General features: G+C 33.8%; 4 protein-coding genes and 4 long non-coding RNA genes across 14 annotated transcripts in view; 4 read left to right on the top strand and 4 right to left on the bottom strand.

Moving 5' to 3' along the window:
* Window positions 1-510: 510 nt before the first annotated feature.
* LOC148603050 (uncharacterized) lies at window positions 511-2,808 on the top strand. The gene is made up of 2 exons (XM_088552695.1): window positions 511-857; window positions 2,356-2,808. The coding sequence occupies exons 1-2, from the start codon at window positions 545-547 to the stop codon at window positions 2,733-2,735; spliced, it is 693 nt and encodes a 230-aa protein (XP_088408821.1). The 5' UTR covers window positions 511-544; the 3' UTR covers window positions 2,736-2,808.
* Window positions 2,809-4,092: 1,284 nt separating this feature from the next.
* On the bottom strand, window positions 4,093-11,878 carry LOC148603049 (uncharacterized). Of its 2 annotated transcripts, XR_015916676.1 has the most exons (5): window positions 11,804-11,878; window positions 9,557-9,657; window positions 7,453-7,526; window positions 6,967-7,117; window positions 4,093-5,288 (listed from the first exon to the last, which is right to left on the bottom strand). It is a non-coding gene; the product is annotated as an uncharacterized LOC148603049 (long non-coding RNA). The 2 variants fall into 2 exon arrangements; XR_015916677.1 differs by lacking the exons at window positions 9,557-9,657; window positions 11,804-11,878 and adding an exon at window positions 8,205-8,274.
* A 9,190-nt stretch (window positions 11,879-21,068) lies between these two features.
* LOC148603048 (uncharacterized) lies at window positions 21,069-23,634 on the top strand. The gene is made up of 2 exons (XM_088552377.1): window positions 21,069-21,396; window positions 22,917-23,634. Exons 1-2 carry the CDS (start codon window positions 21,084-21,086, stop codon window positions 23,294-23,296), a joined length of 693 nt encoding a protein of 230 aa, XP_088408503.1. The 5' UTR covers window positions 21,069-21,083; the 3' UTR covers window positions 23,297-23,634.
* A 734-nt stretch (window positions 23,635-24,368) lies between these two features.
* LOC148603047 (secretin receptor-like) lies at window positions 24,369-55,699 on the bottom strand. Of its 4 annotated transcripts, none has more exons than XM_088552375.1 (14): window positions 53,848-55,699; window positions 45,599-45,654; window positions 41,717-41,816; window positions 40,477-40,587; window positions 37,870-37,997; window positions 36,185-36,279; window positions 35,349-35,514; window positions 34,360-34,516; window positions 33,634-33,694; window positions 32,998-33,061; window positions 31,691-31,782; window positions 28,958-29,096; window positions 27,774-27,815; window positions 24,369-26,000 (listed from the first exon to the last, which is right to left on the bottom strand). In XM_088552375.1, exons 2-14 carry the CDS (start codon window positions 45,650-45,652, stop codon window positions 25,695-25,697), a joined length of 1,515 nt encoding a protein of 504 aa, XP_088408501.1. In that variant the 5' UTR covers window positions 45,653-45,654; window positions 53,848-55,699; the 3' UTR covers window positions 24,369-25,694. The 4 variants fall into 4 exon arrangements, with proteins under 4 accessions (XP_088408501.1, XP_088408500.1, XP_088408499.1 ...); XM_088552374.1 differs by lacking the exon at window positions 53,848-55,699 and adding an exon at window positions 51,218-51,386; XM_088552373.1 differs by lacking the exon at window positions 53,848-55,699 and adding an exon at window positions 49,814-50,187.
* A 2,084-nt stretch (window positions 55,700-57,783) lies between these two features.
* On the top strand, window positions 57,784-72,184 carry LOC148603046 (uncharacterized). Of its 2 annotated transcripts, XM_088552744.1 has the most exons (8): window positions 57,784-57,901; window positions 58,471-58,538; window positions 59,192-59,252; window positions 61,331-61,421; window positions 64,936-65,223; window positions 65,916-65,967; window positions 68,029-68,132; window positions 69,754-72,184. In XM_088552744.1, exons 1-8 carry the CDS (start codon window positions 57,887-57,889, stop codon window positions 69,840-69,842), a joined length of 768 nt encoding a protein of 255 aa, XP_088408870.1. In that variant the 5' UTR covers window positions 57,784-57,886; the 3' UTR covers window positions 69,843-72,184. The 2 variants fall into 2 exon arrangements, with proteins under 2 accessions (XP_088408870.1, XP_088408869.1); XM_088552743.1 differs by having other exon boundaries at window positions 68,029-72,184.
* A 6,992-nt stretch (window positions 72,185-79,176) lies between these two features.
* Window positions 79,177-81,152, bottom strand: LOC148603045 (uncharacterized). 2 transcript variants are annotated; one of them, XR_015916527.1, is made up of 3 exons: window positions 81,080-81,152; window positions 80,448-80,622; window positions 79,177-79,406 (listed from the first exon to the last, which is right to left on the bottom strand). It is a non-coding gene; the product is annotated as an uncharacterized LOC148603045 (long non-coding RNA). The 2 variants fall into 2 exon arrangements; XR_015916528.1 differs by lacking the exon at window positions 81,080-81,152 and adding an exon at window positions 81,017-81,075.
* A 22,989-nt stretch (window positions 81,153-104,141) lies between these two features.
* On the bottom strand, window positions 104,142-109,667 carry LOC148603044 (uncharacterized). Its single transcript, XR_015916586.1, has 5 exons — window positions 109,589-109,667; window positions 108,575-108,596; window positions 107,946-108,050; window positions 105,729-105,835; window positions 104,142-104,241 (listed from the first exon to the last, which is right to left on the bottom strand). It is a non-coding gene; the product is annotated as an uncharacterized LOC148603044 (long non-coding RNA).
* A 10,021-nt stretch (window positions 109,668-119,688) lies between these two features.
* The window catches only part of LOC148603043 (uncharacterized), a 4,875-nt gene continuing 2,667 nt past the window's right edge, over window positions 119,689-121,896 (top strand). The window contains exons 1-3 of the long non-coding RNA XR_015916585.1: window positions 119,689-119,828; window positions 120,131-120,155; window positions 121,570-121,668. This is a non-coding gene — a long non-coding RNA (uncharacterized LOC148603043). The remainder of the gene's footprint in view (window positions 119,829-120,130; window positions 120,156-121,569; window positions 121,669-121,896) is intronic.

The following is a 121,896-nucleotide window of genomic DNA, read 5'->3' as shown; positions in this document are numbered from 1 at the left end:
ATTTATTTTACGCGAACAGCGTACAATACCGAGAAATTGATCAAGCAGACGATTGTCACCGGAGTTCGACGGGAACTTACGAACTTCGTTTGTAAACAAATCGTCCCGTAGAGACCAACATGATGGATATTAGTATGGGATTTTCCCGTAAGGATTTGTTACGCATGATTTAAGCTAATAAGCGACTTGTTTAGGGAGAAGCCGTTTGTCTAAACGAATGAGCAAGTCATTTAAGACAATTTAAACGACGGTAGGTGTCAATAAAGTCGTAGAAAATATTTTTATTCAAATTTTAACAGTATGTTATTTATGTGACGCCGAGTATAGTATACAACGATAATAATCGACACTTAACTTTTTATCAAGTAAGTATTCGTTGTTATTTGATGAGTTCTTTTGATCTTTTTGATCAAAACACTACTTGAAAGTTAAAAACAAAATTGCCAGTAATTTATAAGTGCTTGGAAAATCCACGTTGAAATGAAATATATACGCCCGTACTCTCTTAACCATCAGTAGCATTTGTTACCTTTTTTCAAGAAACATGTCGATGGTATTTTCGGGGTTTTGCTTGAGTATATTATTTACCATTGGCTTTGGCAGTGAAAACACATGTGCGGACGGAAAATGCGATAACTCATTAGATATACCATTGATGACAAAACTTAACGCACCACTTTTCGCGGAGCTGGACATCACAGGTTTGACTGAAGAGTTACACAAAATTATAAAAAATGATGTGAACGAAAGTGTATCGATTGCTATGCAAGATTCGATCGACACAACAGTCAGAACACAAATTGCAAATGCGGAGAAGTCTTTGCAAAATAGAATCGATTCACGGATCAGCCAGAATGGTGAGTCTTTTGTTTTATTTATGCATGAATAATCATCTTGAAAGATAGACCAAGAAATGTGAGGCTAATTATCCTGAATTTTGCTAATTTCGACCAAAATGTTCATAAAATTTACAAAGGATATGGGTCCAACACTCTAAAACCAATCGACCCGTTTATCGTTCCATTTCCCAATAAATTCGTCAAAAATTTTAAAAAATAATCTTCAAAAAAGAAACGAAAAAGACAATAGCCAAATATTGCCTATTAGGCTAAATAAACCCAAAAAAAGTATACGTGTGTTTACGGTATTTTTACCTACCCTAGGTTTTGGTGCATGGCCCAAGTTATACGTCTATGAACATTTTGGCACGATAAAAATTTCTTTTTAATAAAATCAAAGCAAACAATGTACAAAAAGGGAAATCTTTGAACTCTATCTACCTACCTTTTTTTCAGGTGTGAAACCCATAAACCGACTTATTTTTGTTCCTGTTGGTCTTAGACAGTTTAAACACAGTATTTGCCTTCACAGGGCATTATACCATGAATATGACCCAACAATGCCACAATAATAATAATAATAATAATAATAATAATTACATGAATAAAATATCAGCAAAATAAGTCTTTTGTGGCAGTTGTATTTCAAACAAATAAGAGCCCTTAAAGTCCCAGCCTCCTTCCCAAATAGACATACTAACAAATACTTCCAATTCAGTATAACTTTTAAAAAAGGCTTATTAAACTTTTTATTAATTACTTGTACCGCTGAATGCTGTTTCGAAATTGGTTCAGAGTTGATAATTGTTGGTACAATGTTGGCCAAATGGAGAAACTAAACAAAATCAAGATCCAACAAAAGAAAATTGAATAAAGTTTTCATTTTTTTTTTCACATAAAAACATAATAATTCAACAGCCATCTGGGAGTCTACGTATCGGTAACACAATTGAGGTTTTAAAGCAATCTATGCGTCATGTTTCAGTTTTTGTTTGTAACAAAATGCTGTTTTAATATAATAAATTTAAGAAAAACTATTTTTCTTCATCATGTGTTTCAAAGTTAGGCGAACATTAACCCAATATTGCACACGAACAAACCATATTACGAACGTCGACTAAATGGAGATATGCTGTCTGGAAATTACGATGTAGCTTAGGGATAATATAAAGGAGCAACTATTTGATTTTTTAGATGCGGACTAGGATCAAATTTAAAATAAAAAGGACGATTATGTATGGTTAAAACAATCAAGGATGAATAATTAAGTAAATCCAGGACAGGCTAAAGCAAAAAATAAAAAGTAATGTATGAATACCTCCATTAGAAGTCAAATGGTTGTTCCCTTTTTACCACAAGCTAACTGTTTCCACGAGGAAATTCGAATTAAAAAAATGACTCTTGTCAAAAAAAAAAAAAAAAAAAAAAAAGACCGCTTCGCAATTTAAACTGCCAAAATAATAATACCAGAATAGAACATAATGTATAATTAAACTTTATTCATTTTTATTTTCAGAGACACCGATGTTTTTTGCATTTGTGGCGGGACTCAGGTTAACGTTCAAGGGTGACGACATCCTTAATTTTTATGACGTCAGAATTAATACTGGTCATTACGACAAGTTAACAGGTATTTTCACAGCCCCATCTGACGGATATTATCAGGTGTCATTTTTATTAATGGCGAGTGGAAACTCCGATGTGACATATCAACTGAACAAGAATGAGGAACGATACTATGATGGATACGCCTCAAAATCGAACTACGCAACCCACGGAGCGACACTTTTAATGGACTTGAAGTTAGGTGATAAAATCTATATACGACATCGACAAAATAGCATCCAAAGGATCCAGGGTCACAAAGTCTCCTACTTTTCTGCTAGGCGTATTTAAATAGTCAAACTAGTTTCAATTTTATTGCTTGGATAATACATGTATATTAATTTGGAATAAATTTTAAGTTGCAGTTTCGTTTTGTTTAATTTGATTCTTATATATCCAAAAGAACTAACTATACTCGGCATCACATAAATAAAATACTGTTAAAATTTGAATAAAAATATTTTCGACGACTTTATTGATACCTACCGTCGTTTAATTTGTCTTAAATGACTTGCTAATTCGTTTAGCCAAACGGCTTCTCACTAAACATTGAATCGTTAAATTCCGGTGAGATTTTAATTCTCGGTCCCAATATTTACATTGTCAAAAGTCGGCCATGTTTACAGTGATCGGGTTGCTAGGAGATGTTGTTTACGTTTAAATGGTTTGTCAAAAAATCAAAGAACCCAGAATGCATTTCGGTGCTAATCTGGATATCTCTCGGATTTATTCTAAGCGAACATCGTACAACACCGAGAAGTTGATCAAGTAGACGATTGTCACCGGAGTTCGACGGGAACTTACGAACTTCGTTTATAAACAAATCGTCTCGTAGAAAAACCAACATGGCGGATATCAGTATGGGATTTTCCCGTGAGGATTTGCTAAGCACGATTTCAACCAATAAACAAATCGTTGGAACTATCACGTCATGCATATATACGAACTATCTTCAGATTAAATAAAAGGGAGACAACTCTAGCAGTAAGTCCCGACAGTTAAAAAAAATAGAGCATCAAATCGAAAATGTGCTGTATGTGACGTCGAGTATATGCATTGCTTTCGCTATTTCAAAAAAGGGTTTTTGTAATTTCTTTTTGTTTTTTCTCTTTTTTAGTTTTTTTTTTTTTTGTAAATAAGTGGTGTAGATGTCTCTTCGTACAGATGTTTTTAACCACGATTTCACTTTAAAAGATGCATATCCCCATTTGAGTGTATTTAAGTATCAGCCTTTGTAAGAATCATGCAAATTCTATAATATGTCCAACCCCCCCCCCCCAAAAAAAAAAAAAAAAAAAAAAAAAAAAAAAAAAGGGTACACACAATTCAATATGCAAGTAAACATCGTTATAATTAAGGTTCGAACGAGAATTCCAGCTTTCCATATAGTTCGTGCCACTTGAACCATAGATTTTGTAGGTTCGTACCCATTGGTTCGTCTCAGAAAACGAAACAGACGAACCGGAAGAAGAATTAGAAAAAGTTGGTTCGTACCGATTAATTTAAAGAAAAATCAAGTCTGACCAATCGAATTTAATTTGTAATGCAAGGGTTTTTTCTATATCTAGATGTAATGTTTGGTAATAATAATATCAATCAGTTTTATTTATATGTATATATTTATTCCTATTCTCAACATCCAACTTTTACACAATATACACATCGTCTAAAAGTTAATAGTTTTCAGGCGCGTAGCTGCCGTTAGGCAAAAAAGCTTTTGCCTGCACTTAATTTTGCCATTTTTTTTTTTTGGAGATAAAATCCAGGAGAGGCATAAATGATGCTCTAAAACGCTATCTCCGCGGAGCTTCGGGGGGATTCTTGTTTTGGCTATTTTCATTATAATATACGGGACGGTTGTACAAATGCCCTATCATATAACATTTTGCATTTTTTCTTAATATGTTATGGGAAAAACCGTTTTTCCAAGACCAATCTTTCACTGTGTATCTTGAAATTACGATTGTATCATGTTCGCCGAAGCTCATGTTGAAAATATGACTGTTACTATTTCGGATAGATGAAAAAATAACTTAGATCTTCTTTATGTTTCCATTCAATTAATTTTTATGATAAAACGATTGTACAACGAATAATTCAAAATGCAATCATGCAAAAAGATGGAATTCGATATCGTTTTTTTTATGCTTTTACACAATTAATCACTTTTGTAATATCTTGAAATTTGTTTAAAAATAATAGCCATTTTTAATTTAAAAAATGCAAATTAAACAAATACATTTTGTGTGTAATCATTGCATGTTCAATTTTCCCTTAAGGCCATAATTACCAATTGAATTTCAATAACCCGTATATTTGGTAACAGACCAATAGACTAAAACATCGCACAGTAGCTCATTTCTCACTAACACATGTTGCACATTAATCCATGGTCCGTAGTCTATTATAACTCAATCCTAATACAGAGTAAAATTAAGTTCATCGATGGCGACGGAGACCATGTATTACATTATTTCACCAAAGAACTAAGTAAAATGCCCTCTCTGACGTAGATTGCATAATGTCGTTATACCGTTTTCAATCGTTCGGTCGTCTGCTACTGGTATCCAGTAGCATTGGTTCATTTTCTACTTGGTGAGGTATATGTCCATTTGTTTTGTGGTTTTCATTCATATCATGGTGGAGACTGTTTTTTCGTAAATGTTTCATTTCTATGGTTGATGGTCGTCTATGGTCTCCATCTAAAAACGAACTAGATATGACTGACCCTCGACCACGTGATAGAAATGATGTGATTGTATCGCGATGGGAACTGGAACTGCGATGGCCACGTCCATGAGAAAGCTTATATTTTATTCACTTCTTTGCAAGTTCAACTCTGACCTGTAATATTCATATCAAGAATTTCAGCAATATAGCTAATAGTATACATGACTTGTGTATGTGTAACAATAAATGATAACTTCTGTGAATACATTGACGTTACGCACGCTAATGCGGCTGTGTTGAAAAAACACACCTATCTAAACTACAAAGGACTTTTGAAAACAATCAAAACTGTGATTATGTGAAAGTTGTATACTGTTGGAATCAGGAAAAAATATAATTTCTGAATATTTAACGCTATTGGTACTTCTAAATCTTTTTGAAAATGTCTAGCGTAATGTCAGATGTCAATATTTTCTGGGTTCGTTGAGAAAAGTTCATGCTCCAAAGCGATTTAACAATCAATTGGCAATTTCTTCTATGAAATAATGATACTTTGTAATTATACATACACTTTGGAATGCGCATGTTTAATTTTTTTTATGATTTAAAACGTTTAAAACGGAGAAAATTCGAACAAAACAAATTTCTAGCGATTTGTCGAACTTTCAAGTTTTGAACGTTTGGAACGTTTTCCGTCGATCGGGAAAAGGGGAAATAAAACGGAAATAATTTCCGCTATAGATTACAGGAACCAGACACTTATACTCGTCTCTTCAATTACAAGTATACAACATTATTTTGTGTTATTAACAAACCAAAGAATAAACAAAACAAAACAAAAATAAATAAATAAAAAAAAATAAAGAATAAATTCGATCGAAGTGGAATGACCGAAACGCAAAATAGCTAATAGATGAATTGCATGTAGAAAAGGCAGTCATAAACATTTTTTATTTTGGAAAACCGCAAATGAGGAAATGAAATGAAAATCTTCATCAATGAGCGGCTATCTTATGGATGTTGATAAAAGCTCGATTTTCTGAAGAATAGAAAGCTCTTTCAATCGAAATACTAAGTTGTGATAGGTCCAAATTCTGATATTGGTACATGTAACATAAAATCATACATGTATATCAAAATGCACATTTTAATTTATCGGAGGAGAAAGTTGCAATGTTCCCCCTCCAGACAGAGTGTGCATATATGATGCGGTTGCATTCCACTCTGCGGTAATTTACCGGTACTACTAATAACACAAGACAATTTAAATTTGCAAAACACTGAATTGCAAATCTTGCGCCGCTTTTTCTTCAACCTACCATGGCATGTGAGTAACCATTGGATGCAGATTTGCATGGGATTTAAGAAAATGCATTTTGTTTTACAATATTTACTAAAATAAATTTGTAGTTACAATTTGAAATTCATGGGATTTTGTTATCCCATGGGATTTTCATAGAATCCAATGGGATTTTTTTGTGTCCCATGGGATTTTTTTTCTCCCATGGGACTTTTTTTTCTCCCATTGGATTTTAATTTCTCCCATGGGATTTTTTTTCTCCCATGGGATATCTTGTGTTAAAATACGATGATAGTCATAGAGAGTGTATGCCTTACATATTCACTTAGTGCATTTTTCTTCTGTGCAGTATGAATAAAAAAGCTGAATGACTAAAAGAGAGAGGTTTTTTGTATTGTTTTGAGATGTTTTTGAAGTTTTTAATCTTTTATAGCTTTGAAATGAAATCACTTTGAAAATTCACTGATCAACCACAAACGTAAAACAACGAAATAGATAAAATATTCAAAGACACTCTGACTATAAATATGCTGTTTAAGCATATAAACTTACAATGCTGTATGAGCAGTACTTTTATCTTAGTATTTAAATAAATTATAAAAATTCTAATGGAAGTCTAAATTCAGGTCCATAATCAGCTTTTTGGCACTTCTTTTTCTTCTTGGTCAGCTTCAACCCATGAAACATGCTTCCTTTCTCGTCTCTGTATAATAAAACAAGTAAAAATCTTTATGCAAACAAAATATATAAAATATTTTACAATACCATTTTATTTGTAATCAAAGTGATCTTATTTTTTCTTACTTGATATATGTTCATTTCTAATATCAACAGCTGAAATTACTTGAAATTAGACATCTAAAAGATAACATGAACAGACAAACAGACACACAGATAAAGTGCTTTCTATATAAGTTCGTGGCAGCACTTTTGATTTATTGTGCAAAGTATGAAGAACAGATGGACGGACACCAGTATGCCATAATATGTCCCGTCTCAAAAAGCAGGAGTACAAAAATTCTGGAGAACAGTGTATACCTGATATGATAAGCTATCAAGTTTGCATATACTGAATTAGTCATTCACCATAGAGGCAAGCAGGTGGCTGGTCCCTGAAATGGTGAAAAACAATCCTGCATGATAATACATATGGTACCTTTCAATTTAGTTGAATTAATTTTCATTGCAAGCTTCCTTAAAGCAGTTATCTTGTAATGCACTAAGTAACATTCAATGTTAAGTCCAACATGCTAGGGGTAAGTTTAATCAAAATTAATTAAGAGATTGTGGAGAAAGCTGTCGTTGAACTTTCAAAAAATGTAACAAGTTTAGTGTAGTCTGAGTTGCTCATTTGCTTTTGTTACTTTGTGTGTATGATTTTAGTTACTTTATGTTCCTTGTTGTGTATGTCTGTTTTCCATGTCTGGTCTTTGTCCCTGAATTACATTCCTTTGATTGCCGCTATTACATTGATTCCCTTGATTACCTTTGAAACACAAGGTATGTTAGTGGTGCAAAGAGAAGAGCTTAAAAAATAATGGTCCAGTTCAACTATAATTTTAGAATAGGACTTGACAAACTTTATTTGCAATTGAATATTCACACAATAAAGATATTTGTTTTTAGCTTAATCATATAACAAAATCATCTGTATATAAAAAGAGATATCTCCTGATAGCAAGTAATAGTGACTTTTACCAGAACTTAACATCTAGCTAGAGCTTGTTCATCTTTCCTCAGACATAGTTGGTTTAATATTTAATTTTGCAAGTTCTTTATACGTCACTCACCTTTTACGAGTTATTACTAAAAATCCTTTCATGCATCCTCTAATCTCTCTTGAGCAACATAGAGCACATTCAAAACAAAATTATACTTACTATGCATTATTTAAAAATTAGATTTCAGATTCTGTACATAGACAGTAAAATGGAGTTATAAACATGTAACTGAAACAGGGGCTGCACTGGCTTCCAAAATTTTGTCACCAATTTTTTTTTAATCAATGTTCAGAAATAAGAGCAAAAAGTGGTGCCAAAAAAAATATTCCAATTTTTTAAAATATGATAGTACTAAGTCCACTGATGAAAGTCCATGAGAAGAAAAAATGAAATCAGTACAACTTATATGCCATATATATACAATTTCGAAATCATAACACAATTTCTCTTCAAACACAAGAAATCTTACACCCTAATTCTCACTAATGAAAACTTGCGTCCAACCTTCAGTGTGTGATGGAGAGGTTGAAAAACTAAACTAGTAATTTTATATTTAAAATGCTAAAATCAAAACTCTGTACTACATTTGGGTCTAGAAGCACTGAATCTATAATGGTTTCAAATGATCATATCTATATTGTTAATTTCAAATTTAAAGCCTTTCTGAATTGTTAATACAGAAGATTAACAACATAAACAAGTTACATTTGTACCCATAACTATCCATATCTACATTTTAACAAAAAAAACATTTGTACTGTATCTTATGTGAGACAGTACCTACCTCTATCTAGTTTGTCTTACTGCGTACACCGATAAACTTATGGAACATATACAAAATGTATTATTCCAGCATTCCAAAATGGTCATTGCGTATACTGTTTCAGTGACATTTTTCACTCAATATTTATTCCATCACTTGTAGAAGAATTACCATTGCAGTACATAAATAAAAAATCATTGCTTAAAATATGCACACTATAAAGTTTGACTCTGCCACATATGCCCAAAAAATGGCAAAATATTGAAAAAAAATTCCAATAAAAAAGGGGGGACTAATCCTAACCATACCCTTTGAAAAGCCGTCATGTTTCTAGAAAAGCAGAGGACGCTTACCCTACCGGTGCAAATGGTCCATGTTCCCAGATTTTAGTGGAGTCCGAGTTGCTCATTTGCTTTTGTTACTTTGCATGTATGATTTTAATTACTATATGTTCTTTGTTGTGTGTGTGTGTTTTCCATGTGTGGTCTTTGTCCCTGAATTACATTCTTTTGATTACCGCTATAACCTTGGTTCCCTTGATTACTTTTCGACATGTTATATATATCTATAGACATACATGTATCATTTTCAATGTTAAAAGGGTCACATCATAGCCATACATACATAGTTTGAATACCATATTTTCCTAGAACTATACCTAAGATGTTTATATTTCTAGACTCCCTCGTCCACACCATCAGGCTGATTGAGAATGCCCTCGACATCATTTACATTCTTGTTTATAGCTTGCTGAATGTACTGAAATATATATATCAAGATTACAATGTCAGGGATTGTGCTGGATTTCACCACATTGTTAGTTACATTGTATATAGTGAAACAATCCACTGAACTAATGGATTGAACAGTTACATTGTTATAAAAACTTAAGGTTGAAAGTTGAGTTGTAACAATTCACCGTTGAATCGTCATTAACCATCATTGGTCAAAGCAATACCTGTATTATAGGGTCTTTCTTTAATCATTATTTGTACATGTACATGTAGATAAATTTTGCTTCTTATCCTACTTTTTCTCCAGTTTTCTGTTTAACCTTTGCCGTAAACCTGAAAGTCATTGACATACACAAATGAGCAGCTACATTACATGTATACAAAATGAATTTGAATCAAAATTAAGAGGACTACGCCATCCTCCCAAATGCAAGGCAAGGCCCACGTGAGTGGGAGGAGCCAGGAAGTCGATAACGTGCTACGTACGGATACAGCAAAAACAATAATCGTATACTTTTATTCTTTTAACAAATAACCCCATTGCAGGATAAAAGGTATTTATTCCTACATGTACAAGTAGTGGATACAGAATACATGTACATTTTGTGATGAATAAAACACACATCTTATCATAAAATAGATATGCTGAAATATCTTTTTCCCCAAGCCATTTTATTCATAGTAGGTCGAGATTGTAATATGCTGAATTTGCAATGCCACATTTGCAAAGTGCTGAGTTGTCCTGCATTGGGTGGGAGGAGTACTATACAAGTATATACATGTATTCTGCAGGGTCCTGTCTAGTCGTTATAATCATGATGTTCACTGAGGCATTTTTTAACCCGACAGTAATCATACATGTTAACCTAGTCAAACCTAATTGTGGGAGATTTCCTGTAATCCATCATAAAATTGCAGGGGATTTTGTGTGAAGACATTATTGACATATTTTGTTATGTTATACATGTAAATGAAATAAAACATAGGATTTTAATTTTTTTTTTCAAAACCATAAATATATAATGTATACAAATGAATCAACAAAATGAATTATATTATAATTGCACATGTATTCACAGAATGACGCTTGGTATGGCATAAAAGAGATTTTGCCCTGTTTCAATCTTCATCACTGGCATATCAATGAGTCTGGTTTTGATGGACCTGCTTCCATCTTTAAAAATATGAACAAGAGTAGCAAAGAACTTTTTGTCACCCCTACCATTGCTTTCACCACATAAAATACTGAATGGTTTCTGTTTTCAGTTTTCAACCACTGTACGTTTGTAGCCTCAAGACTTGGTACGATAACCTGCTATATGATTTGGGTACATTTAGTCCTTTTACATTAAATTTCTTAGCAATTTAATTTTCAGTGAAAGTATATTTTTTTTCACAAAGTCAGTAAAATGATCAGCCACACGAAACAGCAAGTTGTGTTCGGTCACGATGTTTGTAAAACCTTGACATAACTATCCATTCGAAATTGTAAATCATGCTATTTGTTGGTATGAATGAGGAAATTCTTGTATGAAAAAGACTTGTATGTCAATCAGCTGTTCCAAGCATTTTGATGATAAAGTGCTTTTACGACCCACACGGTTGCTGACATAAAACAAAATGGCAGACGAAAATTGACAGAAATTTGATAAATTCAATTACAGGAGGTTTTTAGGGGAGGAGGAATTCTTGAAACCAGGAGATCGTTGCCTCCCACATTGGGACTTTTTATTTTGCAGGTCAAAAGGTAAAATTACGGGAGAGTCCTTCAAAAAAGGGGAGAGTTAACATCTTTGCAGCAATATCTAACTAAGGGAGGAGACCAACCAAAATAACAATTATCCTCCCAACTTGACCAAGGGCAAGGACAGCATAATTATTTGGACTAGGTCCTGTCATTAAGCACATGTCTATGAAACAGCAGAGAGCATTTGTTTCACATTCATCTTCTCGATCTTCTCATGAAATGTAATGAATGATAAAATGAAATGATACTGATTGACAGGGGATGAGTGTAGTCATAATAATCGTGACAGGAAAATGAATCTGAGTCGTGGTAATTAGCATGTTACTGGCGGTGTGTACTGTCGATCACATGTGTTTTTACTCTATCGTATAATCAGATATCTGAAGTCTAAAATGAAAAAATTCAACATTCGCAGAAAATCTACCTCTGCTTTAGTTCCCGGTCTATTCCTACAAAATACAGCGGTGCTTCCATCAACCATGTTCATCTTCATTGCAGCGCCACCTGTAAATAAAGAGCAACGAACGCTAACTCCAAAAAAAAGTAATCAAAGTGCCTATACATTCTGGAGGAGAATCGCTTCGAAATTGATTCTTCTTTATTTTTAAACAGTTTAACACCAAAATCAATATCAGTAAATATTTTAACAGGTCTAACTTAATACCTAGTTAATAGCCTAATTTTCAGAAGTACAACTGTGTTAACTTTTAATTAAAAGTTAGTATACCTGTCCAGTTTGGATTCTGTTAAGATTAAATAAATATCACTGTCCTAACTAGGGCAAAATGGAGGGGCGCCGCGCCCCTATCACGCCCGCCCCCTCTGCCCCTATTGAGTACCCTCTTAGTGCCCATTATCTGAATGGCCCTTTGAGATTTTCACTCTTGTTAATAAATTATCCCAAGCCAATTAAGAAGTGTCATCTTCATGAACTACATGCTGTCGTAATTAACCCTCAGGTTAACCTCAGGTAATTATCGGTGATCAATCAGCTGACCAGGGTTATCGGATAATGATTGACAAGTAGAAATTAAATGAATCCCATTGGATCTACAACAATTTTATGGACAGCCAATCATTAGTTAATAATTAATTTCTACTGCACAACTAATTTTACAAATATCTCCAAGTTAACAGGTCTAAATTTTGTAGAACTAACGGTGTAAACAATTGCATGCTGCACATGTTTGTTTATTTAAAATGTCAGTTACATCCCTTATAATTTCAGTATTTCTAAAATATTATATATCTTCAACAGTAAAGGACACATTCCATAAGTAGTAATTATATTAGTTATAGGAAATTATACTCCTTCTACATACTTACAGACATTTAATGGGAGCAATATTGAATATTTGTAAAATTTTATGCAACATTTTACCTCATATTATGTCATAAATGTATTACTGCCCTTATCACCACCATTTAACATGCTACCTCACCGGCTAGGACATTGATAAACCTGGTTCATACCACAACCTGATCATATTGAAACTGAATTCTGAACCCTTTCATAGGGAAACAAGGATATGGCAGTAATCAAAAGAATGTAATCCGGGGACAAAGACCAAACATAGAAAACAGACATACACAACAAAGAACGTAAAGTAACTAAAATCATACATACAAAATAACAAAAGCAAATGAGAAACTTGGACTCTACTAAAAACTGTGAGCATGTACCAGGTGCACTGGTAGGGTAAGGCTACAGTAATACATTTCAACTTATTCACCTCTATATACATGTATATATGTGTTATATACATGTAAGATGTATCTGTTTTTTAAAAGCACTTGGTCATCTGAGAAAGGTCTTTCAGTACAATAAGGGTGTCATGCATATATTAATCATAAGGTCAAATTACAGTTATATTACACATAATTTATCAAATTATAATTTATAATTCTGATAATTGAAAATAATCATACCACAGCTAGGTAAATTACTGATGACTACCCTACGAAGAACTGTGATCTCATCAAAAAAAAAACAACACATGCACTGTATGAGAATTTTTTGCATTCAGGCACGTTTATATATATTTCCATTAAAAAAATATTAGACATCGACTTTTCTTTCTCCAGTGGTGGTTGGTGATAGCTGTGATTTTTAGTAATATATGAGATTTTTTTTTTTCAGGAGTAACCAGGGGTAAATTAAAATTCTTTTTATTTCCCAAGTATCAAATTCAGTTCGGTAAAATGATCTGAAGATTTCATCACACATAAATTTATATTTCTTAAGTGTGTATACACATTTACAAGAGCAGTGCTCCAATTCCCCTGCCTCGCAACAGAGGTGAGGTCATGCATGCATGGGATATTAGTAATGAGAAAATGTTTATTGCCTTTAAAAGTTATAATTCCCCGGAAACTAAACTATGTTGGGCGGACGGACGGTAAGCCGAATTCTATGCTCGCTCGCCGCTTACATTATTAGCTATCAACAGTATTTAATGCAAGTATGTGAACATGATCCAAATTTATACCCGGAAGCCAATTTTCAACCCAAAAGTCATTAAGAACTTTTAACCTCAGTTGACCATTGACCTACTGACTACAAAATCAATAGGTTTCTTAATTCCGTACCTCATATTTGATCTGTAACTATGTAAGTTTGATAAAGTGTAATGAAGGCGTTCTAGAGAAGCACTGACCATTTTTATACTGAAGGGGGGGAGGCTGGGATTTTCAATGTTGCTAAATATTTTTTTTACTCATCTTAATTTTTTTTGTCAATAGCAAATGAATTATAATTTTTTTTCATGAAAATGGCAGAAAAAAATTTTTTTTGCATATACAATAAATGGAAAATATTGTATAGATATCAAAGGAGGGCATATAAAAGTAAAGATTCAGTTCAATCAAATATTTTATTCTTGTTAAGGCCAAATAAAATAAATAAGTAGATTTTCATCCCATCCCGCTCCTAAAAAGTAACAATCTTTTAAGAAAAATGGGACGGGAATTTCAAAATCAGGATTTTTGTTCATGTCAGTTTCTTGTATTTAGGCTTATGTTATAACATACAAATATTTCAATTCTTGTTGACCAAAATAATGTTTATTCTCTGAAACTGATGTGGCTATGGATTTAGAACATGTCTTTACATCAAATAGCTAAAATTAGGATTAAAAACATTTGGTAAGGAGTAAAAAATAAAAAAAAATAAGATCCTGCCAACCACCCCATACAGTTGGTGAGGGTTGGATAAAATGTACTTGGCCCAAACAAGAAAATGTCTTGCCTGTAACCAGGAATTGGACAAGGAGCTGGTTCTATTTTATAAACCATAATAAAGCACAAGAAAGTCTGGGACTTGTGCAGTCCAGGAAGCTTCCCCTGTGATAGCACGAGAAAGTATGGGACTCGTGCAGGCGCAGTCCGGGAAGCTTCCCCTGGCGGATTACACTCCCGATAGTGTTCGGTGATGCTGCTATCTGTGCGTCGTAGTATGTGGCCTATCCATCTCAATTTACGCTTCTTGATGGTGTCAGTAATAGGTGTTTGGTTGGTATGTTCCCATAGCTCTGGTAATTTATCAGGCCATCTGATCTGTTGAATCTGTCAGTGGCATTTGTTTACGAAGACCTGTTGGTCATGTTCGAATTTCTTTGTCTGTTTCCAAGTCTCCGATCCATACAAAAAAACTGACTTGACATTTGTCTCGTGTATTCTGATTGTTGTTTTGAGGCTGATGTTTCTGCTTCTCCAGATTGGTCGTAGGGTTACCAATGCTTGTCTGGCTTTTCCAAGTCTCGCTTTGATGTCCTCATCGGCGTCTCCATTCCTTGAAACGACAATGCCTAAGTAGGTGAAGTTGCTAACGTCTTCAATGGAATCACCATTGAGCTTGGTGGCTACTATGTTATGTGTGTTAACTCTGAGTGACTTTATTGGTGTTTCTCTCTAGACCAGTTGATTTGGCTGTATCGTACAAGGCCGATGTCTTCAGTTGTAGGTACTGGAATTGGTGGAATAGTAGGCTCACATCATCTGCAAAGTCAGTGTCTTCTAGCTTTGTAGTGAGTGACCATTGGATTCCTCTAAGTAGTGACTGCAGTGTTCTTATAATCCAGTCTATGAGAAGATAAGGGGTTACAGGAGACAACCGTGGCGTACCCGTGTATGTCCATTTAAGGATTGTGAGCGCGTGGGATTGTGAATGACTTGGCATTTGGTGTTTTTGTCAAGTCATAGGATAATCTTTACTATATGACGGGAATTCCATAGTGTCTTAGTACATATAAATTGTACTTATGTCAACTATGTCGAAGGCCTTTTTGAAGTCCATGAAGTTGATGTAGAGGGATGATTGCTATTCTATGGACTGCTCGATGATGACCCGTAACGTGGCAATTTGGTCATTACATGATCGACTGCATCGTAATCCTGCTTGCTCATCACGCATGTTTGCATCTATTGCTGCCTTGATTTTTTCCAAAACGACTCTTGTCAGGACTTTACTTTGAATTGTAGCTGAATTCCTTTCCAGTTTTGGCAGTTGCGCAGGTCACCCTTTTTTGGAAGTTAAATGATGTAACCAAAACTCAACTCCTCAGAGATTTTCACTCTTTCCCAGATATTGTCAAACAGCTCATGCAGGATGCTTTAGGGCCCCGGAGCGGCTGTTAAAAGAATAGGCCCACAGCAGCGCTAAGCTTGTCGTAAAGGGCAACTAAATAGTGCTCAGAGCTCTGGCGGGGGCTAAGGGTATTCTGCCAACAGAGCAACTGGGTTGTGTGCCATAGGTGATGGAATGGGGTAACCTTGGCATTTAACTTGCTGGGGTTGTCATGCCATAATACGCAAAATCAGTATGTTGAGAAAGATGCCACGTTCCTTGTATATTAAAGAACATTTCTTTGGTATGCTATCGGAGTAGGAACCATTTGGCTCCTGTGGAGTTTGGTCCGGTCCAGGGGCTTTTCCAGTCCTGATTCTCCATAGAGCTTTTATGATTTCATCCTCCGTGATTAGACCAGTATCAACATCAAGGTCTTCTCCAGGAGGTAGATCAGGAGCATCTGGTATATCTTCTCCATTTAAAGTGGCGGATCTAGATTTGTTATCACATTGCCGTCTTTGTCTATCACTGGTTTGGATGTGTTGGTCTTCCTACCTGCCAGTTGGCATGTGATGTACACAGTCTTGGTGTCTTTTCTGGCCATTGCATTCTTTGCTTTTGAAGCGAGCTCGTTGATGTAGGTTCTTTTATCCCGTTTGTTTTTTCTCTTTACTTCTTTCCTGATGCTTATGTGTTACCTCGTCAACTATTTTTCTTCAATCTTGTCTTGACTTGGTCAAGTTGTATCTTAACAGACCTACGCGTCTTAGTTGTCTCGATTGTATCGTCAGATAATTATATCTTGTATTCCTTCTTTGAAAACCCAAATTCTTCTTGGCATGTGGTGTTATATTTGGGTTTTACTCATTCTCCCATTGTTTGTTTACTGTGCTTATTTCTTATGCTGTACTTTCTGCTTCTAATCTGATATTGTCTATTTGCCCTCGCTATCTTGATCTTAAATTTAGCCACCACAAATTGATGATCGGGTGCTATATCAGCACGTTGATAAGCTCTAACGTCTGTCATGCTCTCTCCATCCCCTGGCGACTGTAATGTGCTCTATCTGGTTTCTAGTTTTCATGTCTGGAGATACCCAGGTTGTTTATATCCTTGTGAGGGAATGTTGTACCACATATGACCGGATCGTTGAGGGAACAAATCTGCAAATAGTTCTCCAAATGATTCTTACCAATTCCTTCCTTCCCCATGATGAGTTCTCTCCCTGTGTTATTTTTTCCGACTTTGCCATTCGTGTCACCCTTTACAAATGAAGATGTCACGTGGCGTTCTATTTAGGGTAGTTTGGAGCTGGTTGTAAAACTCCTCTAAATACATGATTGTCATGTCATAAGTACACAGGAAATTTATTGCTATTTAGAAACTTTAAAATTCCTAGCTGTCTCGTACATAAGTTCCTTGGTGTTTAACTATAGGTAGCAAAAATTATTCAAAAAGTCTACACAAGTAATGCGTCGGAGAACCACAATGGGAAATAATCGGACGGCCTGGTATTCTTATCTCTTCTCTGTTGGAGATAAAATCTAAATTGGTTATAATGTTTAGTGGTAGTTCGTGTATTTTTATGCATCCTTCTTAAAAGCTTAACATACTGGATAAATATAAAACAAAAGTATCTGTATATTGATATCCATTTATAGTTGTTCATTATAACATCATGAATTTTGCGACTATAAACCGTAAAAATGTTGATATTAAAGGTATTTGTTACAATCTTCTTCATACCTAATTTAAACATGTTGAATAGCAATTTATGATACATTCACAATATGTACATGAGATTCCACTCCTCTCCTTTTCTTTTTTCTATTTCTTTCTTCCTAAACTTTTTAACTCTTTTTTTTTTATGAAAAACAGAATACAACATTATTTATTTTTTTACCATTGGGGAACTTCATTTATTTTTTCCTTGCCACAGAATTTTTTTATATATTTTTCTTCAAAGTGACTTCAATATTTAAAAAAAAAATATCCCAGCCCCCCCCTCAATATAAAAATGATCGGTGTCTTATGCCCTGGAAAACAATTTCGGACGGGTGAACGGAAAGCCGAATTGTATATTATATATTTCCCTGCTTGGGGACAAAAAGATGCATGTGAAAGCCCCGGCCTGTCGCATTTGTTCTAACCAGTGGTTCCGTTAATTAGATTATAAAGATGTGTTTTTAAATGGCTGTAAGTTTTTACTACTCCAGCAGTGATAGAGGTTGTCTGGCAAGCTATTTTCTGACTTGGTGCCATCACCTTGGGGTATGGAGGAACGGAATTCCGACATCTTATGTTGTAGGAGTAAGTTTTGACCAGTTATACATGTAAAATTTAAGGTTTTGTTGCCGTTGGTGTCTCTGGGCAGCGCACGAAAGTTTATTTTAAGTAAAATAGTAAAATAATTAATACAAATGGAAGAGGAAACAATATTATATAAGAATCATGCAAAATGTTATTCATGGTTGGACATTAAAGCCTACACATTTTTATTTTTGATATTTTGTTTAAAATGTTATACTAAACAGAAATTAACATGTGGCTTTTCATATAACCATTGTTCTTATGAGATAAAAATCATATAGAATGTACTGTAGAATTCAAAATTAAGGGAGATAACTCTGTAAAGGAAACTAAAATAAAACAACAATAGAAGCTGTTTGATTTTCAATGCGGATTACCTTCTAAGAGCAGACAGATTGGAATGAATAATTATGCATTTCATCATATAGATCTATAAAGCAACCTAATATCAAAAATAAAAATTAAAAAAACCTTTTTTTGGGGTGTATCACATATTACAGAATTTACATGATTCTTAGAAAGACTAACACTTAAAAAAAAAACCTATAGAAGATGGGGATTATATTGAATAATTTTTCTGTTCATGGCCCATGTGATTTTTTTTTGTCCAGTGAGGTGGAGGGGTTTTTCAACAAACAATCGGCATTCCAATCGGAACAAATTGTGCTTTTTATACTTTATATCTGCTAAACCTATGTAGAAACATTGGTATACAGACAAACATGTATGTTTTACAGTATTAATGTACAGTTGCTGAGGAACAACGATTGAAGTATAGATAGCAAACAGACAAAAAAAGTAAGAAAGATGAATACAGTCAGGAACAAAGTTTGAAGTATAAACAACAAAAACTAACAAAAAGTAAGAGAGGTAAAGACAAAGATAAGTAGCATGTAAAAAGATGTGGGTCTATGTATGGTGGATCAAATCAGGGTGATGAGTAAATGGCTAAATGAGATAATCCATATTCTTATTGATAATTCTGATAAATTGACACAACTTGCGGAGTTCAGACTTTTTTGTGGTATTCATTAGTTTATTGAACTTTAAAACATTGTAGGTAACTATAAACTTCGTATCTATATATACTCTTTTTTCCATCATGAAGGATTTGCATATTAGTATATAATGATATTCATCACCTAAATTGCCGTCCCCGCAAAAAGGGCAGATTCTGTTATAGCTTGATATGTTTCTCCGTCTTCCACTTTCAACAGGAAGTTTATGATTTATGAGTCGAAATTTAGAAAGCGTTGCTTTATCTTTATCATTAAGTATATCAAAATATTTCTCAATACCATGATCTTTTTGAATAGTCGGTAATTCAATGTTTTAGCACCATTTTCAATATTTGAATACCAACTTTGGAAGAAGTGGCCATGAAGAGGTTTTTCAACAACGCTCCTCTACTTGCTGACATATTCCTTCGCTCTTATGAGGCTGACTTTATAGCTGATCTGATCCGAAAGAATGAACATCGTTTAGATAGGTCCTTTAATCGCAGTTTCCGCAATATAGATGACGTATTATCGTTAAACAATCCTATAGTTTCGGGGATATTTGATACATCGCATCTACCCAAAAAGAACTTGAGATAAAGGATAATATAGACACTGTGAAGTTAGCCTCATATCTTGCCCTACACTTAGAGATCGTTGGTAAAGGAAATCTATTGACCAAATTTTACGACAAACGTGATGACTTTTCATTCAAAACTGTCAGCTTTCCTTTCATCTGTGGCAACATCCTTTCAGCACCTGCGTATGGAGTGTTCATATCACAACTCATATGTTATGCCAGAGCTTGCCGTAACAACGCACACTTTTTGTATCGCGCTAGACTTCTTACAATTAGGCTTCTGGAACAGGGTTATGTTGCTACATGTCATCACTACTGACGTTTTATGGTCGTCATCGTGAATTCGTGGATCATTACGGTGTATCCATCTGCGCCATGAAAACTGATTTGTTCAATGGGTCATAGTTTTCCGTTCCTCTTTCCTCTACCCTGGACTTGACTTTTTATGAGCAACTCGGCGGGTGTTTCTAGAAAAGCAGAGGACGCTTACCCTACCGGTACACCTGGTCCATGCTCCCAGTTTTAGTGGACTCCGAGTTGCTCGTTTACTTTTGTTACTTTGTAAGTATTATTTTAGTACTTTACTTTCTCTGTTGTTTTCTCTGTTTTCCAACTCTGGTCTTTGTCCCTGAATTACATTCTTTTGATTTCCGCTAGAATGTTGGTTCCTTTGATTGCGTACATTCATAATTCTTGAGCGGTAATTAAACAATCAAGGAATTTACAGGATCGATGCATTTATCGATGCACAGGAAGCACGGGGCATGCGTATTTTAGGATTTCTAACCATTTGGGTTTTTCAGTTATATTTTTGATTCATCTTAATTCATTTAAGTACTTCATTTCTTTTATCCAATTCATCCTGAGAATCGCTTAGCTAAGCACATGTTACAGATCGATAAAAGGTTTAATCACCGACTTAATTTCTTCCAGAGCACTTACAAAGAAGTATCACACTTGAACATCTGCGAAACAAGAAAATATTTTTATTCAAATTTTAACAGTATGTTATTTATGTGACGCCGAGTATAGTATACAACGATAACAATCGACACTTAACTTTTTATCAAGTAAGTATTCGTTGTTATTTGATGAGTTCTTTTGATCTTGTTGATCAAAACACTACTTGAAAGTTAAAAGCAAAATTACCAGTAATTTATAAGTGCTTGGAAAATCCAGTTTGAAATGAAATATATATGCCCGTACTGTCTTAACCATCAGTAGCATTTGTTACCTTTTTTCGAGAAACATGTCGATGGTATTCTCGGGGTTTTGCTTGAGTATATTATTTACCATTTGCTTTGGCAGTGAAAACAGATGTACGGACGGAAAATGCGATAACGCATTAGATATACCATTGATGACAAAACTTAACGCACCACTTTCCGCGGAGCTGGACATCACAGGTTTGACTGAAGAGTTACACAAAATTATAAAAAATGATGTGAACGAAAGTGTATCGATTGCTATGCAAGATTCGATCGAAACAACAGTCAGAACACAAATTGCAAATGCGGAGAAATCTTTGCAAAATAGAATCGATTCACGGATCAGCCAGAATGGTGAGTCTTTTGTTTTATTTATGCATGAATAATCATCTTGAAAGATGGACCAAGAAATGAGAGGCTAATTGTCCTGAATTTTGCTAATTTCGACCAAAATTTACATAGGATATGGGTCCAACTCTCTAAAACCAATCGACCCGTTCATCGTTCCATTTCCCAATAAATTCGTCAACAATTTTAAAAAATAATCTTCAAAAAAGAAACGAAAAAGACAATAGCCATATATTGCCTATTAGGCTAAATAAACCAAAAAACAGGTATACGTGTGTTTACGGTATTTTTACCTACCCTAGGTTTTGGTGCATGGCTCAAGTTATACGTCTATGAACATTTTGGCAAGGTAAAGATTTCTTTTCCATAAAATCAAAGCAAACAATGTTCAAAAAGGGAAATCTTTGGACTCTATCTACCTACCCTTTTTTCAGGTGTGAAACCCATAAACCGACTTATTTTTGTTTCTTTTGGTCTTAGACAGTTTATACAAAGTGTTTGCCTTCACATGGCATTATACCATGAATATGACCCAACAATGCCACAATAATAATAATAATAATAATAATAATAGTAATAATAATAATAATAATAATAATAATAATAATAATTATAATTACATGAATAAAATATCAGCAAAATAAGTCTTTTGTGTCAGCTGTATTTCACGCAAATAAGAGCCCTTAAAGTCCCAGCCTCCTTCCCAAATAGACATACTAACAAATACTTCCAATTCAGTATAACTTTTAAAAAGGCTTATACCGATGAATGCTGTTTCGAAATTGGTTCAGAGTTGATAATTGTTGGTACAATGTTGGACAAATGGAGAAACTAAACAAAATCAAGATCCAACAAAAGAAAATTGAATAAACTTTTCATTTTTTTTTTCATAAAAACATAACAATTCAACAGCCATCTGGAAGTCTACATATCGGTAACACAATTGAGGTTTTAAAGCAATCCATGCGTCATGTTTCAGTTTTCGTTTGTAACAAAATGCTGTTTTAATATAATAAATTTAAGAAAAGCTATTTTTCTTCATCATGTGTTTCTAAGTTAGGCGAACATTAACCCAATATTGTCGTGCATGTCTGTGTTTTGACAACACACGAACAAACCATATTACGAACGTCGACTAAATGGGGATATGCTGTCTGGAAATTACGATGTAGCTTAGGGATAATATAAAGGAGCAACTATTTGATTTTTTAGATGCGGACTAGGACCAAATTTAAAATAAAAAGGACGATTATGTATGGTTAAAACAATCAAGGATGAATAATTAAGTAAATCCAGGACAGGCTAAAGCAAAAAATAAAAAGTAATGTATGAATACCTCCATTAGAATTCAAATGGTTGTTCCCTTTTTACCACAAGCTAACTGTTTCCACCAGGAAATTCGAATTAAAAAAATTACGCTTGTCAAAAAAAAAAAAAAAAGACCGCTTCGCAATTTAAACTGCCAAAATAATAATACCAGAATAGAACATAATGTATAATTAAACTTTATTCATTTTTATTTTCAGAGACACCGATGTTTTTTGCATTTGTGGCGGGACTCAGGTTAACGTTCAAGGGTGACGACATCCTTAATTTTTATGACGTCAGAATTAATACTGGTCATTACGACAAGTTAACAGGTATTTTCACAGCCCCATCTGACGGATATTATCAGGTGTCATTTTTATTAATGGCGAGTGCAAACTCCGATGTGACATATCAACTGAACAAGAATGAGGAACAATACTATAGAGGATACGCCTCAAAATCGAACTACGCAACCCACGGAGCGACACTTTTGATGGACTTGAAGTTAGGTGATAAAATCTATATACGACATCGACAAAATAGCATTCAAAGGATAGAGGGTCACAAAGTCTCCTACTTTTCTGCTAGGCGTATTTAAATAGTCAAACTAGTTTAAATTTTATTGCTTGGATAATACATGTATATTAATTTGGAATAAATTTTAAGTTGCAGTTTCGTTTTGTTTAATTTAATACTTATATATCCAAAAGAATTAACTATACTCAGCATCACATAAATAAGATACTGTTACAATTTGAATAAAAATATTTTCTACGACTTTATTGACACCTACCGTCGTTTAATTTGTCTTAAATGACTTGCTAATTCGTTTAGCCAAACGGCTTCTCACTAAACATTGAATCGTTAAATTCTGGTGAGATTTTAATTCTCGGTGCCAATATTTACATTGTAAAAAGTCGGCCATGTTTACAGTGATCGGGTTGCTAGGAGAAGTTGTTTACGTTTAAATGGTTTGTCCAAAAATCAAAGAACCCAGAATGCATTTCGGTGCTAATCCGGATATCTCGGATTTATTCTAAGCGAACATCGTAAAACACCGAGAAGTTGATCAAGCAGACAATTGTCACCGGAGTTTGACGGGAACTTACAAACTTCGTTTATGAACAAATCGTCTCGTAGAAAAACCAACATGGCGGATATCAGTATAGGATTTTCCCGTGAGGATTTGTTACGCACGATTTCAGCCAATAAACAAATCGTTGGAACTATCACGTCATGCATATATACGAACTATTTTCAGATTAAATAAAGGGAGACAACTCTAGCAGTAGGTCCCGACAGTTAAAAAAAATAGAGCATCAAATCGAAAATGTGCTCTATGTGACGTCGAGTATATGCATTGCTTTCGCTATTTCAAAAAAGGGTTTTTGTAATTTCTTATTGTTTTTTCTCTGTTTTAGTTTTTTTTTTTGTAAATAAGAGGTGTAGATGTCTCTTCGTACAGATGTTTTTAACCACGATTTCACTTTAAAAGATGCATATCCCCATTTGAGTGCATTCAAGTATCAGCCTTTGTAAGAATCATGCAAATTCTATAATATGTGATACCCCCCTTCCAAAAAAAAAAAAAAAAAAAAGGGTACACACAATTCAATATGCATGTAAACATCGTTATAATTAAGGTTCGAACGAGAATTCCAGCTTTCCATATAGTTCGTGCCACTTGAACCATAGATTTTGTAGGTTCGCACCCATTGGCTTGTCTCAGAAAATGAAACAGACGAACCGGAAGAAGAATTAGAAAAAAGTTGGTTAGTACCGATTAATTTAAAGAAAAATCAAGTCTGACCAATCGAATTTAATTTGTAATGCAAGGGTTTTTTTCTATATCTAGATGTAATGTTTGGTAATAATAACATCAATCAGTTTTATTTATATGCATTAATTTATTCCTATTCTCAACATCCAACTTTAACACAATATACACAGCGTCTAAAAGTTAATAGTTTTCAGGCGCGTAGCTGCCGTTAGGCAAAAAAGCTTTTGCCTGCACTTAATTTTACCAATTGTTTTTTCTTTTTTGAGATAAAATACATCCAGCAGAGACATAAATGATGCTCTAAAACGCTATCTCCGCGGAGCTTCCCTAGACCCCCTGCCGTAATTTTGCCTACACTTCAATTTGGCCTCAGATATGCGCCTGGTTTTCAATAAATATCACCTCTTGACTACTGCTAAACAATATCTTAGTTGTCGAGTGATTTTGAACATTTATCAGTAAGACCTTTACATGTAGTAATCTAATACATATTCTTACATATAGAAATCTGAAGTTACAATTCTTGTTTTGGCTATTTTCATTATAATATACGAGACGGTTGTACAACATATAACATTTTGCATTTTTTCTTAATATGTTATGGGAAAAACCGTTTTTCCAAGACCAATTACGATTGTATCATGTTCGCCGAAGCTCATGTTGAAAATATGACTGTTACTATTTCGGATAGATGAAAAAATAACATAGATCTTCTTTATGTTTCCATTCAATTAATTTTTATGATAAAACGAGTGTACAATGAATAATTCAAAATGCAATCATGCAGAAAGATGGAATTCAATATCGTTTTTTTATGCTTTTACACGATTAATCACTTTTGTAACATCTTGAAATTTGTTTAAAAAATAATAGCCGTTTTTAATTTAAAAAGCGCAAATTAAACAAATACATTTTGTGTGAAATCATTGCATGTTCAATTTTCCCTTAAGGACATACAATGTAATTACCAATTGAATTTCAATAACCCGTATACTTGGTAACAGACCAATAGACTAAAACATCGCACAGTAGCTCATCTCTCACTAACACATGTTGCACATTAATCTATGGTCCGTAGTATATTATAACTCAATCCTAATGCAGAGTAAAATTAAGTTCATCGATGGCGACGGAGACCAGGTATTACATCATTTCACCAAAGAACTAAATAAAATGCCCTCTCTGACGTTGATTGCATAATGTCGTTATACCGTTTTCAATCGTTCGGTCGTCTGCTACTGGTATCCAGTAGCATTGGTTCATTTTCTTCTTGGTGAGGTATATGTCCATTTGTTTTATGGTTTTCATTCATATCATGGTGGAGACTGTTTTTTCGTAAATGTTTCATTTCTATGGTTGATGGTCGTCTGTGGTCTCCATCTAAAAACGAACTAGATATGACTGACCCTCGACCACGTGATAGAAATGATGTGATTGTATCGCGATGGGAACTGGAACTGCGATGGCCACGTCCATGAGAAAGCTTATATTTTATCCACTTCTTTGCAAGTTCAACTCTGACCTGTAATATTCATATCAAGAAGTTCAGCAATATAGCTAATATTATACATGACTTGTGTATGTATAACAATAAATGATAACTTCTGAGAATGCATTTACGTTACGCACGCTAATGCGACTGTGTTGAAAAAACACAACTATCTAAACTATAAAGGACTTTTGAAAACAATCAAAACTGTGATTATGTGAAAGTTGTATACTGTTGGAATCAGGAAAAAATATAATTTCTGAATATTTAACGCACATGGTACTTCTAAATCTTTTTGAAAATGTCTAGCGAAATGTCAGATGTCAATATTTTCTGGGTTCGTTGAGAAAAGTTCATGCTCCAAAGCGATTTTACAATCAATTGGCAATTTCTTCTATGAAATAATGATACTTTGTAATTGTACATACACTTTGGAATGCGCATATTTCATTTTTGTATGATTTAATACGTTTACAACGGAGAAAATTCGAACAAAACAAATGTCTAGCGATTTGTCGAACTTTCACTTTTTGAACGTTTGGAACGTTTTCCGTCGATCGGGAAATGGGGAAATAAAACGGAAATAATTTCCGCTATAGATAACAGGAACCAGACACTTATACTCGTCTCTTCAATTACAAGTATGCAACATTATTTTGTGTTATTAACAAACGGAAGAATAAACTTTTAAAAGGTATAGACAAGCAGGATGCTAATAGATGAATTGAATGTAGAAAAGAAAGTCATAAGCATTTTTTTTATTTTGGAAAACGCAAATGAGGAAATGAAATGAAAATCTTCATCAATGAGCGGCTATCTTATGGATGTTGATAAAAGCCCGATTTTCTGAAGAATAGAAAGCTCTTTCAATCGAAATACTAAGTTGTGATAGGTCCAAATTCTGCTATTGATACATGTAACATAAAATCATACATGTATATCAAAATGCACATTTTAATTTATCGCAGGAGAAAGTTGCAATGCTCCCTCTCCAGACAGAGTGTGCATATATGATGCAGTTGCATTCCACGCTGCGGTAATCTACCGGTACTACTAGTAATCAAATTAATTGATCTGTTCGTTTTTTCTAATAAATGTTTAAGATGTTTCAACTGCTACCAATCAGAAATTATTGTATATTTTGCTTCACTGTACCCGTGTTTCAATAAGGAAGCAAGCAAGAAACGAAAAGTGTCGACAAACGTCGAATTCTGACGTTACCGAATGTGACGCAGTAACGTCATTATTGAACATTTTTGCACTATTGTATACAATACTTAACACAAGATGAAATAAAGGTGTTTTTATTTTTTGAATCCTCCTGGTTCAACAGATAACTAACACCAAGGAAAAGGACAATAGAACCTTTTGTGCTAACTGTGGGATACTCAATGAGCATGAATGGCTCGTACGGGTTACACCTGTCTCGTATTCCTCCTACGCCATTCAAATTCGTGGGAATGCTCAGTATATACACTTCCGCGAGTAAAATTTTGTTCTACCCATGCTCTATCTCGCGGAAGTGTATATTGAGCATGCTAATCAACTTGCAACAAAAGGGTCTATTAGGAATATGAGACAGGTGTAACCCATCAGAGGATGAAGTTGAATAATTTTTAAAATAATTATGTCAATTACGGTTCTACAACTGGGATTTATTGAAGGTCTTCTTAATTTAACAAAATTATAAGATGTGTGCTACATGTATCAACAGAAAATGATCATTTTGTAAAATACCAGACTAACTCCCTTACTCGGTATTACAGGTGAACTTCCTTTCATAAACCTTTTAACAACCAGACCTACCTCGTGATTGAAAAAGCAAAAAAGAAGCGCCACTACAAAGCCCTGAAAAAAATAATCACATGAATTATCATATGTCATACTAAAAAAATAATAAAAAAATAACATTTGTAGTTCTTTAACACAAAATTGCGATGGATACAAGAACGTTACGATTTTAGACGAATCGTCAGAAATTGTGAATAACAGAAAACAATATTTTAACATTTAGAACTGAAACACGTACAGGTTCTAAGAACATTTAACTCCTCGGGAAATGGTTGTACAATGATAATGTTTATATTTTATATCCATTTTCCTGTTTCTACTAGTAATGGGGGAATATTTATAACTGTTTGCATTAAAGAACCGACTCTGCTTCAGCGGTAGTTTTTGACGTATACAACAGAACGTATTATTAGGGGTGCTTTTCGTTATACGGTTTATTCCACTTGAATTACAATACATTATTAAACATCGTTATAATTAAGGTTCGAACGAGAATTCCTGCTTTCTGATTTAAAAAACTGATTTGTTGAACTTGTTATAGTTTTCGTTTCCTCTTTCGTCTACCCCAGACTTGACTTGACAACTCGTCGGGTTTTTCTAGAAAAGCTACCGGTGCACCTGGTCCATGCTCCCAGTTTTTAACGGAGTCCGAATTGCTCATTTGCATTTGTTACTTTGTATGCATGATTTTAGTTACTTTATGTTCTTTGTTGTTTAAGTATGTTTTTCCTGTCTGGTCTTTGTCCCTGGATTACATTTGTTTTGATTACCGCTATTACCTTGATTCCCTTGATTACTCTTTCTATATGGTTCGTCCACTTGAACCATAGATGCGTGTTCCATTATCGGTTCGTTCCCAATGCTGCGTCTCAGATCACAAACCAGACGAACCGGAAGTAGCATTAGAGAAAGTATGCACGTACCGGTTAACGGAAAAGGAAGCTAATGTCGCTTCAGTATTTAAGTAACGTGTACGGAAGTGACTTGGTAAAGAAACTATCATTTAAAAACGTAGGAATGTTAAAAACTACTTTTAATGATTGTTTGTTTTTTTATGTTTTACACAGGCATAATATCTTAACTTTAAATGATTTGCACCTGCATTAAACAAGTCATTACTATGTTTTTTGAAAAATATCATAATTGAAACGAGAGAAAATGACTAGTTTTATATATTTTTCAGTTAATAAAACACCTACTTGAATTGAATTGAAGAACATTTCAAAATACAGCTTGACAAGCTCTGCCTTCTCATTAACATTGTCTGGCAGGCCAATAAATACAATATAATGAATACCAAACAAAGGTATCAATACTAAAGTGGACTTCGCCAACCTCCTGTAAAACAATAAAATAATAAAACATCAGCAATGACATTATTTATAAACTAATTATTCATCAGCTGATCATGTCAACACACTTGAACCTAATGCATTGCTTCATTTGAAGATGTTTACATAAAAATGTCGTATAAACATAAAAGCTAAAAACTGTGTCATCCTGACTGTAATGTTACTATGGTGATTTTGACTAACACCAACAATCAAAATTTATAAGTATTACAATCCAATTAACGAATTCATCTCAGGTCGGTGTGACAACGACAGGTAAACGTAAATGAAAACATAAACACGGAGAATGACAGATTGTTAAGAAATAATTAAAATTGTACTTATAATTCATAACAATATTTGAAGCAAAATATGTGTGCGAAGGAAGTTAGTCAACAATCATTATCCAAATTAATCGTATTCTAGACAAAATTATAGACATCGCAATAAATATTCTGTAGTAAATTTACAGTTATCATCGGAGTTTTAAAATTTAAACACACACTACATCACATTTAGATATTAATTTAAGCGTTACGATAGTGAAACGTCGTGTTAAATGCATATGATATTAGTATCTTACTCTGGCGTCAACAAAGTGCACCAATACGCCTTTATTCAGTGGACAGTTTCAAAATAGTTCTACCACTTCTTTCTAGTGCTTTTAGCGAGTAATATTGTAAACTTGAGGGAGTAGAGTTGGTCTTCCCTAGATTGAATGACCATTTACTGATGCACATCCTTCCCTTGGTAGTTAACTTTTAACTTTTTATAAAACTTAGCTTCGATTTTCTTGTGTATTGTCTAGTTAACTACCTTAGACATTTCATCGGGTAAAGGTCATTCAATCAAGGGAACACTGACTATTTTCTCTGATATTACATTGTAACTATATTACTCACTATATAAACATGAATAACAAATTTACAAGAAGCAAGATTTCGTGCATATTAGGAAACTCAGAATATGCCAATTAACTATATGGGTACAAAGTCAACGAAGCTAAGAAAAAAAAACGAAACGTATTCAAACACCTGAGTTTTACATTAAAACTGTGGTAGGGGTTAAAGCAGCAAAATATTTCTACTAAAGAGACATTAGTCTACATGTCTTACAATCTACGTCATAGAACCACAATTTATTGAAGCTGAAATATAAAATTTACTGAAGTACATGTACAAGAATCAGAAAAACTCCGATAAACATGATACCTTAATGTAAAAAATACTAATCGATCCAGCAATTGCCATACACTCCTAATGAGGTCCTTATGAAGTACTTATATAAATATTTATTGTACAGACTTTTCGTCCTAACTGTTTTGATAGTCAATGTGCATGCACGACAAACACTTTTGATATGTTTGGATATAACAAGAAGTATATATTCGACAGGTCAATAAGACCAAAACAACGAGTAAGGACGAAAAGATCTATTCCTTTCTTAATTTCAACATTTTTATACCTTCTACGTTTCTATTCCTTGTTCTAAAAAAATCGGATTTTTTTCAACAGAATAGGGTTTGTAAGTCTTGTTCTAGTTTCAGTTTTCCTTCCGGAATTTTAGATGTAGAACGTATTGAAATCCGAAGGCCGGTCTGCATTTTATTGTTCACTTCCGGGAAATGAAAACGCTGTATTACTATGCAAAATCTTCTATTTCTATGCTTTTCTTAACATTTTTATTCAGTAAAAATATATTTTGCTTTTAACAATGAACTCAGTGCTATGTTAGTGACGAATCTCTATGCATTTGAATGGGAGATGATGACCCATTCTCATGAAATCACAGAGTCACGTGACGAGACTTACATACCCTATTGACAAAATCAGTTGAAATAAACTTAAATAGAGTCAACTCCGTTGTACATTCGACATCGAAACTTTTTCTAAAAAGATAGATTCTTTCACAATAGAAGTTTAAAGTTGTTTTTATGTCATCAATATTTACTATTTAAATGTTGCGATGCAGCGAAATTTGTAGCTAAATTCGTATTTATATAGATAATCAAATTTGGCTTTTATTCATTTTGGACGGATAGTTTAACCACATTTTGTTCAGCATGTATTTTACCCTTGATCAGAATGATTTTTACAGAACCTGGGATTTAAAACAAAATCCAAAACAGCAAATTAAAAACCAAAAGGAGCTTGTACTTTGCGAATTGGGAAACAGCTCCCAACACGGAATCTAATCTTATATTTGTTTTGTTTAAATCTGGATTGTGTGGAAGTGTGTGTTTACATTTTTGTGTATTAAATATCTGAAAATCAGTATCAAGTAGTAAATACTTCTAAAAAGACAATACAAAACACAGTACAACGACATTTTCGATGGATACGAAAGTTACAAAAATAGAAAGTAAGTCAAAATAAAAGTTATGCATAGACCAGTGTACAAAAACAATTCTCTTTTCCAGTAGCATCACTAATTGACATGGATTTATTTTATTTGGTTTTTGTGAGATTTTCAGGTATTATGAAATTAAGCATTTACTTACCAAAATCAAATTATATTACACTAGTCATATATACAAAACCAAGTTCTGAATAAAAATCATTACATCAATAAAGAATGAATACATCACATTAAAATACTAACCTATACCTGAATTTCTTTGATTCAAATGAATTAAAGGCCGTCAGCTTTGTGAATAAAATTCTTACTATGTTCAGAAATATCAGGAAATTAATCTACAAAGAACATTATCATACTGTTATTCAAGTAAGCGTAAAATAAACAGCTATGTTAAAGCATCCTCGCCTTTATTTATATGTTAAACGTCTTATAACTCAATGGAATAATGTCTAAAAACAATTAAGTACCAGTCAATGTAAAATTCAGACACTGCCTATGGTAAGGTGCTTCATGGTGTAGAAAAAAACCCATGGATCAGACGATGCTTTTTTGGTATATGTATGCTATATTGTTATGTGACAATAATAACAATAATAATAATATGTGACAACAGGAAACAACATTTAACCTCTCACTAAAATCAACCAAATCAAGAACGGTAAGTCTTGTAAAGTGCTAATTTCATGTACATTCTATATAAATTTTATCTCAAAAGCGCAACCCCCAAAATGAAAAACTAAGACTAGTTATATGATCTGTAATGGTTTCTAAACAAGAAATAAAACTACCTTCGGTGGGTATTTGACATGCATGAATCACCTACTGTATGATTTTTATCAAGATTGCTACTTAAAAAGGCGATAGGGTAACAGTGTACCCTTGCTTTATTGGTAAACGTCAGGGAATACAGTTGGTCGCCCCTGATTACATTTTGTAAATAGCTAACAATCACCTAATGAACTTACTTAGTTTTGATGTGTGATATATTTTATTTGGTATTCTACATTGTGTAAAAGCTCCATTTACTGAACTTATCAATATTACTAACTGTAAAATAATTATAAATTAAAAGTTATCGTAAGACCAAAGGAACTTTAGGTCATGAGTTAGATCTATTTATTTGGTAAAAAATGTACTTAAATGCTGTTTTAACGGTTTTTACATTTTACTGTTCATGGCCATACACGTTTTTTAATGTTAGGTCATGGACAGTAAAATGTAAAAAAAACAAATCGTTAAAACAACACTTATATGCATTTTTTCCCATGACCTCAAGATTCTTTTGTAAGACTCGTGAAAAAACGTCATTTAATGACTACTTCTAATCAACCATGACATACCCGATAACAGAAAATAATAAGTGATATCAAAAATTACTTTGCGTACCTTGTTCTAACATTAAGAAAATTATTAGTAAAAATGTTAGAACCAATCAGTGTTGGTAAGAATGTGCTTGATTATTTTTACTTTCACTATATATGGCTATCATCACTGAACAGTTCAGAGTCTGCTCAATGTTTCACTTAATAAAAAAATACAATTCAACTTACTAGTACGGAAAACACCACGGGACCACGCATGATCCAAAAGTATGCGGAATTAGTATTCCAACATCTATAATTAGATAACATTTGAAATTACAGAAAATATCAATTGTTAATCGAGCGAATGTATATTTTAAGCCAGCAAACAAAAATTGTTGATAGACATTCTAAATTATATTAGCCTTGAAATAACGTAATCATTATAAAGAACTATTCGGAGTTGTGTAATACAGTGATGCAAAATAAACATGGTTAAGTCGTTCTTCGTTTTTTTTTAGAATACTCTTATTTTTGTCCATTTTGGCTTGCCATACTTTTATTTCTATATTTCTGTAAGCAAATAATAACCTGGTCCATTTTGTGTTGAAGCAAAGGAGCATTGAATTCATTATGTTTATCATTTGATGTGTAGCTTTGTTATTTTTGGCAAGGATCGTTTGTTTTTTTTTTTTTAAATGGGTCATAGTCATATATTTCAAGATTGTGATTGCCCATTTCAGCTCCGATGGGCATATTGTCTATGGTATCTGCCTTTCACAATCACTGTTGTTTTCATGCATACTTTTCGTTTCTTTGATGATATTTCAGCAATTATTTAATTTTTTCTGAATATGTCTTATATTTTTTCTACGATTTACGTACAGAGTATTATCATATAGAATTCTCACGATGACCCATGGTACAACGAAAAGCACTGGACATGCTAAAAGAAAGTCACATAACTGCGATAATTACATATACAAGAAACTTTTGAATATAAATAGTAACAGTAATTGTTTAAATGATTTGTTTCATTGATATATTTACTGGTATCTTCGTCCAAGAATATGAGGGCCAATCCTCATTGTATGTTACATACACCGCCATGATTACGTCTAACATATATTTGTTTTGAGTTTTCGTGTTCGATTTGCTCTCTTCGAAATGTTTTTCGCGTTTATAATTTTAGTTTTTGAGTCATTGCCTCAAAACCTTTAAATAGTATCCAGTCATTTCGCCCTTGATTGTTAACAAATATTTGTTGTGGCGTTTAACAGAGTAATCAAGGTTATAGCGGTAATCAAAAGAATGTAATCCAGGGACAAAGACCAGACATGAAAAACAGACACACACAACTAAGAACATAAAGTAACTAAAATCATACATACAAAGTAACAAAAGCAAATGAGCAACTCAGACTCCACTAATAACTGGGAGCATGGACCAGGAACAGTTTCGATACCAAATTCATAAATTCATGCTATGACTTTTTCTTTCTTTTATATTATTGTTATTTTAATTTGTCTATTAATTGTATTTCAATGTAAAGTGTAAAACTGATTTCAGTTTGTAGCATAGAGTGCATTTTTACAAAATAATTGAACTTACTCCAACCAAAGATGAGGAACCATTTCACTCCCCTCTTTTCATTAAAGACAGTCATTGTGATGAGGAGGTTGAGGTAAAGACCCTCAACAAGAATCCAGACATAATTCGTCCCGAGAATGTAATGGAAAGATGTAAAGAATAATTTACATCCCCAATGCTAAACATACCAAAATAAAAAAGTTGACAGAGAAGTGAAATCAACCAATTTTACTCATATAATTTGTTTTTAAAGTTTTGATGAGTTTTACCAGTGATGTGTACGTCATCGAACACATTTTTGAACTGATGACCTACTTTTAAGGATATTAAAGTTATATTCATGTATTGTCTGCTTGTTCGGTTTTTGTTTTTTTTACTCTATCATGTAGACAATTTAATTAAAAATTAAACCTATCAATTGTTTCTTCAGTCACTGTATGTAAGACCTAACAACACTTCATTCTACTTCATGTTCAGATGACCTTTTCAGAATCCTCGGTATTTTCCCTTTGAATAATGCTTTTAAAATCATGAAAGATGAAATCTGATTGGCTATCTGAATAGTCATCAGAACAGAAAGTAGAATGGAGTGTTGTTAAATGCAGTGTCTGAATGAAACAATTGATAAGTTCTATGTTTTATGTCTTTTTATATAACAAGCGTTTCATATGGAGATGTTGACCGAACATCACCTTAATGAGGTCACATTATATTTTTGTTTTTTTATAGTTAACGGTCCAATATATTTAAATCTTAGATTGCTAGAACTAGTATTTCGGACGCATTATATGTTCTTCCAAATACCAGACCAAAATACTGCAGAAACAAGAAGAAAATTCAATTAAACATACAAACAAACAAAAGTTTGCAAATTTCAGCATTATTATAAAGAAAATATAGCGTAATGAAGTTTAATGTTCAAAAAACCGAACATTAGTACACCCGCTTAGAAGAGGAAAGATCTCATTGAATAAATCGTAAATACAAAATAAACAAAAAGTTTTACTCACTGTTCCTTCCTGTATAAATTCAACATTATCACCGTCTTGTCGAACATCAGACGGAAATCCTAGACCATGTACCAACATATTTTCTTTAAGAAAGGATATTGCTGCCCTCAGTATGAATGACATGAATAAATTAATGTGAATGATATTTCTTGGACACCGCAAGCGCCTGAAAGAGAATCTTATTTAATACTATTTGACTACAGTCTATAGTAAGTAGGTTATAGTGAAATGCGTTAAAAGTAGTATCTATCATGTAAAATAAAAATAACCAGAGCACTTGGGGTTAACATCTTAGAAGGGCGCCATTATATACGTTGTAAACAAAATTGATAAACATACATTTTTTTGTACGTATTTTTCAATTGTTTTTCTTATTGTGTCATTTTCCAATTATTTGTCTTATATGACGCCATTGTTTAATATTTGGTTTGTGAGTCATTATTATAAAAACATTTATATGATATAAATGACTTCTTAAATATTTTTTTTACGGCTTAATATTTCGAATTTGATATCGTCTAGCCGCACATGAAGCCAGTTTGTCACACCGTTCCATAGTTTTGATTATGTCACCGATAGTTTTATCTTTATTGAATTTTGTAAGCAAGTAGTTTTCTGGCATAACATTAACATCTAGAATGGCAGCTTTTAGATGGCCATTTTGCCATAAAAATATAATCACTTTTTAATTACATTTCCATGTGACCTTTTTTTCTTAATCATAGGCAATATAAATTATTATAAGTCATTAAAAACTTAATCACCGCGCGATTGTTCCAGATTTTGTCATCTTATTAATGTCGAGTATTTATAAATATCAGGTTTTATTACAATACCTGAAGGATGACATAACTGAAGTGGCCATCACCAAAGAAACAAGAGAAATTCCATAACCAATATTGTACATAACCCTGATGTACGGCATGTGTTTCTGCAAAAATATAATAAATTGCTTGTTTGTTTGTTGGGGTTTAAGTTCCGAGCAGCAATATTTCAGCTAGATTCAGGCGATGCAAAAATATAATAAAGGCACATAGTTTAACGTATCAATTTACTGTACGTTGGCCATGGGTGTTTTAGTGTACCGTCAGCTAATGCCTTTCGTCAGCTATACTTTCAACTTATTACAGTTGGTCAATATGTATTGAAGGTAATTGTCCAGAAAGAGAAGACCAACTAAATTATAAGGTTACATTAATCATTTTACTTGCTGTAATATTTCGTTTACTATTACTACAATTTTTATGTTAGAACTTAACTCCTTAAAACCATGACAACGAACCATATGCACTTTCACAATTTGGCTCCACTTACTTTTCGACATTAATCCTGAAGTTTAAGGAAAGAGTTTAAACTTTGGTAATTCAATTAGCACTGCAATTCTTTATGCACACTGAAGAACTTTCCAGACTTGGCTTCCTATTTCGATATTGTTTTACTTCTGTGTACTGTTTTCAAATCTATGTATGTGGTTCTAATGCTGATGAGAGGTTTTGCCTTGCAAACCGGAATTTGCAAAATTATTCTCTCGCCCCATTGTCCATTCATAGTAGCCAAAAATGCATAGTACTTAAATATGATGTTAAATCTTCTATGAGTAGGATAGTGTAAAAGGGTTAGTGACATTGAAATTTAAATTTTGCTTATTTTGCTTGATAAGACGCTAGCTAGTCTTCATTTTAAGTACATGTTGTAGCAATCTTTCTGAAAATCTGACAGAAGGTGAATCATACATGTCAAAAACCCACCAAATTCAGTTTTATTTCTTATTCATAAGCAGTAATTGATCACGTAACCAGTCTCAGTTTTTCATTTGGTTGTTGCGCTTTTCAGATAAAAATTGTATAGATTGTATATGAAATTTGCACTTTGCAAGAGTTATCGTTCTTGATTTGGTTTCATATGGTTGCTTTTAGTGGGAGATAAATATGTGATTTTCTCAAAAGTGCAAATCTGAATGCAGAAAAGGGTGTTGTAATGTGAAAATATAGCATATGTAGACTGAAAAAGCATCATTTGTTTGGATGACCATGAATCATTTTACCATCGGTAGTGTCTGCATTTTATGTGGACTGGTACTTAACTAAACGTAGAGTGTTTCAAGATATTGTCCATGAAACAATAATATGTATAGTGGGTTTATAGAATATGTCATTTTTCCCCAAAACGAATTTATTAATCCAATAGAAATCACAAAATCACAGGCACTAAATCTTAAAATAAAGGAGTATAAACTCTTTGATCTGTTCAAAATTAGTTGACTTGTAAAGTAACTTAAATATGTGTTCTGTATCATCCACTTTCGAAACAGTAAACATCACAGAAACGTCATAATGAGTTTCACATTACATTGAGACAAATGTAGCATACTTAATATGTGCTGTCCTTTTCATAGGGCGTGACTGGTTTAGATACTGATAAACTTATTATAAGTTTTAATAACGTGCATAGTGAAAAAATGACTATAATAACGAATGTGCATATGAATTATGTTTTACATTAAATAGCAATACTCTCTTACTTTGTACAGTTCAGAGATGACTGTTGTCGTGGAAGCAGGAGCACAGTCTGTGTAATCCGTCCAAGACAGATTTAATACTGGGTGATAAAACCAGGTCCCATTTTCCGTGCAAAACTTATGTGCAAATTCTAAAAAAAGAGAGAAACTGATATAGTTCTCGGAAGTAAATGTATTCTGTAAAGCTAAAGTCCAGTATTTGAGTTTTTTTGTTTTGTAATGTTTGTTTTTTTCTTTAAATTAAAAAAAAAATCCATTAACTACTGGACATAGTGTACAAATAATTGACAATTACCCAAATGAACTGCCTTTAGTAGTAATTGATAGGAGATTCAAATACATATACTAGTACGTAGAATGGAAGAAAGTTTTAATCTTCTTGACAATAGTGTCCAGTTAACTACAGAAGGCAATTCATTAGGAAATGGCTTTTCGATAAACTATAGCCCATCAAGTTTACTATTTTACTCTCTGCGAAAAGACAATAAAAGTCTTACCTAAATAAAGCGCGATTTAGAATACAGAATTTTCTGTAACAGGTAATTGAGGTGTGTACGTATTCATAATTTGTTTGTTTGTTTGTTTGTGTGTGTGTGTTCCCCGGAAAACATTTACATGGACCATTCTTGTCTTGCATTTAAACTCTTAGATGTCTATTGTTTATTCAAGATTCGGATAAGATTGGTTTATTTGTACAGTGTTAAAAATCGATGTGTTCAAAAATATTTTAATAATATTGACCTGTTGTGTCATAACATATTCTACATTCGATCATTGGATTATGATTTAATTTCTGTGACGTCATCAAACTTATTAAAAACTATTTACTCACTGAATTTATGTACTTTATTTAAATCATAGGGAATGACTATCATATTTTTTTGGGTCTATTTGAAAAAAGCTCAATGCCCGTAGTGCACACTTAAAAAAACCTGCTACGCGGGTTATTTAGAGTGCGCACGTGAATGAGGTTATTTTTTTATAGACCGAAAAACTATAACAGTCATTCATTAAGTAGCACTCTAGCTAAGAATCATGCAAAATGTGATACATGGTTGGAAAGCCTACATATTTTTATTTTTGATATTTTGTTTAAAATGCTTTAATAAACAGAAATTAACATTTGGTTTTTCATATAACCCGTGCTCATAACAGATAAAAATTGTATAGAATACACTGTAGAATTCGAAAGTAAGGGAAATAACTCTGTAAATGACACTCAAATACAATAGAATCTACTGGATTTTCAGTGTTGATTATCTCCTAAGAGCAGGCAGATTTAAATGAATAATTACACATTATAATATAGACTCATAAAACAACTTAATTACAAAAATAAAAATATATAGCCTTTTTTCGGGTGCATCACATTTTTCAGATTTTGCATGATTCTTACAAAGACAGCTACTTAAAATTTGAGTATATATCTTGTACACAATTTAGTTTTAGGTCTTCCTATTTTTTTTGTTTCTAACGCTGTTGATCAGAGGTTACTGCTTAAAAAAAAGTGTATAGCAGGGGCGGATCCAGGTTTGATTTTTTTTTTTTTTTTGTGGGGGGGGTAATTGAATTAAATGACGACGTGTAAAGCAATGCAAAAATATTATTGTGGGCGAAACTTGTGGTGAAAAATCGTTTTCTTACCGATTTGGGGGGAGGGGGGTGTACGCCCAGTACGCCAGTCCTTGGATCCGCGCCTGGAAATTTGCAATATTCAGATGTTTGGTATTTTTGTATTTAATGTAGATCATACCTAATATTTTTGGTTTATAGATTTTTCTCATTTGTTTTCAAATATGACCTTCAACGAGTTACTGTAAAATTTTTAAAAATCAAAGGTCACCAAACTTAACTTGGACTTGGATAATTGGACCATAAAATGGAAGATTTTTTTTACATTATTTCTTATAGATTCTGTATGGAATTCTCGCTATTTTATAAACTATAAAAAAAAATGGTAGATTAAATTTCTTTAAAAAATTGTATAAAGACCGCATATCTGACATGCTTTCTTATCTCAAAACGAAAATTTGGGGTCACCGAACTTTTCTCCCTTTAATGTCAAAACACTAAAATACCATTACATTTCTATAGAACATTTTCCCGCCCCTAATCTCCGCCTTGAAAGATGGACTTTTTAAAGTTAATGTTTGTATATTTAGCACATGTTGTTTTATGTGTAAAATTCTTAACAAATAATTCAAAGTCAATTTTACACAATTTTAAACAATACATACTCATTGAAAATAAATACTTCTGTACGGTTTTGCAAGATGGCCAAACAGAATGCTCAGTGAAATAGGAATACCTTTATACAAATAGTTATATAGTACTTACCTGCTAGTTCAATAATATTTGTGGAATAGAGGTAAATCGTACCAAATAGTCGCACAATACTGTGAAAGTATTTTTATTCGTGGGTGCCAATTTTCGTGGTTCAGGGGACAATGGTCAGTTCGTAGATTCTTGAATTCGTGGATTTGACAACTTTATCATACAAACGAATAAGAAATTTCCTTTTCGTTGGATACCAAATTTCGTGGTTTACCATACCCACAAAATCCACGAAAAGTGATACCCCAAGAACAATAATACTTTCACAATACTAACTTGCAGTATCAAAACTGTTGAAGTAATTGGGACAAGGAAAAGTTGCCATACTTCCAGCTGGAGTCGGAGGCCAGCATGACAATGTATCCCACACTCTTTCGCAGTAACTTTCTACAATTAAAGGATGATTTCAAGTCCAAGTTTTGTTATACAAACAATGCAGCTGGTAAATATATTGATGTATCAAAAGACGGCCACACAGAAAGTGTACTTCTTCTTTCTTATCAGCAATATTGCTTAAGTTTAAAGATTTGCATTGTTTCTTTGAATATTTAATAATTGTAAATTGTTTGGTTGCCAAACCTGGTATAATATTTTATGTACAAAAAGTTAAATTTTGTATAAAGAAGTTTAATTGGTATCTTCAGTCTCTCATTTCTATTATTTTTTTCCATTTCTTTAATCGCGATTGCGTTTTATCATATATGTATTTATGCATAGATGATATTAGCGGTTGGGCATTTAATTAGTACTCCAGCTAAAAATCATGCAAAATGTGATCATTGGTTGGAAAGTCTACATATTGTTATTTTTGATATTTTATTTAAAACGTTATCAACAGAAATTAACATGTGGTTTTTAATATAACCCCTGTTCTTAAGAGATATAAATTATATAGAACGTACTGTAGAATTCAAAATAAGGGAGATGACTCTGCAAAAGACGTTCAAATACAGTACAAACTATTGAATTTTCAATGTGAATTTTCTTCTAAGAGTAGACATATTGGAATGAATGATTATTCAAGTCATCACAAAGACCTATAAAGAAACTTAATAAGAAAATAAAAACATAAAGCCTTTTGTGGGGTGTATTACATATAACAGAATTTGCATGATTCTCACAAAGACAACTACTTAAATATATATATTTAATCTAAATCACTATCTTAATAGTGCATTTTCAGAGAGGTAACAAAATTATAATGCACATGTTTATCTTTAAATGTGTGTACAAATGGGGATTTTAACATAAAATATAAGTAAATAAAAATATATTTAAAATTAATTTAAGAATTATTTTTATTCAATTTGTACATTTAATAATCAACTCGATTTATATGACGAATACCACTGACACTTCAAACTCTCTTTAAATTTAATTCCAGCAATGCAAGTGTCATTGGTTATCTCGTTGATGTATGAAAAAATGGGATTTCAACCTCATACATTATACGACCACGTTTTGTTTAGTTCCATTTAGGGCAAACAAAAGCGTTTTAGATAGGCAATGGTATTACCATTGTGTGAAGATGCTTCTTCCTCAATTTGTTTCTGGCACGTTCTGTTTACTTCAGCTATAGCAAGATCTTGTTCCTCTATGGAGATTGACACTACTTTCTAGAAATATAAATAACGATGAAAAATAAGAAGTATGAGAAAGTAATAAAGGGAACCAAGTTTAGAGCGGAAATCAAAAGAATGTAATCCAGGGACAAAGATCAGACATGGAGAACAGCTAGACACACACAAAAAAATTAAATAACCAAAATAACACTCACAGGGCAACAAAAGCAAATGGGCAACTCGGACTCCACTAAAAACAAACTGGGAGCACAGACCAAGTGCACCAGTAAGATAAGCGTCCTCTGCTTATATAGAAACATAAGACTTGAATAAAAGTTTCAAAATGACACGAAAATGTGGCGAAGAAATGAAACTTCATTTACCAGAAACACACATGTCAATAAAAAGATTCTCTGAAACTGCTCGCTTACAAATACTAGTAGTACTTCGTATACATAAAATGTTTCCGCCTAATTATTTATTTAGTATTGTTTAGTCAACTATCATTAACTTATTTATGTCATTTTAGTTTATAATAATTCGTAATAATTTGTAACAAGATTTCTCTTTGAAGGAGTGATACTTCGATTACTTTCTTCGGTACTGTGATGATAATACCAAACGAAATAACATTTTGAAAATTAACCAACGAATTTTTAATACTGTGAAAGTATTATTGTTCGTGGGGTACTAATTTTCGTGGTTTTTGTGGGGAGGCCAATCCAATGAATTTGGTTCCCATCGAAAAGAAAAACCACGAATTCAAGAATCCACGAAACTTGCGTTTCTTCTCTAATCCACGAATATTGGTATCCACGAATTAAAGTACATTCACAGTATATGGATTTGAATCCATTAGTAATTAAAATATAAGGAATGTCTTTAATTTTGAACAGGTTATGAGAAATCCTTGGATTGGGCCAGTTGACGCTTATTTATAAAACTCTGATGAGTGTAAACTACCTCATCCCATTTTATTTCGTATAACCTGTTCAACAAGTAGAGGCATTCGTTAAATTTTCATGTTAGTGAAATAGATACCACTTTCATCGAACAAGTGGATTGTGGAGTTTTCAATACTATGTTTTTGTATGTAAAAAGATGCCAAACGTTAAGAATAAAACGTGTATATGTCTCATAATAGCACTTTTCAAAAACAATACGGCTTTTAAATAGACGGCACTGGAGAGGTAAATAAAGAGGACGGACTAAAAATTAACCCTAAAGAGAACACACAGTGATGACGGACCTACATTGGCTAAGTAAGCTTTATATTTTACTTTTAAAATTTAAAGTTTAAATCAAATTAATTAAGTTTTCAAACCAACATTTTCATTGAGTTTCCCCTGATATGAATCAGATTTCCAAAAGATATTAAGGAAATAGAAGGATTTATACAAATCCTATGATCTATGAAACATACTTGGAAGCAAATTCCAAGACAATGTGTAAATTACACATTTAGACTATATGTAAATCTTATTTCAAACCTGTTTTGGTAAAGAAGTAAAATTGGCTCTTCAAAATTTCTAAAAAAGACAATCATTTAAAATGAACAATACCTACAAGTAATTGTTATATAGGACTATCAAATCCGCTAAACAGTATTGAAAAATATATCTGCCAAACAAGAGTAAAATTCACTTTACCTGGTCATGTGTATTAAGGGGAGATAATAATGAAAAATTAGCCATAACGGTCACACATTATTAAAATTTCAAACATGACTTGGTAAATTCTCCATTTTTTTATAATTATTTTTATGATTATTTTATCTTGTGGTTCTTGTACTTGCAGTTTAATAAATCATATCAACTTAAGATTCCCTGTCAAACAAATCTAGACAACGATGTTTAATATATAACCGAAAATGTAAACACATCCGATAATCACAAGTATCACGTAATATGTATAATGGATTAACTGAAATATTACTAAAGTGATATTAATTGTATAATATATAATTTGAGACACATTGTACAAGTATACACACAATACACTTGTATGATTTTCATAATGAATATAAAACAATAAATGAAAATAAACATGTTTATATGTTTTTGAAGTGACGTCAAGAGCTGTTTATACGGGTTTCCAGTTACCATGGTTTCGGTTTAAACAGGTTCCATAGCATAATATTTTTTTCCTGTACGTATCATGGTAACTCAAATAAATGTTGTTTTTTTTTTTTTTTGTTTTTTTTTATAAATATATAGTCCGTTTCTAAGAAAAGGCACACTACTATCACATAAGATAATGATTACAGTTATTTTGTTTTCAATCACGTGGTGCACACTAGAAAATAACCTGCTACGCATTGAGATTATTTCAAATAGACCAAAAATTTAAAATTAAAATTTAAGGGAAATTGAATTATCACTTCCCTGGGTTTCCCGGAGGGAGCAAAGTCAAGGCCCTGAAACGGGTGTGGTATAAAACGTGTTTATTCTGATACTCTTGCAATGCTTTATTATTGCGAAAATGTGACTGACCATCGCAATCTTGATGTCATGTGTATTTAAAAAAAAATACTGACGCTGAATTTTTATTTTAGTCGCCAAAAATAACTACCAAATTGACCAAATTTAAATAATTATTGCACACTAAGTCGTGTAATATATATATCAGCTAAAATTTTCAAGGATCATTTGAAGGTCGCAGAGGAAACGCAGTTTTGTTTGCTTCATTACAAAGACTAGAATTTAGAGAAAGATCACTTATTCAATATTTAATTTCTAGCAAGAAAATATTACATAATAATGAATAACCATATGAATAAATGACACTACAAGCTGCAAAGGTGGGGCCTAAAAGTGCCAAATATTCCTGCAAAGGTATCCTCCACCCAAAGTATCCTTGGCGAAATCCGAGTGAATGTGCAATCAAAAAACACCAGCAGAACCATTCATGTCATGGCAAGTAAACCTGGTCATATCTAACCAAACAAATATCTAAATTCTTAAAATTACAACATCTATAAAGTATGAAGGATATGTTTATTATCATGTATTTCATGCCGACTTTAAATAAAACTTATTTATTTATATTTACATCGTATTTATTTCTACAATAATCTCATAATAACGTTTATTGTGGACTGAAAAGCTCCATAGTTTAATAGACAGAAAGATGGGCAAACAAAGGAGGGAAACCTTATGCCTCTCTGATAACAATATTGTACTAACAACGCATAGTTTCAATAATGATGAAAAGGGGGAGGAGTTGGATTTCCCTTAATTCAAGGATAATAATTTCATGAACTTCCCTAAAATAACAGGACCATTGAGAAATTTCTATCATATTCATAGGTATTCGGAAGCACTCCAGATAAAAATCATGCAAAATGTGATTCGTGGTAGGAAAGCCTACATATTTTTAGTTTTGTTATTTTGTTTAAAATGTTATAGTAAACAGAAAATGACATGCGGCCTTTCATATAACCTTTGTTATTAAGAGATAAAAATTGTATAGAATGTACTGTAAAATTTTAAAATACATGCAAGGGAGATAACTCTATAAATGACACTAAAATACAATAGAGACTGTTAGATTTTCAATGTTGATTATCTCCTAAGAGCCGACAGATTGAAATGGATAATTATACATTTCATCATATAGACCTATCAAGTAACTTCATAACAACAATAATGTGAAGCCTTTTTTGTGGTGTTTCACAAATTACAGAATTGGTATGACTCTTACAAAGACTTCTACTTAGAACCTATGTCTGGAAGAAAGTTTCTCAGTATCTTCTTCTCAATTGCCCAACTCTACCAATAAAGCTACACAATAATGTAGGCACTATAAGTTATAAATTAATCATAAATATGACTTACCGCACATGTATGAACGGAGCTGCAGAATAAAATGAACCAAACCAAAATCTCCATATCTGTTGAATAAAAACATATTTTCTATGAGTTAGTAGGGAAGATTAAGATAAAGGGGATTTAAATACGAATAAAATACAAATAAATCGTAAGAAAACACAGGAGGAGTAATATTTCCGCGGAGGATGCTAAAAGGTTTTAAAAATCTCTCCCTTCGAATTTAATGACAAAAAATTGAAATCAATAAACAAAGTTTTTTTTTTAAGTAGAAAAACATATACGTAGACTGAAACTAATCATTTACTACAGTTACGAACAAATGGCTTTATCAATTTATTAATATTATAATATCAATATGGATAACAGCGACTAGAGTAAAAGAAAGATAAAAGAAGGAAGAAATATAGAGACCGGGACATGACCTAATTTGATTTTGTTACTTTGTATGTATTATTTTAGTTACTTAATGTTCCCTGTTGTGTATGTCTTTTTCCGTGTTTAGTCTTTGTCCCGGGATTGCTTTCTTTTGATTTCCGCTAGAACATTGGTTCCCTTGATTACTCTAATGCAAGTATTGACCGTGATATAACCCAAAATACAGGATACAGGAAACAGAAAAACAATACCTTTATGGATGCAGATTAACAATACTGTATGTGTCATCTAATTTTAATTAGATTGCCCAACTACAAAAGTTCTAAAATCCATGGTGGTAGAACGATCACACTTCTTCAAAGTAAACAAAAAAGTGAAATAACAGCACGAAAGCACTTTAATGACCAACATCTCCTGACTGTGGACAGGTGCATGTCTGCAATGGGGTTAACTTTGTTTGATAAGGCCTTAACAATACTCCTTTAATGAACTATTAAAAATAAACAGAAACAACAAATAAACACACCGTAATATGAATTATTCAAATACTTCAACATACAACATATTCATACATGTATTGACGAAATGGGATATCCGATTAAAGAAGGTTTGCAGTTACTGAAAGGTAGCTTAAAACATATTAACGAATGACAATACCATCAAAATTACCAGCATTAAAAATAATCAGTCACTGCAATTCAACTGAAATTTCAATACTCTAATCATACCCAGGCCGGATCAAGACACTTTGAAAAGTAGGCCTGCCAGTCGGGGTTCCGCAGAAAAAAGGTGGCATGCTAGGAAAGTATAAATATGCCAGTATTTGTCAATTTTACAAATGAAAATGACAAATATTCCAATAAAAAAGGACGCACTTTACGATGAATTTTGATGTGTTTTATGTCCTGATTAACCATCTTCAGCAAAATGTAATCAACTTGACGAATTCTGAATCGATTGATTGACTGATTGTTGGGGTTTAACGCCCGAACAACAAGATTTCAGCTATTTTCAGGCGATGAACATGAAATGGATGATAAAATGAAAAATGGGATGAGACACAAGGACAATAGGGTCGACCATTTTTGTTTGGCACTGCAATAGGGAGAGGTGGGTAGGGTCGTGCAATTTAGCCTGAATCGACGGTGGAGATGGACGCACCTATATTGGTCGATAAGTTCATGACTGTAACCTTTGAATTTCCATAGTGATCAATTACAATTAAAAAAAATTAACAAAGCAATTTTACTCATCTCAAAAGTGGTTGATTCTAAAACTTTTGGCATGGCACACAAAATGAACACAAACAAAACATTTTTAAAAAGACTATTCCCGATAATTTCTATAGAAATATTTTTGTGCTCATTGTCATCTTCGTTTTTGTTACCGAGGATTTATTATTCTCGTTGTCGGAGCCTTTCAGAGCTTGCCCCTAAAAGTGTGTTTACACTTGCTGGCATCTTAAAGTATTCACAATTTTGGATTAGGTTATACGCTGACCAGTGCATTTTTGCGTGTAATATATATTATAACCGCGTTCATTTTCCATCAGTCTTGCATTAAACACATAGTTACCATTAAACTAAATTGTGAAAAAGTGATATTTTCTTAGCGCAATTTTAGAGTTTAATTAAATTTTTATGGTAATATTGGATTGGATATAAATTGCTTTTTGTTAGTCTTTCAAATATACCAGTTGAAGGTTCTTTCTGGTTAATTTATCCCAGTAGCTACATTTTACCACCAAATTAAAGGGATGGAAGATAAATGATCTCGGAAAGTATTTACTATTTTTTGTCTTTATTATAGTATGCTTGCGCACTGGTTGGGTTTCGCCATATCTGTTTATTATGTATTATTTATCATCCTAATGTGATGTTTGACAATTTCAAACCTTTTTATTATCCATAAAGGAGCACGGGAAGTATTCTTTTAAGAAAGCTTTTTCTGGTACATGTTATAGGATTTTTTTAAAGCAGATCCAGCATAGCATTTAACATATCGTGTTTTTTTTTTTTTTTTTTTTTTTTTTTTTTGTTGTTTTTTTTTTGGTTTGGTTTTTGGTTTGTTTTTGTTTTGTTTTTGTTTCTTGTTTTTGTTTTTGTTTTTGTTTTTATTTTTTGGGTTTTTTTGCCAATCCTATATTTGATTTTATAAGTACATAGTCCATTTCTAAGAATAGATGAGGTACACTACCACATAAGATAATTACTACAGTTAAAGAATGTCTGTTATATTTTTTTTTCACGTAGTGCACACTTGACGCAGGTTATTTTCAAGTGTACTACGGGCGTTTAGGTTATTCCAAATAGATCGAAAAATTACAAATCATTCCATATGATTTGATTTAAGTATCGAAATTCAACAAGTATATCCTTACATAATCGATTTTTGTAAACATGCAAATGAAATATGTTTTTTTTTAAACAACAAAAAACTTCGGTAATAAAATGGTAAGTTCGGTGATAATATTTTTGCTATTTACAAACAAATACAAAAAAAAAACAATCATATTTATTTCGTCTTACTATAGGAGTTGAGTTAATGATTGATTGATTGATTGTTGGGGTTTAACGTCCGAGCAGCAATATTTCAGCTATATTTAAACGATGAACATGACATGGATGATAAAATGAACATGAAATGATGATGAAATGAAAAATGGGATGGGACACAAGGATAATAGGGTCGACAAATTTGGATTGCCACTAGAAAAAGGGAAGGGATGGGTAAGGTCGGGCAATTTAGCCTCCTGTGGCGGAGCTCAAAGGTTCCCAGCTACTCCTATCGAATACCACAGCAGGGTTCTTTAACGTGCGAGGAACGTGGCATCTTTCCCAACACGGTGCACCGCTATGGTTTGCGGTCAGGTTTTAGGAGTTAAGGAGGTGGACCTAGGGTAAAGGCCTCGTGCAGGTCCGGGTGTTAAAAGAGTAGGCATGCAGCAGCGCTAAGCTTGTCGTATAAGGCGACTAAATAGTGCTCAGAACCTTAGCCGGGGGCTAGGGCGCTCTGCCCACAGAGGAACTGGGATGTGTGCCCGAGGTGGTGGAATGGGGTACCCCTGGCGTGTTAAATGCTGGGGTTGTCAGGCTATAATACGGAAAACCTGACCGCAAACCATAGTGGTGCACCGTGTTGGGAAAGATGCCACGTTCTTCGCACGTTAAAGAACCCTACTGTGGTATTCTCCCGTAATAGGAACCACAGGGCTCCGCCACAGGAGGCTAAATTGCCCGACCCTACCCACCTCTCCCTATTTCCAGTGGCAATCAAAATTTGTCGACCCCATTGTCCTTCTGTCCCATCCCTTTTTCATTTCATGTTCATTTTATCATCAATTTCATGTTCATCGTCTGAATATAGCTGAAATATTGCTGCTCGGACGTTAAACCCCAACAAACAAAACAAACAAACCTAGGGTAAGGGACACAACTCTTAAAAATCATTGGAACGTTTGTATTCAGCAATTTACATCAATTTCATGTAAGCATCAAAGAAACATGGATTAACTTCATTCTGATTCAAATGAAAGCTTGATAATTAGGCTTTGTTGAATTGAATATGGTACAAACATGTCAGTGATTTCAGAAGTTGTGCCCCTTATCCTAGGTCTACCTCTTTAAGTAAGGATTCAGCAACTTTTCCTAAAGTTTAGAATTTATTTAATAAAAAATGTTTTAAATTAGTTGTCTGAACCATGAGTATAGTTTCATACAACACACGAAGAGATTTTACTCGACCGAGAAACTTACTCTTGACCTATTTTACAACACGCATAAAATAAATTCATTTGACAATGGTACTATATATTTAATAATAGCAGTAAAAATAGAAAATTCTCACCTTATTTTGTCAGCTACTATTTTGGGAAATATATGTAATACTATCCGTAAATATCCATCAAAATCAGCCTGCTTCTGATCGGTGAAATTTTAAACAAAGTATACAATTCACTTTCATTTGACTAAATCAGATTTAATTATATGATAATATGGATTAAATTATTCTCTTAAAACATCCTCTGACAGTTTTGTAATCGAGATTTGCCCAGTAACGTCTTCATTTTTTTTTATCAACACCAAAACCTTTCACTCACAATACAATGTAGTTGATTCATCATATGATGTTCTATAAAAAGCAGTCCTTTATCGTAAAGTAAATATTTTAAAATTGCCCCTGGCCTTTAATTGTATAAAAATATAACATGAATCTAAAATTAAATTCTTAACAAAACAAAAATCAATTTTTCGCAAGTTTTCAAACTATATATTTGTATTTTGAAATGTAATATCGACACATAGTTAAAACTTCTGTCTGATTTAAGTCATTACTACCAAGATACGGAAAAATTTGAAAAATGAAGAAATATTTGTGATACAGGGAAGAACACTTTTCTAAGTCACAAAAATAGACTGACAATAAAATTAATTAGATCTAAAATTGCAATAATGGAAAAGAGATGAAAATTTTTCTGGTTTTGAAAGCATTTAAAAAGCTCAAGGCTCTTCACTGTTTTCATGCAAACATGTTATTAATTCTGATGTATTAGGTATTAAAGTGAAAACTAAACCAGCGCGAACTTAGTCCAACAAAAATTTGTTAGCATTGTTCTTTGGCATGATAATCCAGTTGACTAAACTTTCTTGGTGGGGTGCACTACACGAATCAACTATTGCTTGGTCACATGAGGACTTATCTAGGCATAAGTTATTCGGACTGTCCTCAAATGGTACAGCTAGAAGTTGGAACGCATTCTTCGAACAGCAACAGCTATTTGTATGTGCTCATACAGCGTAAGAGGTTGGAATTTTGTTCCTCCATACTACTGGGGAGCAAGTGAAGAAAAACATTCCTGACGTCATAAACTACACACACTGTTGGGGTATCGAACAAGCGACAGTCGACAGTGTTGAGTAGGGCTGGGATACAACGTAGGAGAAATATGTAATGATTCTCATATTGATGAAAAAAACTAGGTTTATTACTCTCAAAATTGGCGATATTTATCGTAACAGTTCAGTTGTCAGATCCAATCCCGTTATCCCATCCCCTTTATTAATATTGTACAAAATGCTGGCAAAACATACAAAATCGCCTGGAACTCCCAATTTATTGGAATCGCGCCTCTTACAAAGACTCTGTGCCCGCGCCAACGCCGATTGGGAACCATAAAAACAACTGGTGTAAATGAAACAAGTTCCACCATAATTTAAAAGCAAAATATAGAAAAAAAAACATTGAACTTACTAGGAATATTTAAAATCTAAGTATCCCACGTCCATATCTTTAATAAACACAATATCCACTGACCAGATTTATAGAATGTTGGAAATTAAACATTGTCGAATTTATTATATTTACATTCTATAAAATACCCAAATCGATTTTTCTTGCGTTCAGTTGGGCTTATACAAGATCCACACTCAAAGAAGTATTCTCGACCTTTTAGTGACAAGGATTTAAGAATAATTAGAAGATCAGGGAATAAGCCTCATATCTGATGAAAAACAGTATCGATAATACTTTCATACAAATTTCGAACGACTATGTACAGGCAAATTAAGTGCATCGCGACGAGCTCTAATTTACAAATGGTATAAAGTTGCAATCCTTTGAGTACTCTTAACAATGGGTTACTTTAAGACACAGTAGAATTCTTTAAAAGTAGCAGAATAAAAGAATGAAATAGAAAGTCGAAATAATAAACCAAAAATAGATCCATCCTTTATTTCATATAACTCCAGTTATGGAAACGAAATACAAAGACATATAAATTTGGAAAGGTCACTCTAAGTATACTGGGTCGACTCTAAATTTAAAAACCGATCCATGTTTGAAAGTGTCATATGTAATATATCTAGTTCAAAGACGGTAAGGTATTGACGGAGACCCAATAATGTTAGCGTGTCTTCCTTTGCTGTTATCAGCGGTGGGCTCCCTAAGTAAACAGACTACTATATTTATCTCTCCTCGTTTTCTCTTTTATGATACCAAGCAGACTTTAAAGTACATGACTAAGTTAAGTTATATATCAAATACATGTTTTTATTTTGACAATTTACAACGAAATATTTAATCTTATCTAATGTTTTGGACAAGGCGACAAGAAGTGAATTTTTGAAGGAAAAGGGGGAGGGGATTCGTTTCCATGATGTCTTATATCGAATGCATGATTTCATTACAACGGCATATTCGATTTTTTTTTAATTAAGTTTTGAAATAAAGGGAAAACTTTAAAGTGAAAAATCAATATTTTTTCACTTTCATAATCGGAACTCATTCGGGAAGCTGTTGAAAAAAACAGTAATTGCATGAATTTTGTAATGTCTGAAAAAAACTAAATAATTTTATCCGTTTGCCGATTTTAATTCGTTGAACGTCTAACCTCTAACGCATGTTTAAAATTTACGGTTTCAACGCTGATGTCGTGGTTTTTCTAACGCCAGTTTTTTTATACTTTACAGTCATTTCCAGACCTAGGAAAACAATGAAACTCGTAAATTTAATTAAAATTTGGTTATTATGAAAAACAAACATGATTGTAAATAAAAGAATTTATCGAAAATCTGAAAATTTTACTGTGTAAATGTTGACTATAAAAACGTCTAACATTGAGGTTTCTGACAGAACGTCTTGAAGTGTAAGTGGAAAGAGGATCGGCACATTTTGCTTTGATACATTCGTTTTTTGTGGCATGTAAATTAAAACCAAGTTTAATTAAGTTAAGGGTCATTAAGCAGTTATTGAAGCAATTATACAAAATACAAAATGTATCTGCAGGTTCATATGCCTTTATATGGACCGCATAGTTTTCAAAATAAAACAGGACAGAGCAAAGTTAAAAACAGAAAAGTAAGATAAAGAATTACAACATATAGTACAGGAGGCATTTTATAATTTGAAAAACAACCCACTAAAAATAGTTTCTGTCATGTTTACACCGGGACAGTTTTTGACAGTTTTACACCTGGACAAGTTTTGACAGCAGTTTTTTTACAGTTTGACACCATGGGATAGCCTTGCACATTATTGTCTGACAGTTTTACCCTGAAAGATTTTCTGACAGTTCTATCTAGGAACACAATTGTACACGGGAACACTTTTTGATAGTTGTGCACAGGAACAGTTACCGACAGTTGTATCGATTATAGGAACATTTTCTGAAATTTTCAACCCGAAACATTTTGTGACAGTTCTATCAAGGAAAAGTTTCTTGACGGTTCTAGCCAATGACACAGTTCTATCCTGCATAACATGTCTGTCGAGAACAGATTCCAACAATAACATCAATATGTAGAACTTTGAATGTCAAGTATAAATCTTTGTACGAATCAGGCGAAATGAGAAAATTCAGAAACATGCATGTCAAAAACCCACCGATCAGAAAATATAATCTCAGTAAATGATGATTTCTCTATTGAAAAGACCACTATCTGATCTCTGCATCACTGTATTTGGTCAGAATTTTTTCAATAGAATGTTAGAAAAACGAGGTATTTGACAGAATTATTTGTCCTTGAGATGTTCATTTCGATGAAATTTTAACTCAATTTATTAGTGATACGGAAAATCTTGTTTTCCTTGATTCTGAAGATGCAATTAGTCAAGTTGAACTTTTAAAATGGTGGGTTTTTTTTCATACTATGAATGTTTCACCCACTACCTGGTTCTTACAGAGACTGATACTTAATGCAACATACGTTGAATCTAATATGGAAATACATGTACACGGTTTAAAAGTCTTTATTTGATAAGCTATGAAACGAATTACACTATCAACGGAGTTCGTCTTAAAGTCGAAATATAGTGCGGTTATATAACACAAAACACTTTTTTTAAAAAATTGAATGTATCAGTAGAAAATTACAATCACTTACCTCAATGCGCTTGCTATTTTGAAGAGTTTTACACAGATTAAACCTTTCTTACCCAGTCAATAATTAACAACTTCAAACATTTTGTATTGAAGGTGACTTATTATTAAAGTGGTGTAAAATATCCAATGATCCCACAACGTCAAAATCCTAGTGTTGACAGTGAATATATAAATAGAAATTTGAACAAGTCCTCTAAATACTATACAAATATATATCAATATATCTACAACTATCCATAGTGTTTGCCATTTCTATATTCGCTCTGTGGCCATTGTTCATGTTTAATTTTTGAAACTTCAACAATAAAAGGAATTGAAATTTGTTTGATTTAAAATGAAATGATCAATATGTTTAATCGGAAAATATTTTAAAACCGATCTAACCTCCGGAGCGCGATGAGAAAGCACTATTACAACCACAGGCATTTGTTCTCGTGGGATTTTTGTACTTTAAATATAGGGATTTGCTTGCTATTATACACATCAAGCATTTCGTCATCATTGGTTGCGCGTAAAATTGTTTAATTACCAATGAAGGCATTGTTTCTACCGCATTGTGCGGATCAAGTAACATAAATTTAAACTAGTTTAATGAATTAAATGAACAACAAAAAATAATTAATTATTTTAGTAAGTAATAATAACATGCATTTTTTATATTTGAAAAGTCCGGCTGATATTTCAAGTGTATCAATTTCCCTTTACATATTTTTTTAAAGCAGTTTTTAGTTTTGATTTCATAGAAAATATTAATGAATTCTAGCGTTTATTTCTTAATGGCATTCCAAAGTCTATTTACTTTATAGTTTAACGTATGTTTGATGTTTACAATAGTTGGAATCATGAAGCAGTGTAGTAAGATAGCATAGAAAAGCAATCTCTTCATTCATGTAATCACAGCAATTCACGTGCAACTATTGCAGACCAGTGTGGTGTGTTCTGGGAGTCGGACCCCCCATCCCTTTGGTTGAAAAAATTTGTTTATTTTGTCCGAATGTTCATAGGTTCGGCAAAATAAACAAGTTACAATCTATACTCCCTCTTTCATGAAATTCTGGATCCGCCAAGGCCCATATATGTTCACTGTACAAATGATTCATATAATTACACCAAAGTGCAGGTACAAATTGCACCTGTTTTCACAACAAAGTACAAATAATTCATGTAATATTACTCCTAATTCACGTACTAATTGTTCCTGTAATAACTCCAAAGTACAAATAATGTATGTAATATTACTCCCAAGTCATGTACAAATTCTTCCTGTAATAACTCCAAAGTACAAATAATTCGTATATATAAATAAACATATGTCATGCACCGGAAATATTTCGTAGAAATTTCATCATCGTCTCGTTGACATCATGATATTTTTAATATTTCAAAGTTGGTGATTTTTTACAAATGACCTTTGACTTGATTCGATGAATAAGCCGATAATTCCACAATGCATGAATAATCCTAAAGAACAACATAATAAGGAGGGTTTGCTCCGTGAAAGAACTACTCCTCATAATAATTTTCATCGGTATCAACATAATTAATTTAGTTGCTAGTGAAATTGTGTATGTTATCACTGTAGTAATTACATCTATTCGTCGTCGCCGGATCGTCGTGTTCGGGTGGTCTTTCTTTAACGACTGTAACAGTCTTTTTAGCGCCACATTTCCATGCCACACATAGTATAAAGATAATTACTAGCATAACACTAAATCCTACACAGAGTCCAATGTATAGGTCCTCATTACCTGGTGATAACAATGAAGAAGTGTTCCCCATGGCGAGCTGCCAGAAAGGGACACGCTCCTCAATGCCCCCAAAAAATTAGAATATGAAGTTATAGTTGTACGTGTCGACTTCCTTATGTTAGAATATATCAGATAGAAAATGAGTTTTGCCTTTTTCTTCGATTCTCAAATTTCAAAGAATCAATAGAATTTTTATCAAAGCTCGTACATTATTGATATTCTAGATTTATTGCAGAATTTTTACGAATGTTTCTTGAGATGTCACAAAGTATATCTTACAATATATGTTAGGCTTATAGAATTTCCTATTTTTAGCCAAAATGTGATTGATCCAGATACAAGTTTTGAAATATCAAATGAAAAATAAAGTGAAAAAAAAAACACTAAAACACCGTAATGGATTTTGAGAAAATTAAGTTTTAAAATTGGTTTTAGTATTATAGATTAGCGATATAAAAATCAAAATTCTTTCTACATTATGAAAACAGCTAAAAGATATCTAATAATTTATACCCCTGCTCCGAAGGATAGGGAGTGTACTGTTTTACCATTGTCTGTGTTTCCGTAACACTTTTTTCTGTCGCAGTAGCTTGAAGTTTTAACACATTTTTCCAGTAAGTAAGCCATACAGTGGGAAAATATGCCAACTACCTATTTCATGGGGACTTTGTTTATTTTGACATATTTTGCAAATTGAATTTTTGTCGCATTTTTCTCAGCAACTACTCATCACAGCGGCTTGAAATTTGAACTCATTCTCCCTTAAGTCATGTCATATGTTGGAAATCATTTCCGGGAAAATTCGAAAACAGCATCATGTTTCCTTAGAACTTTCTTTATTTTTTTACTTAATGTTTTTTTTTCGAGTTGAAATTTTCCTCAAACTTTTTTCAGCAACTACTCATCGCAGAGGCTTGAAGTTTTAACACATTCTATCGGTAGAAATGCCGTATTTAAAAAAAATCGCCAACAACTTCCTGTTTAACAGGGACTTAATTTGTTTATGTTCCTGATATCGTGTATGAAAGCGGGGATATCCATAGCGCGCCATCGGTCACAGATTTCTTGTTTCATTATGAAAAGGAATTATTTTCGAGTGTGAATATCCAATTATTGTATTATTCACACAAATGGATTCTGGCAGTCATTTTGACCATCTCCTTTGGATTTCTGGTGTTGTCAAGGAAATAGTTTGTCCCATATCATATCCCTAATCCCTTTTTGAATTCAGTGTCCGGAGCTATTTTCTGATCAGAAAATAGCTCCGGACACTGAATCCCAAAAGGGATTAGTCATATCCCATGCATATGGAAACGGGAGTGTGCCCAATTTGAAACACAAGGACTTGATGTCATGAGTTCGAACCATTAAATGGGCAAAATTGTACTAAAATGCTATTAACTATATTATACATTTTATATATTTTACTCTCAATGGCCATTAACTAAAAAACCGTGTCTACTCTTGACCTCAAGCCCCTGTGGTTTGAAAATGAAATCGTCGGACTGAGTGTAGGAGGAAACAACGAAAAAGGTGAATACTTTCGTAACTTAGTAAAGAAAACAATAGTTCAGCCAATTTACCACCAAGACGTAATATTTTGAGATATGGGCTATTCAACTGCATGAGATTATTTAAAGGACTATGCTTAAGCTTAAATGATTCTTGGATCGAAATAGGAAACTGACGGAAGTTAACAGTTATATTAATACTCTTTTGCGGGTTAAATTCAATTACTTATCAGAATGCTATTTTCCATCAATTTTAACAAGATCCATATTGTATTGTTTAAAATTCCTCCCAGTTACCTCCGAATGATCTTATATTTTTTTTCTTCAATTGAAAAAAAAAATCAATCAATAGTTAAGATTACACACAAGAGATGTTCAATATTTCCTCCCAGTATTTCCTTTAGGAAAACGTCAATATGCACACAGAAACTGAAACATTTTTATTTCAGAAATATCCGAAAAAAAACTGTGATAGATCTAGACAAGGTCCGCATAAAATTTGCCAATGCATTTTGAAAGTCGAACTTGAGTAAATCTCATTGGAGGTAAAAGTCGGCAGTGTCATCCTAATGTGCTTACCTCCGTCTTGTCATTTTCTTCTTATTAATTCTGAGAACGTTTTGCTTACAAATGTACATATTCGTATAAAAATGCTTTGACCGATTGACATCACATGGAAAGTGACAAGATACGAGGAACTCTTCAGCACGAGGAAGGTAGATTTGGTTTATGAGGTTTCTTCTGCTAGGAAATATTGGATGTTCACAGCTCAAGCACTTCCATGTCTTTTGAACTGGTAAAACTCTCTTCTTTTCACAATTCTTGTAATTTTGATAGTTCTGGACAATGTACGCAGTTTGAATCATTTGATGTATATTTCGACGTAGATCTTCAAAAGAACAGGATTGATTTTGCTTTCGGCATATGGCACTTTAAAAAAAAAAGATGAAATATGGAGAAAATTGGGATCGGGAGGTCGAATAATTTGATTATTTTTTTTATAATGGTATGGTTTTCAACCTCCTGCTTTTTTTAATTTTTTTTCATTTATTTTTTTTATGATTTTATTGCCTTATTCAGATAAGATTTTTAATAATTTTTCAAAGCAACATTTTTCACTTCTTTTATCATGTTGTATACATAAACATAAGAACTTTGGTGAGCTAGTGTTGGTAAGGAGAAACAAACATTATTTTAAGTGTGGCCTAATGGATAAACATTTTTTTTAAAAATAGATAATTGCCATGTGTTGCCCACTGCCTGGGTCTTCCATGGACCATTGACCCCTTAAATGTGTATGCTTGAAGTTTCTGCACACATGTTTTAATAAATAAAGTTCCCCAATTCTTGTCTTTTACTTTTCAGAATTCTGATGAAATCCACGAGGATGCTAGTGACCACATGAGTTATGGGAATCAATTCAGTCAGCTTTGGTATGAATCTTGTATACAAATGTGCAATGTACATCACTATACCTTTTGAAAATAATGTGACAATTGATAATCAAAAAGTCAACTATATTATAATAAGTACAAAGAAGGCATGGTCAAGTTTGTGAATGCTCCAGCTAGCCTTAATGAAACAGTTTTGTTCACCCATGAAATTTTTTTATCATCTGAAACTTCAAACTCCCCATGGGAATGATTTAAAACTATATATTTAAAGCATCAGCATGAAAAGTGGTTCAGTGTATAGGACTTTCGTGTATGACTGTCTTCAATGCTTTTATAAAGTTTAATTGTACCAATAGAACAATTTGCAAATTGTTAATTGTTAAGAATTGACATTTTAGTATCTGTCGTATGCTACAACCTCATTCTATTTTTTCAGCTTCATGGATACCAGCATTTACTTTTGAGATGGTGAGAGCCTGTGCTATGGATACATTACATTAAAATATGCATGTACTTGTAGATATGGCTACATACACTGCATTAAACAAATCTCATTTATGCATTTTGTTATTTTAATGCAGCAGCTCGTCAGTGATTTTTCTTTTATTTGAAGGTGTTAAATAGATACTTAAAATTGATTTATTTAAAAAAAAAAACAGATTAACAATTTTTTTTACTGTGTATGATTTTAGTGACTTGACTGGTGACCATGAAAGTAATGATCTGTGTTCACCAAAGAAGAGGAAAATTGATGTAGGTATACAAATAATATTATATTGCATTTTTTAGAAGAAATATAACATATTACTATATGAAAAAAAAATTGTATTTCATGATCTTACTAAAAATGATAGGTAATGAAATGGAACTAATGATTCAGTCTTGGGGAAGTAAGTACATCAATCAGAAGACCAAAACTAATCCCTTTTGACCACTACCTACAAAACAAAAAATATCCCCAGCACCAAATCCCAAAAGAGATAAGACCAAAACCAGATAATGTTCACTTCTATCAGACTGGAAGTTTGACTTTTTTTTTTAACTGATTATTTTTTTAAAAGTGAAGTCCATTCAGTAAAAATCTTGTTTGGACCAGTAAATCATGCCACATACTTTATAAATTTTATTGGTCTCAATGTCCAGTTAGGTGCTTTTCAGAACTTTGCAAAGACTGGTCTGCAAATAATCTTTTGAGCTTTAAGATTTAATGACAAGTTAAGTCCTTGAGGGGATAAATTTAGTTATTGCTTAATAGACTGAAAAGTTGATACTGAACAAATTAATTTTAATTTTAGATATTGTCCTATTCTGTTATAACTTTCTTAAATATGGAATAGATTAGCTTTAGGTTCATTGGTATCTTTGAGAATGTACTCTTTCTCTGTCAAGTCTTAGAAACAAAATGTCAAGGATTATTTATTTCCGATTTTAGTTAATTTTACCAATTTCTACTTTGTTTGACAACCATGTAAAATCATCCCTGACTATTTCTGTATCAAGTGTTAGAAGTAGGAATGATCCTAACTCATACTGTAATTCAGGAGTTATATCTCTTTGGTTTAGAATTTTACACTGAATATGCACACTAAAATTATGTTGTAGATATTCTTGTGTTTTAAAGTGGAATTCTATTTTTTATGAATCTGGATTTTATATTTATGATTTGTTTTATTAAATGTATATTTACTTCCAATTTTGTTAGTTTTCATTGTTTGTTGACCTCTTACCAAAACATATCTTGGTATACATTACCACATGTGTACTGTAAATTCAGTGTTTTTATACTTTAGTATTATAAGAAGCAGCATTCTTTTACTTTTTGGAATAAAATAGTAAGCAAGTAAGTCATTTTCATTTTTAATCGTGTTTCATGTTCACAATAACATAAGCTCTCATGAGCTTTTATTATTACCTATACATAACATAATCAGACACAAGACCAACAAACATTAAAACATACGAATTAAATAAGACAAACAATACAAAATAAGCTAGAGTCAATAAATATGCTGATGCAACATAAAGTGAGACTAAGCAGTTTTTAAAAAAGCACACACTGGAAGCACTAAAAATTTATTTACAACTCATGCATGAATATAAAAGCATAAGAAGCATGAAACAGAAAAATCAAACTCCATAGGGTATTTATCACCTAAGATTAATAGTTAACACATGAACAGGAATGACCCATCCATGTATGAATGAGGATCTTGAAGTGGTTTAAATTTGATTGATTCTTCAGCTCATTTGGGAGACTATTCAAAATCTTACAGGTTGAATACCTAAATAGATTTGGCTGACACTTCCATCCCGGTGGGGTTGTTGTCTCTTTGACATATACACCTCATTATATTTAGAAACTATTGCATGTTTTTTTCATTTTATTTTACTAACAGACAAAAACTTCAAACGATTCAAAAATGAAAGTTTTTATTTTAAGGGATTAAAGCTTAACAAAATAGTGAAGTTGCATAAAAGCTTAGAAAAATTTTCTAGAAAAATTCAATGTTTTATGAAGAGATTATGTTTTATGGATGCAATGATACCATTATTATTAATGAGGACAGGGCAACACTGAATTACCAGCCGTTTTTTTGCAGTAGCTTCATTTGTCTATATAATCAAACATTCTATAAACTTTGAAACTTTTGCAGTTTTAAATTTGAGAATGTTGCTCAAATTGTATTTTAATGGAATTCAAAGAAAATATTCCTGAAAGTTTAATTTTTGTGCTAAGGTCTTACCATGAAATAGAACTGATGCAAACTTTCATGGTAAATACAGTGGTCATTTTTTTAAACAAATTTACAAAGTTCTAATTTTGCTTTTAGAAAGATGGATTCCTGTGCCCTGCAACCCCAGATATTCCAATAACATCCAGTCAGTATGACCATGCAAAGGTTCGAAGGTTGTATGAAAAAGGTAAGACTACCATTAGGATTATTTAACCAACTTTCTTTTGCATATGAATTTTTTTCTTGATAATTAGGGCCCCACCACGAAAAGTGGCAGTCGCCTCATAGTGATCACTCTGTACATTTGTGTATCTGTTGGTCTGTAACAAACTTGTGTCCAGGTTGTTACTTTTTTATCTTTTGATGTAGGCTTTTGATTTTTGGAATATGGGTAGACCACCTAAAGACAATGTATCACGTACCACCGATATTTGCCAATGACCTTTGACTTTGACCTCAAGGTTAAATTCCTATTTTTCAGTGACAAACTGGTGTCCAGGCTTTAACTTTTTTGTCTTTTTACGTGGGCTTTTGATAATTGGCATGAGTGTAGATCACAATAAGGTGTACTGTTAACAGTGACCTATGACCTTGAACTAGGTCAGATTCCTGTTTCTTCATTGACAAACTCTTGTTCAGGCTGTAATTTTTTTGTCTTTCAATGTGGGCTTTTGATATTTGTCATTTGAGTAGATCACCTAAATCCATTTCATATATGGCTGTATTGCTAAGGCAGAGCCCACAGAGATGGGTTCCATCTCTATGATTTCTAGTTTGCAAGCAAATAAAAATAGTGACAATAAACCAATAAGTCCCTTGGTTAAGGCATTATAATTGTTTAACAGAGTACAGTGTATTAGTCATAAATAAATAAATAGTAGTGAAACTAAATATATGTCCTGAAACATGGGATAAGTATTCTCCAAAGTAAATAAATTTCTCCTATTTTAAGTCCATGATTAAAAATGCATGCAACTTTTTAACTACTGGGCGGGGATTAAATTCTACAGAGTTTTCCCACCATTTTACAATTTCCAAGGTTTCTACAGATTTCTTTGGAGAAACCAATTCTCCTTAAGCCTATTCTTGGTTTAAATCATTTCTCCACTCTCTATGGTAAAATTAAGATTTTAACATGCTCCTTAAAGCTCTCATGTTGAAAATCTCAGTTTTACCATCTGGAGTGGGGAAATGATTCAAACTATTCATAACTGAAAGATAATTTACAGTAGTTTGTTCCCGACTTTGTAATTCTTACCCTTAATACTAGTAGATGAGTAGGAAATATTTTTTATTCCAGAAATGAAAACATTTGGAAACTGTGGAAGCAAAATTCATGTACAATACTATAATGTGTTTAAAATTGTCACTTAAATGAAATGAAATGAAATGAAAAAGTGAAATTTTATTGGTCATAACAAAAGTATTAATAATGTTATTTTACAATAAATTTCAGAAGTAACACGATTTCTGATTGGATTAAAAACCTTTGTCCATCATCACATAGACCGAATTTTGTAATGTAACTGCCACGTCAATCACTTCATCAACCTTTTTGATGATTTATTCCTTAAAGTTTGATACTAAAATTAAATGATAAGGATTGACTGTTATATTTTTTGGGTCTATTTGCAATAACCTCAATGCCTGTGGTGCTCACTTGAAAATAAACTGCTACACAGGTTATTTAGTGGGCACCACATGATTGAGGTTATTTCCTGATAGAATGAAAAATGTAACAGTCAGTCTTTAAATAATCTAGAATTAAACAGATATTTGAATCTACTATATTAGATCTTTGGAATTATAAAAAAAAAAAACCACTGACAATGACTTAAAAATCTAGGAAACTAAGGACATTCATGTATTTTTTAAGTGATAGTTAGAAATCTGCAGATTTGTAAAAGTAGTTAGTCAATTTTTTTTAACAGTTTTTGATTGTATGACTATCCATAGATGGATAATCATCCTGTTATTATAAATCAGTTTCTATCTTTTACTATTAGTGATTTAGAGATACATGCAAAGAGAGATAATCCAATTTACAATAGCTATTTTTGATTTGTTATTTTATGGTGAACAATTGCACATTCTGCTTCATCTCACTACCTGTCTCTGTTGAGAACACATGTTGAATTGTATCTTGTTAATACCTACTCAGAACTTCACACACATTGTTCTATTTGTTAGAAATTTTGTAAAAAAATATCCTTTTTGATTGCTGCATCTGTCTGTCTGTTTGTCAGTCTTCTATTTGGTGTTTTTGATAATAAATATATGAATCTTGTCTTCTTTCTATAAAAAAAAAACATTGTTGTTAATGATATGATGTATGGCAATTTGGCAGTTTGGTTATATGGTATATTTTTGATGAGTCAGAAATTCAGGGTTGATAACAAGCCAATATTTTAACTCAATAATCCGGGATAAAAATTAGCAGTCGCCAAGTAGCCCATGGCTACTAGAATTGGAGCTGGGCTACCAAACTTTCGGGTAAAATTTAGTTGAACATAAATTTAATATTAGACATAAATAAGGTCAGGGCTTCCAACTTGTATTTCCTAATTTTTACCCCTAATAATCAGATTTTTTCCTGAAATGCATAATTTTTCAATTGATAATCTTAAATTTTCTGCTTTTGTCTATCCTCATATTCGTCTGTTTTAGTGTACATTTTCAAAGATAACTCTTGAATTTTCTCATATAGATTCAATGACCAAACTTGTGACATGAAATGGTGATTTCAAACAATACAATGGGCAAATAGTATGAAGAATGCATTGTTTTAGAATTTTCCTTAAAAATTGAGCCACTGATTCATGCCTCCCTATTTTTTTGGTCATTTTTGTATTTTTAGAAGCAATGGCCCATGACTTCCTCCCAAAGTGATCATGCATTTTACACTAATTTTCTGGACAAGAAAATAGTTAGGAACCCATTCTTGTGAATGCAAAGGGTCACATGAAAAGACTCACATGCCCTATTGGGCTTTGCTAGCATCAGTTAATTAATGCCATTCATGGAATGTCACAAGATCTCTTAAACCCCACCACACAAAGTGGCAAGATATTATGTGATACCCTCCGAAAAAATTGTGTGTCCATCTGTCAATCAAGATGATTATTTAACTTAAAAAGATAGTGAAGGATCTATTTCAAACTTTTTATGTTATTGAGTATCATTCCATGCAGATATAGCAGAATTTGATGGCCAATTAAAGTTGTTTTTACTCACTAAATTCTTGCAACATTGTGGAGTATCATAAATGTCCCATTTGATGCCCTATTTTTAAGTAGCCGTCCACCGAAGAATCATGCAGGGGATGATCTGTTGGTTGGAGGATCACATTTTTATATGTTGTTAAGAATGTTAGAGTAGAAATGCACAATATTTCATGTAATCATGAATGCACTAAAAATTCTTTTAAAGAGAGATAACTCTGATTTTAATAACACATTTGATTATTAGTTTGCCTCATATTCCTTTTACCAGGAGTTTTGTAGTTAGGAAAGATTATCATCCATTCAATTGTAAAAAGTCTTGAGCTATCTTATATCAAAGTTAGTAAAAAAAGTGAAATTTATTTTTCGAATAAATCACTTAAACATTGATTTCTAGGTTAATTGCTACATAACATTAACATCACAAGAAAATAGGACAAGTGACATGACATACTATTTATTTATATTATTATATTGTAGAATTTGATAATGGGTATGGCAAAAGACATGGTGAGGAACATTTTCATCAGGATCAGATAGAGGATGGCCAGTCTCAGTTTGGCAATGAAAATTTGCCTAGTGAGCCTCATTTTGACAATGAAAGTTTGCCAAGTGAGTCTCATTTTGACAATGAAAATTTGCCCAGCAAGTCTCAGTTTGACAATGGGAGTTTGCCTACGGAAGAATTAGATGAAAACGTTGAACAACAGTTTGATATAACAATGTTGAAGGATACCAGAGGCATGAATATGGCAGAGGTTATGGAAGGTTAGGAAACTTAATATTTTTTTGTGTGGCATCATATAAAGACACCCATTAAAAAAGCAGCTAAAGCCAGGTAACTTATTATGTAAGTGTTATTTGCATTTATATACACTTTTTGGGAACACATTGGGCTTTGGTGGTCTCAGGGTGGCATGTTTGCCTCTAGTGCAGGTGGTTGCAAGTTTGACCCCAAGACAGTCACACCAAAAACTTTTAAATTGGTATTTTCTGCTTCCCTTTCAAGTATGCCATATTGAAGGGGACAGAATGATTACTGGTTGGCTTGGAGTCAGAATATTGTGTTGCCTTAATATCTGCAGGCTGTTGCTCCTGTGAGCTGGTGCACTAAAGATCTAGCTCAGTGTGTCGGCCTAGAACAAAGTAAAGTCAGATCTTGTTCTTGTCCTGAAGTCCATGAAATATCTGCTGAAAGACATTTAACTATAATTTACCAAACAATTTTTAAGATTGATCCTTGTGATGCACAAAATAGTAGGTATCCTGCTGTTTTCCTAAAAAGAAATTAAAACATGTTTTTAATCAAGGTCATTTCAAAATTTTTTAGTACTATGTTTACAAATGATTTAAGAAAGATCTCTAATTGTTTTAATTGTACAATATTTACAAATGATTTAAGAAAGATTCCTTATTGTTTTCATTGTTTTCTAATTTTGTTTTGGTTTGGTTTTTTGTAGAACTTGGACATACCAGCAAAATCTTCCACAACCAATGGAGTGAATCATTCAGGTAATTATACCTCTGCTCTCAAGGAGAGGGGTACAGTCCTTGAACCGATCCGCACAACAATTTGAGGGATCGATGACCATTGACTGATTGATCGCTGATGGATCGATTACCGATGACTGGTGACCAATCTGATCTCAGTTTTGTAATGTAAAATGACGTTAGATCTGTTTAAAATAAAAAAAATGTAAAATAAACGCATATTTTACTGTTTAAATATATAACACTATATTAATATGTGTAAACTTGACAAGGAAAACAATAAAAACTGTAAAATATATTGACCGCTCTGTGGTCACATGATGCGGTCACCAGTTTTATGGATCGGTTTGACAGATCGATGACTGATTGGAAACTGATCAATGATCGATGACCGATCGCAATTTTTGTTATACGGATCGGTTCTGGTACTGTATACTGTTTTACCCTTGTCCCTTTTTTCCTTAGAGTTAGGGGGCATACTTTTCACAGAGAACTTTCTTTGTTTTTTACTTAATATTTTTGAAAGTTGAAATTTTCAACTCTCTTTTCTCAGCAACTGCTCATTACAGCAGCTTAAAATTTTAAGACATTTTTACTTATAGGTATTCCATATGGTGGGATTCATTTTCAGAAAAAAATGATAACAAAGGACTGAGGACTTTTTTTTTATTTTACTTGTATTGTGATTGTAAGCATGAGTATCACTAGTGAGCCATCGCTCACAGATTTCTTGTTTATAATAAGCTAGTTTATTTGAGGACATCTATTTTGAAAACTAGATAGGTCCCAAAACAGTAGTGAGTCACTTAAAAAACTATCCCAGATTTTTTTGTGTACCAATTTATTTCTATAATGGTCTGTCAAAAATGTGAAGTAAGTTTTTGAGAATGAATTTGGATAGAGAGATAATTATATATTTTCTGAATTAACCTTCATTATGCATTGTGTATAGTCTGTATTTCCTATTTTCATTTTAATATCTAAAAAACAGCATCATTGTTACTATTTTTGTGTTAATCTCAATACAAAACTGCAATTTTATTAGATGGATATTTATTGTGCATGTTATCATACTCCAAATGCAATGTCAAAATATTTGTTGAACATTTCCTTACATAAAATAGTGGCAAATTGCACGTAACCACTCAATTCCCAACCAAACTGTAATGACTCCCAACTTTAAGAGTAATCAAGGGAACCAAGGTTATAGCGGTAATCAAAAGAATGTAATCCAGGGACAAAGACCAGACATGGAAAACAGACATACATAACAAAGAACACAAAGTAACTAAAATCATACATACAAAGTAACAAAAGTAAATGAGCAACCCAGACTCCACTAAAAACTGGGAGAATGGACCAGGTGCACCGGTAGGGTAGGCATTGTCTGCTTTTCTAGAAACACCCGCCGAGTTGCTAATAAAAAGTCAAGTCCTGGGTAGACAAAGGGCTGAAAGGATCCGATCTCACCAAAGAATTCAAAATTAGTAGTCACTGCTTTTTTTGCCAAGCATGCAGTATTTAAGGGGATAGAGTGACGGTTGGTTTCAGAGTCATTTATACTGTAAACCAACTTATTTTTGTGAGTGATTTATTTCAGCGACACTCACAGACATAGAATTATCTTGAAAATAAATAGTCGCGAAAAAGAATACTTAGACACTATATTTATATGTTCAAGCAATAATTTTATTAAAAAAAATGGGAAAATAAATCTTCGTGAAATTAGCCAACAACAGCAAAAGGCAAAAGAAGTAGTCGTGAAAATAAGTTGGTTTACAGTAATGTCTGATTTTAACAATTTAAGGGATCAATGACTGCTGACTTTGATGTTTAAATCTATTGCATTATGACCGATCGCAATTTATGTTGCATGGATCGGTTCAGGTACTGTATACTATACCTTCCTGTAGGCTGTCACTGTCTAAGCTTCTGTGAGCTAGCACAACAGCAATCAGTCTCTGAGAATGTTGGAATAGTGTGTTAGATAGGTTAATTGTTCTTGTTCAAAATTGCATGAAATACCTGCCAAGGGGAGGTTAAACCATAATCAGTCAATTATGAATAATTTTTTACTTCCAGAGAGAGTGAAAACTTTGAAAATCTATGTCCAGTACGGTTAGATAAGATGATAGAACAAGCGAAACAACTGGAGGAAAATCTGCTAAAACAGAAAGATCTTCTGTGTAATAGACTAAATGTTATTTCCCACATTATCAGGACAAATATAATGGAGGGTCCAGGGGGAGATAATCCATCAAACAATTTCGAAGATTGAACAAAAATTTACACTGAATTAAAAAAAAAACAAAACAAAAAACCTGTCTACGGCAGACTCTTTTATGAATCAAGTTTTAAAAAGTTAAAAAAGTTGTAATGGAATTAGAAAAAAGGGCTGTAGGTGAGAAATATATAGGTAGATCAAACCTATCACTCAGAACATTTTTTTCTGTCACCTTGCAGTCAGGAAATACTTTGCAAAGATGCAAAAAATTGTCTTTAAATTAGGCAAAAAAGGTTTTTTTGCATAAACCTATATATGGTAAAATTAAAAACATTAATTTTATAAACCCTCTATCAAAAGGGAGATAAATGGCAGGTAAATGTTCTATAGAAATGTTGGGGAATTTTATTATTTTTATATTACTAGAATAAAAGTTGGGTGATGCCAATTTTCTTTTTGAAATATGAAATAATGCCAGAAGTGTTCATTGTACAAATTTTTAAGAATTTTTGTTGACCGGATTTTTAATAGTAAGCAAAATTGAAAATCTTAAAGAATATATATAAATGTCATAAAAAAAAATCACTGATATTTGAGCTCAGTTATCTTGAAATTAAGTTACGTTACCTTTTTTTCATCTTTAACTTTTACAGTATGTTCATTCTAGGTCATCTTTTAAAAAAAGGGGGTAAATCTATCCACTAAAAGAATTAGGTATAATCTACCTTAACAGTTTTTGTGACAGAATAAGTAATATTAGAACCAAGTATGAAGGTTCCAGAGTCCAATTATCTACTTTACGGATTAAGGTATTTAGAAACTGCTTTTATTTCTACGTGAATTATTATGTGGGACAGTAGGGAAAAATATCTTTGAAATACATTGAGTGATCTAACCATAAAAGGCTCCATTACTGAGTGTTCAAATAAGGATAAAGTAGTTTGTTCCCCTAAAGGGAAAGACCAACTTTGCATTAAGTTATGCTTTATGAAAAATCATACTCGTGCAAACAAAAAATAAATAACCTTGAATGCAAAATGTGCTCTTGTAAAATGCACAAGGCTATGCAAAATTTGAAATCTTTAAAATATATATGTGGATAACTATCTTGCAGAACTGTTTTTTCTGAAGGAAGATCATAAGCAGGCTATATTGATTTCTAGTGATAGCTTCTGATTAGCTCGTGACTTCTCTTAATTGGTTTGGTATTAATACAAGTACTCTGTTATTAATATGTAAACAAAGAATATTTTATAAATATTTCTACAATCCTGTTTTTCTAATCTCCGAAACATGCTGTCTTGTCAAGCTTACAATTGTACAAATAGTAAAAGAGAAATGTTCAAAAAAGTTTTTCGACTGGCAAAAGGAACACTCCTAAGAAGTAGGCATTAGATTTTCATCAGACATACATTTTCTAGCTGCAGATCCTGTTGTTTGTCAATGTTGTCTGGCATTTGCTTACATGTTGTGCCTCAATATCTTCTTCTGTATATTATGGATTGAAATAATAGGGGAAAAGTCCCAAATTTGCACTTTCTTCGGACATGATAATCAATTACCTATTTATTTTTACTTTACAGACCGACTTCGTGATGTCACAGCTCAACTGATCATGGTGTTGCCCATAGGCACAGGAAATTCAAATTCCTTAATTATATATCATGATTAATTAGTTAAGAAAAGGAAAGTTTTTTTTTCAATTATATTTCCACGAGCATTAGACAGATTAGTTTCGACATTTGTAACTTGCACAATAACAGAGCCTTCTCCTTTAAGGTAGATCATACCATATTTCTAGTATATAATTTTCAAGTTTTTTCTGAAAGAAAATCTTTAATGAATATACTTTTAGAACTTTAATGTAAAAAACATATGGCTCTGGAATTGATTTCAAGATAAATGATTCTTAATGATGGCAATTGTGTATAGCTTTTTATATGGTTATAGTAGGGAATTTACACTACTGTGAAAGTACTTATATTCATTGGGTACCAATTTCCATGAATTTTTATGGTTGACTCAAAGCATGAAATTAAATTCCTGATGAAATACATATTTTCCTTTTATTTATACTGTGGGAAATGTCAAAAACATGAACTTAAGAATAAACAAACCAAAGACTTGTCTGCAATCCCCAAACATTTATATGGGGACATAAAAAAACTTTCACAGTATTTTGTAAACTATCAAAAAAATTGTATTTAAAATTTGTAATAAATTTATATAAAGAGTACTTAACTGACATTCTTTCATATTTCAAAAAGAAAATTTTGGGTCACTGTACTCTTTCTCTTGTAATAACAAAATAAAGTCAATTCCCATCACAATTTTATAGATTATTTTCTGCCTATTATCTCCCATTGAAAGAGTCTTTTTACAAATAGTATTTTTGAATTTACTTTATAAATTTGTACATCAACAATTCAATAGAAATAATTTAAATTTATTTTTACATCATTTTAAACACTAATTTGTTAATTGAAAATATATATGTCTGTATTACTTGGCAAGATGACAGAAAAGATTGTTCTGTGTAATAAGTCAATCTACATTTAACAGTTATACTGAGTGAACCAGTGGTAGGTCCAGATGAATATAATACCATAAATGTTGAGTATAGGGGAGATAATTCTATTGAAATTTTTGCTGTGTTACTTAGAAAATGATCAGAAGTAGTAAATCCACCATTAAGTTGGGTCAAGAGAGAGAGATAATTTATTGAACATTTTATTGTCTTAGACAAGAATGAGTGTTAAAGGGGAAGATATTTCAGCATTATGTTGCGTCTCCCCAACCACTTCTGGGTCAAATGGCCATCCCCACTATGTAGTACCAAAACACTGAACCTAGATCTATGCATTGTAAGTGCATTATTTGTGTGTATTCCGATTAAAGGTAGTCAACATAAAGCTGAGAATATGTACTTTAAAATCATACTTGTAATTTACTATAAAAGTGTATGAATATTGTTTACATGTGTGAGTAATTTGCCTCCATGCTGTCAGTTAGCAGAAAAGGTAAAAATGTGGATTTTCAGTATTATTTATTCAAGTAAATTTTGTGAAGAATTTCTACAATCATCGTACTATTAGCATAATGATTTTGAAAGCCTTATCTTTCAAGCTTCGCAATGGTATGCAACTTTAAGATGTCATTTGTCCTGGGAATTCACAGTGAAACTTTGAAAAATACTTTTTTAACATGTAAAGTAATTGAAACTTTAGAAGTGGTTACTGAGACCTTCGGTCGAGAGGGAGATAATATATTGAACATTTTAGTGTCTTAGACTAGAATGAGTGGTCAAGGGGGAGATAATCCACCATTATGTTGGGTCAAGAAGATTATCTATTGCAGATTCTATTAAACAGTGAATGTTTGGTCAAGGAGGAGATAAACTCATCATTACGTTGGATACTGGGACATTTGACAAAAATCTTGAAGAATACAGATTAGGAAGAAATTAATTTCACGTGATATTCATATCCACTGCAGCAAATTTTATTTGATTTGGAATATGTTTTATTTTTTCATACCCCCTCGATGAGTGGATGGTATATTGGAATTACCTTGTCCATCATTTCATCCACAGTCTTAATTTGTTGCAGTTATCTTTGCTACCAATGTATAAATTGGTTTCAAAGTTTGTTGCTTTATATAGATGGAGCATGTGTTGTAAGTAAACTTTGGTGCTGTCTGTGTTATCAACTTCCGGTACGTCTTGGGGTATACCAAGCACAACAACATGTGCAACTTCATGTTCTTTCTATATTCGCGTGAAAATGTTTTTTTTTCTGTTCTGTGTAGCATTATTTGTTTTAAAAGATCATTTGTTATATATTTTTTTTATTAAAAGTTTAAATATTGTTCATGTAAAGATAAATTTATTTTTGAAGTTGAAAAAAAAACTGAAAAGGTATTGTTTATGTAAAATACCGAGTTAAAATTATTTGTGAAGTTAATGCCAAATAAATTGTTATTTGTTATGTTGAAGTATAAAATTTTTATGCATCCCTTTAGTTTTCTTTTTGTATCTTTTGGCATATTTTGATTTGCAACTGATGAAGAAGTCAGTGGCTTCGATATATTTTGCAGATGCCTATAAGTATTGTCTCTTTTGAAATGTATGAAGAAAAAAAACAGACAATGATGCTAAATGTGAAACTGGTGATGCATCCCATTTTAGCTCACCTGGACAAAAGTTTTTGTTGTTCGTAAATTGTCCTGCAAGCGGAAACTTTTAAACATTTTTATCAACTAAATAAAATTCACATGATCATGCAACTAAATTTGACAGAAATGATTGAATGGGTGGCTTTTACAACCAACCTGTTTTAAATCAGCTTAATTGAACAAGTTGATTAAAAAAACATTAAGTATTTTTATCGACTTTAAAGTGCATCTGAAACGTTTTGAAGATCTTGTTCATGGCAATATCGGGTGTCGTGACCCCGGAACATTTATTTTATGGAAATATATATATATATATTTCATAAGGGGTAGCGTCACTAAGCGCTGTATATTGCCCCAAAATTATATTGTAATAACATGAAAATTGTTCACAACATTGTAAAATATATATAAATATCAGGAAAATAGCTTCAGTTCATTACAATGGCGTCAAATGGTTTCACAATAATATTCATATCACCAAATCCATTAAAATTGTATTTTTGCTGTATTTCGTACGCATTTCAGATAAATATGAAGTATAAAATAATGCATATTTCTACTAAATGTATAGTTGTGTCTTAAATATGGAGTCCTTCCCCTGCCGAAAGTACGAATGGAAGAAAATATGAAATTAATAAAAATTCCCCTGTTTATGAAAAACTCATTATTGTCACATTGAAACTGAGAAAAAACCCGCGACTGAAATGAAGAGATATATTGAATATATCGATAATTAAAACACCAGTACAAAATATGTTTTTTAACATCTATTATGTGCTAAAAATTAACATTTGGGTTCATGTTGATTTTTTTATGGGTAGGGGTGGCAATTTTTCACCTAAAAAGTTCAGATATGTGTATGGGCTTATTAGAAAGCTACTGCTCAATATAAATGTATTTGAACATTCAAAAACTTGTTTGAAGTATGTTTTTGAAAAATATTGCCAATTACCGGTGAAAAGGAAGAAAATTCATAAAAATTCTCCTTTTTATGGAAAACTCATTATTGTCACATTGAAACTGAAAGAAAAACGCGGCTGTAACGAGCAGATATGTTGAGTATATCGATAATTAAAACACTATTATCCAATATGTCTTTTTAACATCGCTTACATGCTAAAAATAAACATTTCGGTTCATATTGAGTTATTTTTTCAAAGGTAGGGCTTGCAATTTTCACCTAACTCGACTCAAAAAGTTCAGTATCTATTACCGGGGCTCATTTAAAAGCTGACACTTAATTATAAAAGTATTGTTTCACAAAAAGTGTGTTTAAACTACGGTATTTTGAAAATATTGACATTAACGAATGATATAGAAAAAATTCTGAAATTCTGAAAATTCCCTTTTATACGATTTTCTAGTAATTGTAACCCCAAAAAGAAAATATAAAGCCTAAATTGATCAGATATGTTGGATATATCATTATCTTAATTATAAATGCCTAAAATATGAGTTTTACATTATCGGCACGCTGTGAATGAGAATTATGTTTGTTACGGAGACAATTTTTTTAGGGGCAGGGGCAATATTTTTAACATTTTTAAAAAATACCCATGAAGCCATTTTTACTGAAGCATGAATACTCTAAGGTTTTTGACATTGACAAATATGTACGACCCCATTTGAAAACCGACAATTACTATTAAACTCTTCGTTTTGATTCAACTGCGACTGTTAAAGATGACCCCCGGACGATGAAGTTTGTAAAATCCTGTGCATGGGCCTTCTTGTGTATGTAGACCGAATGGTTACAGTATGCTATTCCATGGGGAAATACAAATTACATACTTATAAAGTTAAACATGATTTTCAAATGTTATTACAAATGTATGAAAGCTTTATATTGAAGACATTTGCAAGTACATGTATGTTCAATTATGCCTATAGATTCCACAAACCTATTTTAAACTCAAGTATTAACTTAAATGTATGCTGTTTATATCAATAATTTGAGAAAATCTAGGGATTCGAGTAAAAACACAATCTGACCAGGCCGTGTGGGGCCAATGGAAACATCATGTTTTGACGTAAATCACAGCTTGTTTAAAGACATATACCGTAAATGAATACCTGTGCAAAGTAAACAGTAGACCTATAATATAAATTTCTTAATTTAAAGATAAGTCTTGCCATATGCATGTAGAAATTCAACATTCTGGAAAAGAAAAAAATACAGTATCTAAATATTGGTGTTTAAAATATTGAGATTTTTCAATTTTCGTTTTGTCTGTGAAGTCTATTTTTTATGCACAACCTCGGTTCGTACTGTATATTCGTCTATTCGACGAAATTTTCAATATTTGTATTTGGTTTGTATTTATTTCTATAGTAAAACCTATATAAATCAAATGAACAATGAAAAGAAACCATCAAACGCGTAGTTTCATTTCATAGTGAAATATTTGTATCAAAAAGAATTATTCAGAATATTTTATACCAAATATTAAGTAGTGTAAACCAATTTAACTTTTGTCTTGCTAACTTTGTAATCAAATATAAAACAACTCTGAAATAAATATCCCCGAATAAGCCTCTACATTATGAAATACATGGTAAAGCAAGTGTTAGTTGAGAAATTCAATAACCCCGAAGTCGAATAAACATCATAAATCGCGAAAATAGGATATAAGAATGCTCGCGACAAATCAAACGACGTTTGCCTTGGGACACTATAACTTATTATACTCTAAACACAAATACAAAATATATATATATATATATATATATATATATATATATATATATATGTGTGTGTGTCTCAGAATGTGACGACTCTATTCGCTCCATCGGATCAATTTGATACAGGGAAAATAACGTAAACTTATAATTCCCAACGATGTTAGAACTGTCAAATTTGCGATGCAAATCTTTTGGTCGTTTCGCCCGCGGGGCTCGAACTCGTATCGCTGTATGGCAACACTGCCTGCACAAAGTCCGGCGCCCTAGACCACTCGGTCAGCTAGGCTATATAAAAATATAGCTTTCGCTGGCCGGTTATTCCTCCTCGTAGGATTAATCTAGGGCTCTAACTTAGTACACGATGTATGGTAGTACGGGACAGCTCATCTTAGTGTTATTATGTAGGATAATAGAGGATCAAATTAATGATGCATGTCACAACAATATATATATAGATATTTGTGATTCAATACTATAAAGTTTTACATTTCTCACTACTGATCAACTATTCTATATGTTTAAACAAGTATTATTAAAAAAAAAGACAACCGACGCAGTAAGATTTGATCTTTTCACTTTTTACTTATAATTTTCATCAGGAAATAACGCATGGCACGCAATTTCAATTTCCTTTTTCAAACCCCACTAAGTTATTAGTATGTGGCCAATCGGGTAACAGAATTGCGATCAGGTGACTTGCGTTTCCATAGAAGAGCGTCCTTAAGGTCAAAGGGTGAAAAGCAAAACTATACAGACTGTGTTGGAAAAAGACTTGACAATACCTTTATACTGCAAGCGTTTACAAGTGATATACGGTCACTGAATATAACTTTTCTGTTGCAACGTTACATTGTTTTATAGTTGCCAGTGTGTTGCCCGCTTCAAATAAAAACCTTGTTTTTGTGCTTTGAAATGTCATTTTCCTTTTAAAATTGTCTAGCAATATGAAGACAATAGCCTGTGCCATGACTTGACAAAAACCTTGATGTACGAATTCGGATACAGCTGGTCAAAACGATAGAAATACAGAAGTCTCCATTCTAAATAAACCTTCATTTTAAAATTGAAAAAAAGAGGTAATAATGATGATTCACAAGGCGGTGTAATTTATATCTATATATTTATAACGCACGATAAACGAATGCTCATATCGTTCAAATAATGAAGGAAGAAAAAATAGAAAATAAAATTATCAAAAATTATATGAATTAATAATAGCAAAACATATAAAAATAACAGTTGAATCATGGAAATAATCTAAGTGCGAAAAGTAAACGAGCGCTTCTATCGTGCGTTTAAACGAACGCAAAACGATGCGTAAACGCACGATAAACGATGCATGAACGCTAAAATGGGAAACGTGAATGTTTCAAGGAGTGTAAATACGTTCCACTTCTGGTTCCCTTGATTTACCTTAAAAGCTTACTATAAAAGAGGTTATTTTATCTTTAAATTTCTAAAAAAAAACTAAAATGAAATGAAACAAATACAAGATATAAAAAAACATATTTACGAAAAGAAGAAAAGGAACCATACATATATATACGACTTCTTATTTTCCTTTAAATAACTTGGAATTGTGACGTCATTAATTAACGTCGGTCCACCCGCAGTCCGTTCTTCAAATAATTCCAAACTAAATAAGGCTTTGATGAAGGGACAAATGTTAATTTTGACTTTAAACGATTAAAAATTCAATTATATTGATTCTTTTAATTTTGACCAACTTAGGACACAGTTTACGTTTGTTCATAAATTGTTTCGCGGTTCGTAAATTTCGCATAACCATATCAAAAATTAAAACAATCCCTAATAAATAGTTAATAGTTTTTTTTATCAATACATGTAAGCAAAACCTGTTATTCAATATTTTAAGATTTCAATCCTATAATATTTCAAAGGGAAAACAAATATTCGAACAGTTTTGAAAAAAAATATGATTGTTTGCTTTAATCTTAAATGCAGATAAGTATCAAAGTATCATTGATCAGTTTCTATCCCATGCATTGATGACTGGTATACCTAATAATTGGTGGCTTTTTTATATGTTCAGGGGCCGAAACTTTAAATTTCATTTAGGTTGTGATGGATCCAAGATTGATCTGTCGACACAAAATACTAACTTCGACATCTTGAAAAATGAATAAAAATAAAGAAATAAAAGTGATTTCCATTGTTTAGAATTTGTAATCTTTAGTCTTTTGATTCGGTCAGTAAAAATAGTTTCATTAAGCAGCCGGACTATTGCCGTTTTCATATTTTAGCAAATAATCACGGAGGCTTGTCATTGAAAATATCAAAAGATTAGTTTATTAAAATGTAAGAAATATATTACAGTTTAATCTTTTTGAAGACGTTCCATCGTGTATCACTTTTGTTTCCTCATTACCAGACGTATATTGTTGTTGTATGTTTGTTATAGTTAATTCTGAATTATTTGGAAAATACAAAACCAGTAAGATAACATGCTGTATAAAAAGGTCAGCTTTAGGGCTTGAGGTCCAAAATGTGAAACTGATTAAGGTTGTATGCAGCGAATTCACCAGAAGATTGCTAATTTACTTTTCTTGAATTTATTATAACGATGAATATGCAGAAAACTAAACTAATGCGCTTTATTTTAATAAAAGAATAATCAAGGGAATCAAGATTCTAGCGGAAATCAAAAGAATGTAATCCTGGGACAAATATCAAACGAAGGTTGTAACCAAATTAAAAATTCAAAGTATGATGATAAATAATTTTTTTCTCAGATATTGTCAAGTTCGAACCAGGCGATATCATGATATTTTACACATGTATAAAGAACGTGCAACTTACCCGAGATTATCAATACTCCCTACATGTATATGTTGTCTTCATTTCAACCAACTATTGTGCATTTTTTGACATCTTCGTATATGTCGTCATCATTATAAAATTCACTAACATACCCTGAAATAATATATCCACACACTTTTCAAAGAGTAATCAAGGAAACCAAGGTTATAGCTGTAATCAAAAGAATGTAATCCAGGGACAAAGACCAGACATGGAAAACAGACATACACAACAAAGAACATTAAGTAACTAAAATCATACAAAGTAACAAAAGCAAATGAATAACTTGGATTCCATTAAAAACTGGGGGCATGGACCAGGTGCACCAGTAGGGTTAGCGTCCTCTCCTTTTCTAGAAACACCCGCCGAGTTGCTCATAAAAAGTCAAGTCCGGGGTAGACAAACGAGGAAAGGAAAACTATGACCCGTTGAATGAATCAGTTTTCATGGTGCAGATGGATACACCATAACGATCCACGAGTTCATGATGACAATAAAACTTCTGTAGTGATGACTTCAATCCTGTAGCAACATAACCCTGTTCCAGAAACCTATTTGTTAGAGTTCTAGCGCGATACAAAAAGTCTGTTTAGTTTCGGCAGGATCTGGCATAACGTATGAGTGATATGAACAATCCATACGCAGATGCTGAAGGGATGTTGCCACAGATGGAAGGAAAGTTGACAATTTTGAATGAAAAGTCATCACTTTTGTCGTTAAGTTTGGTCAATAGTTTTCCTTTACCATCGATTTCTAAGTGTAGGTCAAGATATGAGGCTGACTTCACATTGTCTGTAGTATCCTTTATCTCAAGTTCTTTGGGGGTAGATGCGATGTATCAAATCCCCGAAAATAGGATTGTTTAAGTGTCAGTCACGTACCCTTTCAAATTCAGTGGTGCATGAAATTTAAAATCCGTTTGCCTCAGATGACGGTAGATAGTATGATAGAAGTAACTAAAGGAATAAATACATGTAGATTATTTTCCATACAAAAAGAAACATAAGAACGAGAGTGATTTGATTCTCATGTATTCCCTTGATATGAGAAGTGTAAAAACAGGGAACCCCTTATTCAGCTGTAAGGGGATTTCGATGTATGACAGGAATTATTAATGTATTTAAAAAAATAAATAAATAAATAAAATTAAATATAAAAAACCGCATTTTTCTTGTGTTTATTTTGCTGTGCCACTTATGTGTATGTGCATTTTTTTTTATTTATTTATTTTTTTTTGTTTCATTTTGACTATCTTGTATTTCGTAAATAAGTGAAAAAAAGAACGGTTTGTTTGATCGATGTTTAAAAAAATATCGAAAAAAAAGAAGAAATATTTTCGAAACATTTTTATTAGTATGTATTTTTAAAGGCATCTGTATATCCATCTTTGATTGCACCAACCTAACGAAGGGTTTTCGTATCTCCTCCTCCCAAGTTTGCGAACGGCCTTATAATATAGTTTGGCAATCTTTATGCAGAATCGTCGTCCAAAACACAACCTTTTCATGCGATAGTAAAATACTATATCGCAAGATAATCTGCTTATGCCAAATTTTGAGCCCTGAAGTTAGATACATGTATGTAGAACTATCATTTCATATTTCACACACCATCCCTACTGACAAAATTACTCTAAAAAAATTCTTTTCTGGTGCATTTTATATCTTTTGATGTTTTATTGAAATCGAGATCTCCAACATTTTATGACGTTTTTAATTAATGCAACTGTTGGGTGTACAAACTGCAAAATATCGTTATTTGTACAAGTGAAACATAAAATTACTTTACTACTCAATGCTTTATCATGTTTTGTCACATTTTGCTTCGGTTATATCCATATTTGGTGTGACCTAAACATGAGTTAGAATGCAGTGGAATGACATGGTTTTGTTTTCTTTACAATATTGCTCTGTGAAATTAATTTTGCAAAATCCTTTTTTTTAATGGCCAGAATGGATATGTTTTGTCATTTTGGTTATGAGTTTTTCTTACCTTACTTTTCAACTGTTCCAATTCATGCTTTTCTTACACTTTACGACAAAAAGATATAATAATGTTTTGTATCAAGCTAGTGCGATTACATTTTATATTGCGTACGTTACAGATATCCACCTTGTCTGGTAAAAATCCATAAAATTCAACAGAGGAGATTGCATTATTAGATACATTCCGTGCAACAATTACTGTCGTTTTTAATTTACTTCAAACTAAACGTGAAAGGTAATTTTTCTAACAAAGTTTATGTATGATGGGTATCTTTGTATTATGTGATAGCTTTATTATAAAAAAAAATTCAACTGGAATTCGCAATAGTTGATTTATCGAAATAATGAATTCAATCATGCGAGATAAATATCGTGCTTTATAAACAGTTTGTCAGAAAGGTAGAACTGTTAGCCAATAGTGATATTGTTAACTGGATAACAGGTGTAGCAGGCAATTACTTATTCAATGTTTCAATTTTTATTCTGCACCACGTAGTCATGATAATGCAGAATTCAAGTTTTCAGATTCTGAAAGCATTTAATAAAATTTAATAATTTAGTCATAAATGCGACTAACTAATGACTGTCGATACTATAAATAAAACTAGAAAACTTACACATCCATAGCAAACGTCATGTTTATGACATGCTGGAGTGAATTTTGTTTTATAGAAAAACGGTACGGGTATGCTGCATCCATCAGTGTATGGGTTATTATTACAGGAGTATGCAAACGTGAAAATTAACTCCGCCTGGATAATGAGAACGGCAAGCAGAAGTGACTTCATGGCTCTGAAAGAGTAATCAAGGGAACCAAGGTTATAGCGGTAATCAAAAGAATGCAATCCAGGGACAAAGACCAGACATGGAAAACAGACATACACAACAAAGAACATAAAGTAACTTAAATCATACATACAAAGTGACAAAAGCAAATGATCAACTCGGACTCCACTAAAAACTGAGAGCATGGACCAGGTGCACCGGTAGGGTAATCGTCCTCTGCTTTTCTAGAAATACCCGACGAGTTGCTCATTAAAATAATTAAAGTGAAATAACTTATCAAAATCAAATACTGTAAAAATAGAATCGTTTGTGCGTTTGCTTCCAATCTTGAATTAAGCACAAAGTTCAAAATGCAAAAAAGGAGTAAAAGAAGTTTAATCCATGTCGACTTCAGACTTGCACTGTTTCGTTCGTAAGCACGAGTGGATTTAGTTCATTCTTTAGAAAATAGCTTCATACGTACCTAGAAACAATGACTATCAACACAACGAAGTAACTATTTGAAAATGTACATCTTTCGGTTGCATTCTTTGTTGGTAATTAAATTGTGACTTGATATCTTGTTTACAAGTTAATCAATATCAGGGACATGATATAATAGAAGTTTGAAAAACATAATCATTAAATAGTTTACATTATAAGGAACTAAAAATAATACTACAGCCAAACTTGTACGTGCTTTTAATAATAATCTGTCTACATAAATAATAATTATTTTTTTTTAAAGCAAATATGGAATTTTGTTTTAAAAGTATATTTCTAAACATAATTATTGGTTTTTGACAATACCTACAAATATAGCTTAAATAGTTTATAGTAAATAGTTGTGATAAAGAGAGACAATATTAATGTATTTCATAGGACAAACATTATGTGTTTATAGAGGACGAAGTCTACACAACGGTATTGCATGCGAAATAAAATCATAGCTTGGAACCAACGACGGCCTGATTTCAGAAACGTTGTTCGGAGCTACCTATACAAAGCTCGATATTTCCGTTTCTTCTTCATTAAAAGCATTTTTTATTCATTCAAATATTTTTTTTCTTTTCTGATATGCAATTAGGGTAGGCCTTTCTGGTTTGGGTTATACAAATTATGGAACAGGCGCGTTTCATAACTTGTATATAGGCTTCTAGAACAGGTTATGTTGTTACAAAATTGAAGTCATCACTACAGACGTTTTATGGTCGTCATCATGAACTCGTGAATCGTTATGGTGTATCCATCTGCACCATGAAAACTGATTTATTCAACGGGTCATAGTTTTCCTTTCCTCGTTTGTCTACCCCGAATTTGACTTTTTATGAACTACTCGGCGGGTGTCTCTAGAAAAGCAGAGGACGCTTACCCTACCGATGCATTTGGTCCGTGCTCCTAGTTTTTAGTGGAGTCCGAGTTGCTCATTTGCTTTTGTTACTTTGTATGTATGATTTTAGTTACTTTATGTTCTTTGTTGTGTATGTCTGTTTTCCATGTCTGGTCTTTGTCCCTGCATTAAATTCTTTTGATGACCGCTTTAACCTTGGTTCCCTTGATTACTCTTTCAACAGATTAAGAAAAAGTCTGACTTGGTGATGTACTTACGCGTCTATCTCAACTATTCAACTTGACGTTCAAAACCAAATCCGCCTTGGAAAAATATTAAACGAATTGTATACTTTCTTCTGTGGCAACATCCCTTCAGCACCTGCGTATGGAGTTTTCATATCACAACTCATATGTTATACCAGGGCTTGCCATAACTACGCAGACTTTTTGTATCACGCTAGACTTGTTAAACAGACTTCTTGAACAGGGTTATATTGCAATTAGACTGACGTCATCACTACAGAAGTATTATTATCGTCATCTTTGTCCCTGGATTACATTCTTTTGATTTCCGCTAGAATCTTAGTTCCCTTGATTTCTCTTTAAAATTGAAGCACTTTTTTTCTAAGATTGGAAAAGCTGCCAGTTGCGTCAGTTTGATATGCATTTGTTTTCGTCAAAGGTCATGTGTAAAATATTCCCGCCTTCGTTTATAATTTGTTAAATATCCGGAATCTATACAACTTATGATTGAGACCACCTATTAAACAAAAAGGATATTGCTGGAGCTGCTCGTATTGGTTACATTAAGAACTCAGGAACGTTGGAGCTCGCAATACTCATTTAAATAGGCAATGTCTACCATGTATTGGTACTGCAGTTACCGTGCAACTATGTATCGTAGTTGAAATACAAGAACTGGACATTACATCAAGTTTGAATTACGAACAAGGGCAAGATTTATTGATTGTTGGGGGTTTAACACCCGATCAGCAATATTTTAGCTATATTCAGGCGATGAACATGAAATGTATGATAAAATGAACATGACATGATGATGATTAAATGTAAAATGGGATGGACACAAGGATAATAAGGTCGACAAATTTTGATTCCTGGACTTAAGCGGAGCGCAAAGGTTCCTACTCCTATCAAATACCAGCGCTGCTGCAGGCCTATTATTTTAACACCCGGATCTGCACGGAGCAAAACAAATTGAACAAATGCTTCCAAATAAATAATAAGAGTTTTAAAAAGGCTTTGCTTTATTAGCCATGCTTAAACCTTATAAAAGCAGACCTGCTACATTCCTCCTTTTGTATTACTTTTGTTTTTGAATAAGTTAACATCTTATTTTTCTACTGCATTTAAAATTTATATTTGATTATTTAAATGGAAATACCATAAATTTGCATGTCGTTATGTGCATTCTTGAACTATTACATGTATGTCACTTACATATACCTATGTCACAATCACAAGCAGAAAAATCAATTCTAAATAGGAAATTATGATTAAGTTTTCTTGTTTTTAACATTCTTGCAAAAGTTCATTGTAATACAAATTCAAAAATGTTTAGATATATTTAGAAAAAAAACCCAACTTATAACAGCTTAATTGGTCAAACAATTTACGACACAAGTAATACTGATAAGACTTAACATCATTTTGATGCAAAATTTCGGGTTTGGTAAGACTATTTATAGAAGCTAATAATAATTTACCAAAGTTTCATGTAAACTAGTTGTAGCATTGTTTTTACTTATTGTGTTTAGTGTGAACAGACCCATCGAACAATGGTTTTTGTTTTCTAGGAAGATCGAGCTTATTAAAATTGTAATTGTTCATAAAAACGAATATGTACATTTCAATCTCACAACTAAACCAAAAAAGTTGCATGAAAATGATGTCGGGGCTTATCAGTATTTTTTGTTTACAAAAACCTTGCAACCAGTTAAACCGTGAAACTAATCATAGTTTCTGTTGGGAAGTAATATCTTTAGTTGTAGGAATAAAGTTTCTTTTTGTCGCATTCTGTTTTCCTTTAGGTGTAGATACATCTACAATTTAAGATAGTTAATGTTATCTATATTAAGAAGTGCAGAGGATTGTCATCAAAAATTGGTTTTATCGTCTTGAATTAAAAATAATTACAATAGGATAAATACAGTTTGACTTAGTGTTGCATATTAAGGTATTGAACGAACATTATGATGTATGACAATTAAGAGTAAGTGTATTTTACCAAAGATAGTGAATTTTCTATGTCTGTCAATGTCTGTTAACACCTAGTTCTTGATTCAAGCTGTTTCGGCTGCCTTTATATTATTTGTTTTGAAAAACCCGGCCAAAATGATAGCTCTGATGGAATGTTCAGTGTTCATTTCTCCATCTCTGACTGAAGGAATATTATCTTCAAGCCCCTTTGCTGTTGAGAATTCCTCTCTTGTAAAAATTGGAAAAGCCTCCTTCAATATTTTCAAGAGCTTCCCCTTTGGAAAAAAAGTTTGCTCTCTGTTGAACCATGTCTTTGAAACAAAATGCCAAAGATATGTCCATGGTCTTCAGGCTGGATAAAGTCGTCATTCGTTTTGCTGAAGAGCCATTGAATTTTTTCTTCGCTTCTTCGATCCCAAAGTATAGAAGGCATCCTCCTTTGTGATATAGGCTTTTTGGTGTCTGCTTTCATTTTGCTGGTTTTTTTTATATATATATTCAAACCAAAAAGTGAACAATTTGAAAAACAGTATTTTGTTTTGCAATTTATATATATCTATATATATATATACATAAACGTCTCAGAATGTAACGACTCTATTCGCTACACTGCTCCATCGGATCAAATTGATTCAAAAGAAGATAATGTAAACGTATAGAAAGGTCTGAAAAATTCCCAACAATGTTAGACCTGTCAAATTTGCGATGCAAATTTTTGGTCGTTCCCTCCGCGGGTCTCGAACTCATACCGCTTGGACATCTATGGCAACACCGCCTGCATAAATTCCAGCGCCCTAGACCACTCGGCCAGCTAGGCTATATAAAAATATTGCTTTCGCTGGCGTAGGATTACTCTAGGGCTGAAACTTATTACATGATGTATGGTAGTACTGGCAAATTTGACAGTTCTAACATCGTAGGGAATTTTTCAGACCTTTCTATATATTTACCATGTTTACATTATCTTCCCTGAATCAATTTGATCCGATGGAGCAGAGTATATGTAATCTGTGTGTGTGTGTGTGTGTGTGTGTGTGTGTGTGTGTGTGTGTGTGTGTGTGTGTTCACTTCACTATCGGGTCTCATGTCTTAAATGGTGGCATGAATTCGTCATGGTTTATGTAGGTAAGTGATAAAGAAAGGCTTTTAACTTATAGTTTAGCACACACAAAAAATATAATCATATAAATAGTGTAAATGTCAGTATGCTGAACATGTTTAAATGAGAAACCTCTCATCAGCAGCATACTAAAATCAAAATATTAAAAGAATTTCATGGTTCACATGCATTCAAATTGCATCAACTGTATATAAGAAGTTATCTAAACCAAAACGATCGGCATAGAAAACCAAATCATGCATCGATAGGTTCGAACATAGTATGTCGATGTGACAACGATGTCATGGTTGACCCATAGTGTTTAAGAAATTTCTAATTTTGTGCTACAACAAATATCTGTATCTAAAATAGGATATATAGTTCCGGAATATGTTGGCGCAGGATTATTTTGATGGTTTTCTGACAAAACATGCATGTTAAAATTTAGTGTGTTTTATTTCGGCCTTTTCATCAGATTGAAAATAATCCTTTATTTTTTAATGTTACAAGTAGCAGATTAATTTTTTTCAGTTTTTATTTATTTATTTATTTGATAAATAATAATAATTATAAATACATTTAAAATTTTCTTTTATAAGGCTAATAGGGATCACTTTAGGTTAGCAACAACACATTTGTTTCTACATCGTTTCTGGTTCACTAAATAGAGATGATAATCTATCAATATATATTGGCAGTGATGGTACTTGCATAAGTTATTTTGTGATGTGTTCAATTTTGGAATTCGGAAATCAAAAAAATATAATCAAGGAACAAAGCCCAGACAAACACTATAAAGAATATAAAGTAACTAAAATATTACAAAGTAACTTAGGTAAATGAGCAACTCGGACTCCACTAAAACCTGGGAACATGGACTAGGTCCGCCGGTAGGGTAAGCGTCCTCTGCTTTCCTAGAAACACCCGTAGAGTTGCTCATAAAAAGTCAAATCCGAGGCAGGGAAAAACTATGACAATAGAACTGAAACATATTTGTTATTGCATCGATCCTTTTGTACAGAAAGCCTTGCTGTGCATTTTTACATGTCCTGCAAAATGCAACACATTTTTATTGCTCAACGTGTTTATTGGTGTATATTTCCAATTGACGAATTGTGAATTTAATAAATCAAAATTACTTCATTAATGCAAACTTGCATGTATGGCAGTTATTCTAGTTTTTTTATTTGCTTTGCAAGAGAGTGACTATTCATATACATGGATAATGCTTTATTGTTTATAGTTCATAGAAGTTGTAGCTGAAGATTAACATATGTATTTCATAAACAAAGAATAGAAAAATGAAAATGATTCACTCACAGTTAAAAATCAATTGCAGTTTTAAGTGAAACTCGTTAGCATAATTCAAAGTTCAAACGCCATTAGCAAATGCGACGTCAATCCCTTTTTACTTAATACATAGTGTAAACCATAAAACTGCTTAATTATAACACTTTCAGGATTATAGGTATGAAATTGAAGGCAAGGTTGGCAAGTTATGTATTTGACATCATATACTGATATAATCAAACAATAATGCAACTCCCATTTGGTGGTGAGGTGTTACCTCCACAATTGCTCATGATTAAGTACAAAAATACCAGTTTCATATATTGTAAATTTCGATATGCTGTGCACGTGTTTCAAGGACACCTCTCATAAGCTGCATTAAAATCAAATATATAGGAAGATTATAATCAAAATATTAGTTGTATACAAGAAGTACTCAAAACCAGAACTATCGAAACAGGAAGCTATATCCATCATCGAGAGGTTCTACCATATGCAATGAAAGGAATGAAGCCCCAGTATATTACATATTTTTTAAACTTGAAATATTGCAAGGGTGTTAGACACACAGCAGAATCACAAATTCTGAATCAACACCTTTTTATCTGCATTTGCTAGAAGATAGTTTATATTTCTATTCACTTAATAATTATTTAAATGGAAAGGTCAACTCACCTCTAATAAGTCCGCGAACATGATATAGTAAAAAGTGAAAAATTGAGCTAACATAAGTCAGCAAACATTTATAGATATCATTCGATCGTGGAACATTGTTGTAAATATAGATTGATTTATGTATTATATTCACAATGTATTGCAGTTTGTTGGAATCAATAAGGAAACACAGAATCCCCATCATGTTCATATCAATGAAGTTTCCTTAAGTCAAAAATGTATCATCAGTAATGATCAGAATTTAATGAAATAAAAACATAGCTCACAACAAATTTTTTTATAAAAAGTACCGAAAAGGATTTTCGGTTATTGTGCTTACAATGGAAAAATATATAAATAATGTCTAAAACATTCATGAAAAATCAAAAAAGAGTTGGCAACAATTCAAACAGAAAATTCAGAATCATCCAAAAATGATGGTAACATTTCTGTAACAAAGATCAGTTTTAAGTATATTGAAAGCTCTTTAATGAAGAGATGTGCCATGAGCACATGATACTTTCGTTGGCTGATAAACCAGTATTGTTCAATTTATCCCTATATTGTTCATTTTGAGCTCATATTTGCTAAACCTACAAAGACATTAATACTTAAAGTTTCAGAACCGTTTTTAATAATTTAATAATTTATAGTGATACATATTGATGTCATATACCTCACGCCCCGTGCAGGTCCGGGTGTTAAAAGAATAGACCTGCAGCAGCGCTAAGCTTGTCGTAAAAGGCGACTAAATAGTGCTCAGAACCCTACCGCCCCGTGCAGGTCCGGGTGTTAAAAGAATAGGCCTGCAGCAGTGCTAAGCTTGTCGTAAAAGGCGACTAAATAGTGCTCAGAACCTTAGCCGGGGGCTAGGGCGCTCTGCCCACAGAGCAACTGGGTTGTGTGCCCCAGGTGGTGGAATGGGGTACCCCTGGTGTGTTACATGCTGGGGTTGTCAGGCTATAATACGGAAAACCTGACCGCAAACCATAGCGGTGCACCGTGTTGGGAAAGATGCCACGTTCCTCGCACGTTAAAGAACCCTACTGTGGTATTCTCTCGGAGTAGGAACCATAGGGCTTCGCCACAGAAGGCTAAATTGCCCGACCCTAACCATCTCTCCCAATTTCCAGTGGCAATCAAAATTTGTCGACCCTATTGTCCTTGTGTCCCATCCCTTTTTCATTTCATCATCATTTCATGTTCATTTTATCATCAATTTCATGTTCATCGTCTGAATATAGCTGAAATATTGCTGCTCGGACGTTAAACTCCAACAAACAAACAAAAATATACCTGACACTGGCCATTTTTTTATATTTCAATTTGTAACATGTATCAATGATATTAATTACCTTCAATTTTCATTATTGCATTTGTAGAGTCTAACTCCATGAAACCATCTTGCATAAGTCTATAATATCAGGATTAATCGACAAATTCATAAAACATATTGAGTTCCATAAAAAGATCTTGCTTCTGGCCATGATAAAAACAAAATATGATTGTCAAATTTTACGAAAAAGAGATTAATCAAGTATTTCTGTGAACACTCGAATATGCTTCAGTACGGTTGTATACGGGAAGGTTTTTGGTTCGAGCACGGGAACGAAAAACGGAAAAAACACCCCCTTTTAATGAAACTGCCAAATATTAAAAAAGGTGAAATAAAAGTGTGATAGAAAACACAATGTATACAAAAAATAACAGTTGAACTGCAAACTGATTTGTGTTTCTTTTGTGACAAATACCAGGTGCCATTTTGTATGACCGTTCAGAACAATTAAGAAATTTAATTGTTGCTTGATACTTTGTGCATGCCTGTCTTATTGGCAATAGTACCACATATCCTATGTTTACATTTATACATGTATCAATTTGATTGTAAACTCTTAAAATCTCTAAATAGGAAATTTGTGCTCGTAATATGTACTTACAACAATTATTCAATGTTAATGTGGAGGTCTCACTTCACGTAGAATGGAAAAGTAAATTATTCAAATATATATCTTTTGCAATAAAAACCACGATTTTGTCATATTTATCCCATCTCCGGGTGTAATGCATTTCAGAGAATTACTGCAATTGCTTTGGTGAAATTTATGTATGAAACCGCGCTTGTATGTATCATTGGACAAGAAAAGTTTATTGAGTTTGCATTGGCAGAATGTTTTAATCTTTTTAAATGTTTACTTTGAAATACACTTGAAAAATAATTATGGTATCATGCCATACCTTAACATTATCGTCCTCTTTTGATGCAATGGATGAAGATGATGAAGCAAAATATTTTACAACACAATGTATCTAAAGGGATCTAAGAACAGAAATATTTTCTGTAATTGTTTTTTGCTTATCAATAACGAAGAAAAAAGAAGTGTGAGTCAAAGTCAAACAGTTAATCCAATTTCTTTGATCTGAACGCCACTACATAAAATTATAAACAAAATTGTACTAACTGGAATTAAGATAAAGGAACTTAATTCACATTCAAGGTGTTATAACTTATATAACTTGGGTTTATCTTAGGATGTAGAAAGAGTTAAAACATTACCGTTTGAAACAACAAATAAACTACGGCTTAGAAAATGAGTAAGCAAATATTTATAGATAAAAGATAAAATATACATGTAACACTATTCATGTTAATAATTAAATGTCAACTAAGAATCAATGACTGTTTTGATATAAGTATTGTACTGTAAAAACTGTTCATATTTTTTTTGTTAAATTTCAATGCTTAAGTTAAAGCTTGACAGCTTCGTGAGATAGAAGTCAATCTATCATATATCATATCGAATGTGAATACATCATTACTCCTGTGAAAAATAGATGATAGGTGTATATTTCAAAAACTGGAACATTTTCTGACATTCAGCTGCACACCCCTACCACGATCATACAAACACGGCCTCGAGTTCACACCCATCAATTTATATCAAATACATTTATTTCATAATTGTTTTAATATATTTAAGAGTGAACTGTAACATGTATATTAAAGGAAAAGGAAAACCAATTGAAATAGGCTTGCTTATATACATAAATACTATCTTTAGCTAAAACAATTGTATAATTTGCCATTTTCGACATAATTCATCATATAATCATTACCGTTACTTTATTGATAAGTAAACAATTCAAAAAAGGGAACATGATCAATGAAATTTATAATGATAAATAACTTTGGACTTGTTGTATTAAAATTCTTTAACATTTGATGTATGACAATATTTAGCTTTATAGAATAACACATGTGCGATAGTACGCTTGTAATATGTGTATGTTAAGTCGTATAAACGGAGTATTTCATCAATATACATACATATCGATTTTGTTTATGCTTTAACATTTTCATGTCATCATTTAGAACAAATCATATGTTTTCACACAGAGTTTTTTCCCATTATTAGGCATTTACAATTCCTATTGTTTGCAATTCAAATGGCGTTTCAATTTTTTTCTGAAATATATGATATGTTTCAGTGCATCCTCCCAAGTCAGGGTTTTGAGTCCACCCTCGCTCCTTCAAACCCTTGACATCACTCATTCATATTTAGCGGGTATCATCCAGACAATTCCGATTGGTTGCTTCTCCGGGTGAGAAGCACCAATGAAAATCGATTTAACATAAAATGTCTGTGGAAATGTAAACAATAATACGAGGCAATGGACGATCCGATATAGTAACTGAAAGTTGTATGATGTCACAAATGATGCAATATGAGCAAAAATGATAACTGTAGCTTCTGTTTAGACTTTTACTGAAAAAAAATTACGTTATCTGTAGCCACTTTGTAAGTTATATCGAGAGTTTCTATTACGAGTGATTTGATTGGAGTTTGGATCCGTGTTAAATTTAAGTAACTCACTAGATGGCGCTGGACGATACCCGTTATATATGAATGATTGATGTCAGGGGTCTGAGGGAGCGTTTGTTTGTTGGGGTTTAACGTCCGAGCAGCAATATTTCAGCTATGTTCTGACGATGAACATGAAATTGATGATAAAATGAACATAAAATGATGATGAAATGAAAAAGGGATGGGACACAAGGACAATGGGGTCGACCAATTTTGATTGCCGCTGGAAATAGGGAGAGGTGGGTAGGGTAGGGCAATATAGCCTCCTGTGGCGGAGCCCTATGGTTCCTACTCCGGGAGAATACCATAGTAGGGTTCTTTAACGTGCGAGGAACGTGGCATCTTTCCCAACACGGAGCACCACTATGGTTTGCGGTCAGGTTTTCCGTATTATAGCCTGACAACCCCAGCATGTAACACGCCAGGGGTACCCCATTCCACCACCTGGGGCACACATCCGAGTTGGTCTGTGGGCAGAGCGCCCACTGGAGTAGGAACCATAGGGCTCCGCCACAGGAGGCTAAATTCCCCGACCCTACCCACCTCTCCCTATTTTCAGTGACTATCAAAATTTGTCGACCCTATTGTCCTTGTGTCCCATCCCTTTTTCATTTCATCATTTCATGTTCATTTTATCATCAATTTCATGTTCATCGTCTGAATATAGCTGAAATATTGCTGCTCGAACGTTAAACCCCAACAAACAAACAAACAAACACTGCAAGATTGGGAAATCTCAGACACCCTTCGGTAAGATATGATAGTTCTCTAACTTGGCGAAGCTTACATAGAGAACGATTAAGTCTTACCATCGGGTGACTGAGATTTTCCCAATCCTGCACTAGTACAGATGTTAGATTTTTAATGTATTTCCCGTGCTCCATTCAAAATCATTAACGATAACGAAATGATGAATCTACATATTGCATTTTCTTAAAAATTGATTAAACAAATATTTAGATATACATTTTAAATGGAGTCGCTTCCTTTTTACACAATATCTAAACTCTACGTCATCTCTTAATTTCAAATGTTATTTTCATCGTTAACAAAGACCATTATATTGATGTAAAATATTTATGCTGTAAAAATATAAGTATGATTATAAACGGATGCAATTTAGAATTCTGTTCATTATTTGATTTTAATAATTTGTAGAGTGCTGTTGATTGAAAACAAAAGTGTGGTAATGCGAACATATGTTATTGTCATTGATTGCTTAGACTTATATACCTTAATAAAATTGCATCAAATTCTTAAGTGAAATTTGTGCTGCATTGTTTTCATGAGTATAATTTCGAAATTTTATTCATTATTAAGTGACTAGTAAAAAGCCAGCGAGTTATTATTTGTTTGTGTAACATAATGATATTGTGAATTGTTTTAACTGGAATTCGTTTTGACTTGTTTCTAGACTATTACCGGATTATACTCATTTTGCAATATGTCAAGTGAAACTGGCAGAGCAGGACATGCTCACTCTTTCAAAGCATCTGATGTCAGTCTCGGATCATGATGGGAGTTTATATTGATAGTGCTTTACATTTTTGTGTGACTTTTTGTTTTCCCTAACGTCGGTTTTTATGTGTAATCTATTTTTTTATTCGGGTCGTAACATTGTGTCCGTAGATTTTCTTTGTTTTCTGTGTTCACGTTCAGGCTTTTTTTATTTTTACGTATTTGAATTATACCACTGCTGAAGCTCCGGTATTTTGTTTGCCGCTATTTATTACTGGAAAAATATAATTTCTGTCTATTAACGTTTTATACGTTACTCGTGTATTCATTAAAGGTACTATTTACAAGTCCATGGGAGAACTTCTCTTTTTATTATTATACGATAAAAAGGAGAAAAGACCGAAGGGGATTTTGATAGGGAATAAAGACTTAGTTTGGGGAAATGGAATTTGAATAGGAAGAATGGGAAATAAATTTGAAAAAAGGAATTTGATTAACATTTTTAACCATTGAATTAAAAAAATAGTTTAAAGTTTACAGATGCTATAGTTCTGAATGTAGCAATTATATTGACTTGTTACTGAGCCATCGTTGCCTGATTTTGAACCAAGGTTTAAAAAAATGCGTCTCTTACGCGGCCTAAAAAGTTTTATTTCCGGTAGGCCGATTTTAATGAGAAATATTCATAGATTTAGGCAATAAGATGATAGAAGATAGATAATCATGATATGAACGATATCCTATTTGCTATTATGACTACAAATTTTACCAACTATGCCTGGTGACAATGTTACAATATACGGTGCCTGTTAATATTGTAAACACCGGAAAGAATGAAGCGTAACTTAAGCGGAAAGTTTAACGTGCTATAAAACTTGGTTTAACCATCATTTCTATCGGAAATGCTTGTACCAAGACAGGACCACGGCAGTTGTTTTCAAATTTAGAGTATTTGCCTTGAGATTATCATCTGTGCGGGTGTTCTTTTTATAAATTATTCCATTCGACTATTGCCTTGAGTTTATCAGTTCGTTATTTTTTTTTCATTACACTCCATTGATAATCAACTGATAATGTAAGCGTTTGAGGACGCTAACCCTGCCGGTGCACCTGGTCCATGACCCCAGTTTTAGGTGGAGTCCGAGTTGCTTATTTACTTTTGTTACTTTGTATGTATTATTTCAGTTACTTTATGTTCTTGGTCGTGTTCGTCTGTTTGGTCTTTGCCCCTGGATTACATTCTTTTGATATCCGCTAAAATCTTGGTTCCCTTGATGACTCTTTGATAAGATAAATGCAAAGGTCACTATATGAGGAAAGATATTTTTCTTAGGAGTGTGATGGGGAGAATAGAAAATATAGTAAATGGGAGGTCATACCATTTAATAACTGTACTGTTGGAAAACTATCGTTACTGGGTGCATAACTTCGTGGCTTTGTGTGTCTCATTTATGCATTCATTGTTAATTATATTATTCCAGTTTCTGACGGGATCCAAGTACACTCATCAACGTTAGAAAATGCATATTCTAGCTTTTATTCTACAATATTCTTTGACCAGTGTTTCGGGTAAGTCATGATTTTTAATCATATTTATTATAAGAAAGATATTGATTTGGGGATTGCTTTGTCCGCCTTTTTTGTCATATGAGCATTAACATTATTATTCAGTAAGAGTTTAACAAGCATAAATAAATCTCAAATTACTCACAAGTTCAATTGATTGTGTATACAAAAAATACGAGATACAAATATATGTAATTTACGTTTTAAATATTTAGGAATATAAGCAATAAGATAATAAGCTTCAATTTAAATAAGTTTTTTTTAAATGATACTTACTCAAAATAGTTATGAATACAATGAACCCTTTTTATGTAGCTATGCGACAAAATATAGCCATCGGAAGGGAATCTCGTCAAAGCTCTGAGTATGAAAATGGTTATCGAGGTGCCTATTGGGCTAATGATGGCAACAGGAACCAAACATTTCACAATCCATTCGGAGTATACTGCAGCCATACAAGATCGAATGAAGCTGAATATTGGTGGGCAGTAGATTTGGGGAAAATATACAGCGTCGATACAATTACAATATATAATCGAATACCGAGAGGTAACTGTTTGTAAGGCAATATGAAAGTTGCAACAGGTGCTTTGAGAACTAATACATTTTAAAATGACAATGATTAACTATAATTATTTCAAAAGAAACAAAAACAACAATTGACGGTAAACATAGCAACGCCATATATCTAGGCTGAATGCTATATTTCGATGAGTTATCACAACTAATGCAAACTCGGTGAAATTAAAACATTTGTGGCTGATAAACACAACATCCAATTCTTAACATGACATCTTTCAAATATGTTCCTATTTTGTCCATTCATTTATTTAATTTATTTTGTTTTAGTTGCTTTTTGCTTGTTTTGATGTGAATTTGTTTCTTTGTTTATTTAAAACTTTTTTTAGTTAGATACTACTGTTCACGAGAGTTTTATTTGAGTGAACAATGTTAATTAATCTTACATATCATATGCAAAAAAGTGAAAGGAAATTTATATAACCCTACCGTTTCCCTTTCTTTTTTTAAATAGATTTAGGTAAACGGCTGTCTGAATTCATAGTGTACGTTTACAACACAAACTTAAGTACATGGGGACACTTTAGACCCAATGAAGCACAACTATGTTACAAGCACAATGGAGTATGTCCTGATATTTTAAACTGTGCGTGCGATGACCAAATATCAGGCCGATATGTAAAGATCTTTAAGCAACGGCACAATCTTCTAACTTCCGACGCTCTTACATTGTGCGAGGTTGAAATATACATCAAATCAAATGACGGTAAGTTAAAGTAGTAACGCCATGATAAACCTAAATATTCTTTCCGAATTCATTCAGAACATAAACCATCAGTGATGTCTAATATACTTTTTTATCCAGTCAAGACCACTAGAATTCTGACGTATGAAAGAATTCCAAGATTCTTAAACAAAGTAAGGAGCAGAATAATAGGCTCTGTTTACCTGTAACAATTGACTAATCGCTTCGATTACCATAGTCCTATACTTAGCTGACAGTTGTTTATATGTAAATTAAAATAAATTTAAAATAATTATTCATGAAATAGTTCCAATTCCATTTTACTTTGAAAACATATAGGGTTAATAAGAAATACTATTGATTTCAATAAGAAAATTTTGGAAATTTCAACACGATATGGCTTGTATGATGTAGACTTATTACCAACCGTCAATCGTCTGAATATAGCTGAAATATTGCTGCTCGGACGTTAAACCCCAACAAACAAACAAACACACCATCAACGTAAGCATTGCAAACATTAGTATACACTATTAGGTTATTGCGGATAAATAAAGCTTATATGTTTACAAAACTTATGGACGGGACACCGCATGAGGCATCACAAAACTATACACTAATATCGTTTTTATACTACATGGAAAAAGGAATAAAATTGTTTTTAACTATCAGTCGACATATATTTAATCATATTTAAGTATTTTGTGCCACCGAGTTAATCGTATGTCATGTTAGATGAGACGTGATATCGTATAAGTGGTTATTTTCGCGGTGAGTTTAATTTTTGTTATATTCGCGGGCAAAGTTGGAACGCGAAGAATAAAATCACGCGAAACATGTATGAAGATAAAATACATTTATTCATCTTCATCTACCTCATCCAGTTTTTGCAGAAAATTGCGCAATTTTCCACACGCGAAAAAAAACATTTATAAGGTATGGTGATGTTCATACTTCGAATTTTATTGCAAGCAATTTTCAATCATGTCAAATCAAATGTGACTTCATCAAAAAGCCTGATGCAGTTCATCAGTAAACTATTCATGAATTCTTACAATTGACTACTAATTTTTTTCAGTGGATCGATTTTGCCGTAGTCAACAGAAGGTACCATTGTTGTCATTGGAATACGTAACTAACCAAAACTCATTGATTGGTTGTAGTGCTGAATGTGGAAATGAGGCCGAATGCTTAGGATTCACAATAAATCATGACGGAATATGCACATTTTATCAAACTAGCAAAAACGGAATTTTTGAAACAGTTCAAAGTCATTACTTTGAGAAATGTTGAAAATAATTTTGTTACAGTGAAATAGAAAAGCCAAATAATGAATCTTACTTCATCAAAGATCCAGAACAAACCAAGATGTCATTTGATTGAACATTTGTATACTGTAACTCGGTGCCATATAACATACCGACAAACATTAAACAAACACATAGCATTATTCAATAATTTTCTTGTCGTATTACAGTTATTATTTAGACACGATGTTTTTTTTTTTTTTTTTTTTTGGGGGGGGGGGGTTGTTGTTTATGGTTACTTCTATATTAATATCATTACATTATAATTATATTTACTGTGCAAATCATTAAAATACGCTAATCTCACGTTAAATAGAATGGTACAGTGTTTTTATCAACAAGAGCATCAAGGAAAACGAACGGAAATTTAAAAGGATAATATTGAATCTAAAGTTCCATAATAAGGTACGAAACTACCTGAAATATTTTGATGGAATAATATGGCCACAGTTGTACCTCTCTTTCCCTTGCTCTAATGTTTCGATGATTTATAACATAATGATTTATTATTTCACTTTTTTAGACAAGTGCTCAGAGCACAATATATGCGTCTTCTAGCATCCTCAGGAGCTTGGCTATTGGTATTAGCCGAGTGCCAATATCTACGTATAATCAAATCGCTCTAAATAATAACAGCATTTGGAAGCAGAATAGTAATTTTTAACAGATCATTTTTCATATCCGTAATGAGATCTGCAGTTTTTGTTTGGCAAATATCATTATCCCAGCCCCGTGCAGGTCCGGGTGTCAAAAGAATAGGCCTGCAGCAGCGCTAAGCTTGTAAAAGGCGACTAAATAGTGCTCAAAAACCTAGCCGGGGGCTAGGCGCTCTGCCCACAGAGCAACTGGGATGTGTGCCCCAGGTGGTGGAATGGGATACCCCCGGCATGTTACATGCTGGGTTGTCAGGCTATAATACGGAAAACCTGACCGCAAACCATAGTGGTGCACCGTGTTGGGAAAGATGCCACGTTCCTCGCACGTTAAAGAACCCTGCTGTGGTATTCGATAGGAGTAGGAACCTTTGCGCTCCGCCACAGGAGGCTAAATTGCCCGACTTTACCCATCTCCCCTTTTTCTAGTGGCAATCAAAATTTGTCGACCCCATTGTCCTTGTTTCATTTCATCATCATTTCATGTTCATTTTATCATCAATTTTATGTCCATCGTCTGAATATAGATGAAATATTGCTGCTCGGACGTTAATCCCCAACAAACAAAACAAACAAATTTTCTAGAAACACCCGCACAGTTGCTCATCAAAAGTCAAGTCCGGGGTAGACAAACGAGGAAAGGAAAACTATGACCCGTCTGAATATAGCTGAAATATTGCTGCTCGGACGTTAAACCCCAACAATCAATCAATCAATCAATCATTAACCCAATTCAGCTATATTCAGGCGGTGAACATGAAAGCGATGATAAAATGAACATGAAATGATGATGATGAAATGAAAAAGGGATGGACACAAGGATTATGGGGTCGACAAATTTTGATTGTCACAAGAGAAAAGGAAGGAATGGGTAGGGTTGGGCAATTTAGCATACTGCGGCGGAGCGCAAAGATTCCTACTCCTATCGAATACCACAGCAGGATTCTTTCACGTGAAATAACGTGGCATCTTTCCCAACACGGTGCACCACTATGGTTTGTGGTCAGGTTTTCCGTATTGTAGACTGACAACCCCAGCATGTAACACGCAAGGGGTACCCCATTCCATCTCCTGAGGCACATCGCAGTTGCAGTTGGCAGAACGCCTAGCCCCCGGCTAGTTTTTTAGCACTATTTAGTCGCCTTTTACAACAAGCTTAGCGCTGCTGCAGGCCTATTCTTTTGACACCCGGACCTGCACGGGGCCATTTGATTGTTTTGTTTAAATAATTTGTTTGGCTAGTTTGTGTCAATCTAATGCCAGAAAATTGAAATTTACTGATTGATTGATTGATTGTTGGGGTTTAACGTCCGAGCAGCAATATTTCAGCTATATTCAGACGATGAACATGAAATGATGATGAAATAAAAAACAAGAGGCTCACAGGAGCCTGAATCGGTCAACTGGTTGAAATTTTCCTTTCAAGGGCAATAAATTAAACAAGAAGTTGTCCAACAGTTTTGACTCAAAAAACTATAATAGGACTTATCATTAGTTTGTTTGTTTCTTAGGGTTTAACGTCCGAGCAGCAATATTTCAGCTATATTCAGACGATGAACATGAAATGATGATGAAATGCAAGAGGGATAGGACACAAGGACAATGGGGTCGACAAATTTTGATTGCACTGGAAATAGGGAGAGGTGGGTCGGGTCAGGCAATTTAGCCTCCTGTGGCGGAGCCCTATGGTTCCTACTCCGGGAGAATACCACAGTAGGGTTCTTTAACGTGCGAGAAACGTGGCATCTTTCCCAACACGGGGCAGCACTATGGTTTGCGGTCAGGTTTTACGTATTATAGACTGACAATCCCAGCATGTAACACGCCAGGGGTACCCCATTCCACCACCTGGGGCACACATCCCAGTTGCTCTGCGGGCAGAGCGCCCTAGCCCCCGGCTAGGGTTCTGAACACTATTTAGTCGCCTTTTACGACAGGCTTAGCGCTGCTGCAGGCCTATTGTTTTAACACCCGGACCTGCACGGGGCGACTTATCATTAGAATCATTTCAGTAAATGAAAGTCTACATTTATCATAGTTTTAAAGACATTGGCTGAAAACTTTTAAAAAATGCCATTTTCCCCTGTCAAGGGCAATAACTCTTATAAGAAAGCGTCAAATTTTATGCCTGAAGACTTTTGTAGTCCTAAAAATTAGGATCATTTCAGCTATTGAAAGAATTTGGCTAAACCTTACAGGTTTGGAGACATTTGCGAAAAACTACTGTCTGACTCCTATGTTCTAATTTTAGTAACAGTGGCCATGTTTTTCGACGGATAAAAAAACCACTACAATTCTATGCAAGATACTCAAAGAAACATCCATAGTAAGTTTGGTTTCAATTGGTCTATTAGTGTCAGAGGAGAAGATTTTTGAAAGAAATAACATTAAAAATAGCAACAAAAACTTTGAAAAAGGGCAATAACTACAACATGACTGAACAGATTAAAATGAAAATTTGACCGCAGATAGATCTCATCATTCTAAACTAGTTTAGTAACAGCGGCCATGTTTTTCGACGGATCAAAAAAACCCACATCAGTTCTATGCAGGATACCCCAAGGAACATTCATATCAAGTTTGGTTCCAATTGGTCAAATAGTTTCAGAAAAGAGTTTTGAAAAATTGATAACGACGACGACGGACGCCAAGTGATAGCAACAGCTAAAAAGGGATGAGACACAAGGATAATAACGTGGAAAAAATGGAGATCGCCACTAGAAAAAAGGAGGGATGGGTAAGGTCGGGCTATTTAGCCTCCTGTGGCGGAGCGCAAAAATTTCTACTCCTAACGAATACCACAGCAAGGTTCTTTAACGTGCAAGGAAAGTGACATCTTTCCCAACACGGTGCACCACTATGGTTTGCGGTCAGGTTTTCCGTATTATAGCCCGACAACCCCAGCATGTAACACGCCACCACCTGGGGCACACATCACAGTTGCTCTGTAGGCAGAACGCCTAGCCCCGGGTTCCTGACCACTTTTTAGTCGCCTTTTACGACAAGCTTAGCGCTGCTGCAGGCCTTCTCTTTTAACACCAGGACCTGCACGGGGCGAAATTTACATGAGTATATAGACCAAACTCATAGTGTACAAACTAAATTCTTGTTGTACAATTCATGTGCGAAGGGTCCGTCAACGTTCTATTCAATACATAATTCTATTGGAAACGACAATATAAGAAAATAATCGAAAGGAAAATATTCGACAAATCTTGCAAACAATTGTTTTTAAAAGCTGTGTAAGTGTAGGTCGCATTTGAGAAATCCATTATTCTCCATTGAAGAGTATAGCTATAATTTGTTTGATTTCTATTTTCCAATTTAAACAAACGCGAAGAAGACAATGGTAAAAGTTGGTTGTAATAAAAACAGAGTATTGTTTCTACCGTATTTTATTTTTACTTCAATGAACACCTCACTTATATTCTAGATGTAAAGTTACCTAAGGTGATAACACAGTACATTTTGTAACAGTGAGTCCACTCCATGTTTTGACCGGCTTTCCAATAACATCCGCAACTGGGGCAATATACGACGTTCTCATTCTTGACAATCCAGAAAAGTTCTTCATTTATATCGAGGTCAACTGGTGCCAGTCGGCTTAAGATTATGTGACATGGCAAATGAAGCCAAGGGAACAAAACTTTTTTCGATTACTATCATGAATTTTTAAATAATACATATATTACAGAAGCATTTCCGATATTTTAATTTTTTGGAAACATAAGTAATACTGTTCTTGTAGCCTTCGAATCGGAAATCCTTTCTTTGTCTGGTATAAAACCGTGATCCAGTTGCCATCAGATTCTGCGTAAACGGCGAATGTGAAAGTAGTCTATTACATTACTTTGACTTTTGAATTAGGTATCTGTCTTTGTAAGAATCATGCAAAATCTGGAAAATGTGATACACACCAAATATTTTTTTGTTTTTGTAAATAAGTTGTTTTATGGGTCTATAATACGAAATGTGTAATTATTCATTCAAATCTGCCAGCTCCTAGAAAATAATCAACATTTAAAATCCAATATATTCTATTGTACACAAGTCTCATTTACAGAGTTATCTCCATTAATTTTGAATTTTACAGTGCATTCTATATAATTATGATCTCTTAAGAACAAGGGTTATATGAAAAACCTAATGTTAATTTATATTGACTATGGCAATTCCAATATATATAAAATACGTCCCCGTGTCGTAAAAGGCGACTAAATAGTGCTCAAAACCCTTGCCGGGGGCTAGTGCGCTCTGCCCAAAGAGCAACTGGGATGTGTGCCCCAGGTGGTGGAATTGGGTACCCTGGTGTCTTACACGCTGGGGTTGTCAGGCTATAATACGGAAAACCTGACCGCAAACCATAGTGGTGCATCGTGTTGGGAAAGATGCCACGTTCCTCACACGTTAAAGAACCCTACTGTGTTATTCTCCCGGAGTAGGAACCATAGGGCTCCGCCACAGGAGGCTAAATTGCCCGACCCGACCCACATCTCCTTATTTCCAGTGGCAATCAAAATTTGTCGACCCCATTGTCCTTGTGTCCCATCCCTTTTTCATTTCATCATCATTTCATGTTCATTTTACCATCAATTTCATGTTCATCGTCTGAATATAGCTGAAATATTGCTGCTTGGACGTTAAACCCCAACAAACAAACAAAACAAACATATATAAAATACGTAGGCTTTTTAGGCATGAATCACATTTTGCATGATTCTTAGCTGGAATGCTACTTAAACAGAATAATATCTTTGAATGTGAAAAAGAATTTGGAAAAATCTAATAACGATATGAAACTTAGGACAAAATAAATCGTTTCTGTACATTGGGAATTGATGCTGAAATCTAAAAGAAAACTTTTTTTTCAATTTTATCATGTTATCATTAACATTCAGATTTTATGCTAAATATCGTGTGTCCTTACTTTTTCCAAATTTCTGTCAAGTTTGTTGGATTCAGCAACTGAAGGTTAAGTAGATTTTTAAAGTTTACAACAATCAAGTTTAAGGCACAGTTCCCTTGATGTTCTTTGTTTGTCACAAGTACAACAAAAACAACCTTGTGTTATCAACAACTTTATATGTCAGTAAAAGTGAAACCACTGGGTGTACCAAGCGATATATACCTTAGACAACACAAAATCAAGTTTTCTTGGGACTGCCCGCCCCTTAGGAACGTATGTCTATATCCATATTAAGTTTTCACTTCTTTACCATAATTCATTCATATGGGGTAGGCATGCCTAAATCAGCGAGCACCGTGAGCTTTACCATACATGTACCGTCTGTGCGAGACTCGTGAAAGTAATAAAGGACATTACAAAGAGGAGGGGGGTCGACCCGGATGAAAATGTTGGCTTCGCAAGTGCAATATTTTTATTTCTATTTAAGCAGCAAGCAAAATCAATATTTCTATTTGAAAAACTGTCTTATTAACTTAAGGGGGGAGTTTTTTTTAATAAATGAATAAGTTGAACATCCCCACCCCCCCCCAAACAAAAAAAATTCGAACCGGGTTAGGTTCTTGACAACAGCAACAGTGGGGACACACGTACGTACCTCCACGTGCTTCCCTAAGTTGTTATAAACATTGTATTTACTTCTTAAAATAAGTAAAACAAATCAGAAAAAGACTTGAAAACTATCAGAAAAGATGAATTTATTTTTACTGAAACGTAATCTTAACCTATATTTTTTTATTTCTTTAATTGAAAAATGATGAATTTTCTCCGTAGGACAGTCACTTTTTGTTACTTCCGGGACATGACTTTTTTTTCGTAAGTATATTGGGGAATCTTAAGGGAAATTTAGAAAGTACACGTAATAACCGTAGAGCTCACACCGCTTCACGGCGCTCGCTATTATCATCTTTAACTTGATGCGTCTTTTCGCAACGATAAAGATCAGCACCTTGTATCTACAGACTATGAGACTGATTACGTTACTGTGTCAGTTTTCACTTTACTACTTCTTGCACTTTGGGCCTCATTTTCTGTATTACCGAGCGTGTTATTTGTATAATTCTACTTATATTTTGTGTGCCGTTTTGGTATTCAGCTATAAACGTCATGTCAGAATTTTGCTTCGTTTCAAAATACGCCGAGGCTTCATTCCATCAATTTTACCTTGTGCGTAATTTTAATTGATTTTTAGCCAATTCCCAAAATTTTGTAAAAACTACAGTACCGATCTCGTGTAATATATTGTCACTGTAACGTAGTCTTAGGCGGATGGCTCCAAAAATACAGTACCGGCAACGTCTAACTTTACATTTTCACCGACCATCGTTAAGTTTGTATTTGTATTTCTTAAATTTAACAATTAGTGATGCATTATTGCACTTAGAGTATTTTCAAATATAGTTTGGTAGTATACATGAGAAAACATGCTTGATTTATAATATGTTTGTCGAATAACAGTTTTGAATTCATATGACTACTTTGTATTTGTGAACTTTAATTTTAACATTTGATTTATGATTGTTTATTTTGTACTTTCAGTTTTTCCATCCTCTCCGGAGGTCTGTATACAATAAAAGTTAGAACCAGTTTCGACTACTTTCTAGTACATTTTGTTTCCTTTTATATGCGGCTATCGTTCTCCATTTTTTTTTTTAAATTACGCTTATCTGAGGTACTTGACTCCATATATTAGGTTATATATATATATATATATATATATATATATATATATATATATATATATATATATATATATATATATAGACAACTTTTGTGTATTCCAATATGAGTATATGACCTGTCTAGACAGGTCATATATTCATAGTGGAGCAAATTCACTCTAGAAAGACAAAACAATAAATGGCTTTGTTAAAATCGACTCCAGCATTTAATCAGATTTATTTGTCACAATATCAAATCATTTTTTCTTATTTATCGTCCGTTTATATTGTACGTAAGATTATGTTGCAAGTACATGGTCTGAAAAAAGAAAAAAAGGAGTGGCTTGATATTTTGTGCTAGATGTACCCGTCCTTGGTTTTTTCTGTGAAAGAGTAATCAAGGGAATCAAGATTATAGTAATCAAAGGACAAAGACCGACATACACAACAAAGAACATGAAGTAACAAAAATCATACATACAAAGTAACAAAAGCAAATGAGCAACTCGGACTCCACTAAAAACTGGGAGCATGGCCCAGGTGCACCGGTAGGGTCAGCTTCTTCTGTTTTTCTAGAAACGCCCGGTGCAGGTCCGGGTGTTAAAAGCAGCGCTAAGCTTGTAACAGGCCACTAAATAGTGGTCAGAACCCTAGCCGGGGCTAGGGCGCTCTGCCCAAAGAGCAACTGGGATGTGTGCCCCAGGTGGTGGAATGGGGTACCCCTGGCGTGTTGCATGCTGGGGTTGTCGGGCTATAATACGGAAAACCTGACCGCAAACCATAGTGGTGCACCGTGTGGGGAAAGATGCCACGTTCCTCGCACGTTAAACAACCCTACTGTGGTATTCTCCCGGAGTATGAACCATAGGGCTCCGCCACAGGAGGCTAAATTGCCCGACCCTACCCACCTTTCCCTATTTTCAGTGGCAATCAAAATTTGTCGACCCCATTGTCCTTGTTTCATTTCATCATCATTTCATGTTCATTTTATCATCAATTGTATGTCCATCGTTTGAATATAGCTGAAATATTGCTGCTCGGACGTTAATCCCCAACAAACAAAACAAACAAATTTTCTAGAAACACCCGCACAGCTGCTCATCAAAAGTCAAGTCCGGGGTAGACAAACGAGGAAAGGAAAACTATGACCCGTTGAATAAATCAGTTTTCATGGTGCAGATGGATACACCATAATGCCTTATTAGGAAATCAAACATGTTTTGCAATTGTAACTTCATAAAGGGTATTGATAAATTTGGAAGTCAAGGACATTGCGATTGAAAAAAGAAAAGAATTTGAACTTTCGTAGTCACTTCTTTCATATTGTGAAATGTGTTAAACATTGGCCTATGTAACATTCAACTATATATCTCTGTGTGTGTGTGTGTGTGTGTGTGTGTGTGTGAGATATTGAAATAGATACATGGTATATCAGAGACCCTTTCTCAAAAGATTCCTTTTATTCTGCATTAAATTTCATCTTCAGTCGAAACTTCACATATTCTTCATTGTTTGACTAATGAATCAGGGTTATGAGGAAATGCGTATCAAAAGGTGTTTTACCAAATTCTTTTTAGATAAAAATCCTTCATTGATTAATACTCAGTTTCTTCTAAAATAATGAGTAATGACTTTTGTTTATATTGATTATGGATGGGATTAGTGTTCGGTAATTTTGTTCTTACCCTTATTTGATTAGAACATCGAATGTTTATATAAAAGTTAAACATTTCATTCTACATTCGCGTAAGTGATTTTACCGAACAAAAATTAAATGAACCAAAAGTACTTCTACCGAATATGTACCTGATCAGAAATGGCTGCAGTGACAAACATGGTCCACACAATGCCCTCCGTTAGGGTAACAGTGAGCAGCACAATCCCGTGTGCCGCTGCATGAGGTTGCACGTTTCCTGAAAGAGTAATCAAGGGAACCAAGGTCACAGCGGTAATCAAAAGAATGCAATCCAGGGACAAAGACCAGACATACACAACAAAGAACATAAAGCAACTAAAATCATACATACAAAGTAACAAACGTAAATGAGCAACTCAGACTCCACTACAAACTGAAAATATCGTGAAAAAACAACAAAGTTTGAATGATTTCATGAATTAATAGTAAATTAACATTATTTATCGGATAACATGCAATTATTTATAAATTATCTGATTTGCAATAATAAAAAGGATAAAACGAGTAATACATTTAATACAATGAGATTTTCATGGATACTCTTTATATTCTTTAAACTAATTTTCTTTAAAGTCGAGGTTTTTACCCTGTAGATGGATTTCTACGATCGGGATACATTAGAAGTGCTAGAGGTTCTGATCATAAATCGTGATGTCCGCGATCAGGGGTACATTAGGAGAGCTACAGGGTTTTACATTACTTTTGGCTGGCTGTTCACGATCAGGGGTTTATAAGGAGAGCAGACGTTTTGACAATACAAGTGATGTCCACGATCAGGGTTACATGTAAATTAGAAGTGGGGGAATTATTACAATACTTTAGGCCTTTCATTATCAGGGGTACAAAAGGAGATCGAGATGGTCTTACCCTATCTCTAGCTCGCCACGAACAGGGATAAATAAGGAAAGTAAGAACAGATTATGCTACATCAAGATGTTCACTATCAGGGGGCCCGTGCAGGTCTGGGTATTAAAAGAATAGACCAATGGCAGCGCTAAACTTGCCGAAAAATGCGACTAAATAGTGCTCACAACCCTGGCCGGGGGCTAGGGCGCTCTGCCTACAGAGCAACTGGATTGTGTGCCCAATGATGTGGAATGGGGTATCCCTGGCATGCTATATGCTGGGGTCGTAAAGCCATAATACGGAAAAACCTGACCGCTAATCATAGTGGTGCACCATGTTGAGAAAAATACCACGTTCCTCGCACGTTAAAAAACCCTGCTATAGTATTCATTAGGAGTAGAAACCTTTGCGCGCCGCCGCAGAAGGTTAAATTGCCGACCCTACCCACTTCTCCAGTGACAATCAAAATTTGTCAACCCTTTACTCCATGTGTCCCATCCCATTTTTCATTTATCATTATTTCATATCCAACAATCAATCAACGATCAGGGGTACATAAGGAGAGTACAGGTTTTGAAATTTCATCTAGATGCCCACGATCAGAGGTACGTGCGCAAATGGAGAGTAGAGATTTTTTACGAGACTGCTGTATTACCACGATCATGGATACATTCGGAGAGGAGAGATTTTTACAATACTGTTGGATGTCCACCATTAATGTTACATTAGGAGAGCAAATGCTTCTTACCATACTTCTGGGTGTTGACGATCGGGGTACAAAAGGAGCGGAGAGGTTTTTACAATACTATTGGATGTCCACGATCAGAGGTACGTCAGGAGAGCTATAGGTTTCTACCCCTACTGCTGGATGTCCATGATCAGAGGTACACCAGGAGAGATAGATGGATGTTTGTTTGTTTGCTGGGGTTTAACGTCCGAGCAGCAATAGTTCAGCTATATTCAGACGATGAACATAAAATTGATGATGAAATGAAAAAGGGATGGGACAAAAGGACAATGGGGTCGACAAATTCTGATTGCCACTGGAAATAGGGAGAGATGCGTAGGGTCGGGCAATTTAGCCTCCTGTGGCGGAGCCCTATGGGTCCTACTCCAGGAGAATACCACAGTAGGGTTGTTTAACGTGCGAGGAACGTGGCATCTTTCCCAACACGGTGCACCACTATGGTTTGCGGTCAGATTTTCCGTATTATAGCCTGACAAACCCAGCATGCAACACACCAGAGGAACCCCATTCCACCACCTTGGGCACCGATCCCAGTTGCTCTGTGGGCAGAGCGCCTTAGCTCCCGGCTAGGGTTCTGAGCACTATTTCGTCGCCTTTTACGACAAGCTTAGGGCTGCTTCAGGCCTATTCTTTTAACACCCGGACCTGCACGGGGCAGGAGAGCTAGAGGTTTATACCCCTACTGCTGGATGTCCACAATCGGGGGTACATTAGCAGAGCTAAAAGTTCTTACCCTACTGGTGGATGTCCATGATCGTGCAGACATTCACAATGATGATGATGGTTACAGCTGGGTACCTGGCCGTGTGGACAGGAACAGTCAATATCTTCATGACATCTATGAAAAAGTAGGAAATTCCTTAACTCGATTACTGGTAATTGCATGGCATGACCTTTACTTTCAATACAAGATGCGCATCTCTCACTGTAAACTGTTTCTTCTGTAATTTACACAACCGTGTAACAACTGTGAACCACATTGTCCGTTTTCGGTGTATATGAATCATTCATCGTGTTATTTTCTTAACAATCAGATTATTGTTTTTTTAGGTTTGTTTCTAAATTTTGCCATGTATAATTTGTTATCATTTTGTTTCAGTAGTGATTCACAGATAATGCCTTCACATCTTATTAGACATTTTTTCCTTGAAATTGCAACATTTTTTTCATGCAAATCTTCAAGATACCTATGTATCAGCAGCCCTTACCACAAAATCTTAAGTATAAAAAACACTCGTTAGTTAAGTGGTCATAATAGATCAAAGTACTGTAACTTCATTACTTACGACTATTTTTTTACACATTTGATTGTATTTTTTTAAATCAAAGCCAAGCATAATCCACCTTAGTAAGCATACTTACGACTGTGCAATGGACGCAACGACTGAAAAACGATAAGGCGACAAATATATTCTCTCCCCCAAGTTTGAGAGATTAAGACGTAAACGAGCCTTCCTCGTCAAACAAATTTTAACAGACATAATATAATGATTGAATGTTGTATATGATTCAAATCCTGTATTTTAAAAAGTACGTTTTTTTTTTCTGTAAATCAATACATGTTAGTGTTACGTGTACTGAAGACAAATCTATTCACTCCATCCAAGTGTTAGAGACAAATACATAGATAAAATATAAATTCTTTCTTTCCCGAGGAAAAGGCTTGGGGCCTCCTCGTTTTGCAAGTTTTAACATGCATAATGTAATGATTGAAAGTTATATATGATTCAAATCCTGCATTGTAAAGTAAGTTTTGTTTTGTAAATCAGTACATGTTACTGCTTTATCTTTGTCTTTATATATGTTAACTTACATGCGGACACTTAAAACAACGATATTGATTGACCCGTCAATACAATTCTATTATATTTATACCGGAAAACTATTCTGGTTAAGCAGTTTTTAATTTTTTTTTTTTTTATCCCTACCCTTGCCTCTGTAGTTTTCATAGGAGAAATATGTATACCAAACCTTTACTCATTGCATGATTTGTATGTTTCAACTATCACTAGTATCATTGATATTAAGACATGCTCACAAACGCTTTGTAGAAAATCCAAATATACTGTGTCTATATTTAAGAAACAATACAGTACTAGTACACAGCTGCATGCATTAGACTGTGTATTTAAATTTGTTTGATTTGGCATAACGTTTACAATATGGGCGATTAAATTTTGTTTCAAGTTGACTGGAATTACGTTCAGAAATTCAAATAGTCGATATTAGGTATTTTTCCAATTTAAATATGACATTTCATTTAGTTACTGCTTAATTTAAGCACATGAACGTCAAGTTTGTTCTTCGTACTACGGAATTCGTTTCAATATATATCCGCAAGATCAAAATACGAACCAAAATCAAAACAGAACTTACCAAGGCAAAGCAAAATAAGTGCAAACTTCATATTTGAGTTTCCTCGTCTGTATGTAGATCCACAGGATGACTTTGACAGCTGATAAGCAGATTTATAAAGTCAAAGATAAATTAAAATGATCTTCAACTGTACATCTAAGTGTATCATTTACTACTGTGCACATATTAGGCATTCCAAAGAAACACAACACCACGAGTGTAGAAAGTAGAAATCATGTCTTTAGATGATGCTGAACAAGAAATGCCTAGTCCAGCTTTTTCAACTTTGTATTCATTATAAGCATGTAGTACGTGGGCAGAGATAATCCCCCGTGCACCCCCCCCCCCACTCATCAACCAAAATATGATTTTCAGGTACCCTTATTCCTCCCATTTACGAATATTTTTGTCGCCAAAAATAGACTGGAGCATTTTTCTACTTTTTTGCTGCTTTTTATACCTCGTTGAGGCAAAAAACTCTTTTTAAAGTTTTTGGATTCTACAAACGTCTCATTTCTACAAAACAAAGTAAACTGAATTATGTGTTTATCATCATGTAGCCCAAAGTCTAACCTTTATAGTGGTACTAAGAAAGTTATCACATAAGGTTTTACGGTAAAATAAAAAATGTACCCCTACTCAGCCGAAAAATCGCCTAAATTGACATTTTTCAATGTCAAAACCCCTAGAGTATTAATGCTTCAGTGAAAAATGGCTTATTTGATATTTTCTGTTTGGTATTATCACAATTTATACTTCTGGGGTTCTTTTGGTGAATATTGGCGATTTTCGTAGTCAGAATTTATCCAAAAATGCGAAAATGGGATTTTCGATTTTTCGGTCTAAAGTCACATAAATTCGATTGATTGATTGATTGATTGTTGGGGTTTAACGTCCGAGCAGCAATATTTCAGCTATATTCAGACGATGCAAATGAAAAGGATGACAGAATGAACATGAAATGAAAAATGGGATAGGGCACAAGGAGAACTGGATCGAAAAATTTTGATTGCCATTAGAAAAAGGGAGGGATGGGCAAGGTCGAGCAATTTAGCCTCCTGTGACGGAGCGCCAAGGTTCCTACTCATATCGAATTCCACTTCAGGGTTCTTTAACGTGCGAGGAACGTGGCCTCTTTTCCAACACGGTGCACTACTGTGGTTTGCGGTGAGGTTTTCCGTATTATAGCCTGACAACCCCAGCATGTAACACGCCAGGGGTACCCTATTCCACCACCTAGGGCACACATCCCAGTTGCTCTGTGGGCAGAGCGCCTAGCCAGGTTTCTGAGCACTATTTAGTCGCCTTTTACGACAAAATTAGCGCTGTTGCAGGCCTATCCTTTTGACACCCGGACCTTCACGGGGCCACAAAAGTCGACTCTACAACTTAACTGCAACGTCTCAAATATTTGGTATCATTCGATAGATAATTTAATTTTCTACATAAATGAACCACGAAAAACTAATTTTTAAGAAAGGATTTTAAAAAAATGTTGAAAATGTTAAAAGTATTCCCCTACTCCTAGATAACTGGTCTCAATAGCAAACAGAATTCTCATTCACAGCATACTGACATTGTACAACTCATATTTTAAGTATTCATAATTAAGATCATGATGTTCCCAATATATTTTATCAATTAAGGCGCTTAGATTTTCTTTTTGGGGTAATAAATACTATAAAATAGTAAAAAGGGGAATTTTCAGAATGTCCCTTTTTTACAGAATACCGTGGATCAATTAAGCTTATGTGTGATACAGTACTTTTATGTAGTGTCTAAGCTTCCAAATGAGCCCAAGTAATAAATATTTGAACTTTAATTAATATATAAACAGTGTGCAATAGACATGTTGGGTACTATTGTTTTAGTTATCGATGTATCCAACATATCTTCACATTTCAGGGGCGTGTTTTTCAGTTTCAATGCGACCGTAATGAGTTCATAAAAAGGGGAAATTTCAGAATTTCATATTTCCTTCCATTTCACCTATAACTATCTTTTTTTTTCAAATACCGTACTTCCAATAAGCTCTTGTAGATTCAGATACAATTATATAGTGTCTTAGCTTTGTAATGAGCCCAAGTAATAAATATCTGAACTTTTCAAAGTCCAAATAGATGATAAATTGCAACCCCCACCCATGAAAAGAAACCTAAATATGACCCAAAGTGTTAATTTTTAGCACATAATCGATGCAAAAAGGACTTGTTGTGTACTATTGTTTTTATAATCGATCCTGTGGCGGACCTCTATGGTTCCTACTCCGGGAGAATACCACAGTAGGGTTCTTTAACGTGCGAGGAACGTGGCATCTTTCCCAACACGGTGCACCACTATGGATTGCGGTTAGGTTTTCCATATTATAGCCTGACAACCCCAGCATGTAACACGCCAGGGGCACTCCATTCAAGTTGCTCTGTGGGCAGAGCGCCCTAGCCCCCGGCTAGGTTCTGAGCACTATTTAGTCGCCTTTTACGACAAGCTTAGCGCTGCTGTAGGCCTATTCTTTTAACACCCGGACCTGCACGGGGCCAAATCAAGAATAATAATTAAAGCAAATTCCATTTACAATCTCTATATTTTTTTTTCAAAAGGGCAAAAACCAAATGAAAAGTTAAGACTGATTTGTGATCAGTAACTGTCCATGAACAAGAAATAAAACTGAATTCGGTGGGTTTTTGGCATGCATCGCCCTCTGTCTGACCCTTGCAGGTCCGGGTATTAAAAGAATAGGCCTACAGCAGCGCTAAGCTTGTCGTAAAAGGCGACTAAATAGTGCTTAGAGCCTTAGCCGGGGGGTAGGGCGCTCTGCCCAAAGAGCAACTTGGATGTGTGCCCCAGGTGGTTGAATGGGGTACCCCTGGTGTGTTTTATGCTTGGGTTGTCAGGCTATAATACGGCGGAAAACCTGACCGCAAACCATAGTGGTGCACCGTGTTGGGAAATATGCCAAGTTCCTCGCACGTTAAAGAATCCTACTGTGGTATTCTCCCGGATTAGGAACCATATGGCTCCGCCGCAGGAGGCTAAATTGCCCGACCCTACCAACCTCTCCCTTTTTCCAGTGGCAATCAAAATTTGTTGACCCCATTATCCCTGTGTCCCAAACCATTTTTCATTCCATCATCATTTCATGTTCATTTTATCATCCACTTCATGTTCATCGCCTGAATATAGCTGAAATATTGCTGCTCGGGCGTTAAACCCCAACAATCAATCAATCATTTATTTTACACTATAAACATATTTTATTTTGAAATACTAATGCAGTACTAACTAATACGCGATGTCCATTGTGAATGAAACCTTGGGCATCATACTTTAAGGTACCGTAGCACAAACTCTGTTTGTTTGTTGGAATTTAACGCCCCGAGCAGCAATATAAACGCTGACGTTTCAGTGACGTTGCTTAATTTAGGAAAATTTAAAGGTTCTAGTACTAGAGTGCAATTAGGTTTTTTTAACAATTGGCTAGTAAGTGATGTAGTAAAATAAATATGTTATACAATTAATTGTTGATATAAACTTTGTGAAGGGAAGCAGGCAAAACCCAAGAAATCTGAATTAAAACAATGTACATTTACAATTTTGATTTTGTCATTTATCATTCGAGTTGAACGTCTTCATGAATTATTTAATTTTCTTGTGTAAAAAGATCGAGACTCGCCCTACTATACTACTAGACGTCAATGCTAATTGAGGCATTCACACAAATTATGGTTATAGTTGGGTACTCAGTATTGTTTTGAAGAACAGTGTCATCATGACATCTGTAAAAAGAGAGTAAGAAATGTATGTAGTAAAATAATTTTATAACCAGGTCTTTTAGCCATGGCTTAGTAATTTTGTTTCAGGCGGCCACCTTAATTCGAGCGATATTCACTTTTGTCCCCTTTCGGCAAATGCCGAATGGGACTTAGGTTTGCACTCCGTCAGTCACACTTGGTTTTCCGGACTTTATTTTTTGTAATGCCTCATCAAATTGATTTCATATTTGGTTGTAGTCTTATCATGACAAGTTACAAGTTAAGTTCGAATGACGTTACGGTTGAATGATTTTACAGAAGTGTCCCTTGGACATAAAAAAATTCATAAAATTTTATGTTTCCCAGACTTTTCTTTGTAATGCCTCATCCAATTGATTTCATATTTGTTAACTAGTCTTGTCATGACCAGTTACAAATTAAATATAAATATTATTGCGGCAAAATGGTCTATATGGAACTTATGGCCCTTTGACAGAAAATTACATAAAATTTTATGTTTCATCATTTAGATGCAAATTACTGCTGTCATTCTAGAGTTATTTGGCCTTTAATTCATAATGAAGATTTTTTCAACTTTCCAGGTGATAGAAAGAGAATGTCTTTATGCAGCTTTCTGTAATGCAAAAATGTTATTATCTACTGTAAAATGAAGTGCAGGTCCGGGTGTTAAAAGGATAGGCCTGCAGCAGCGATAAGCTTGTCGTATAAGGCGACTAAATAGTGCTCAGAACGCTAGCCGGGGTCTAGGGCGCTCTGCCCACAGAGCAACTGGGATGTGTGCCCCAGGTGGTGGAATGGGGTACCCCTGGCGTGTTACATGCTGGGGTTGTCAGGCTATAATACGGAAAACCTCACCGCAAACCATAGTGGTGCACCGTGTTGGGAAAGATGCCACGTTCCTCGCACGTTAAAGAACCCTGCTGTGGTATTCGATAGGAGTAGGAACCTTTGCGCTCCGCCACAGGAGGCTAAATTGCCCGACCTTACCCATCAGTCCCTTTTTCCAGTGGCAATCAAAATTTGTCGACCCTATTATCCTTGTGACCCATCCTTTTTTTCATTTCATGTTCATTTTATCATCCATTTCATGTTCATTGTCTGAATATAGCTGAAATATTGCTGCTCGGACGTTAAACCCCAACAAACAAACAAACAAACCATAGGGCTCCACCACAGGAGGCTAAATTGCCCGTCCCTACCCATGTCTCCCTATTTCCAATGACAATCAAAATATGTCTACCCCATTATCCTTGTGTCCCATCCCTTTTTCATTTCATCATCTGTGTTAATTTTATCATCGTCTGAATATAGCTGAAATATTGCTGCTCGGACGTTAAACCCCAACAAACAAAAAAACAAGGCCTTTTACGACAAGCTTACTACTGCTGCAGGTCTATTCTATTAACACCCGAACCTGCACGGGGTTGCTCATTTGCTTTTGTTACTTTGTATGTATGATTTCATGTTCTTTGTTGTGTATGTCTGTTTTCCGTCTGGTCTTTGTCCCAGGATTACATTCTTTTGATTAGTCAGAGTTGCTCATTTGCTTTTGTTACTTTGTATGTATGATTTTATGTTCTTTGTTGTGTATGTCTGTTTTCCGTCTGGTCTTTGTCCCAGGATTACATTCTTTTGTTTACTGCTATAACCTTGGTTCCCTTGATTACTCTTGCAAACAAAATGTGTGTTTCACTTGTATGAATAAAATAATAAAAAGAACTAAAATAATACTTGTGACATATAACATCATGAAAAAAATATGTAAATCTACTTGTAGTTAGTTTATTACTAAGTTATTGATTACGAATTGACTGTTTCATGTTTTATGTGTAGTCGGCGAGTCAAGCGTTGACAGTTCCACATTTTCAAATTAAGAACGTATCTAAAATGTGCAATTGATCAACGCTTTTACACGCCGATGAAACATTAAAAATGAAACATTTATTTCTATAATTATAATTCATATGTTTCTCTCATTTTATTTTAGTTATACATAGAAAATAGGTAATCAAAGTGATCAATAAAAGTCTTTCAAATTGTGGTTATGGCCTATATACATTGCGCGAAGATGTGTTTCCTTGACTCATGAAATATTATTTAAACATCACGTGTAAAATCGATTTTCCAATGAGAAAGCGCACTTTAATGATACGCACATTAAATGAAATTACTATTAGATAACAGGTATCGCCCAAAATAATCGAAAGAGTTGAACATGTTGGCCTATACCTTAGATAAAATAAAGGGCTGCACGGTGACTCTTTTATAGACGAACCCCTCATCGTTTCTGTTCAAAAAACCTTGTAATCCTTGCTGTTTACATATAGGTTGGTGATACAATATATTTGGACCTTTAGAATGACAATAGAGCAACTAGTATTGCCCAGTGAAAATAACTCGGTATCTGTAAGAACCAGTCAGTGGATAAGACATGGTATGAAAAAACCACCATTTTGAAAGTGTAATTTTCCTATTTGCACCATCAGAATCACAGAATCACAAAGACAAGATTCTCCATATCACTTTGGTAAATTGTTATAATTCATTGAAATGCACTGCAAATGAACCTAATTTCTTCTAACTCTTTTGACAAATTTCTGAACAAATCCAGATGTAGTGATTAAAAATTGGTCTTTTAAAATAGAGAAATGAGTGAAATTATATTTTCAGATTTTGACAGGTGTATTTCTGATTTTTATGCACTTAATAGTTTCACGAACTTACAGAATACCATTCAAAAGTCTCATCGCTATAATTGTGGTTAGGGTTGTGTATCACAGTCTCAAAAAGTCCTCTCGTGCAACGCTTATGCTTTTTTTTTTATCTGATCAACACATCTACAACCCTAAAGACATGTAATGAGGAGACATGAACTATCCTTGTTCGATATGTTCCTACGGTTCTTTAACGATATAGTACATGCCCTATATCAGACTATTAGTCATGATTGTCTACAAGTAACGACTGATAAAGACAATAAACTGGGTCAATAACCTTCATCAAAATATTCGCACACGTTACACGTTTGTCACGACATATTCCAATGTAACGTGAATGGATATAGTGAATATGTCAAAACAACAACAATCCACCGGGATGAAAATGTCGGCTTAAGGCCACCAATGGGTCTTACATGAATGACGAAAAAAAACAACACCACAGAACCGGCTGCAGCTGGCCCCAAACATTATTCACAGGTACAGCCCCGTGCAGGTCCGGGTGTCAAAAGAATAGGCCTGCAGCAGCGCTAAGCTTGTCGTAAAAGACGACTAAATAGTGCTCAGAAACCTAGCAGGGGGCTAGAGCAACTGAGATCCGTGCCCCAGGTAGTAGATTGGGGTACCCCCCCTGGCGTGTTACATGCTGGTGTTGTCAGGCGGAAAACCTAATCGCAAACCATGGTGGTGCACCGTGTTGGGAAAAATGCCACGTTCCTCGCACCTTAAAGAACCCTGCTGTGGTATTCGATGGGAGTAGGAACCTTTGCGCTCCACCACGGAGGCTACATTGCCCGACCCTACTCATCCTTCCCTTTTTCTAGTGGCAGTCTAAATTTGTTAACCCTGTTGCCCATGTGTCCCATCCCTTTTTCATATCATCATCATTTCATGTTCATTTTGTCATCGACTTAATGTTCATTGCCTGACTATAGCTGAAATATTGCTGCTTGGGCGTTAAACCCCTACAATCAACCATAATCATAATCATTTACAGGTACAGCGAAATAGTTGTACCTCTATTCTCCAGCAACATAAAAGTAAACCGCGAAAGTGAAAACGAAACAATATATACAGAGGCCGGAAATTCATGACTTCGGTCAGGCGTAAAAAAATGAGACGGGGTTGATGTACTTTGGGTTGATTACTCAAATGATTATCAACAAATGTGTTTGTTTAAAAAAAATACCAAAGTGAAATAAGTACAATGGAACAATTTTGACAAGCTCTACACAGCGGTAGTTGTTGTTCGTTTCCTCTCTTAGTTACCGTTGCAGAGAAGCCTTTTTGAAATTCTCTGACATTATTCTAATCAAACGTTGTCTGACAATCGGTTAACGTCGACTAAAATCATTATTTTTTTCCCGACTTTTCAGGACTGAAATTGAAATTTCTGAAAGGGCTGGCTGCAGCATCTAGAGTGAATTTCGAACGTCAGACGTTGGTTTTGGAGAATACAATTTCGGCTGAACTACAAATTCTACTCGAATGCATTAAATATCATTGAGTTATCTCGACGCTTTCTCTGAATCAAGAGAATATACAAGCTTCGTGGCTATCCAGTGATATATAGATAAGATTAAAGTGCAACAATGTATACCATATTTATAAACCAGAGCTTGCCGAAACTACGCACTTTTTGTATCGCGATAGAACTCTAACAAATAGGATTGTGGAACAGAGTTATGATGCTACAAGATTTGAAGTCATCACTACAGAAGTTTTATGGTCGTCATCATGAACTCGTGGATCGTTATGGTGTATCCATCTGCACCATGCAAACTTATTTATTCAACGGATCGTATTTTCCTTTCCTCCTTTGTCAACCCCGGACCTGACTCTTTATGAGCAACTCGGCGGGTGTTTCTTAAAAAACACTCCGTGCAGGTCTAGGTGTTAAAAGAATAGGCCTGCATCAACGCTAAGCTTGTCGTTAAAGGCGACTAAATAGTTCTCAGAACCTTAGCCGGCGGCTAGGGCGCTCTGCCCACAGAACAACCGGGATGTGTGCCCCAGGTGGTGGAATGGGGTACCCCTGGCGTGTTACATGCTGGGGTTGTCAGGCTATAACACGGAAAACCTGACCGCAAACCATAGTGGTGCACCGTGTTGGGAAAGATGCCACGTTCCTCGCACGTTAAACAACCTTACTGCGGTATTATCCCGGAGTAGGAACCATAGGGCTCCGCCACAGGAGGCTAAATTGCCCGACCCTACCTACCTCTCCCTATTTCCAGTGGCAATCAAAATTTCTCGACCCCATTGTCCTTGTGTCCCATCTCTTTTTCATTTCATGTTCATTTTATCATCAATTTCATGTTCATCGTCTGAATATAGCTGAAATATTGCTGCTCGGACGTTAAACCCCAACAAACAAACAAACAGTCTTGAAAAACAGAGGAGGCTTACCCTACCGGTGAACCTGGTCCATGCTCCCAGTTTTTAGTAGAGTCCGAGTTGCTCATTTGTTTTTGTTACTTTGTATGTATTATTTTAATTACTCTGTGTTCTTTGTTGTGTGTGTCTGTTTTATATGTCCGGTCTTTGTCCATTAATTACATTCTTTTGATTACCGCTATAACCTTGGTTTCCTTGATTACTCTTATATACTAGTACATTCCTGACTCGGCCAAAAGATATATGGAAATATCATAAGAAATAGGCAATGAATTTGAAACAATCAAGTACAAAAAATTAATATGTTCATTTTGTCTTCTTATGGATCCTAACTTGCAACGCGCATTCATATTCCAAAAAACAATTCGAAGACAAAGGTCTACATCAAATATAAGCATGTCAAACTTCTGTTGTTCATTGAAGTACGTCGCATACTATTCTAACTATTGACATAATTATCATAATCACACATACTTACATTATCTAAAAAGCTTAAAATTATCCAGAAACAATTTGTTTCTTATAATTGTTTTTCTAGATATCAAAATGAATTTGTCTTTCCGTTTTTTACAGTGATTGACTTATGATCATGTTTCTATAACATGGAGCATTACACTTATAAATGTACATAATTTGTACTTTTAACAGTTCGACAAAACAAAAAACATCAAAAATATGCCATCTAACAGCATCGCCTTTTTGCATAACTTGTAATCGATTCTGATTTGTTAAGATTTAGGTTTTGTGATTTTGAGTGCAGGTTAAGTTATTTGCCTTTGCCTTTGTACACTCATTCCAGATAATGTAAACATGTTAAGTGTAAATAAGGGAATCAAGGTTATAGCGGTTATCAAAAGAATGTAATCCAGGGACAAAGACCAAACATAGAAAACAGACATATACAACAAAGGACACAAAGTAAATAAAATCATTCAGACAAAGCAACAAAAGCAAATGAGGAACTCGGACTCCACTAAAAACTGGAAGCATGGACCAGGTGCACCGGTAGGGTAAGAATACTCAAATGTTAAATGGTCTACCTTCAATAGCTTCCCTTCATCTTTTCAACATATCAGCGTCCAGATAATTACGTTGTGGTGTTGACTATTTTACATAAATAATAAAAACAGATTATATCACTTTTGGAGAATATGACAGTCAAAATGCAAGCGTTTAGCAGACTTCGAACTACTTTTTAAATTTCGAGATACGTGCTTAGACCTACACATTTTTACGACTAAGGTTTGTCATTGGGACAAAGTTCGTCGTTATCTTATAACTATAAAATTGGAATTTTATAAGATTTTGGCATCTTTTTATCAGGTGAAAGAACACAATCTGTCAATATGAAATTCGTTCTGGTTTTCCTTTGCTTCGGTAAGCCTTTTTGTTAAGTTCAATTGTGATTTCATTTTTTTTTTAAATTTTATTATAAACTATCTTTGTTAGTTTTCCATTACTGCGTCAAATAGACAAGTAATTGAATTTAGCCTTGTGATGTATCGAAACCACAAAGCATAATAGTTTAGTCTAGAAAAAAATTATCTCTACGATTGATATGCAACTTTTTCCTAAATTCATGAAATATTATCTTGATATTGTTAGTACTCAATAATGATTTTATTTGAACTAAGAATAGAAGATGAACCCCTTAATCATTCGTTAATTATATCTTCTAGTTGCAATTGCCTACGCACAACATGGGTGAGTATTGAAATTTTTTTTGTAATTTCAAATGCCATGAATTCTGCAAGAATGCACTGAGAAAACAATAAAACATTACACATCGATAAGAGTAGTAATATAATATTCTAGAGTCCATGTAGATTTAAATGAAAATTAGCTCGCAATTGCCTGAAAGTTGAAAAAAAAATTAGTCGATGATATCGAAGAAAAATATTCCATATTTTCGTCAAATCCATATATAAAATGCAGAAAACGCTAAGAAGCTCTATCTAAATTGTTTATGACAAAGTATTATGGCTTCGCCGATGAAGCCATGCATGGACTGTACCTTTAAATTGTATCTAATAATCCATGGTTCTAGAGGGTTCAATGTGCACCCTTATCCCAACTCATCAAATTAATGATACCGTAGAAGAGTGGTACGAAACATTTGGCTATCGACAGAAAAGACGAAGAAAGATGCTAGAAATAACGTACTTGTATCATGCATTAACTTGAAGCACAGTTCAGGCTTAACACTTCTATTGTTTTGGAAGTAGAAAGGGCAACGCTTTGGTCCCATGCAGGTCCAGGTGTCCTGGGGCACACATCCCAGCTGCTCTGTAGAAAGAGCGCCTAGTCCCCGGCTAGGTTCCTGAGAACTATTTAGTCGCCCTTTACGACAAGCTTAGCGCTGCTACAGGCCTATTCTTTTGACACCCGGACCTGTACGGGGCAACTGGGTTGTGTGCCCCAGGCAGTGAAATGGGGTACCTCTGGCGTGTTACATGCTGGGCTTGTCAGGCTATAATAAGGAAATCCTGACCGCAAACCATAGTGGTGCACCGTGTTGGAAAAGATGCCACGTTTCTCACACGTTAAAGAACCCCGCTGTGGTGTTCGATAGGAGTAGGAACCGTTGCGCTCCGCCTCAGGAGGCTAAATTGCCCGGCATTACCCATCAGTCCCTTTTTCTAGTGGCAATCAAACTTTTTCGACCCTATTATCCCTGTGTCCCATCCCTGGGTAAATGCTCCCAGTTTTTAGTGGAGTTGCTCATTTACTTTTGTTACTTTGTATGTATGATTTTAGTTACTTCATGTTCTTTGTTGTGTATGTCTGTTTTCCATGTCTGGTCTTTGTCCCTGGATTACATTCTTTTGATTACCGCTATAACCTTGGTTCCCTTGATTACTTTTTCATTTCATCATCATTTCATGTTCATTTTATCACCCATTTCATGTTCATCGTCTGCATATAGTTAAAATATTGCTGCTCGGACGTTAAACCCCAACAATCAATGAATCAACTTTGATTTTGACAAAAGTAACAAGCATAAACTTATTACACAGGTTATGTGAACGGTTTGAGTCTACTTTAGAGTAGAAGTTAGCTAATATTTTGCATGATGAATTCAACAACACTTCATAGATCATTCCAATATGTTTGACAGATGTCATTCCGACAACGACTGCACCTGTGACCACGGTCAAATTCCAAAATGCGACAATCATCAATGCACATGCCTCCACGACAACGGACACCCAGTAGGGTACGTGCTTCACTCAATTATACAATCTTTCGGTTCACCTACGAGAAAAAAAAACGTGGATTCTTAAAATTGCCAGGATTAGACAAGAGCTACTGATTGTGTATAAGTGTAGAAGAATATGATGTTCATGGTTGTAATAGATGAGCCATGCGCATGATAAAATAAAACAACGCTTGTTAGTGCCGCCTGAATTTGTCATAAAGCAGCCATTGAATTTGAAGATCCCAT

The sequence above is a fragment of the Perna viridis genome, chromosome 11, assembly GCF_037379345.1.
Source record: "Perna viridis isolate PV_CMFRI_1.1 ecotype Kerala chromosome 11, ASM3737934v1, whole genome shotgun sequence".
Lineage (NCBI taxonomy): Eukaryota > Metazoa > Mollusca > Bivalvia > Mytilida > Mytilidae > Perna > Perna viridis.
This window is presented reverse-complemented; position numbering and strand designations above follow the sequence as displayed.

Excerpts from the sequence above, each read along its gene's own strand:
- LOC148603050 (XM_088552695.1), top strand. The coding sequence starts at position 545 with ATGTCGATGGTATTTTCGGGGTTTTGCTTGAGTATATTATTTACCATT. Across the intron at positions 858-2,355 it reads TTCACGGATCAGCCAGAATG|AGACACCGATGTTTTTTGCA; the intron begins GTGAGTCTTTTG and ends TTTTATTTTCAG.
- LOC148603048 (XM_088552377.1), top strand. The coding sequence starts at position 21,084 with ATGTCGATGGTATTCTCGGGGTTTTGCTTGAGTATATTATTTACCATT. Across the intron at positions 21,397-22,916 it reads TTCACGGATCAGCCAGAATG|AGACACCGATGTTTTTTGCA; the intron begins GTGAGTCTTTTG and ends TTTTATTTTCAG.
- LOC148603047 (XM_088552375.1), bottom strand. The coding sequence starts at position 45,652 with ATGGAGATTTTGGTTTGGTTCATTTTATTCTGCAGCTCCGTTCATACA. Across the intron at positions 37,998-40,476 it reads CAACAGTTTTGATACTGCAA|AATTTGCACATAAGTTTTGC; the intron begins GTTAGTATTGTG and ends CTCTTTTTTTAG. Across the intron at positions 34,517-35,348 it reads AATTTATACAGGAAGGAACA|CATTGGGGATGTAAATTATT; the intron begins GTGAGTAAAACT and ends TGGTATGTTTAG.
- LOC148603046 (XM_088552743.1), top strand. Across the intron at positions 65,224-65,915 it reads TATGGCAGAGGTTATGGAAG|AACTTGGACATACCAGCAAA; the intron begins GTTAGGAAACTT and ends GGTTTTTTGTAG. Across the intron at positions 65,968-68,028 it reads CAATGGAGTGAATCATTCAG|AGAGAGTGAAAACTTTGAAA; the intron begins GTAATTATACCT and ends TTTTACTTCCAG.